This window comes from Carettochelys insculpta, chromosome 5 (genome assembly GCF_033958435.1).
Source record: "Carettochelys insculpta isolate YL-2023 chromosome 5, ASM3395843v1, whole genome shotgun sequence".
NCBI lineage: Eukaryota > Metazoa > Chordata > Testudines > Carettochelyidae > Carettochelys > Carettochelys insculpta.
The window spans coordinates 128,668,512-128,805,958 of record NC_134141.1 but is presented as its reverse complement, the minus strand read 5'-3'; the positions used below and the strand labels follow the sequence as shown (position 1 = coordinate 128,805,958).

The 137,447-nt window shown below is 64.3% G+C and overlaps 2 protein-coding genes across 3 annotated transcripts; one reads left to right on the top strand and one right to left on the bottom strand.

The window, feature by feature from the left end:
• The first annotated feature begins 60,703 nt into the window (after window positions 1-60,703).
• Window positions 60,704-98,827, top strand: TMEM8B (transmembrane protein 8B). Its single transcript, XM_074995909.1, has 13 exons — window positions 60,704-60,788; window positions 65,944-66,133; window positions 69,068-69,275; window positions 72,614-72,747; window positions 75,965-76,236; window positions 77,404-77,750; window positions 79,219-79,315; window positions 79,747-79,870; window positions 81,311-81,453; window positions 82,450-82,628; window positions 83,033-83,179; window positions 92,814-92,930; window positions 98,053-98,827. Exons 1-13 carry the CDS (start codon window positions 60,713-60,715, stop codon window positions 98,386-98,388), a joined length of 2,370 nt encoding a protein of 789 aa, XP_074852010.1. The 5' UTR covers window positions 60,704-60,712; the 3' UTR covers window positions 98,389-98,827.
• Window positions 98,828-103,410: 4,583 nt separating this feature from the next.
• GGT6 (gamma-glutamyltransferase 6) lies at window positions 103,411-121,776 on the bottom strand. 2 transcript variants are annotated; one of them, XM_074995907.1, is made up of 5 exons: window positions 121,343-121,776; window positions 119,646-119,786; window positions 111,721-111,974; window positions 109,761-109,874; window positions 103,411-106,830 (listed from the first exon to the last, which is right to left on the bottom strand). In XM_074995907.1, the coding sequence occupies exons 1-5, from the start codon at window positions 121,453-121,455 to the stop codon at window positions 105,665-105,667; spliced, it is 1,788 nt and encodes a 595-aa protein (XP_074852008.1). In that variant the 5' UTR covers window positions 121,456-121,776; the 3' UTR covers window positions 103,411-105,664. The 2 variants fall into 2 exon arrangements, with proteins under 2 accessions (XP_074852008.1, XP_074852009.1); XM_074995908.1 differs by lacking the exon at window positions 119,646-119,786.
• Between the last annotated feature and the right edge of the window lie 15,671 nt (window positions 121,777-137,447).

Here is a 137,447-nt window from a genome sequence, read left to right as displayed (position 1 = left end):
CGTCGAAGTAGGGCGCTATTCCCATCCGCTCATGGGGTTAGCGACTTCGACGTCTCGCCGCCTAACGTCGATTTCAACTTCGAAATAGCGCCCAACACGTGTAGACGTGACGGGCGCTATTTCGAACTTACTGCCGCTACTTCGAAGTAGCGTGCACGTGTAGACGCAGCCCCAAGATATTCTCCTTGGGGGGCTTCCAGCTACTAGCCCCAGCTGTTCTCTTTGGGGACTTACTATCTGCTTGTCAGGATGTTCTCTTTGGGGACTCTCCAACTACTTGTCAACTTTCTGATTTCTTTCTCCTGGCCTGGCTTCAGGCCTTCCCGCCGTTGTATGATAGCGTTCCAAGATGGAGTGTGTGGTCATTCTGCCTTGTGAGTGAGGCCCGGCCACCAGGCGCTCGTGCTCCCACAGAGAGGTGCAGAGATGTGGGGTTCAGGGGTGCAGGATCATGGGGTGCTGCAGATTCAGGGCTGTGGGGTGCAGTAGAGGCATAGAGATGTGGGGTTCAGGGGTGCAGGATCATGGGGTGCTGCAGATTCAGGGCTGTGGGGTGCAGGAGAGGCGCTGAGATGTGGGGTTCGGGGGGGTGCAGGATCATGGGGTGCTGCAGATTCAGGGCTGTGGGGTGCAGTAGAGGTGCAAAGATGTGGGGTTCGGGGGGTGCAGGATCCTGGGGTGCTGCAGATTCAGGGCTGTGGGGTGCAGTAGAGGCATAGAGATGTGGGGTTCAGGGGGTGCAGAATCCTGGGGTGTTGCAGATTCAGGGCTGTGGGGTGCAGGAGAGGCATAGAGATGTGGGGTTCAGGGGGTGCAGGATCATGGGGTGCTGCAGATTCAGGGCCGTGGGGTGCAGGAGAGGTGCAGAGATGTGGGGTTCAGGGGGTGCAGGGTGCTGGGGTGCTGCGGACTCGGGGCTGTGGGGTGCAGGAGAGGCGCAGGGCTGTTGGGTGCACACACTTGTGAGCACAGCCCACAGCCAGGTGCGGTGCAGGCCCATCACTTCAGGGGAGCTGACCCCGGCGGCTGCCGGCTGGGCCTGGCTCAGCAGGAAGGGGAGCCCCAGACGGCTCATTTCATTGTGCCCTGTTGTATGAAGCAGACTCGCCCTCACGGGCGGGAGGCTGAGCTGCAGGAGCTGGGGGGGCCAAGCAGAGGCCCCTCAGACAGAGGGGCACTGCTCCCACCCCTGCATCACTTGGGCGGCAGCTGCCAGCCCTGGGCTGGGTGAGGGCACGGGCAGAGTTGTGCACACGTGCGCATGTGTGTGTGTTACACTCTGGGGGTCCCAGGGCGGGGGAGGGACGACGTGCCCCCTTTCAGCCTGTGCATCGTACGCAGAGCCGCTGGGCCAGCCCCACAGCTGGGCCCCGTCCAGCACAGGCAGGGCTCCAGCCGCCCCCGGGGAACCTCTGGGCTCCCTGCCGCCGCGCCCCGCTGGGCGCCGGGTATCCGAGCAAGTGAGGCCCCGTCGCTGCCTGCTGCCCCTCCGGCCACGTGATGCTCAGCCCAGCTGCTGCCCTTCGCTCGCCCCCGTCTCCCACCGGGCCCGCACAGCCCCTGAGCCCCTGCAGCTCCCGAGCTGGGGCTCTGCCCAGGCCGCCAGCTCTGGCTACGCCCCAGCACCGAACAGGCTCACGGAGGGTCCCGTCCACCCCGGCGAGAGGCCGGAGGGCTCAGACGGGCCCAGACCTCCCACCCTGCTCAAGGCACCTGGCTCGGGATGAGCCCAGGCCGGCCACAGCCACCCAGCCAGGCCTGTGAGCAGCACTGAGGCACATCGTGGAAGGGAGCCAGGGGAGCCCCAGCCCCAGCCCCAGCCCCAGCCGCAGGCCATGGTCCTGCGAGAGCCAGGTGCTGGCCCAGGCCGGTCTAGCTCTGCCCCAGGCCCCTGACACCCCTGGGCCCCACAGAGCCCTGTCCTGACACCGCTGGGCCCCAGAGAGCCCTGTCCTGACACCCCTGGGCCCCAGAGAGCCCTGTGCTGGCACCCCTGGGCCCCAGAGAGCCCTGTCCTGACACCCCTGGGCCCCAGAGAGCCCTGTCCTGACACCCCTGGGCCCCCAGAGAGCCCTGTCCTGACACCCCTGGGCCCCAGAGAGCCCTGTCCTGACACCCCTGGGTACTAAAGCTCCCTGTCCTGACACCCGTGGGCCCCAGAGAGCCCTGTCCTGAAACCCCTGGGCCCCCAGAGAGCCCTGTCCTGACACCCCTGGGTCCCAGAGAGCCCTGTCCTGACACCCCTGGGCCCTAGAGAGCCCTGTCCTGACACCCCTGGGTCCCAGAGAGCCCTGTCCTCACACCCCTGGGTCCCAGAGAGCCCTGTCCTGACACCCCTGGGCCCCAGACAGCCCTGTCCTGACACCCCTGGGTCCCAGAGAGCCCTGTCCTCACACCCCTGGGTCCCAGAGAGCCCTGTCCTCACACCCCTGGGCACTAGAGAGCCCTGTCCTGACACCCCTGGGTACTAAAGCTCCCTGTCCTGACACCCGTGGGCCCCAGAGAGCCCTGTCCTGAAACCCCTGGGCCCCCAGAGAGCCCTGTCCTGACACCCCTGGGCACTAGAGAGCCCTGTGCTGACACCCCTGGGCCCCAGAGAGCCCTGTCCTGAAACCCCTGGGCCCCCAGAGAGCCCTGTCCTGACACCCCTGGGCACTAGAGAGCCCTGTGCTGACACCCCTGGGCCCCAGAGAGCCCTGTCCTGACACCCCTGGGCCCCAGAGAGCCCTGTCCTGACACCCCTGGGCCCTAGAGAGCCCTGTCCTGACACCCCTGGGTACTAAAGATCCCTGTCCTGACACCCGTGGGCCCCAGAGAGCCCTGTGCTGACACCCCTGGGCCCCAGAGTGCCCCGTCCTGACACCCCTGTGTGATGGGGTCCAGGGGTCCCTCTGCACTGCACCCCATCCGCTGGCAGGAGTGACACTCACTCAGCAGGTACAACAGGAGGTTTATTAGGCAACAGATGCCCAGTTTCTCACAGAAGCGACAGTACAGCAGCCAGAGACAGTCCTTCCAACCCGTCCTGGGGAGAAGATCCCGAGGGGAGCCCCTTTGGGGTGTAGCTTCCCCCTCCTCAGGCTGGCTGCCTTCCAGCTCCTCTTTCCCTCGCCTCTAACTGCCGCCCCCGATTCAAACCCAGCTCTGCTCCTCCCTCCTCTTTGTTCAGGGCAGAGGTGTTACTTGCCAGCCTAGGTTATAGCCCCAGGGTCATCCTTAGCCACTGGGAGCTGCTCTGCTTGCCTCACACATCCAGCCTGACTCACACATGCACTCCCCCCACTCCATCACACCCTGGGCCCCAGAGAGCCCTGTCCTGACACCCCTGGGCCCCAGAGAGCCCTGTCCTGACACCCCTGGGCCCCAGAGAGCCCTGTCCTGACACCCCTGGGTCCCAGAGAGCCCTGTCCTGACACCCCTGGGCCCCAGAGAGCCCTGTCCTGACACCCCTGGACTCTAGAGAGCCCTGTCCTGACACCCCTGGACTCTAGAGAGCCCTGTCCTGACACCCCTGGGCCCCAGAGAGCCCTGTCCTGACACCCCTGGGTACTAAAGATCCCTGTCCTGACACCCGTGGGCCCCAGAGAGCCTTGTGCTGACACCCCTGGGCCCCAGAGTGCCCCGTCCTGACACCCCTGTGTGATGGGGTCCAGGGGTCCCTCTGCACTGCACCCCATCCGCTGGCAGGAGTGACACTCACTCAGCAGGTACAACAGGAGGTTTATTAGGCAACAGATGCCCAGTTTCTCACAGAAGCGACAGTACAGCAGCCAGAGACAGTCCTTCCAACCCGTCCTGGGGAGAAGATCCCGAGGGGAGCCCCTTTGGGGTGTAGCTTCCCCCTCCTCAGGCTGGCTGCCTTCCAGCTCCTCTTTCCCTCGCCTCTAACTGCCGCCCCCGATTCAAACCCAGCTCTGCTCCTCCCTCCTCTTTGTTCAGGGCAGAGGTGTTACCTGCCAGCCTAGGTTATAGCCCCAGGGTCATCCTTAGCCACTGGGAGCTGCTCTGCTTGCCTCACACATCCAGCCTGACTCACACATGCACTCCCCCCACTCCATCACACCCTGGGCCCCAGAGAGCCCTGTCCTGACACCCCTGGGTCCCAGAGAGCCCTGTCCTGACACCCCTGGGCCCTAGAGAGCCCTGTCCTGATACCCCTGGGCCCCAGAGAGCCCTGTCCTGATACCCCTGGACTCTAGAGAGCCCTGTCCTGACACCCCTGGGCCCCAGAGAGCCCTGTCCTGACACCCCTGGGCCCCAGAGAGCCCTGTGGTGACAGAGGCGCTGATGGCGGCGGGGATGATGCTGTGGGCCCTTTCATCCGGCAACCTGGTGCCATGAGAGCTGCCACAGAGCCCTTCCCCCGGGCTCCTGGCCCCACTGAAATCACTGGGACTTTCTGACTGGCCCTGTGTGCCCAGTTGCCCCTGGGAGACAGTCTGTGTGTCACTGGTGGGGGGCACGGTGGGGTTACCACCGGTATTGGCAGCAGACATCAGCTGCTCTCACAGGCACCAAGCAGCTCTGACTGTGCCTGGTGTGGGGTGTGCCACTGGCGGTGCCCAGAGAGGGCTGTGCCAGTGGCTGTGACTGCACTGGCTGGTCCTACAGACTGTACCCAGAGCAGGCTGTGCCGGTGGCTGTGCCTGGTGTGGGCTGTGCCGGTGGCTGTTCCCAGAGCAGGCTGTGCCGGTGGCTGTGCCTGGTGAGGGCTGTACCGGTGGCTGTGCCCCATGCAGGCTGTGCTGGTGGCTGTGCCTGGTGCGGGCTGTGCCAGTGACTGTACTTACAGCAAGCTGTGCCTGGTGCGGGCTGTGCTGGTGGCTGTGCATGGTGCAGGCTGTGCCGGTGGCTGTGCCTGGTGCGGGCTGTGCCGGTGGCTGTGCCTGGTGTGGGCTGTGCTGGTGGCTGTGCCTGGTGCGGGCTGTGCCGGTGGCTGTGCCTGGTGAGGGCTGTGCCAGTGACTGTACTTACAGCAAGCTGTGCCTGGTGCGGGCTGTGCTGGTGGCTGTGCATGGTGCAGGCTGTGCCGGTGGCTGTGCCTGGTGCGGGCTGTGCCGGTGGCTGTGCCTGGTGAGGGCTGTGCCAGTGACTGTACCTACAGCAAGCTGTGCCTGGTGTGGGCTGTGCCGGTGGCTGTGCCTGGTGTGGGCTGTGCTGGTGGCTGTGCCTGGTGAGGGCTGTGCCAGTGACTGTACCTACAGCAAGCTGTGCCTGGTGTGGGCTGTGCCGGTGGCTGTGCCTGGTGCGGGCTGTGCCGGTGGCTGTGCCTGGTGAGGGCTGTGCCAGTGACTGTACCTACAGCAAGCTGTGCCTGGTGAGGGCTGTGCCGGTGGCTGTGCCTGGTGCGGGCTGTGCCGGTGGCTGTGCCTGGTGTGGGCTGTGCCGGTGGCTGTGCCTGGTGAGGGCTGTGCCGGTGGCTGAGCCTGGTGCAGGCTGTGCCGATGGCTGTGCCGGTGGCTGTGCCTGGTGCGGGCTGTGCCGATGGCTGTGCCGGTGGCTGTGCCTGGTGCGGGCTGTGCTGGTGGCTGTGCATGGTGCAGGCTGTGCCGGTGGCTGTGCCTGGTGCGGGCTGTGCCGGTGGCTGTGCCTGGTGCGGGCTGTGCCGGTGGCTGTGCCTGCACTGGTCGTTCCTACAGGCTGTGCCTGGAGTGGCCGCTCTGCCTCCAGGCTGGGAACCTGTGGAGCTGCTCCTGGGTTGTGGCCCTGGCCTGGCTGGATCACCCCACCCCTCTGCCCCAGCTTGTGGCACTCTCCAGCCTGGAGTGCTGCTGCCCCCACGACCTGATGCCCGCAGCCCACACCTGCAGGGCAGGGGATGTTTATTGGTGGCTGCCTCGGGGCTGGGCCTCACGCCTTCCAGCTGCTCTGCTTGGGCAGGCTGCACTGTCCTGGGAAGGAAAAGGCAGAGTGTGTGAGCCCGGGCTGGGGAGTTCCCGCCCCGAGGCCTGGAGAGCAGCGCTGGGCCCTGGATGGCACATCAGGATGGTGTCCCGCAGCTCTGGCAGCTCAGCAAAGGGCAAGTAGGCTTCTCCTGGGGGGCACAAGAGAGGCAAGTGTGGGGCAGAGCCATAGGCTGAGGGAACACAGTGAGGAGGCCAGCGGGGAGGAATGGGGGCTACAGGGTGTGGGGAAACGGGGGCGGGAGGGGGAGGGGCCATGGGCATGGCGGGAGGGGAAACACGAGGGCCAGGCCCATTAAGTTAATTGGGCAGCATGCCATCACTGGAGCTTTAAACAATGTTAAAACCATTTCTGTGACCATCGTACTGGGTCTGCACCAAGCCTTGTGCCGGGCGGGCCGAGGGAGGGGCCTGCTGAGAGCTGGTGGTGTCCTGAGCCTGGTTATGGCACTCATGTGTCTGGGCCGTGTTTGTACGTTCAGTTATAGATACCGGCTCTGCTGCCGTGTTAGAAACGTTTTGGGGCTGACGAACCGCTGAGCTACCCCTTCCACTAGAGCTGGGGGTTCGCAGTGGGAGGTGTCATCTCAGCCAGGCTGGTGGGCAAAGGCTCAGACGTCCAATACACAGCTCAGGAATTTGGGACTTGTCCTCTGGGATGCGGCCAATGGCAGAGAGCCCCAGCAGCCCACCTGCTCAGGTGATGCTGCGGGGCCTGTGGGAGGAGAAAGGAGTTTTCCCCCCACGTGGAAAGCTACAACATGGCCCTGGCAGTGAGCATCTTGGCTCTAGACTTCATGAACTGAGCTTATGGGAACGGGGGCCCCCACGCCTCCTGGGGAGTTTTCAGAGACTTCCAAGAAATCAGCACAGAACGTGGCTGCACCAGTCGCTGTAGCTGACGTAGTTAATGTACCACTTTAACCAGTTCTCTCTCTCGCCCTGTTCTTCTCTCTTTGTTAATAACCCTGTGGATGTTAGATTCTAAGGGACCGGCTCCGTGTGCTGGTTTGGGTGAGACCTAAGTATTGACCTGGGACTGTGGCTGGACCCGTTGGGGGCTGGAAGAGCCTGTGTGGAGTTGGTGAAATAGGTTTTCATAGGCCCTCACCTGCGTAGGAGAGTTACCAGTTCGGGCACTAGGAGCAGCTGAGCAGACTGTGGGTTTGCTGTGTGGCTCTGGCTGGCCAGTGGGGCTGGCAGACGTGCTGTCATGGCCAGCTGGATTTGACTTAGCAAGAAGGAAATCCCAGTGTAGGGCTATGAGTGCCCCAGTTTTAAGAAATGTGCCCAGGATTGGTTCTCTCACCTTGGCTCAGAGCCCCCCCATAGTATTACAGGGAGGGAAGGAGGCCTGGGGGTGATGGGGTGTGTGTGTGCAGGGGACGGGGATAATATGGGGAGAAAAAGGGACTAATGGAGGAAGACAAGTGAACATGAGGCACAGGGAAATATGAGGGCAGGATGGGACCAGAGGGCATGGGGGTAATACAAGAAGGCAGAAGCCATGGGGTTATGGAGGGTAACAGAGGGAGGGAGAGGCCATGGGATTATGGGGGGTAATGCAGGAAGGGAGAGGCCATGGGGCTAAAGGGGGTAACAGGGAGGGAGAGGCCATGGGGTTATGGGGGGTGACACAGGGAGGAGAGGCCATGGGGCATGGGGGTAACCCAGGGAGGGAGAGGCCACGGGATTATGAGGGGTAACACAGGGAGGGAGAGACCATGAGGTTATGGGGGTAACACCGGGAGAGGCCATGGGGTTATTGGGGGTAACACAGGGAGAGGCCATGGAGTTATGGGGGGTAACACAGGAAGGCAGAGGCCATGAAGTTATGGGGGTAACACAGGAAGGGAGAGGCCATGGACTGGGGGTAACACAGGGAGGCAAAGTCCATGGGGTTATGGGGGAAACACAGGGAGGGAGAGGCCATGGGGCATGGGGGTAACACAGGGAAAGGCCACGGGGCAAATGGGGATAATACAGAAAGGGGGAGGCCATGGGGTATGGGGATAACATGGGGAGAGAGAGGCCATGGGGCATGGGGGTGACACAGGGAGGCAGAGGCCATGAAGCATGGTGGGGGGCTAACATGGGGTGGGAGGTGGCTGTGGAGCATGGGGTAATGTAGGGAAACTGAGGCACCCTTTTCTCTGTAAAGTTAATGTCTGCCTCCACGCTGGCCTGCTCTGGTCCTTAGGAGGCTGCGAGCTAAGTCAGAAAAAAGCCACTGGTGTGTAAAACTAGGCAGGTGGCAGGGTGGGGGGCGGTGAGTAAAAGGAGGCGGCAGGTGTGGCTGATAGGTGTTGCCTGGGTACACAAGGCAGCCCCCGCCCCCAATCAGCTGGCAGGTCCTGGCGGGCAGTCGCCATGGGGCACAGAAAAGCCATCGCTGTGGAGGGCTGACCAAGTGGGACTGTTCCATTATGTGTTCATGGAGCCAGTGCACCTCAGTTTTCCTCTCCAGGTGACACTGCTAGTCAAGGGGGCTAACGAGTTCCTGCTGCTCCTGACCAGTGTGGGGGACAGGGGCCACGACTCAGCCAAGAGGAGCCGGCTGGCTATGACACAGATGGGCTCTGGAGAGCCAGCACCCAGTGCCAAGGCTCAGCCGTCGACTCTCCACAAGGAGCCCAGAGGCCGGGAGGTGCCCAAGGGGAATGCAGGGGACACTTCTGGAGGGAGCTGGCTGCTGGCTTCCAGGACTGAGCCTGCTGGGGGAGCGAGGGAGGGACAGCACCCGAGCTGGGGCCATGCTGGGGAGCTACTCTGCTGGGCCACATGAAGGTGGGTCTCTGGGCTGGGCTGAGGGCTGCCCAGGGCTTCAGGTGCCTGACAAGCCTGGCTGTGGCTAGAGCAGGCTGCTGAGAGCTGGGAACACACCAGCCAGGGGCATTGGTCCCTGCTGGGCGGACAGCACTTGCCCAGGGTCTGGTTTAGTGAGGCTTACTGGGCAGGGCTGCAGGAGTGGAGCAATGGGGCTAGAGCCTAGGAAGCAGGGACTGTAAGGCTTCCCATGGGGAAGGAGTGGGGTTGGGGGTCTGGACCACTGAAGGGGTCCTCCCTGGGACTGTCTAATGCTGGGGCACAGCCCCCATCGTGTGGATCTGTGACAAGGTAACAGGGTCAGAGGTCTGGATGAGAAGCAGCTCCTGGGAGCTGGGAGCCAGGAGCCAGAGTGGGCGGGACCCAGGAGCCAGTGTGGGTGGGAGTTGGGAGCCAGAAGCCTGCAGCTGAGAGCCAGGAGTGGGAGGGAGCTGGAGTGGGTGGGAGCTGGAGTGCGTGGGAGCCAGGTACCAGGGACCCGAGTGGGCGGGAACTGGGAGCCTGGAGTTGTGAGTCAGGACTTGGGAGCCAGAGAAGGTGGGAGCTGGGAGCTGGAGTGGGCAGAAGCCAGGAGCTGGGAGACAGGAGATGGAGTGGGCAGGAGCCAGGAACTGAGAGTTGGGAGCTGGACAGGGTGGGAGCCAGGAGCAAGGAGCCAGAACAGGTGGGAACTGGGAACTGGGAACTGGGAGCCGTGAGCTGGAGTGGGCAGGAGCTGGAGCGGGTGGGAGCCATGAGCTGGAGTGGGCAGGAGCTGGAGTGGGCAGGAGCTGGGAGCTGGAGTGGGCAGGAGATGGAGCAGGCAGGAGATGGAGTGGGCGGGAGACAGGAGCTGGAGCGGGCGGGAGCCGGACCAGACGGGAGCTGAAGCAGGTGGCAGCTGGAGCGGGTGGGAGCTGGAGCAGGTGGGAGCCGGGAGCTGGTGTGGGTGGGAGCCGGGAGCAGGTGAGAGCTGGAGTGGGTGGGAGCCAGAGCGGGTGGGAGCTGGGAGCAGGTAGGAGCCACGAGCTGGTGCAGGTGGGAGCCAGAGTGGGCGGGAGCTGGGAGCTGGAGCAGGCAGGAGCCGGAGCGGGTGGGACCTGGGAGCTGGAGCGGGTGGGAGCCGGGAGCTGGAGGGGGTGGGAGCTGGGAGCTGGTGAGGGCAGGAGCCAGAGTGGGCGGGAGCCGGGAGCTGGTGCGGGTGGGAGCCGGGAGCTGGTGCAGGTGGAAGCTGGGAGCTGGTGCGGGGGGCACCTGCAGCTGGAGCAGCTGGGAGCCGGAGCGGGTGAAAGCCGGGAGCTGGTGTGGGTGGGAGCCGGGAGCTGGTGCGGGTGGGAGCCGGGAGCTGGAGCGGGCGGGACCTGGGAGCTGGTGCGAATGGGAGCCGGGAGCTGGAGTGGATGGGAGCCGGGAGCTGGTGCAGGTGGGAGCTGGGAGCTAGTGAGGATGGGAGCCGGGAGCTGGAGCGGGCAGGAGCCGGGAGCTGGTGCAGGTGGGAGCTGGGAGCTGGTGTGGGTGGGAGCCGGGAGCTGGAGCAGGCGGGAGCCAGAGCGGGCGGGAGCCGGGAGCTGGTGTGGGTGGGAGCCGGGAGCTGGTGCTGGTGGGAGCTGGGAGCTGATGCGGGTGGGCACCTGCAGCTGGAGCAGCTGGGAGCCGGAGCGGGTGGGAGCCGGGAGCTGGTGTGGGTGGGAGCTGGGAGCTGGTGCGGATGGGAGCCGGGAGCTGGAGCGGGTGGGAGCCAGGAGCTGGTGTGGGTGGGAGCTGGGAGCTGGTGCGGATGGGAGCCGGGAGCTGGAGCGGGTGGGAGCCGGGAGCTGGAGCGGGTGGGAGCCGGGAGCTGGTGCTGGTGGGAGCTGGGAGCTGATGCGGGTGGGCACCTGCAGCTGGAGCAGCTGGGAGCCGGAGCGGGTGGGAGCTGGGAGCTGGTGTGGGTGGGAGCTGGGAGCTGGTGCGGATGGGAGCCGGGAGCTGGAGTGGATGGGAGCCGGGAGCTGGTGCAGGTGGGAGCTGGGAGCTAGTGAGGATGGGAGCCGGGAGCTGGAGCGGGCAGGAGCCGGGAGCTGGTGCAGGTGGGAGCTGGGAGCTGGTGTGGGTGGGAGCCGGGAGCTGGAGCAGGCGGGAGCCAGAGCAGGCGGGAGCCGGGAGCTGGTGTGGGTGGGAGCCGGGAGCTGGTGCTGGTGGGAGCTGGGAGCTGATGCGGGTGGGCACCTGCAGCTGGAGCAGCTGGGAGCCGGAGCGGGTGGGAGCCGGGAGCTGGAGCGGGTGGGAGCTGGGAGCTGGTGTGGGTGGGAGCCGGGAGCTGGTGCGGATGGGAGCCGGGAGCTGGAGCGGGTGGGAGCCGGGAGCTGGTGCAGGTGGGAGCTGGGAGCTAGTGAGGATGGGAGCCGGGAGCTGGAGCGGGCGGGAGCCGGGAGCTGGAGCGGGTGGGAGCCAGAGCGGGTGGGAGCTGGGAGATGGAACAGGCGGGAGCCTGGCTCCTGGGTGCGCGGCAGTGGGGCAGCTGTGCTGCTGGCCTGGAAGCCGGGGCAGGCTCTGCTGGCCCATCCGACCCGGCTTGCTGCTGAGAAAGCCTGGGGCGGCGTGACCAGGTCAGCAACCGTTGCTGCTGTTCCTCACCGGCTGTGTTGTACCCTGGGGGCAGCCAGCAAATGGGGGCCCTCAGCATGGGTGGGGGTTCCCACCTGCAGCGTGGGGCTCAGGGCATAGCGCTGGCTGGGGCTGGCCGGGGGATGTGCACAGGGGAGGCTGGACGCTCCTGGGGCTACGGCAGAGGCCGCAGCGCTGCCTTGTGGGGGGATGTGATCTCATGGGGCTGCAGAGGTCGCAGAACCCTAAACTCCCAGGGCCGGCAGGGCTCTCCGGAGGTCATCGACTCCAGCCCCTGCCCAAGAGGTGAGGGAGCTTGGGGGCTGGGCTGGCCTGGGGGCCCCCGTGCTCCAGCCCAGGCCCAAGGTAGTGCCACAGGCCAGGTGGCAGGGCCGGGTGCGTGCACCCCCTTGCCACACGTACCGTGGGGTCGACCCCCCTTTCTCCGCGTCTCGGCCGTCTCAAAGAAGGTCTCGTGCTCCTCCCAGCGCCGGTCGCAGGCTGCACACAGGAAGTTGGACTCGAAGCTGGCGCACCGGCAGCCTGTGCAGGGAGCACAGAGCTCAGCCTGCTGGGTCTCGGCCACAGCACCTGAGGGTCCCCAGTGCCTTCCTCCACCAGCCGGATGGCTGCAACCCCTCCCCAGCACCCGCAGCCTCCAGCCAGCCAGCACCCAGCCACAGGCCCCCCGGGGAGCTTTCTGTGCCCACGCGAGGGCACAGCCACCGTGATAGCCCACGTGCACACCCACGTGCACACACCCCACCGTGACAACCCATGTGCACACCCACGTGCACACACGCCACTGTGACAGCCCATGTGCACACCCACATGCACACACCCCACCATGACAACCCATGTGCACACCCACGTGCACGCACCCCACTGTGATAGCCCATGTGCACACCCAGACACACCCCCCACAGTGACAGCTCACGTTCACACACCCCACAGTGATAACCCATGTGCACACCCACATGCACACTCCCCACCGTGACAGCCCATGTGCACACCCACATGCACACACCCCACCGTGACAACCCATGTGCACACCCACGTGCACACACGCCACTGTGACAGCCCATGTGCACACCCACGTGCACACACCCCACTGTGATAGCCCATGTGCACACCCAGACACACCCCCCCACAGTGACAGCTCACGTTCACACACCCCACAGTGATAACCCATGTGCACACCCACATGCACACTCCCCACCGTGACAGCCCATGTGCACACCCACATGCACACACCCCACCGTGACAACCCATGTGCACAACCACGTGCACACACCCCACCGTGACAACCCATGTGCACACCCACGTGCACGCACCCCACTGTGATAGCCCATGTGCACACCCAGACACACCCCCCCCACAGTGACAGCTCACGTTCACACACCCCACAGTGATAACCCATGTGCACACCCACATGCACACTCCCCACCGTGACAGCCCATGTGCACACCCACATGCACACACCCCACCGTGACAACCCATGTGCACAACCACGTGCACACACCCCACCGTGACAACCCATGTGCACACCCACGTGCATGCACCCCACTGTGATAGCCCATGTGCACACCCAGACACACCCCCCACAGTGACAGCTCACGTTCACACACCCCACAGTGATAGCTCATGTGCACACCCACATGCACACACCCAACAGTGACAGCCCATGTGCATACCCACGTGCACACATCCCACAATGACAACTCGTGCACACCCACATGCACACACAGCAGCAGCTCACGTGCATACATCCTACAGATAGCCCATGTGCACACCCACATGCACACACCCCACAGTGACAACCCATTTGCACACCCATGTGCAAACACAGCAGCAGCCCATGTGCACACAACCCACAGTGACAGCCCATGTGCACACCCACGTGGACACACACTGACAGCCCACATGCATAGAAACACACCGCGGCAGCACGCACACACACACACATGCCCGCTCTCTCCTGCCCAGCCCCCCTCCCCCCCGAGTGCACCCACCTGGGGCCCGGCAAGCGCAGCTGGCGCTGGGCGTGTGCTCTTCGTGGCTGTGCCTGCAGCGGCACATGGCGCGCCACGTGGAGGGGTCAAAGCCGACTCTCCTCTGCAGCCAGAACTCGCCCACGTCCTCGGGGCGGGAGGGGATGAAGCGGAAGCTCTGGCACGTGCATCTGGGCGCGGTGCAGGGCACCCGGGCAAGCCTCTCTGCAGAGCACATCCCAGTCACCCCGGCTGCACACAGCCTCTCGCCCCAGGGCAGCTGGCTGGGCAGCACCACTGGCTTCTTGGGGGCACTGTCCCATCGCACCCTGAAGGGCACTGCCCCATAGTGGCCGCCTGGCTGTGGGCACAGGCGCTGGGCTGGGGGCACTGCCCCATAGTGGCCGCCTGGCTGTGGGCACAGGCGCTGGGCTGGGGACACTGCCCCATAGTGCCCACCTGGCTGTGGGCACAGGCGCTGGGCTGGGGGCACTGCCCCATAGTGGCCGCCTGGCTGTGGGCACAGGCGCTGGGCTGGGGGCACTGCCCCATAGTGGCCGCCTGGCTGGGGGTGGGGCGCAGGCTCTGAGCCGGCCGTGTGGTGCGGTGGCGGGAGGATGGTCTCTTCCTAGCCTGGCGGTCACGAGGGTCCCGTTTGCCCCACCCCCACAGAAGGCCCAGTCCTTGTGCACTGCTGGGCTTCTCCAAAGGACCTGCCTGCCCTGTGCAGAGCTGCCCAGCCCAGCCCAGCCGAGCCCAGCCCCACACCTGGCACCAGCGGAGGAGGGGGCAGAGGGGCAGCCAGGCTCAGAGGAAGCAGGAGGGATCGGAGCTGGAGTGTGCAAAGGGAGACCCCTGCCCTGGGCCTGGAGGATCCCATGCAGCATCCTTGGGGCACAGTAGGGCCAAGCCCCTGCTGCCAGCCTCCAGTGTGCAAGCTGGCAGGGAGCCTGGCTGAGGGGCGCTGGTTCCTGAAGAGCTCTCTGGTTACCCCCAGGCACCTGCCAGCCCCCCCCCGGCACCTGCCCGCCCCCTCCCCCAGGCACCTGCCAGCCCCTTCCCAGGCACCTGGATGGCCCACACCCACCAACATTGATCGGGTGCCCCTAGGGCCTGCCAGCTCCACCCCAGGCACCCATCTGCCCTGTGCCCACCGACAGAGATCTGGTGCCCCTAGGGCCTGCCAGCTCCACCCCAGGCACCCATCTGCCCTGTACCCACCGACAGAGATCCGGTGCTCCCGCAGGAGGTGCCCGCAGAAGCACTTGGAGAGGTCACCGACACGGAAGCAGTCCCACAGATACTCAGGGCAGCGCCAGCCAATGTAGAGACCTGCAGACAGGAGGGGTTAGGCAGCTGCAGCTGCTGGTCCTGCCTCGGATCCCCCGGTCCTGTGGTACCACCCCAGCCAGGCTCTGGAAAGCGGCTGCCCCCCGAGTTCCAGCCAGGCTCTGGAGAGCCCCGCAGCTCCTGCCAGCCGTGCCCCAGCACAGCCAGTGGCGGGTGGGGAGACGGGCAGACAGGTCACTGCCGCACACGCTGTTCTAGGCTTGCACAGTCTGGTACCGAGCCAGCCAGCAAGGTGTCCGTGAAAAGCTGATGAATTGCTGTGAGTTTACACCATTTGTGTGCATGTGTACAGGAAGTGATGGGCACTGACTCGGGGCTTCTGTCTCACACGGCTGCTCCTGGGAGACCCCAGCCAGAGGGCTGGCCAGCCTGGTGTGAAGGGACCTGGCCAGCCGACGAGCAGGACTTGAGTGACAATGGGCCCTGGGAGGTGTCAATCCACACCTGAGCTTTGCTGGGAAGTGTCAGCCCAGCTGGGGGTGATGGCTGCTACCTGTGGAGGACTTGCTGAGTGCCACCCCCCCACTCCCCTCACAGCCTGTAACACACATGTTTGACTTATAGCTTGGGAGCCCATGTTCCAGCCCATGTATTCTCCGGTGTGTGTCCCTGCCTGCTTCTGGTCTCGCAGGAACGCACAGGCCAAGGGGTCACTGGTGCACAAGCACTCGGCGTTAGCACGTTTCATATGCTTAGGTAGGCGAGAGCCCAGCCCTTCGACGTGGGCTGGTGTTACTGCCAAGGGACCCCTTTCTTTTGTGGGGTACCTGAAGGTGCCAAATACAATGGGCCTGTCAGGCTGGATGTCCGGAAACGTAGGTGGGGTCATCATGCGCTTCTTCTTGGCAGTCCAACCCAGGGCCCATTTGAGGACTTGGACATGGCTTGACCTCTCATGCATATTCAAAGGTGGAGGGGCCTTGGTCTAAGCTGTTACCTCCCAGCACTGTGTGTTTTGCAGGGGGATCAGGACATAACCCTACTGGCGCGCACTCACGCACACACGCACGCACACACACGCGCACGCAGGCACACACGCAGACACACACACACACACGCGCACGCACGCACGCACGCACACACGCGCACACACACCACCCGCCTCACCTGGGGCCTCAGCTTGAACAAAGACAAAACCCTGGACCCGGCAGGGTGGCCACACGTAAATCCCACCACGGAGGGGGACTGGGTTAAGGAACCACCCCCAGCCTCACGTGCATGGGAGAGGGGGTGGAAAGACAGACTGGAGACCAGCACAAACCGCACTGGATTCTGGGATATGGAACGCAGGGGAACACTGCCGGTGGGGAATCTCTGCTTTGGCTGCTAATGACCCCATGTCTGCCCATACCCGGCTCAGTAATTATCAGACCAATCTCAGTAATAAATTCCCTGCTGGTATCCAAGATACTGAAACTGCCTAATTGCATTGTGAGCTCCCTGGAAGGAACACGGCCCAGAGCCAGGAAGGAGCCAGTTCCATTGTCCAGGCTGAGCAGAGCAACTGCAGTAGTAGTAGTAGTGGTAGCAGCGTCCTTCAGTCTACGTAGACTATGGATCGCACCCTTCGTAATTCCATTTGGGATCGTCATTTGCAGCGTCGGCTGTGACTGTGAAGACCCACACGACAGTGACAGTCCTGGCTGCCTCTGTTGCATGTGTAATGGGTGTCTGGCAGGTCCTTGCTGTGCTTTCTGTGGGCTCACTTCTCCTCTGCTAGCTGTCTGATCCTCAACTCGCCCTTCTGAAGGCCCTTGTGTAACCCCTGCCTCCATCTGCTGCAATCATCTGCCAGCTCCTCCCAGCTGTCCGGCTCGATGTCTACCTCTCTGAGGTCTCCCTTGCAGACATCTCTGTAGCGCAACTGGGGGCGTCCGGGAGGTCTTTTGCCAGAGGCTAGCTCACCATACAGGATGTCTTTTGGGATCCTTCCATCATTCATCCTGTGGACGTGGCCAAGCCAGTGGAGTCGACGCTGCCTGAGGAGGGTGTGCATGGTTGGGATTCCAGCTTGCTCGAGGACGGCGGTGTTGGTCACTCTGTCCTTCCATGATATTCCAAGGATGCACCTGAGGCGGCGCAAGTGGAAGACGTTCAGCCTCTTTTCCTGGCAGGCGTACAGGGTCCAAGTCTCGCTGCCATAAAGTAGGGTGCTGAGGATGCAGGCTCTGTAGACTTGCATTTTGGTGTGAGTGTACAGCTTGTTGTTATTCCACACTCTCTTGCTGAGTCTGGACAGAGCTGTGGCCGCTTTTCCGATCCTCCTATTTAGCTCAGTGTCCAACGACAGGGTGTCAGTGATGATGGACCCGAGATAAACGAACTCATGGACGACCTCTAACGTATAGTTATCAATGCTGATTGATGGGGGTTCAGCAACATCCTGACCGAGTACGTTTGTCTTCTTTAGGCTGATGGTAAGCCCAAAGTCCTTGCATGCTTTGGAGAACTGATCCAGCAGTTTTTGAAGCTCGTCTTCTGTGTGAGACACTACAGCAGCATCGTCTGCGAACAGCATGTCTCTGATGAGGACTTCTCACACCTTAGACTTAGCTTTCAGCCTTGCAAGATTAAACAGTTTCCCATCAGATCTTGTGTGCAAAAAGATGCCCTCTGCTGAAGATCCAAAGGCGTGCTTCAGGAGGAGTGCGAAAAAGATCCCAAACAATGTTGGAGCAAGGACACATCCTTGGTTGACACCACTCCTGATGCTGAAAACATCTGATAATGTGCCTGTGATGGAGTGGGGGGAGTGCATGTGTGAGTCAGAATGGATGTGAGAGGCTAGCAGAGCAGTTCCCAGTGGCTAAGGATGACCCTGGGGCTACAACTGGCAGGTAACACCTCTGCCCTGAACAAAGAGGAGGGAGGAGCCGAGCTGGGTTTGTGAATCGGGGGCGGCAGTGAGAGGCTAGGAGAAGAGGAGCTGGAAGGCAGCCAGCCTGAGGAGGGGGAAAGCTACACCCCAGAGGGGCACCCCTCGGGGTCTTCTCCCCAGGACAGGTGGGAAGGACTGTCTCTGACTGCCGTACTGTCGCTTCTGTGAGAAACTGGGCATCTGTTGCCTAATAAACCTCCTGTTGTATCTGCTGAGTGAGAGTCACTCCTGCCAGCGGACGGGGTGCAGTGCAGAGGGACCCCTGAACCCCATCACACTGGTGTCAGGAGTGGAATGCACTGCACCCACGGATGAGCTCCCAGCAGTGGCTGACTGAACACAAGAGAAGGAAGGAGCCTCACAAGAGCCAGAGGGGGAACAGAGAAATTCCTGCAGCTGCTGCTGGTGAGTGGATACCCCGGGAGACAGCGGGGAGATGGATTATACCCGACTCCTGAAGGTAGAGCTAGCGGGGCTGTGCAGAGAGAGGGGACCACCTCTTGGGTGAGCCCAGGAAAGAGGGGCCAGCCACCCACCCCTCAGAGAGCCAAGCAGAGCCTGGACAGAGCAGCCGGCCTGAGGCACACAACAAGACCCAGGCTGTTATCGCTGCGGGCGAAAGGGGCATAGAGCAGCCCAGTGCCCCAAGCTCCCAGACAGGTTGAGCCGGCCCGAGGGGACACAGGCGCTGACATGACGCTGGCCCAACCCAGGGTGGTGGCACCGGGCTGCATGATACCCAATTCCCACCTGACGATAACAGGAATTGATGGGACCCCTTTCAAGGTGCCCATGGCGAGGGTGCACCTGAAATGGGGGAAGAAGGAAGGCCCCAAGGAAGTGGGCGTGCACAGCCATTTGCCGGCGGATGTACTGATGGGGGCTGACCTGGAGAACTGGCCAGGTGAATGCCCTCATGCCCTGGTCCTGACCCGTAGCCAAAGAAAACGACGGGTGCGTTCCCCAGATTCAGGGGTACAGGCCCAGCCAAAGCCATAGGAGCCACAGGGGCCAACCCAGAGAGAAAGGGAGCCCCCAAAAACCAGATCTCACAGGCCAGGGGTGCTGGAGCCAGGCAGGGATGGGGAAGTGTGATGGGGTTCAGGGGTCCCCCTGTACTGCACCCCGTCCGCTGGCAGGAGTGACACTCACTCAGCAGGTACAACAGGAGGTTTATTAGGCAACAGATGCCCAGTTTCTCAAGAAGCGACAGTACAGCAGCCAGAGAGAGTCCTTCCAACCCGTCCTGGGGAGAAGACCCCAAGGGGTGCCCCTCTGGGATGCAGCTTTCCCCCTCCTCCGGCTGGCTCGTTCCAGCTCTCTCTTTCCCTCCCCTCTAACTGCTGCCCCCTATTCAAAAAACCAGCTCAGCTCCTCCCTCCTCTTTGTTCAGGCAGAGGTGTTACCTGCCAGTTGTAGCCCCAGGGTCATCCTTAGCCACTGGGAGCTGCTGCTTGCCTCAGACATCCAGCCTGACTCACACAGGCACTCCCCCCACTACATCACATCTCTCCCCGCTTCCAGACCGAACTGAGCGGGGTCACTTAGCCAGTGACCTGGGGAAGTTCGGGGCCGCCCCTGCGTGACAGGGCATCGGCTATGGTGTTGTTGTTCCCCTTGACATGGACCACCTCCATGTCGTAGTCCTGCAGGAGCAGACTCCACCGCAGGAGCTTGGCGTTGGCCCCTTTCATATCATGCAGCCAGGTCAGGGGTGAGTGATCAGTGTACACGGTGAAACGCCGTCCAAACACGTACGGCTGCAGCTTCCCCAGCGCCCACACCATGGCCAGACATTCCTTCTCTATGGCTGTGTAGTTCTGCTCCCGGGGCAGCAGGTTCTTACTCAGGTACACGATGGGGTGTTTCTCCCCCTTGTCATTCACCTGCATTAGCACCGCCCCCAGCCCCACGTCTGAGGCATCGGTGAACACCAGGAAGGGTTTGTGGAAGTCTGGATTTGCCAGCACTGGGGCCCTGACCAGAGCCTTCCTCAGCGCGCAGAGGGCCTCTTGGCACTGCTCGGTCCAGACCACCTTGTCAGGCTTTTCCTTTTTACACAGCTCTGTGAGGGGGGCTGTGATGGAGCTAAAGTGGGGCACAAACCTCCGGTAGTACCCCGCCATCCCAATGAAGGCCTGGACCTGTTTCTTAGTCTGGGGTGTTGGCCAATCTCTGACAGCCTCCACTTTAGCTGGCTCTGGCTTTAAGCAGCCGCTGCCCACCTTGTGGCCCAGGTAGGTCACCTCAGCCATCCCCACCTTGCACTTCCCTGCCTTGATAGTCAGACCGGCCTTCTGGAGTCGGTCCAGCACCCGCTTGACGTGGGACACATGGTCCTCCCACGTCTGGCTGAAGATGCAAATGTCGTCCATGTAAGCCAGGGCAAAGCTCTCCATCCCTTTCAGTAGCTGGTCCACCAGATGCTGGAAGGTAGCGGGTGCCCCCTTGAGGCCGAAGGGCAGGACCAGGAAGTCGTAGAGCCCCACAGGGGTGATGAAAGCCGACTTGAGCCGGGCATCTTGGTCTAATGGCACTTGCCAGTACCCCTTGGTGAGGTCTATGGTGGTGAGGTAACGGGCTCCCCAAAGCTTGTCTAAAAGGTCATCAGGCCTGGGCATGGGGTAGGCGTCCGAGACAGTGATGGCGTTAAGCTTGCGATAGTCCACACAAAACCGAACAGACCCATCTTTTTTAGGGACTAACACCACGGGAGAGGCCCAGGGGCTGGACGAGGGTTGGATCACCCCCAGAGCCAGCATGTCTTCAACCTCCCGCTCTATGTCCTGAGCCGTCCTCCCTGTGGCTCTGAATGGCACACACTTGATAGGGGCGTGGGTGCCTGTCTCTATTCGGTGGACAGCCAGGTCAGTGCGTCCAGGTCTGTCCGAGAACAGCTGTTGATGCGAATGCAGCACCTCCTTGATCTCTGTCTGCTGGGCAGGGGTCAGCTGGTCTGAGAGGGGAACAGACTCCAGCAAGGAGCCGGCTCCAGTCCTTGTGAGTAAATCCACCAAGGGATCATCCTCCTGCCCCTCCCAGTGTCTGCACACGGCCAGCACCAAGTTCTGTCTGTCCCAGTAAGGTTTCATCATGTTCACATGATAGACCCGGTGGCTGTGGGCCCGGTTCGACAGTTCCACCACATAGTTCACCTCATTCAGCTGTTTGACGACCTTGAAGGGCCCATCCCAGGCCGCTTGCAGCTTGTTCTGCCGCACAGGTACAAGGACCATCACTTGATCCCCGGTGGCATAGGCTCGGGCCCTGGCATTACGGTCATACCAGACCTTTTGCTTCCTTTGGGCCATGGAGAGGTTCTCCCTGGCCAGGCCCATGAGCTCGGTGAGTTTTTCCCGGAAGGTCAGTACATACTGTACCACTGACTCCCCTTCAGGAGAGGCCGTCCCCTCCCACTCTTCTCTGAGCAAGTCCAAGGGTCCCCGTACCCTCCTTCCGTACAGCAGTTCAAACGGGGAGAACCCCGTGGATTCCTGGGGCACCTCCCTGTATGCAAACAGCAGGTGGGGTAAGTACTTGTCCCAGTCATGGGGGTGCTGATTTATGAAGGTTTTTAGCATCTGCTTCAGAGTCCCATTGAACCTCTCCACCAGCCCATTGGTCTGTGGGTGGTAGGCTGTGGCCCAGGTGTGCCGGACCCCACACTTGTCCCACAAGCTTTGCAGTAGGGCCGACATGAAGTTGGACCCCTGATCTGTGAGGACCTCCTTGGGGAACCCCACTCTGCTGAAAATGGACAGCAGTGCATCCGCCACGGTGTCAGCATCGATAGAGGTCAAGGCCACTGCTTCTGGGTATCGCGTGGCAAAATCTACCACTACCAAAATATATTTCTTCCCCGAATGCGTTGCCTTGCTGAAGGGTCCCACTATGTCTATAGCCACTTTCTGGAAAGGCTCCTCTATGATGGGCAGTGGCCTCAGGGCAGCTTTCCCCTTGTCTCGGGTCTTCCCACCCTCTGGCAGGGATCGCAGGACAGGCAATATAGACGGACAGCTGCAAAGATCCCAGGCCAAAAAAAGTTCTGTAACAACCTTCTCCTGGTGCGGTGGATCCCCTGGTGCCCTGCGAGCGGGACATCATGGGCTAGGTACAGCAACCTGCGCCGGTACTTTTGGGGAACCACCAGTTGCCTCTGGACCTTCCATGGCTCCGCTTTGCGTCTGGGAGCCCATTCCCGGTACAGGAATCCCTTTTCCCACAGGAATCTCTCCCTGCAGCCCTCCCCCAGCTGTGGAGCTGGGCTGAGACTGGCCAGTTCCCTCAGCTTCTGCAAGGAGGGGTCTCTGCTGCTCTTCCTGGAATTCTTCCGCTGGGGCAGGGGTGGATGCTACTTCCCCGTCCCTGCCTGGCTCCAGCACCCCTGGCCTGTGAGATCTGGGTTTTGGGGGCCCCCTTTCTCTCAGGGTTGCCCCTGTGGCTCCTGTGACTTTGGCTGGGCCTGTACCCCTGAATCTGGGGAGCGCACCCCTCGTTTTCTTTGGCTACGGGTCAGGACCAGGGCACGAGGGCGTTCACCTTGCCAGTTCTCCAGGTCAGCCCCCATCAGTACATCTGCCGGCAAATGGCTGTGCACGCCCACTTCCTTGGGGCCTTCCTTCTTCCCCCATTTCAGGTGCACCCTCGCCATGGGCACCTTGAAAGGGGTCCCATCAATTCCTGTTATCGTCAGGTGGGAATCGGGTATCATGCAGCCCGGTGCCACCACCCCGGGTCGGGCCAGCGTCACGTCAGCGCCTGTGTCCCAGAACCCCGTGACCTTTTTCCCGTCTACCTCGAGGTGTTTGAGACACTTGCTCCACAGAGGCAACACTGCACCCACTCTGTAAACTGGCCTCTGAGCATTTGGTCCCCCTGAGGAGCTGGTCTGTGGGACGGATTCGGCCCAATCCGAGTGCCCATTGTCAGCACCACCCGCCTTGGCCGCCAGCCCCTCTGGCTTCTGGGACCCCACCCAGTTGACTCCATGACCCCCCGGCCTGCTCAACCTGTCTGGGAGCCTGGGGCACTGGGCTGCTCTATGCCCCTTTCGCCCACAGCGGTAACAGCCTGGGTCTTGTTGTGTCCCTCGGGCCGGCTGCTCTGTCCGGGTTCTGTTTGGCTCCCTGGGGGGTGGGTGGCTGGTCCCTCTTTCCTGGGCTTGCCCAAGAGGTGGTCCCCTCTGTCGTACAGTTAGGGACCGGTCTCTCTGAGATTCTCGGTTTCTCCAGGACTCCCTCTCCCTCCGGGACTCCCTCTCTCTCCGAGACTCCCTCTCTTTGTGGGGCTCACTTTCAAACCTGGCCCGGCTGTTTGTGAAGTCATCTGCCAGTTTCCCTGCATCATGTGAGTCCCCTGGCTTCCGGTCCACGAGCCACACCCTCAGGTCAGGTGCGCACATCTCGTGGAATCGCTCCACGACCGCCAGCTCAATCAGGTCCTCTACTGACTGGACTCCCATTCCGAACGCCCACTTCTGGTAGTATTGCTTCAGGCGGGCGGTTGTATCTACGTGGGTTTCCTCTGGCCTCTTCTGCGCCTCCTGGAACTTCTTCTTGTACATCTCCGGAGTCAGCCCGAACTTATGCAGCAGGGCCTGTTTGAACCGTTCATAGTCCCCAGGCTGCAGCCCCACCAGCTGGCTGAGCACCGCTGCGCCCTTCTGGCCCAGCAAGGGGGTGAGGTGCCGGAGCCACTCATCTGGGGGAACCTCGTGCAACTCACAGGCTCGCTCGAAGGCGGTAAGGAACTCGTCCATGTCCCCTGTGTCCTGACACTGGGCCAGCACACGCGTCTCCAAGTGATTGGCCACCCTGAGCCGTCTGGCCCTCTCCCCGCTTACCGCAGCTGGGGCCTCTTGGCGTCTCGCCTCTGCCATGGTTCGCTCATGCTCCCGCTCTCGCTCTCTCTCCTCACGCTCTCTTTCTCGTTCCTGGCGCTCGTGCTCACGCTCTCTTTCTCGTTCCTGGCGCTCGTGCTCACGCTCTCTTTCCCGTTCCTGGCGCTCACGCTCTCTTTCTCGTTCCTGGCGCTTGTGCTCACGCTCTCTTTCCTGTTCCTGGCGCTCACGCTCTCTTTCCCGTTCCTGGTGCTCCAGTTCCTTTAATTTCACCTCGAGTTCCAGCCGTCGCAGCTCTGCGGCGGGGGACTCTGCCCGCGATGGACCACCGCTAGCTGAGCGCGACCTGGTGGGCACCGCGTCTGTCTGACGCCGTCGAGCCCCTGCTCCTGTCGGAGAATCCGAAATGCTTCCCGAGGCTGACCGGCCACTTTCTGCCGGGACAGGCTCTGCCCCCCCGGATCGGTCATTCTCTTCCAGCTCTGCAATCAGCTGGGCCTTGGACGCCTTCCCCACGGTCAGGCCCCTCTCTCTGCACAGCCCTGCTAGCTCTGCCTTCAGGAGTCGGGTATAATCCATCTCCCCGCTATTTCCCGGGGTATCCACTCACCAGCAGCAGCTGCAGGAATGGCTCTGTTCCCCCTCTGACTCTTGTGAGACTCCTTCCTTCTCTGGTGCTCAGTCAGCCACTGCTGGGAGCTCATCCGTGGGTGCAGTGCATCCCACTTCTGACACCAGTGTGATGGGGTTCAGGGGTCCCCCTGCACTGCACCCCGTCCGCTGGCAGGAGTGACTCTCACTCAGCAGGTACAACAGCAGGTTTATTAGGCAACAGATGTCCAGTTTCTCACAGAAGCAACAGCATAGCAGCCAGAGACAGTCCTTCCAACCTGTCCTGGGGGGAAGACCCCAAGGGGTGTCCCTCTGGGGTGCAGCTTCCCCCTCCTCAGGCTGGCTGCCTTCCAGCTCTCCCTTTTCCTCCCTCTAACTGCCGCCCCCGATTCAAAACCCAGCTCAGCTCCTCCCTGCTCTTTGTTCAGGCAGAGGTGTTATCTGCCAGTTGTAGCCCCAGGGTCATCCTTAGCCACTGGGAGCTGCTGCTTGCCTCGGACATCCAGCCTGACTCACACATGCACCCCCCCACTCCATCACATGGAGTCGGTCCCAGAGGGCGGAGGGGCCTACGGCCTAACCCTGGGCAGCTTGTGACCCGCAAGGAGCCTGGCACACTGAAGGGATTCTTCCAGGAATCGTGGGGTGCAGAGGGCATCAGCCTGAGAGCCTGCAACCACGCTGAGCAATTCCGCTGTGAAGTGGCAGCACCTGGAAACGGAATCGAGATTAAAGAAGCTGGACAAGGCAGCATGGATGTGCAGTGGCAGAGCTGAGGGTTAAGGAAAATCCTGCAGGGGTGAGCCCGGATCGGGGCAGGAAACCCTGGACTGCCTGGAGCTCTGAACCGAGTGGCCTGCCGCAGCTCAAGGAGGGAAGGAGCGATTCCAACCCATCATCTACCAGTGGCCAAGACAGACCTGCGGAGAGTTTTCCAGGCCTGGGCCGAGGAAGGTGCCTGTGTGTCTGTGCAGGAAAGCAGCTGATCCACTGGGAATGGCAAGTTGTCTGTGAGAGAAGCTGCTTCACCTTCTGTGTGTGTGTGGAGACCAGCCGGGGGGCTGGGACAAAGGAGAGAGTGTCTCCCATTGTCTGTCTGTGTTGAACAGCAGCAGCAGCAGCCTGGGGAGAGAGCAGAGCCTGCATTTGGAAAAGGTGCCAATGAGGAAACTAGCCCATTGTCTGAGGAAGATTCCTCAGCCTAGGGTGGCTGGAGAAGGATCCACCAGAAAAGAGCATTCCAGGTGTGTCTCTGAATCCAGCCATGGGGGCTGGAGCAGAGGGAGTGGCTCTGGGATGGGCAGTGGTATCCCTGCTAAGGACACTGGTCCTTGGTGCAAGAAAAGTGCTTCTGCTTCTGGGGAAGTGAATCCTTTTGGATGAGCCTGTGGGGGCTCGAGATGGAGCCAAGATCCCAGAGCTGGATCTGAGGGCAGCTGAAGCCCAGATGGGAAGTGGGCCTACCTCTGTGTCTCTCAGGGGGGATGATGCTTTAACTTGGTCTAATCCAGTTAGTATCATCAGGGAATCCCAGAGACCAGACGATTCTGGTACTTGTTCTTTGCCTGATGCTGAGGTGTTACTGGGAGGGGGTGAGAGGACTCTGTCCTACCAGAGTCATCCTCTCGCCAGGACACAAGAACAGACGGGCAATGGAGTTACGCTGACTGATGAAGATAAAGGAGCTGGTAGCAGAAGGGAGGAAAGGGACCCTAACCTTCTGTCCGGTGGTACTGGCTGTCTGCCTGGAGGGGGATTACGTGGGAATCTGCCTAATGGGCCAGAAGTGATCCTGGGCGTAGGTGAAACCCAGGAGCTGGTTGTGGCTCAAGGGAGCAGTGCCCCCGTGGAGGCAGACGGGGTGAGTTATTGTTTGGGGAAGCTCTTAAGGAAGAGAATTTCCCTGAAACTTTTCCTGACCCATCTGTGGGGACTGCAGAAAATGGGAGTGAGGTGAAGGAGAGTGAACAGGAAAGGTGCATGTCTGTAAGAGCCAGAGCAGCCCTTTGCCTGGGGAGAAGTTTGTTTCAGCTCCTGATGGCCAGGACCTGCCTGAGTGTGAAACCACTGGCTGTGCTCTGGAAGGGTCCAAAGCAGGCAGTGTAAAAGTTTCTCAGGAATTGGAAGTTGGTGCAAGTAAAGTGAAAACTATCGGGGAGTGTGAGCAGCCCTGTGAGAACCAAGTAAAACAGCTGCACAGTCAGTCTCTGTAGGATGCAGGAGAGGGCCAGCAATTCCCCATCTCCAGATGGTGGAAACACTTATATTCTCATACTGGACTCCACTTCTGATTCCATGGGGAGGCAGTAGTTGGAGGTGGAAGGACAAAGGAGCTTTGGGCCTGGTGGGCCAGTAAGGGATAAACAGGGATTCCTTCATGTGGATTCTGCGTCTGGGACTCACAAAACAACTCTCAGAAAGCAGTTTGGTTTGCAAATTTCCAGGCTGGCTGGGAGGGGGTCGTCTCCCTGAGATCATCAATGGCCCAGCTCTTGTTAGAAGGGAGGGCACAGCCAGAGAGATCAAATTTCCACCCCAGGGGGCAAGAGAGAAGATTAGAACTTGATGGTGCTAAGAAAGGCCTCAGCCATTTATCCCCAAAATACCAGATTCTCAAGGATGTTGCACAAATGTTGTGGTCTACCAAAGAGCAATGTAAGGCTACGTCTACACGTGCAGCCAACATCGAAATAGTCTATTTCGATGAATAACGTCTACACGTCCTCCAGGGCCAGCAACGTCGATGTTCAACTTCGACGTTGCTCAGCCCAACATTGAAATAGGCGCAGCGAGGGAACGTCTACACGCCAAAGTAGCACACATCGAAATAAGGGAGCCAGGCACAGCTGCAGACAGGGTCACGGGGCGGACTCAACAGCAAGTCGCTCCCTTAAAGGGCCCCTCCCAGACACACTTTCATTAAATAGTGCAAGATACACAGAGCCAACAACTAGTTGCAGACCCTGTATATGCAGCACGGACCCCCAGCTGCAGCAGCAGCAGCCAGAAGCCCTGGGCTAAGGGCTGCTGCCCACGGTGACCACAGAGCCCCGCAAGGGCTGGAGAGAGAGTATCTCTCAACCCCCCAGCTGATGGCCGCCATGGAGGACCCCGCTATTTCGATGTTGCGGGACGCGGATCGTCTACACTTCCCTACTTCGATGTTGAACGTCGAAGTAGGGCGCTATTCCCATCCCCTCATGGGGTTAGCGACTTCGACGTCTCGCCGCCTAACGTCGATTTCAACTTCGAAATAGCGCCCAACACGTGTAGACGTGACGGGCGCTATTTCGAAGTTACTGCCACTACCTCGAAGTAGCGTGCACGTGTAGACGCAGCTTCTATGTACAGTTGCAATGGGTTTGTTCTGTTACTCACGCTGACTGCTGTAACCAAGGGGTGCTGCTACCAAAAGCTGTAAAATTGTACCATGTATTGAATGTTTGGAAAGAGCCATGTGACATGATGACATGGATGTAGAAGCATGAATTGTATGTTGAAGGAGTCTGTAACTCTGAAATGTCACCATTGTTCCCTGTAACTAGTCTTGCAACCTCTCACATGAGGAGGAACATTCCAAACCTATTGTGTGGCATGGAAGGGGAAACTGAGGCACACAACCATTTTGGTGGTCTGGCTAAGTGCCAAGGGTGGAAGCATTTGTACCTTCCGTTACTGGACTGTAACTGAATTCCAAACATTGGCTGGAGCAGCTGTATGGACTGGTGGGCAGACAGGGCAGGGCCCAGACCAGAAAAGAACTATTTGATCTGTTGGTGCTGCAGCATCTGTATGGGCTCTGCCTGCCCGACTTGAGAACGTGGCTGATGGACCAGAGACAGAAGCAGGGAGACTGATCAACCTGAGGGAACTAAAGGGACTTGCCCGGCTGCATCACATGAAAAGGGCCAATACCAAGCTCCTGAGTTGGAGCCTCCCCCAGCAGGATTATGACATGGAGGTGGTGCACATCAAGGGGAGCACTGAGGGTGCAGCCGATGCCCAATCACGAGGGGAGGGCCCCAAACTTCCCCAGGTCACTGGCTGAGTGACCCCGCTCAGTTCGGTCTGGAAGGGGGGAGAGATGTGATGGAGTGGGGGATACCTGTGTGTGTGTGTGTGGCTCACAGAGGGTGTGGGGCTCCTGCTGAGGGTAACCCTGACAACCAGGTAACACCTTTGTACCGCAGACAAAGGAGGAGGTGGAGCCTGAGGGGTTTGAATTGGAATTGGGAGTTGGAAGCAGTTAGTCTGGGCTGAGGGAGAGAGAGACAAAGGAGGGGGCCAGGCCCCAGCTCTGGGGGCCCCTCGGGGCCTCCTCTCCCCAACATGGATTGGACTGGCTGTCTCTGCCTGCTGCACTGACTCCTCTGTACGATGCTGTGTCCTGTCGGCTAATAAACCCTCTGTTCTCCTGCTAAGTGAGAGACTCTCCTGCCTACGGCCGGGGTGCAGAGCTTGGGGGACCCCAGAACCCCATCACAGCCTCTAACTGCCGCCCCTGATTCAAAACCCAGCTCAGCTCCTCCCTGCTCTTTGTTCAGGGCAGAGGTGTTACCTGCCAGTTGAAGCCCCAGGGTCATCCTTAGCCACTGGGAGCTGCTGCTTGCCTCAGACATCCAGCCTGACTCACACAGGCACCCCCCCAACTCCATCACACCTGCTCCAGTCACTGCAGTGCCCCCAGAACCCCTTTGCTACCCTGCGAACCCAGTGCCCGGCCCCCGTCAGCAGAGAGGGTCTGGCAGTGCTGGGAAGGGCCCTACCTGTCTGCATGGCTCTGAGAGCCGCCTCCTTCTCCAGGTGGAAGAGCTCCTGGACCTTGCTGGCAAACTGCTCCCGGTGCATGGCCTTGGCCACCGCCAGCAGCTCAGCCCTCCTGGCTGGGATGACAGGTCGCACCGCAGGGCCTGGGCAGAGAGGGACGGAGAGAGGCTGCGGCAGCCGCCACCGCTGGAACCCCGATGGTAGGTCCTGCTGGGCCCCGCACCTCCCGGCCCCCACCCCGGCCCATGGACAGGGCAGGCAGCCTGGAGCCTGGTGCTGCTCTCTGAGCCCAGTCTGCATGGACTGAATCCATGGCCGCCGGAGGGGAGACACCTCATGCTCAGTGCAGTACCCCTGTCACCCAGCCCTCCCAGCTCCGCCCCCAGCACCCACCCTCCCAGCTCCGCCCCCAGCACCCACCCTCCCAGCTCCGCCCTCAGCACCCAGCCCTCCCAGCTCTGCCCCCGGCACCCAGCACCCAGCCCTCCCAGCTCCGCCCCCAGCACCCACCCTCCCAGCTCTGCCCCCGGAACCCAGCACCCAGCCCTCCCAGCTCCGCCCCCGGCACCCAGCACCCAGCCCTCCCAGCTCCGCCCCCGGCACCCAGCACCCAGCCCTCCCAGCTCCGCCCCCGGCACCCACCCTCCCAGCTCTGCCCCCGGCACCCAGCACCCAGCCCTCCCAGCTCTGCCCCCGGCACCCAGCACCCAGCCCTCCCAGCTCTGCCCCCGGCACCCAGCACCCAGCCCTCCCAGCTCCGCCCCCGGAACCCAGCACCCAGCCCTCCCAGCTCCGCCCCCGGAACCCAGCACCCAGCCCTCCCAGCTCCGCCCCCGGCACCCAGCACCCAGCCCTCCCAGCTCCGCCCCCGGCACCCACCCTCCCAGCTCTGCCCCCGGCACCCAGCACCCAGCCCTCCCAGCTCTGCCCCCGGCACCCAGCACCCAGCCCTCCCAGCTCCGCCCCCGGAACCCAGCACCCAGCCCTCCCAGCTCTGCCCCCGGCACCCAGCCCTCCCAGCTCCACCCGCAGCACCCACCCTCCCAGCTCTGCCCCCGGCACCCAGCACCCAGCCCTCCCAGCTCCGCCCCCAGCACCCACCCTCCCAGCTCTGCCCCCGGCACCCAGCACCCAGCCCTCCCAGCTCTGCCCCCGGCACCCAGCACCCAGCCCTCCCAGCTCCGCCCCCGGAACCCAGCACCCAGCCCTCCCAGCTCCGCCCCCGGAACCCAGCACCCAGCCCTCCCAGCTCCGCCCCCGGAACCCAGCACCCAGCTCTGCCCCCGGTACCCAGCCCTCCCAGCTCCACCCGCAGCACCCAGCCCTCCCAGCTCTGCCCCCGGAACCCAGCACCCAGCCCTCCCAGCTCTTCCCCCAGCACCCACCCTCCCAGCTCTGCTCCCAGCACCCACCCTCCCAGCTCTGCCCCCGGAACCCAGCACCCAGCCCTCCCAGCTCTGCCCCCAGCACCCACCCTCCCAGCTCTGCCCCCGGCACCCAGCACCCAGCCCTCCCAGCTCCACCCGCAGCACCCAGCCCTCCCAGCTCTGCCCCCGGCACCCAGCACCCAGCCCTCCCAGCTCTGCCCCCGGCACCCAGCACCCAGCCCTCCCAGCTCTGCCCCCAGCACCCAGCACCCAGCCCTCCCAGCTCTGCCCCCAGCACCCACCCTCCCAGCTCTGCCCCCGGCACCCAGCACCCAGCCCTCCCAGCTCTGCCCCCGGCACCCAGCACCCAGCCCTCCCAGCTCCGCCCCCAGCACCCACCCTCCCAGCTCTGCCCCCGGCACCCAGCACCCAGCCCTCCCAGCTCTGCCCCCGGCACCCAGCACCCAGCCCTCCCAGCTCTGCCCCCGGCACCCACCCTCCCAGCTCTGCCCCCGGCACCCAGCACCCAGCCCTCCCAGCTCTGCCCCCAGCACCCAGCACCCAGCCCTCCCAGCTCTGCCCCCAGCACCCACCCTCCCAGCTCTGCCCCCGGCACCCAGCACCCAGCCCTCCCAGCTCTTCCCCCAGCACTCAGCACCCAGCTCTGCCCCCGGCACCCAGCACCCAGCCCTCCCAGCTCCACACCTGGCACCCAGCACCCAGCCCTCCCAGCTCTGCCCCCAGCACCCAGCACCCAGCCCTCCCAGCTCTGCCCCCGGCACCCAGCACCCAGCCCTCCCAGCTCTGCCCCCGGCACCCACCCTCCCAGCTCTGCCCCCAGCACCCAGCACCCAGCTCTGCCCCCGGCACCCAGCACCCAGCCCTCCCAGCTCTGCCCCCGGCACCCAGCACCCAGCCCTCCCAGCTCTGCCCCCAGCACCCACCCTCCCAGCTCTGCCCCCAGCACCCAGCACCCAGCTCTGCCCCCGGCACCCACCCTCCCAGCTCTGCCCCCAGCACCCAGCACCCAGCTCTGCCCCCGGCACCCAGCACCCAGCCCTCCCAGCTCTGCCCCCGGCACCCAGCACCCAGCCCTCCCAGCTCTGCCCCCGGCACCCAGCACCCAGCCCTCCCAGCTCCGCCCCCGGAACCCAGCACCCAGCCCTCCCAGCTCTGCCCCCGGAACCCAGCACCCAGCCCTCCCAGCTCCGCCCCCGGAACCCAGCACCCAGCCCTCCCAGCTCTGCCCCCGGCACCCAGCACCCAGCCCTCCCAGCTCCGCCCCCGGAACCCAGCACCCAGCCCTCCCAGCTCTGCCCCCGGAACCCAGCACCCAGCCCTCCCAGCTCTGCCCCCGGTACCCGGCACCCAGCCCTCCCAGCTCCGCCCCCGGAACCCAGCACCCAGCCCTCCCAGCTCTGCCCCCAGCACCCACCCTCCCAGCTCTGCCCCCGGCACCCAGCACCCAGCCCTCCCAGCTCCGCCCCCGGAACCCAGCACCCAGCCCTCCCAGCTCTGCCCCCAGCACCCACCCTCCCAGCTCTGCCCCCGGCACCCAGCACCCAGCCCTCCCAGCTCCGCCCCCGGCACCCAGCACCCAGCCCTCCCAGCTCCGCCCCCGGAACCCAGCACCCAGCCCTCCCAGCTCTGCCCCCAGCACCCACCCTCCCAGCTCTGCCCCCGGCACCCAGCACCCAGCCCTCCCAGCTCTGCTCCCAGCACCCACCCTCCCAGCTCTGCCCCCAGCACCCAGCACCCAGCCCTCCCAGCTCCGCCCCCGGAACCCAGCACCCAGCCCTCCCAGCTCTGCCCCCAGCACCCACCCTCCCAGCTCTGCCCCCAGCACCCAGCACCCAGCCCTCCCAGCTCTGCCCCCAGCACCCACCATCCCAGCTCTGCCCCCGGCACCCACCATCCCAGCTCTGCCCCCAGCACCCACCATCCCAGCTCTGCCCCCGGCACCCACCATCCCAGCTCTGCCCCCAGCACCCACCATCCCAGCTCTGCCCCCGGAACCCAGCACCCAGCCCTCCCAGCTCTGCCCCCGGCACCCAGCACCCAGCCCTCCCAGCTCTGCCCCCGGCACCCAGCACCCAGCCCTCCCAGCTCTGCCCCCAGCACTCAGCACCCAGCTCTGCCCCTGGCACCCAGCACCCAGCCCTCCCAGCTCCACACCTGGCACCCAGCACCCAGCCCTCCCAGCTCTGCCCCCGGTACCCGGCACCCAGCCCTCCCAGCTCTGCCCCCAGCACCCAGCACCCACCCTCCCAGCTCTGCCCCCGGCACCCAGCACCTAGCCCTCCCAGCTCTGCCCCCGGTACCCGGCACCCAGCCCTCCCAGCTCTGCCCCCGGCACCCAGCACCCAGCCCTCCCAGCTCTGCCCCCGGCACCCAGCACCCACCCTCCCAGCTCTGCCCCCGGCACCCGGCACCCACCCTCCCAGCTCTGCCCCCGGCACCCAGCACCCAGCCCTCCCAGCTCTGCCCCCGGCACCCAGCACCCACCCTCCCAGCTCTGCCCCCGGCACCCGGCACCCACCCTCCCAGCTCTGCCCCCGGCACCCAGCACCCAGCCCTCCCAGCTCCGCCCCCGGTACCCGGCACCCAGCCCTCCCAGCTCCGCCCCCGGCACCCACCCTCCCAGCTCTGCCCCCGGAACCGAGCACCCAGCCCTCCCAGCTCTGCCCCCGGTACCCGGCACCCAGCCCTCCCAGCTCTGCCCCCAGCACCCAGCACCCACCCTCCCAGCTCTGCCCCCGGCACCCAGCACCCAGCCCTCCCAGCTCCGCCCCCGGTACCCGGCACCCAGCCCTCCCAGCTCTGCCCCCAGCACCCACCCTCCCAGCTCTGCCCCCGGAACCGAGCACCCAGCCCTCCCAGCTCTGCCCCCGGCACCCACCCTCCCAGCTCTGCCCCCTGCACCCAGCACCCAGCCCTCCCAGCTCTACCCCCAGCACCCAGCCCTCCCAGCTCTGCCCCCTGCACCCAGCAGCCACCCTCCCAGCTCTGCCCCCAGCACCCAGCACCCAGCTCTGCCCCCGGCACCCAGCACCCAGCCCTCCCAGCTCCGCCCCTGGCACCCAGCACCCAGCCCTCCCAGCTCCGCCCCTGGCACCCAGCACCCAGCCCTCCCAGCTCTGCCCCCAGCACCCACCCTCCCAGCTCCGCCCCCGGCACCCAGCCCTCCCAGCTCCGCCCCCGGCACCCAGCACCCAGCCCTCCCAGCTCCGCCCCCGGAACCGAGCACCCAGCCCTCCCAGCTCTGCCCCCAGCACCCAGCACCCAGCCCTCCCAGCTCCGCCCCTGGCACCCAGCACCCACCCTCCCAGCTCTGCCCCCGGAACCGAGCACCCAGCCCTCCCACCTCTGCCCCTGGCACCCAGCCCTCCCAGCTCTGCCCCTGGCACCCAGCATCCAGCCCTCCCAGCTCCGACCCCAGCACCCAGCCCTCCCAGCTCCGCCCCTGGCACCCACCCTCCCAGCTCCGCCCCCGGCACCCAGCCCTCCCAGCTCTGCCCCCGGCACCCAGCACCCAGCCCTCCCAGCTCCGCCCCCGGCACCCAGCCCTCCCAGCTCCGCCCCCAGCATCCAGCCCTCCCAGCTCCGACCCCAGCACCCAGCCCTCCCAGCTCTGCCCCCGGCACCCAGCACCCAGCCCTCCCAGCTCCGCCCCCGGCACCCAGCCCTCCCAGCTCCGCCCCCAGCATCCAGCCCTCCCAGCTCCGACCCCAGCACCCAGCCCTCCCAGCTCCGCCCCCGGCACCCAGCCCTCCCAGCTCTGCCCCCGGCACCCAGCCCTCCCAGCTCCGCCCCCGGCACCCAGCCCTCCCAGCTCCGCCCCCAGCACCCAGCCCTCCCAGCTCTGCCCCTGGCACCCAGCACCCAGCCCTGACCCCAGAACCCAGCGCCCAGCCCTCCCAGCTATGCCCCCAGCACCCACCCTACCAGCTCTGCCCCCGGCACCCAGCCCCCAGCCCTCCCAGCTCTGCCCCCAGCACTCAGCACCCAGCTCTGCCCCTGGCACCTAGCACCCAGCCCTCCCAGCTCCACCCCTGGCACCCAGCCCTCCCAGCTCTGCCCCCAGCACCCAGCACCCAGCCCTCCCAGCTCTGCCCCCGGTACCCGGCACCCAGCCCTCCCAGCTCCGCCCCTGGCACCCAGCACCCAGCCCTCCCAGCTCTGCCCCCGGCACCCAGCCCTCCCAGCTCCGCCCCTGGCACCCAGCACCCAGCCCTCCCAGCTCCGCCCCCAGCACCCAGCCCTCCCAGCTCCGCCCCTGGCACCCAGCACCCAGCCCTCCCAGCTCTGCCCCCGGCACCCAGCACCCAGCCCTCCCAGCTCTGCCCCCGGCACCCACCCTCCCAGCTCTGCCCCCAGCACCCAGCACCCAGCTCTGCCCCCGGCACCCAGCACCCAGCCCTCCCAGCTCTGCCCCCGGCACCCAGCACCCAGCCCTCCCAGCTCTGCCCCCAGCACCCACCCTCCCAGCTCTGCCCCCAGCACCCAGCACCCAGCTCTGCCCCCGGCACCCACCCTCCCAGCTCTGCCCCCAGCACCCAGCACCCAGCTCTGCCCCCGGCACCCAGCACCCAGCCCTCCCAGCTCTGCCCCCGGCACCCAGCACCCAGCCCTCCCAGCTCTGCCCCCGGCACCCAGCACCCAGCCCTCCCAGCTCCGCCCCCGGAACCCAGCACCCAGCCCTCCCAGCTCTGCCCCCGGAACCCAGCACCCAGCCCTCCCAGCTCCGCCCCCGGAACCCAGCACCCAGCCCTCCCAGCTCTGCCCCCGGCACCCAGCACCCAGCCCTCCCAGCTCCGCCCCCGGAACCCAGCACCCAGCCCTCCCAGCTCTGCCCCCGGAACCCAGCACCCAGCCCTCCCAGCTCTGCCCCCGGTACCCGGCACCCAGCCCTCCCAGCTCCGCCCCCGGAACCCAGCACCCAGCCCTCCCAGCTCTGCCCCCAGCACCCACCCTCCCAGCTCTGCCCCCGGCACCCAGCACCCAGCCCTCCCAGCTCCGCCCCCGGAACCCAGCACCCAGCCCTCCCAGCTCTGCCCCCAGCACCCACCCTCCCAGCTCTGCCCCCGGCACCCAGCACCCAGCCCTCCCAGCTCCGCCCCCGGCACCCAGCACCCAGCCCTCCCAGCTCCGCCCCCGGAACCCAGCACCCAGCCCTCCCAGCTCTGCCCCCAGCACCCACCCTCCCAGCTCTGCCCCCGGCACCCAGCACCCAGCCCTCCCAGCTCTGCTCCCAGCACCCACCCTCCCAGCTCTGCCCCCAGCACCCAGCACCCAGCCCTCCCAGCTCCGCCCCCGGAACCCAGCACCCAGCCCTCCCAGCTCTGCCCCCAGCACCCACCCTCCCAGCTCTGCCCCCAGCACCCAGCACCCAGCCCTCCCAGCTCTGCCCCCAGCACCCACCATCCCAGCTCTGCCCCCGGCACCCACCATCCCAGCTCTGCCCCCAGCACCCACCATCCCAGCTCTGCCCCCGGCACCCACCATCCCAGTTCTGCCCCCAGCACCCACCATCCCAGCTCTGCCCCCGGAACCCAGCACCCAGCCCTCCCAGCTCTGCCCCCGGCACCCAGCACCCAGCCCTCCCAGCTCTGCCCCCGGCACCCAGCACCCAGCCCTCCCAGCTCTGCCCCCAGCACTCAGCACCCAGCTCTGCCCCTGGCACCCAGCACCCAGCCCTCCCAGCTCCACACCTGGCACCCAGCACCCAGCCCTCCCAGCTCTGCCCCCGGTACCCGGCACCCAGCCCTCCCAGCTCTGCCCCCAGCACCCAGCACCCACCCTCCCAGCTCTGCCCCCGGCACCCAGCACCTAGCCCTCCCAGCTCTGCCCCCGGTACCCGGCACCCAGCCCTCCCAGCTCTGCCCCCAGCACCCAGCACCCACCCTCCCAGCTCTGCCCCCGGCACCCGGCACCCACCCTCCCAGCTCTGCCCCCGGCACCCAGCACCCAGCCCTCCCAGCTCCGCCCCCGGTACCCGGCACCCAGCCCTCCCAGCTCCGCCCCCGGCACCCACCCTCCCAGCTCTGCCCCCGGAACCGAGCACCCAGCCCTCCCAGCTCTGCCCCCAGCACCCAGCACCCACCCTCCCAGCTCTGCCCCCGGCACCCAGCACCCAGCCCTCCCAGCTCCGCCCCCGGTACCCGGCACCCAGCCCTCCCAGCTCTGCCCCCAGCACCCACCCTCCCAGCTCTGCCCCCGGAACCGAGCACCCAGCCCTCCCAGCTCTGCCCCCGGCACCCACCCTCCCAGCTCTGCCCCCTGCACCCAGCACCCAGCCCTCCCAGCTCTACCCCCAGCACCCAGCCCTCCCAGCTCTGCCCCCTGCACCCAGCAGCCACCCTCCCAGCTCTGCCCCCAGCACCCAGCACCCAGCTCTGCCCCCGGCACCCAGCACCCAGCCCTCCCAGCTCCGCCCCTGGCACCCAGCACCCAGCCCTCCCAGCTCCGCCCCTGGCACCCAGCACCCAGCCCTCCCAGCTCTGCCCCCAGCACCCACCCTCCCAGCTCCGCCCCCGGCACCCAGCCCTCCCAGCTCCGCCCCCGGCACCCAGCACCCAGCCCTCCCAGCTCCGCCCCCGGAACCGAGCACCCAGCCCTCCCAGCTCTGCCCCCAGCACCCAGCACCCAGCCCTCCCAGCTCCGCCCCTGGCACCCAGCACCCACCCTCCCAGCTCTGCCCCCGGAACCGAGCACCCAGCCCTCCCACCTCTGCCCCTGGCACCCAGCCCTCCCAGCTCTGCCCCTGGCACCCAGCATCCAGCCCTCCCAGCTCCGCCCCCGGCACCCAGCCCTCCCAGCTCTGCCCCCGGCACCCAGCCCTCCCAGCTCCGCCCCCGGCACCCAGCCCTCCCAGCTCCGCCCCCAGCACCCAGCCCTCCCAGCTCTGCCCCTGGCACCCAGCACCCAGCCCTGACCCCAGAACCCAGCGCCCAGCCCTCCCAGCTATGCCCCCAGCACCCACCCTACCAGCTCTGCCCCCGGCACCCAGCCCCCAGCCCTCCCAGCTCTGCCCCCAGCACTCAGCACCCAGCTCTGCCCCTGGCACCTAGCACCCAGCCCTCCCAGCTCCACCCCTGGCACCCAGCCCTCCCAGCTCTGCCCCCAGCACCCAGCACCCAGCCCTCCCAGCTCTGCCCCCGGTACCCGGCACCCAGCCCTCCCAGCTCCGCCCCTGGCACCCAGCACCCAGCCCTCCCAGCTCTGCCCCCGGCACCCAGCCCTCCCAGCTCCGCCCCTGGCACCCAGCACCCAGCCCTCCCAGCTCCGCCCCCAGCACCCAGCCCTCCCAGCTCCGCCCCTGGCACCCAGCACCCAGCCCTCCCAGCTCTGCCCCCGGCACCCAGCACCCAGCCCTCCCAGCTCTGCCCCCGGCACCCACCCTCCCAGCTCTGCCCCCAGCACCCAGCACCCAGCTCTGCCCCCGGCACCCAGCACCCAGCCCTCCCAGCTCTGCCCCCGGCACCCAGCACCCAGCCCTCCCAGCTCTGCCCCCAGCACCCACCCTCCCAGCTCTGCCCCCAGCACCCAGCACCCAGCTCTGCCCCCGGCACCCACCCTCCCAGCTCTGCCCCCAGCACCCAGCACCCAGCTCTGCCCCCGGCACCCAGCACCCAGCCCTCCCAGCTCTGCCCCCGGCACCCAGCACCCAGCCCTCCCAGCTCTGCCCCCGGCACCCAGCACCCAGCCCTCCCAGCTCCGCCCCCGGAACCCAGCACCCAGCCCTCCCAGCTCTGCCCCCGGAACCCAGCACCCAGCCCTCCCAGCTCCGCCCCCGGAACCCAGCACCCAGCCCTCCCAGCTCTGCCCCCGGCACCCAGCACCCAGCCCTCCCAGCTCCGCCCCCGGAACCCAGCACCCAGCCCTCCCAGCTCTGCCCCCGGAACCCAGCACCCAGCCCTCCCAGCTCTGCCCCCGGTACCCGGCACCCAGCCCTCCCAGCTCCGCCCCCGGAACCCAGCACCCAGCCCTCCCAGCTCTGCCCCCAGCACCCACCCTCCCAGCTCTGCCCCCGGCACCCAGCACCCAGCCCTCCCAGCTCCGCCCCCGGAACCCAGCACCCAGCCCTCCCAGCTCTGCCCCCAGCACCCACCCTCCCAGCTCTGCCCCCGGCACCCAGCACCCAGCCCTCCCAGCTCCGCCCCCGGCACCCAGCACCCAGCCCTCCCAGCTCCGCCCCCGGAACCCAGCACCCAGCCCTCCCAGCTCTGCCCCCAGCACCCACCCTCCCAGCTCTGCCCCCGGCACCCAGCACCCAGCCCTCCCAGCTCTGCTCCCAGCACCCACCCTCCCAGCTCTGCCCCCAGCACCCAGCACCCAGCCCTCCCAGCTCCGCCCCCGGAACCCAGCACCCAGCCCTCCCAGCTCTGCCCCCAGCACCCAGCACCCAGCCCTCCCAGCTCTGCCCCCAGCACCCACCATCCCAGCTCTGCCCCCGGCACCCACCATCCCAGCTCTGCCCCCAGCACCCACCATCCCAGCTCTGCCCCCGGCACCCACCATCCCAGCTCTGCCCCCAGCACCCACCATCCCAGCTCTGCCCCCGGAACCCAGCACCCAGCCCTCCCAGCTCTGCCCCCGGCACCCAGCACCCAGCCCTCCCAGCTCTGCCCCCGGCACCCAGCACCCAGCCCTCCCAGCTCTGCCCCCAGCACTCAGCACCCAGCTCTGCCCCTGGCACCCAGCACCCAGCCCTCCCAGCTCCACACCTGGCACCCAGCACCCAGCCCTCCCAGCTCTGCCCCCGGTACCCGGCACCCAGCCCTCCCAGCTCTGCCCCCAGCACCCAGCACCCACCCTCCCAGCTCTGCCCCCGGCACCCAGCACCTAGCCCTCCCAGCTCTGCCCCCGGTACCCGGCACCCAGCCCTCCCAGCTCTGCCCCCAGCACCCAGCACCCACCCTCCCAGCTCTGCCCCCGGCACCCGGCACCCACCCTCCCAGCTCTGCCCCCGGCACCCAGCACCCAGCCCTCCCAGCTCCGCCCCCGGTACCCGGCACCCAGCCCTCCCAGCTCCGCCCCCGGCACCCACCCTCCCAGCTCTGCCCCCGGAACCGAGCACCCAGCCCTCCCAGCTCTGCCCCCAGCACCCAGCACCCACCCTCCCAGCTCTGCCCCCGGCACCCAGCACCCAGCCCTCCCAGCTCCGCCCCCGGTACCCGGCACCCAGCCCTCCCAGCTCTGCCCCCAGCACCCACCCTCCCAGCTCTGCCCCCGGAACCGAGCACCCAGCCCTCCCAGCTCTGCCCCCGGCACCCACCCTCCCAGCTCTGCCCCCTGCACCCAGCACCCAGCCCTCCCAGCTCTACCCCCAGCACCCAGCCCTCCCAGCTCTGCCCCCTGCACCCAGCAGCCACCCTCCCAGCTCTGCCCCCAGCACCCAGCACCCAGCTCTGCCCCCGGCACCCAGCACCCAGCCCTCCCAGCTCCGCCCCTGGCACCCAGCACCCAGCCCTCCCAGCTCCGCCCCTGGCACCCAGCACCCAGCCCTCCCAGCTCTGCCCCCAGCACCCACCCTCCCAGCTCCGCCCCCGGCACCCAGCCCTCCCAGCTCCGCCCCCGGCACCCAGCACCCAGCCCTCCCAGCTCCGCCCCCGGAACCTAGCACCCAGCCCTCCCAGCTCTGCCCCCAGCACCCAGCACCCAGCCCTCCCAGCTCCGCCCCTGGCACCCAGCACCCACCCTCCCAGCTCTGCCCCCGGAACCGAGCACCCAGCCCTCCCACCTCTGCCCCTGGCACCCAGCCCTCCCAGCTCTGCCCCTGGCACCCAGCATCCAGCCCTCCCAGCTCCGACCCCAGCACCCAGCCCTCCCAGCTCCGCCCCTGGCACCCACCCTCCCAGCTCCGCCCCCGGCACCCAGCCCTCCCAGCTCTGCCCCCGGCACCCAGCACCCAGCCCTCCCAGCTCCGCCCCCGGCACCCAGCCCTCCCAGCTCCGCCCCCAGCATCCAGCCCTCCCAGCTCCGACCCCAGCACCCAGCCCTCCCAGCTCTGCCCCCGGCACCCAGCACCCAGCCCTCCCAGCTCCGCCCCCGGCACCCAGCCCTCCCAGCTCCGCCCCCAGCATCCAGCCCTCCCAGCTCCGACCCCAGCACCCAGCCCTCCCAGCTCCGCCCCCGGCACCCAGCCCTCCCAGCTCTGCCCCCGGCACCCAGCCCTCCCAGCTCCGCCCCCGGCACCCAGCCCTCCCAGCTCCGCCCCCAGCACCCAGCCCTCCCAGCTCTGCCCCTGGCACCCAGCACCCAGCCCTGACCCCAGAACCCAGCGCCCAGCCCTCCCAGCTATGCCCCCAGCACCCACCCTACCAGCTCTGCCCCCGGCACCCAGCCCCCAGCCCTCCCAGCTCTGCCCCCAGCACTCAGCACCCAGCTCTGCCCCTGGCACCTAGCACCCAGCCCTCCCAGCTCCACCCCTGGCACCCAGCCCTCCCAGCTCTGCCCCCAGCACCCAGCACCCAGCCCTCCCAGCTCTGCCCCCGGTACCCGGCACCCAGCCCTCCCAGCTCCGCCCCTGGCACCCAGCACCCAGCCCTCCCAGCTCTGCCCCCGGCACCCAGCCCTCCCAGCTCCGCCCCTGGCACCCAGCACCCAGCCCTCCCAGCTCCGCCCCCAGCACCCAGCCCTCCCAGCTCCGCCCCTGGCACCCAGCACCCAGCCCTCCCAGCTCTGCCCCCGGCACCCAGCACCCAGCCCTCCCAGCTCTGCCCCCAGCACCCAGCCCACACAGCTCTGACACCAGCAACCAGCCCACCATCCCACTGCTCTGCTAAACCAGCCCTGGGCACCCACCATCCCCCCGCTCTGCTAACCCAGCTCTGAGCCCCCACCATCCCCCCACTCTGCTAACCCAGCCCTGAGCTCCCACCATCCCACCGCTCTGCTAACCCAGCCCTGAGCAACCACCATCCCACCGCTCTGCTAACCCAGCCCTGAGCTCCCACCACCCCACCGCTCTGCTAACCCAGCCCTTGGCTCCCACCATCCCACCGCTCTGCTAACCCAGCCCTGGGCAACCACCATCCCATCGCTCTGCTAACCCAGCCCTGAGCACCCATCATCCCCCCGCTCTGCTAACCCAGCCCTGAGCTCCCACCATCCCCCCGCTCTGCTAACCCAGCCCTGAGCTCCCACCATCCCACCGCTCTGCTAACCCAGCCCTGGGTACCCACCACCCCACCGCTCTGCTAACCCAGCCCTGAGCTCCCACCATCCCACCGCTCTGCTAACCCAGCCCTGAGCTCCCACCATCCCACCGCTCTGCTAACCCAGCCCTGAGCTCCCACCATCCCACCGCTCTGCTAACCCAGCCCTGAGCTCCCACCATCCCCCGGCTCTGCTAACCCAGCCCTGAGCTCCCACCATCCCACCGCTCTGCTAACCCAGCCCTGAGCTCCCACCATCCCCCCGCTCTGCTAACCCAGCCCTGAGCTCCCACCATCCCCCCGCTCTGCTAACCCAGCCCTGAGCACCCACCATCCCACCGCTCTGCTAACCCAGCCCTGAGCTCCCACCATCCCACCGCTCTGCTAACCCAGCCCTGAGCTCCCACCATCCCCACCGCTCTGCTAACCCAGCCCTGAGCTCCCACCATCCCCCCGCTCTGCTAACCCAGCCCTGAGCTCCCACCATCCCCCCGCTCTGCTAACCCAGCCCTGAGCTCCCACCATCCCCCCGCTCTGCTAACCCAGCCCTGGGCACCCACCATCCCCCGGCTCTGCTAACCCAGCCCTGATCTCCCACCATCCTCCCGCTCTGCTAACCCAGCCCTGGGCACCCACCATCCCCCTGCTCTGCTAACCCAGCCCTGAGCTCCCACCATCCCCCCGCTCTGCTAACCCAGCCCTGAGCTCCCACCATCCCCCGGCTCTGCTAACCCAGCCCTGGGCACCCACCATCCCCCGGCTCTGCTAACCCAGCCCTGAGCTCCCACCATCCCACCGCTCTGCTAACCCAGCCCTGAGCTCCCACCATCCCACCGCTCTGCTAACCCAGCCCTGGGCACCCACCATCCCCCTGCTCTGCTAACCCAGCCCTGAGCTCCCACCATCCCACCGCTCTGCTAACCCAGCCCTGGGCACCCACCATCCCCCCGCTCTGCTAACCCATCCCTGAGCTCCCAACATCCCCCTGCTCTGCTAACCCAGCCCTGAGCTCCCACCATCCCACCGCTCTGCTAACCCAGCCCTGGGCACCCACCATCCCCCCGCTCTGCTAACCCAGCCCTGGGCACCCACCATCCCCCCGCTCTGCTAACCCAGCCCTGAGCTCCCACCATCCCCCCGCTCTGCTAACCCAGCCCTGAGCTCCCACCATCCCCCTGCTCTGCTAACCCAGCCCTGAGCTCCCACCATCCCACCGCTCTGCTAACCCAGCCCTGAGCTCCCACCATCCCACCGCTCTGCTAACCCAGCCCTGAGCTCCCACCATCCCCCTGCTCTGCTATCCCAGCCCTGGGCACCCACCATCCCCTCGCTCTGCTAACCCAGCCCTGGGCTCCCACCATCCCCCCGCTCTGCTAACCCAGCCCTGAGCTCCCACCATCCCCACTGCTCTGCTAACCCAGCCCTGAGCACCCAACATCGCACCGCTCTGCTAACCCAGCCCTGAGCTCCCACCATCCCACCGCTCTGCTAACCCAGCCCTGGGCACCTACCATCGCACCGCTCTGCTAACCCAGCCCTGAGCTCCCACCATCCCACCGCTCTGCTAACCCAGCCCTGGGCACCTACCATCCCACCGCTCTGCTAACCCAGCCCTGAGCTCCCACCATCCCCACCGCTCTGCTAACCCAGCCCTGAGCACCCAACATCGCACGGCTCTGCTAACCCAGCCCTGAGCTCCCACCATCCCCACCGCTCTGCTAACCCAGCCCTGAGCACCCACCATCCCCCCGCTCTGCTAACCCAGCCCTGAGCTCCCACCATCCCACCACTCTGCTAACCCATCCCTGAGCTCCCACCATCCCACCGCTCTGCTAATCCAGCCCTGAGCTCCCAACATCGCACCGCTCTGCTAACCCAGCCCTGAGCTCCCACCATCCCCCCGCTCTGCTAACCCAGCCCTGGACACCCACCATCCCCCTGCTCTGCTATCCCAGCCCTGGGTACCCACCATCCCCCCGCTCTGCTAACCCAGCCCTGGGCACCCACCATCCCCCCGCTCTGCTAACCCAGCCCTGAGCTCCCACCATCCTCCTGCTCTGCTAACCCAGCCCTGGGCACCCACCATCCCCCCGCTCTGCTAACCCAGCCCTGGGTACCCACCATCCCATCGCTCTGCTAACCCAGCCCTGAGCTCCCACCATCCTCCCGCTCTGCTAACCCAGCCCTGGGCACCCACCATCCCCCCGCTCTGCTAACCCAGCCCTGGGCACCCACCATCCCATCGCTCTGCTAACCCAGCTCTGAGCTCCCACCATCCCACCGCTCTGCTAACCCATCCCTGAGCTCCCACCATCCCCCTGCTCTGCTAACCCAGCCCTGAGCTCCCACCATCCCCCTGCTCTGCTAACCCAGCCCTGATCTCCCACCATCCCCTCGCTCTGCTAACCCAGCCCTGAGCTCCCACCATCCCACCGCTCTGCTAACCCAGCCCTGAGCTCCCACCATCCCCCCGCTCTGCTAACCCAGCCCTGAGCTCCCACCATCCCCCCGCTCTGCTAACCCAGCCCTGAGCTCCCCAAGTCCAGCTCTGCTTGTGGTCTCACTCCTGACCCGCTGCCCAGCTATGGGATCCCCCCATCCTCAGACTCTCCAGTCCCCATTGAGAGACTGAGGTGCTGGTGCACATTTACCGCCTGCCCTGCTAGCCCTGCCCAGGCGCCTGGGGGGTGCACCGGGCACAGGTGGGAAGGTGGCCTCGGCCAGGAGATCTGGTGTCCCGGGCTGGTGCTCGCGCTGGGGCTGGTGGGCGATGCTCCTGCTGGGTGCAGTCTGGCTGGCTGCCCCGCCCAACCGGAGCCCTGCCCCAGCAGAGGACAGAGCCGCCCCCGGCCCATTTGCCTTCCCCAGGGCAGCGCTGGGTAACGTACCCGCAGCTGCTTTCTTGCCGGGTTTCTTCCTGGCGCCCCCCAGGGGCTTGGGCTTCTTCTGTGTGTGGGTGTCAGTAACCTCCACGTCCTCCTCCTCCTCCTGGCCAGTGTCCTCCACCTCAGCCTCCTGGGCTGCCTCGGCTGGCGGGGTGGACGGGCCTGCGGGTGCCTCGGCAGGTGGGGGTGATGGACCCGTGGGTGCCTCGGCTGGCGGGGGGGACGGGCCTGCGGGTGCCTCGGCTGGCAGAGGGGACAAGCCCGTAGGTGTTTCGGCTGGCGGGGGGGACAGACTCCCCAGGCCCTCTGAGCTGGGCTCTTTGCTCCCCATGGCTTGTTCTGCCCACACTGGGGAGCAGAGCCTGGGCCTAAGCCCAGCTGTTGGTTGCTAGGTAACAGCTGTTGTCTGTTGCTATGTAACTGTGATGGGGTTCTGGGGTCCCCCAAGCTCTGCACCCTGTCCGCAGGCAGGAGAGTCTCTCACCCAGCAGGAGAACAGCGGGTTTATGAGCCGACAGGACACAGCCTCGTACAGAGGAGTCAGTGCAGCAGGCAGAGACAGCCAGTCCCATCCATGTTGGGGAGAGGAGGTCCCGAGGGGCCCCCAGAGCTCGGGCCTTGCCCCCTCCTTTGTCTCTCTCTCTCTCCCAGCCCAGACTAACTGCTTCCCAACTCCCAGTTCCAATTCAAACCCCTCAGGCTCCACCTCCTCCTCTGTCTGCAGTACAAAGGTGTTACCTGGTCATCAGGGTTACCCTCAGCAGGAGCCCCACACCCTCTGTGAGCCACTCACGCACACACAGGTATCCCCCACTCCATCACATCTCTCCCCACTTCCAGACCGGGCATCGGCTGTACCCTCAGTGCTCCCCGTGATGTGCACCACCTCCGTGTCATAATCCTGCTGGGGGAGGCTCCAATTTAGGAGCTTGGTATTGGCCCTTTTCATGTGATGCAGCCGGGCAAGTCCCTTTAATTCCCTCAGGTTGGTTGGTCTCGCTGCCTCTGTCTCTCGTCCATCAGCCACGTTCTCAAGTCGGGCAGGCAGAGCCCATACAGATACTGCAGCACCAACAGATTAAACAGGTCTTTTCTGGTCTGGGCCCTGCCCTGTCTGCCCACCAGTCCATACAGCTGCTCCAGCCAATGTTTGGAATTCAGTTACAGTCCAGTAAAGGAAGGTACAAATGGTTTCCACCCTTGGCATTTAGCCAGACCACCAAAATGGATGTGTGCCTCAGTTTCCCCTTCCATGCCACACAATAGGTTTGGAATGTTCCTCCTCATGTGAGAGGTTGCAAGACTAGTTACAGGGAACAATGGTGACATTTCAGAGTTACAGACTCCTTCAACATACAATTCATGCTTCTACATCCATGTCATCATGTCAAATGGCTCTTTCCAAACATTCAGTGCATGGTACAATTCTACAGCTTTTGGTAGCAGCACCCCTTGGTTACAGCAGTCAGCGTGAGTAACAGAACGAACCCATTGCAACTGTACATTTACGTTGCTCTTTGGTAGACCACAACTTTTGTGCAACATCCTTGAGAATCTGGTATTTTGGGGATAAATGGCTGAGGCCTTTCTTAGCACCATCAAGTTCTAATCTTCTCTCTTGCCCCCTGGGGTGGAAATTTGATCTCTCTGGCTGTGCCCTCCCTTCTAACAAGAGCTGGGCCATTGATGATCTCAGGGAGACGGCCCCCGCCCAGCCAGCCTGGAAATTTGCAAACCAAACTGCTTTCTGAAAGCTGTTTTGTGAGTCCAGATGCAGAATCCACATGAAGGAATCCCTGTTTATCCCTTACTGGCCCACCAGGCCCAAAGCTCCTTTGTCCTTCCACCTCCAACTACTGCCTCCCCATGGAATCAGAAGTCGAATTCAGTATGAGAATATAAGTGTTTCCACCATCTGGAGATGGGGAATTGCTGGCCCTCTCCTGCATCCTACAGAGACTGACTGTGCAGCTGTTTTACTTGGTTCTCACAGGGCTGCTCACACTCCCTGATAGTTTTCACTTTACTTGCATCAACTTCCAATTCCTGAGAAACTTTTACACTGCCTGCTTTGGACCCTTCCAGAGCACAGCCAGTGGTTTCACACTCAGGCAGGTCCTGGCCATCAGGAGCTGAAACAAACTTCTCCCCAGGCAAAGGGCTGCTCTGGCTCTTACAGACAAGCACCTTTCCTGTTCACTCTCCTTCACCTCACTCCCATTTTCTGCAGTCCCCACAGATGGGTCAGGAAAAGTTTCAGGGAAATTCTCTTCCTCAAGAGCTCCCCCAAACAATAACTCACCCCTGTCTGGCTCCACAGGGGCACTGCTCCCTTGAGCCACAACGAGCTCCTGGGGTTCACCTACACCCAGGATCACTTCTGGCCCATCAGGCAGATTCCCACGTAATCCCCCTCCAGGCAGACAGCCAGTACCACCGGACAGAAGGTTAGGGTCCCTTTCCTCCCTTCTGCTACCAGCTCCTTTATCTTCATCAGTCAGCATAACTCCATTGCCCGTCTGTTCTTGTGTCCTGGCGAGAGGATGACTCTGGTGGGACAGAGTCCTCTCACTCACTCCCAATAACACCTCAGCATCAGGCAAAGAACAAGTACCAGAATCGTCTGGTCTCTGGGATTCCCTGATGATACTAACTGGATTAGACCACGTTAAAGCATCATCCCCCCTGAGAGACACAGAGGCAGGCCCACTTCCCATCTGGGCTTCAGCTGCCCTCAGATCCAGCTCTGGGATCTTGGCTCCATCTCGAGCCCCCACAGGCTCAGGCAAAGGATTCACTTCCCCAGAAGCAGAAGCACTTTTCTTGCACCAAGGACCAGTGTCCTTAGCAGGGATACCACTGCCCATCCCAGAGCCATTCCCTCTGCTCCAGCCCCCATGGCTGGATTCAGAGACACACCTGGAATGCTCTTTCCTGGTGGTTCCTTCTCCAGCCACCCCAGGCTGGGGAATCTTCCTCAGACAATGGGCTATTTTCCTCATTGGCACCTTTTCCAAATGCAGGCTCTGCTCTCTCCCCAGGCTGCTGCTGCTGTTTCACACAGACAGACAATGGGAGACACTCTCTCCTTTGTCCCAGCCCCCCGGCTGGTCTCCACACACACACAGAAGGTGAGGCAGCTTCTCTCACAGACAACTTGCCATTCCCATTGGAGAAGCTGCTTTCCTGCACAGACACACAGGCACCTTCCTCGGCCAGGCCTGGAAAACTCTTTGCAGGTCTGTCTTGGCCACTAGTAGATGATGGGTTGGAATCGCTCCTTCCCTCCTTGAGCTGTGGCAGGCCACTCGGTTCAGAACTCCAGGCAGTCCAGGGTTCCCTGCCCCGATCCGGGCTCACCTCTGCAGGATTTTCCTTAACCCTCAGCTCTGCCACTGCACATCCACGCTGCCTTGTCCAGCTTCTTTAATCTCGATTCGGTTTCCAGGTGCTGCCACTTCACAGTGGAGTTGCTGAGCGTGGTTGCAGGCTCTCAGGCTGATGCCGTCTGCACCCCACGATTCCTGGAAGAATCCCTTCAGTGTGCCAGGGTCCTTGCGGGTTACAAGCTCCCTGGGGGTTAGGCCGTAGGCCCCTCTGCCCTCTGGGACCGACTCCAACAGACTCTCAGAGGAACCCCTTCTTCAGTGTGACACCCGCTCTCAAGGGCCATGAGCACCCTGTCTTGGGAAGAATTTATTCAGCGTCAGCCTCCTCAGGGGTCACTTGTTTCTGGGGGTTGGGCCCTCGACCCCTCCACCTTCTGGGACCGACTCCAACAGATTCCCAGGAGTAACCCCTGCTCGGGTGTGGCACCCCCTCTGGAGAACCACGACTGCAGTTGCTTGGGTTCGGCCGCAGGCCCCTCCGCCTTGGGAAACTGCACCTCACTGCCCTTCAGCACACCTGGGTCTCACAGGCCCCTCTTCTTCTTCCGTGGCGCCCGTCACTTACTGCTGGATGCTCCATCCTCGGGGTGCAGAACATCCCACTTCTGACACCAGTGTGATGGGGTTCTGGGGTCCCCCAAGGTCTGCACCCTGTCCGCAGGCAGGAGAGTCTCTCACTCAGCAGGAAAACAGCAGGTTTATTAGCCGACAGGACACAGCATCGTACAGAGGAGTCAGTGCAGCCGGCAGAGACAGCCAGTCCAATCCATGTTGAGGAGAGGAGGCCCCGTGGGGCCCCCAGAGCCGGGGCCTTGCCCCCTTCTTTGTCTCTCTCTCCCAGCCCAGACTCACTGCTTCCAACTCCCAGTTCCAGTTCAAACCCCTCAGGCTCCACCTCCTCCTTTGTCTGCAGTACAAAGGTGTCACCTGGTCGTCAGGGTTACCCTCAGCAGGAGCCCCCCCACCCTCTGTGAGCCCCTCACCCGCGCGCGTGCACACACACACACACAGGTATCTTCCACTCCATTACAGTAACTTTGGGGGCTGTTACTCTGGGAGCATCCCAGGGATGGGCCAGGGCCAGGGAGGGAACTGGGCTGGCCTGGTGAGGTGCCCATAGGTGCTGGATCTAGGGCTGCGGGGGGGGGTCCATTATATAATGGACATTAACATGCAGGTTGGTTCCGTGGCTCCCAGCAACCTGGATGTTCCCTGCCTGGCATGGGTGTGAGCAGCCAGCGACAAGGCTGCAAGGTCACAGGGCAGCACCCCAGGTCCAGTTGTGGTTTCCGGTTAGACCCGGGGGAATCAGATACCAGCGATGGGCGCAGGAGACTGCCACAGGGGGTGGCAAGTGGGGGGCTGAGGGGTGCTGGGGAACTGACTGACAGGTTAATTGGGAGTGGCATTGTGGGACAGTGGTTAGAGCAGGGGGCTGGGGCCAGGGTGTAACATTTCTGGATTTTAACATGACTATGCAGAACACGTTAGCTCAAGGGGAGGTTGGCAAACCATTGTGAGAGGGATGCCCACCTCCTCCACAGACGTGCAGTGTGGGAGCCGACTTTCCTTTCCTGCCTGTCCTTCCTGAACAGCTTACACCCTTCCACCAGCGTGCTCCGCTCAGAGCAGCCGGCCCATGGCTCCATTGCTCCAATCACACCATAGTTCCCTGACTGTCCCAAGACTTCCAGTTCTTCTGCTTGTTTCCCAGGCTTCTTGTGTTCATGTGCAGACACCTAAGAGAAGTAGCTGATTGCCCTATGCTCTCTGTAAAAAGCGGTGTGTGTGTGTGTGTGTGTGTGTGTCTGTGTGTGCCCCCACAGTGCACCTTCCTCTTTGTGTTTCCTCCCAGGATCCCACTTCTCCACTTAGCTGAGGGCTTGTGTCACCATCCCCTGACGAACCTAGTTTAAAACCCTTCTCGCTAGGGTTGTAAGCCTGTCCATAAGGATGCTCTTGTGATGGGGTTCAGGGGTCCCCAAGCACTGCACCCCATCCGCAGGCAGGAGGGACTCTCACTCAGCAGGTAGAACAGGAAGTTTATTGGGCGACAGAGGCCCCGGTCAGCACAGAGGGGTCAATGCAGCCAGCAGAGACAGTCACTCCAACCCATCCTGGGGAGAGGAGCCTGAGGGGAGCCCCTCTGGGGTGTAGCTTCCCCCCTCACCAGGCTGGCTGTCTTCCAGCTCCCTCTCCCTCCAGCTTCCAACTGCTGCCTCCCATTCAAACCCAGCTTAGCTCCTCCCTGCTCTTTGTTCAGGGCACAGGTGTTACCTACCAGCCTAGGTTACAGCCCCAGGGGTCATCCCCAGCCGGTGTGAGCTGCTCTGCCTGTCACATACATCCAGCCTGACTCTCACACGCACCCCCCGCCCACACTCCATCACACTCTTCCCTGTCCTCATTAGGTGGATCCTGTCTGTTCCTGTCATTCCTTCTACCCTGAATAGCATCCCATGAGCAAAGAATCCCAAGCCCTCTCTCCTACACCAGCTGTGTAACCGTGCGTTTCCTTCCAGGATTCGTCAATCTCTACCTGGGCCTTTTCCTTCAACAAAGAGGATGGGTGAGAACACAGCTTACGCTCCAAACTCCTTGATCCTTCTTCCCAGCACCATACAATCTGCAGTGACGCTCATTCGTAGCAGGATCATTGGTGCCCACGTGGAGAAGGAGGAATGGGTCACGGTTTGAGGGCTTGATCATTCTCTGAAGACCCTCAGTGACATCCTGAATTCTGGCTCCAGGCAAGCAGCACTTTCCTCTGGTTTCCCAGTCAGGGCAGCAGATGGATGATTCTGTCCCCCCTTAGGAGGGAGTCCCCGACCACCCGCCCCCATTCCTCCTCTTGGGAGTGGTGGTCCTGGACCCCGAATCGCTGGGACAATGCACCCCAGGCCTTCTGCTCAGTGGGGTACCCTGCTGATTCCTTCTCCCAGAGATCTCTTCCAAAGGATTCTCTGTCATAGGATCTGTGGAGAGAGCCTGAAAACAGTTACTCACCTTTATCTGGTTTGGTGATACCCAAGTTATCTTTCTTCTCCTGGACGTCACGTGCTGCCAGTTTTCTTGCTTGGTCTGGCCTGCCCTCTCCGGTTCTCCCGCATACCGTGCTTGCAGTATCACCTGCTGACTTCTATCCAGAAAACGTTCGTCATCTGTGATGGAACTCAGGGCTGGTACCTGGTGTGACGTAGTGGGGGATACCTGTGTGTGTGTGAGGGGCTCACAGGGGGTGTGGGGCTCCTGCTGAGGGTAACCTTGATGACCAGGTGACACCTTTGTACTGCAGACAAAGGAGGAGGTGGAGCCTGAGGGGGTTGAATTGGAACTGGGAGTTGGAAGCAGTGAGTCTGGGCTGGGAGAGAGCGAGACCAAGAAGGGTGCAAGGCCCCGGCTCTGGGGGCCCCTCGGGGCCTCCTCTCCCCAACATGGATTGGACTGGCTGTCTCTGCCAGCTGCACTGACTCCTCTGTATGATGCTGTGTCCTGTCGGCTAATAAACCTGCTGTTCTTCTGCTGAGTGAGAGTCACCCCTGCCTGCAATGGGGTGCAGAGCTTGGGGGACCCCGAACCCCATCACACTGGTGTCAGAAGTGGCATGTTCTGCACCCCGAGGATGGAGCATCCAGCAGTAAGTGACAGGGGCCCAGGAGGAAGAAGGGGCCCTGCGAGACCCAGCTGTGCTGACGGGCAGTGAGGTGCAGGTCCCCAAGGCGGAGGGGCCTGCGGCCGAACCCAAGCAACTGCGGTCGTGGTCCTCGAGAGGAGGTGTCACACCTGAGGAGGGGTTACTCCTGGGAGTTGGTCCCAGAATGTGGAGGGGCTGAGGGCCCAACCCCACGAACAAGTGACCCATGAGGAGGCTGACACGCTGAATGAGTTCGTCCCAAGACAGTGTGGTCGTGGCCCTTGAGAGCGGGTGTCACACCAAAGAAGGGGTTCTTCTGGCAGTCTGTTTGAGTTGGACCAAGAGGGTGGGGGGTCCTGTGGCCTAACCCCAGGGAGCTTGTGACCCACTGAAGGGATTCTTCCAGGAATCGTGGGGTGCAGACGGCATCAGTCTGAGAGCCTGCAACCACGCTGAGCAACTCCGCTGTGAAGTGGTAGCAGCTAGAAACCGAATCGAGATTAAAGGATCTGGACAAGGCAGCGTGGATGTGCAGTGGCAGAGCTGAGGGTTAAGGAAACTCCTGCAGGGGTGAGAGCAGATGGGGGCAGGGAACCCTGGACTGCCTGGAGTTCTGAACCGAGTGGCCTGCCACAGCTCAAGGAGAGAAGGAGCGATTCCAACCCATCATCTACTAGTGGCCAAGACAGACCTGCAAAGAGTTTTCCAGGCCTGGGCCGAGGAAGGTGCCTGTGTGTCTGTGCAGGAAAGCAGCTTGTCCACTGGGAATGGCAAGTTGTCTGTGGCCGTGTCTACACGTGCACACTACTTCGAAGTAGCGGCGCCAACTTCGAAATAGCGCCCGTCACGGCTACGTGTGTTGGGCGATATTTCGAAGTTGAAATCGACGTTAGGTGGCGAGACGTCGAAGTTGCTAACCCTATGAGGGGATGGGAATAGCGCCCTACTTCGAAGTTGAACGTCGAAGTAGGGCACCTGTAGACGATCTGCGTCCCGCACCATCGAATAGCGGGGTCTGCCATGGCGGCCATAAGCTGAGGGGTTGAGAGACGCTCTCTCTCCAGCCCCTGTGGGGCTCTGTGGTCATTGTGTGCAGCAGCCCTTAGCCCAGGGCTTCTGGCTGCTGCTGCGGCAGCTGGGGATCCATGCTGCAGGCACAGGGTCTGCAACCAGTTGTTGGCTCTGTGGATCTTGTGTTGTTCAGTGCAACTGTGTCTGGGAGGGGCCCTTTAAGGGAGCGGCTTGCTGTTGAGTCCGTCCTGTGACCCTGTCTGCAGCTGTGCCTGGCACCCTTATTTCGATGTGTGCTACTTTGGTGTGTAGACGTTCCCTCGCAGCGCCTATTTCGATGTGGTGCTGCCCAACGTCGAAGTTGAACGTCGACGTTGCCAGCCCTGGAGGACGTGTAGACGTTATTCATCGAAATAGACTATTTCGATGTCGCTACATCAAAATAAGCTATTTCGATGTAGCGTGCACGTGTAGACGTAGCCTGTGAGAGAAGCTGCCTCACCTTCTGGGCGTGTGTCTGAGAGCAGCCGGGGGGCTGGGAGAAAGGAGAGAGTGTCTCCCATTGTCTGTCTGTTGAACAGCAGCAGCAGCCTGGGGAGAGAGCAGAGCCTGCGTTTGCAAAAGGTGCCAACAAGGAAACTAGTCCATTGACTGCAGAAGATTCCCCAGCCTGGGGTGGCTGGAGAGGGAACCACCAGGAAAGAGCATTCCAGGTGTGACTCTGAATCCAGACATGGGGGCTGGAACAGAGGGAATGGCTCTGGGAGGGGCAGTGGTATCCCTGATAAGGATTCTGGTCCTCAGTGCAAGAAAGGTGCTGCTGCTTCTCAGGAAGTGACTCCTTTGTCTGAGCCTGTGGGGGCTCGAGCTGGGGCCAAGATCCCAGAGCTGGATCTGAGGGCAGCTGAAGCCCAGATGGGAAGTGGGCCTGCCTCTGTGTCTCTCAGGGAGGATGATGCTTTAACTCAATCTGATCCAGTTAGTATCATCGGGGAACCCCAGAGACCAGGTGATTCTGGTACTTGTTCTTTGCCTGATGCTGAGGTGTTACTGGGAGGGGTGAGAGGACTCTGTCTGACCAGAGTCATCCTCTAGCCAGGGCACAGGAAGAACAGACGGGCAATGGAGTTAGGCTGCTGCTGAAGATAAAGAAGCTGGAAGCAGAAGGGAGGAAAGGGATCTGAACCTTCTGTCTACTGTTTTTGGTTCTCTGTGCCTTAAATGTTGAGTTTGTTCTGGTGTGGCTATGGTCTGAAGAAGTGGGTCTGTCCCACGAAAGCTCACCTAATAAACTATTTTGCTAGTCTTTAAAGTGCTACTTGACTGCTTTTTGTTTTGATTCTGTCTGGTGGTACTGGCTGTCTGCCTGGAGGGGGATTATGCGGGAATCTGCCTGATGGGCCAGAAGTGATCCTGGGCAGAGGTGAAAACCAGGAGCTGGTTGTGGCTCAAGGGAGCAGTGCCCCTGTGGAGGCAGACAGGGGTGAGTTGTTGTTTGGGGGAGCTCTTGAGGAAGAACATTTCACTGAAACTTTTCCTGACCCGTCTGTGGGGACTGCAGAAAATGGGAGTGAGGTGAAGGAGAGTGAACAGGAAAGGTGCCAGAACCTGCCTGAGTGTGAAACCACTGGCTGTGCTCTGGAAGGGTCCAAAGCAGGCAGGGTAAAGGTTTCTCAGGAATTGGAAGCTGTTCCAAGTAAAGTGAAAACTATCAGGGGATGTGAGCAGCCCTGTGATAACCAAGTGAAACAGCTGCACAGTCAATCTCTGTAGGATGCGGGAGAGTGCCAGCAATTCCCCATCTACAGATGGTGGAAACACTTATATTCTCATACTGGACTCCACTTCTGATTCCATGGGGAGGCAGAAGTTGGAGGTGGAAGAACAAAGGAGCTGTGGGCCTGGTGGGCCAGTAAGGGATAAACAGGGATTCCTTCATGTGGATTCTGTATCTGGGACTCACAAAACAACTTTTAGAAACCAGTTTGGTTTGCAAATTTCCAGACTGGCTGGGAGGGGGCCATCTCCCTGAGATCATCAATTGCCCAGCTCTCCTCAGAAGGGAGGGCACAGCCAGAGAGATCAGATTTCCACCCCAGGGGGCAAGAGAGAAGATTAGAACTCAATGGTGCAAAGAAAGGCCTCAGCCATTTCGCCCCAAAATGCCAGATTCTCCGATACTTGACACCATGCAAGGCACTGCATTTAGCCGTATGGGATGGAAATCTATCAACCTCACAAGGCCTCACCCTTGCTGACTGAGCTAACCTTGTTATCCCCACCCTTGCTCTGGCTTATTTATAGCTGGCCCTGCAGATTTCCAAGACCAGCATCTGATGAAGTGAGTCTGTGCTCATGTAATGGAGTGGGGGGAGTGCATGTGTGAGTCAGGCTGGATGTCTGAGGCAACCAGCAGCTCCCAGTGGCTAAAGATGACCCTGGGGCTACAACTGGCAGGTAACACCTCTGCCTGAACAAAGAGGAGGGAGAAGCTGAGCTGGGTTTTTGAATCGGGGGCGGCAGTTAGAGGCTAGGAAAAGGGAGAGCTGGAAGGCAGCCAGCCTGAGGAGGGGGAAGCTACACCCCAGAGGGGCACCCCTCGGGGTCTTCTCCCCAGGACAGGTTGGAAGGACTGTCTCTGGCTGCTGTGCTGTCGCTTCTGTGAGAAACTGGGCTTCTGTTGCCTAATAAAACTTGTGTTGTATCTGCTGAGTGAGAGTCACTCCTGCCATCGGACGGGGTGCAGTGCAGGGGGACCCCTGAACCCCATCACACTGGTGTCAGAAGTGGGATGCACTGCACCCACGGATGAGCTCCCAGCAGTGGCTGACTGAGCAAGAGAAGGAAGGAGTCTCACAAGAGCCAGAGGGGGAACAGAGCCATTCCTGCAGCTGCTGCTGAGTGGATACCCCGGGAGATAGCGGGGAGATGGATTATACCCGACTCCTGAAGGCAGAGCTAGCGGGGCTGTGCAGAGAGAGGGGCCTGACCGTGGGGAAGGCGACCAATGCCCAGCTGATTGCCCAGCTGGAAGAGAATGACCGATCTGGGGGGGCAGAGCCTGTCCCGGCAGAAAGTGGCTGGTCAGCCTCAGGAAGCGTTTCGGATTCTCCGACAGGAGCAGGGGCTCGACGCTGTCAGACAGACGCGGTGCCCGCCAGGTCGCGCTCAGCTAGCGGTGGTCCATCGCGGGTAGAGTCCCCGCCGCAGAGCTGCGACGGATGGAGCTGGAGGTGAGATTAAAGGAACTGGAGCACCAGGAACGGCAGAGGGAGCACGAGCGCCAGGAACGGGAAAGAGAGCGTGAGCACGAGCGCCAGCTACAAGAGAGACAGCGGGAGGAGAAAGAACGAGAACGGAAGGAGAGAGAGCGAGAGCGGGAGCATGAGCAGGCCATGGCGGAGGCGAGACGCCAAGAGGCCCCAGCTGCGGTAAGCGGGGAGAGGGCCAGACGGATCGGGGTGGCCAGTCACTTGGAGACGCGTGTGCTAGCCCAGTGTCAGGACCCAGGGGACATGGACGAGTTCCTTACCGCCTTTGAGCGAGCCTGTGAGTTGCACAAGGTTCCCCCAGATGAGTGGCTCCGACACCTCACCCCCTTGCTGGGCCAGAAGGCCGCAGCGGTGCTCAGCCGGCTGGAGGGGCTGCAGCCTGGGGACTATGAACGGTTCAAACAGGCCCTGCTGCATAAGTTCGGGCTGACTCCGGAGATGTACAAAAAGAAGTTCCAGGAGGCGCAGAAGAGGCCAGAGGAAACCCATGTAGATACAACCGCCCGCCTGAGGCAATACTACCAGAAGTGGGCGTTCGGAATGGGAGTCCAGTCCGTAGAGGACCTGATCGAGCTGGCAGTCGTGGAGCGATTCTACGAGATGTGCGCACCTGACCTGAGGGTGTGGCTCGTGGACCGGAAGCCGGGGGACTCACATGATGCAGGGAAACTGGCAGATGACTTCACAAACAGCCGGGCCAGGTTTGAAAGTGAGCCCCACAAAGAGAGGGAGTCCCGGAGAGAGAGGGAGTCCCGGAGAAACCGAGAATCTCAGAGAGACTGGCCCCTAACTGTACAACAGAGGGGACCACCTCTTGGGCGAGCCCAGGAAAGAGGGGCCAGCCACCCACCCCCCAGAGAGCCAAGCAGAGCCTGGACAGAGCAGCCGGCCCAAGGGACACAGCAAGACCCGGGCTGTTATCGCTGTGGGCGAAAGGGGCATAGAGCAGCCCAGTGCCCCAGGCTCCCAGACAGGTTGAGCAGGCCGGGGGGTCATGGAGTCAACTGGGTGGGGTCCCAGAAGCCATAGGGGCTTGCGGCCAAGGCGGGTGGTGCTGACAATGGGCACTCGGATTGGGCCGAGTCCGCCCCACAGACCAGCTCCTCAGGGGGACCAAATGCTCAGAGGTCAGTTTACAGAGTGGGGGCGGCAATGCCTCTGTGGAGCAAGTGTCTCAAAGACCTCAAAGTAGATGGGAAAAAGGTCACGGGGTTCTGGGACACAGGCGCTGACGTGACGCTGGCCCGACCCGGGGTGGTGGCACCGGGCTGCATGATACCCAATTCCCACCTGACGATAACAGGAATTGACGGGACCCCTTTCAAGGTGCCCATGGCGGGGGTGCACCTGAAATGGGGGAAGAAGGAAGGCCCCAAGGAAGTGGGCGTGCACAGCCATTTGCTGGCGGATGTACTGATGGGGGCTGACCTGGAGAACTGGCCAGGTGAACGCCCTCGTGCCCTGGTCCTGACCCGTAGCCAAAGAAAACGAGGGGTGCGCTCCCCAGATTCAGGGGTACAGGCCCAGCCAAAGTCACAGGAGTCACAGGGGCCAACCCTGAGAGAAAGTGGGCCCCCAAAAACCAGATCTCACAGGACAGGGGTGCTGGAGCCAGGCAGGGATGGGGGAGTAGCATCCGCCCCTGCCCCAGCGGAAGAATTCCAGGCAGAGCGGCAGAGAGACCCCTCCTTGCAGAAGCTGAGGGAACTGGCCAGTCTCAGCCCAGCTCTACAGCTGGGGGAGGGCTGCAGGGAGAGATTCCTGTGGGAAAAGGGATTCCTGTACCGGGAATGGGCTCCCAGACGCAAAGCGGAGCCATGGAAGGTCCAGAGGCAACTGGTGGTTCCCCAAAAGTACCGGCGCAGGCTGCTGTACCTAGCCCATGATGTCCCGCTCGCAGGACACCAGGGGATCCACCGCACCAGGAGAAGGTTGTTACAGAACTTTTTCTGGCCAGGGATCTTTGCAGCTGTCCGTCTGTATTGCCTGTCCTGCGATCCCTGCCAGAGGGTAGGGAAGACCCGAGACAAGGGGAAAGCTGCCCTGAGGCCACTGCCCATCATAGAGGAGCCTTTCCAGAAAGTGGCTATAGACATAGTGGGCCCCTTCAGCAAGGCAACGCGTTCGGGGAAGAAATATATTTTGGTAGTGGTAGATTTTGCCACGCGATACCCGGAAGCTGCAGCCGTACCTGTTTGGACGGCGTTTCACCGTGTACATCAATCACTCACCCCTGACCTGGCTGCATCACATGAAAGGGGCCAATGCCAAGCTTCTGCGGTGGAGTCTGCTCCTGCAGGACTACGACATGGAGGTGGTCCATGTGAAGGGGAACAACAACACCATAGCCGATGTCCTGTCACGCAGGGGCGGCCCCGAACTTCCCCAGGTCACTGGCTAAGTGACCCCGCTCAGTTCGGTCTGGAAGGGGGGAGAGATGTAATGGAGTGGGGGGGGTGCATGTGTGAGTCAGGCTGGATGTCTGAGGCAACCAGCAGCTCCCAGTGGCTAAGGATGACCCTGGGGCTACAACTGGCAGGTAACACCTCTGCCCTGAACAAAGAGGAGGGAGGAGCTGAGCTGGGTTTTGAATCGGGGGCGGCAGTTAGAGGCTAGGAAAAGGGAGAGCTGGAAGGCAGCCAGCCTGAGGAGGGGGAAGCTACACCCCAGAGGGGCACCCCTCGGGGTCTTCTCCCCAGGACAGGTTGGAAGGACTGTCTCTGGCTGCTGTGCTGTCGCTTCTGTGAGAAACTGGGCTTCTGTTGCCTAATAAAACTTGTGTTGTATCTGCTGAGTGAGAGTCACTCCTGCCATCGGACGGGGTGCAGTGCAGGGGGACCCCTGAACCCCATCACAGCTCACAAAAGCTCATGCTCAAAACTTTTCTGTTAGTCTATAAGGTGCCACAGGACCCTTCGTTGGTGTTACAGATCCAGACTAACACGGCTACCCCTCTGATACTTGACACAAAGGTTGTGGTCTACCAAAGATCGATGTGTTTGTTCTGTAACTCACACTGACTGCTGTAACCAAGGGGTGCTGCTACCAAACGCTGTAGAATTGTACCATGTACTGACTGTTTGGAAAGAGCTATGTGACATGATGACATGGATGTAGAAGCATGAATTGTATGTTGAAGGAGTTTGTAATTCTGAAATGTCACCGTTGCTCCCTGTAACTCGTTTGCAACCTCTCACATGAGGAGGAACATTCCAAACCGATTGTGTGGCAGGAAGGGGAAACTGAGGCACACAACCATTTTGGTGGTCTGGCTAAATGCCAGGGGTGGAAACCATTTGTGCCTTCCTTTACTGGACTGTAACTGAATTCCAAAAATTGGCTGCAGCAGCTGTATGGGCTGGTGGGCAGACGGGGCAGGGCCCAGACCAGAGAAGAACTGTTTGATCTGCTGGTGCTGCAGCAGCTGTATGGGCTCTGCTTGCCCGACTTGAGAACGTGGCTGATGGACCAGAGATGGAAGCCGGGAGACCAACCAACCTGAGGGAACTAAAGGGACTTGCCCGGCTGCATCACATGTGTGATGGAGTTCAGGGGTCCCCCTGCACTGCACCCCGTCCACTGGCAGGAGTGACTCTCAGTCAGCAGGTACAACAGGAGGTTTATTAGGCAACAGATGCCCAGTTTCTCACAGAAGCATCAGTACAGCAGTCAGAGACAGTCCTTCCAACCCGTCCTGGGGAGAAGACCCCAAGGGGTGCCCCTCTGGGGTGTAGCTTCCCCCTCCTCAGGCTGGCTGCCTTCCAGCTCCTCTTCCCTTTGCCTCTAACTGCCGCCTCTGATTGAAACCCAGCTCGGCTCCACCCTCCTCTGTGTTCAGGGCAGAGGTGTTACCTGCCAGTTGTAGCCCCAGGGTCATCCTTAGCCACTGGGAGCTGCTCTGCTTGTCTCTCACATCCAGCCTGAGTCTCGCATTTGCACTCCCCCCCCACTCCATCACACACGCCCATCCTGTGGAGGTGGGAACCAGACACGCCATTGGCCATGCAGCACTGGGCTGTGGTGGGATCTGGCCACGTCCCTGGCCTCACCCATCGGGCGGAGGTGGCAGTGGGACAAGCCCCCGGCCATGTCATGCTGGGCGGGGTGTGGGGGGCACAGCTGTGCCGGTATCAGCCATGGGCAGTGATGGGTTCCAGGCTGCTCTGCCCTTCTGACCGACTCCCCTCAGCTGAAGGATCGTCCTGTGGAAAGAGCAACTATCCAGGGAAGGCCCCATGGCCTGCGCCCTCCCACGGCGACACACGCTGACCCCAGGGAAATGGCCAGGGGCCCCACGCCCATCCCCCCCACCCAACTGATTTCCACCCCTGCCTCCCAAACTGCTCCGCCCCATAACCTCCACCTACCCCACCCCATCCCCCTCTGTCCCTCCCTGCTCCACCCCCAAATCTCCTCCTGCCCCACCTCATCCCACCCCCTCCATCCCATACTTCTCTGCCCCAACCTCCTCCTGCCCCATCTCATCCCACCCCCTCCATCCCATACTGCTCCGCCCCAACCTCCTCCTGCCCCACCTCATCCCACCCCCTCCATCCCATACTGCTCCGCCCCATAACCTCCACCTACCCCACCCCATCCCCCTCTGTCCCTCCTTGCTCCGCCCCAACCTCCTCCTGCCCCACCTCATCCCACCCCCTCCATCCCATACTGCTCTGCCCCATAACCTCCACCTACCCCGCCCCATCCCCCTCTGTCCCTCCCTGCTCCACCCCCAAATCTCCTCCTGCCCCACCTCATCCCACCCCCTCCATCCCATACTTCTCTGCCCCAACCTCCTCCTGCCCCATCTCATCCCACCCCCTCCATCCCATACTGCTCCGCCCCAACCTCCTCCTGCCCTGCCCCATCCCCCTCTGTCCTACCCTGCTCCGCCCCAACCTCCTCCTGCCCCACCTCATCGCACCCCCTCCATCCCATACTGCTCTGCCCCATAACCTCCACCTACCCGGCCCCATCCCCCTCTGTCCCTCCCTGCTCCACCCCTCACCTCCTCCTGCCCCACCCCGCCCCACCCCCCTCTGCCCCACCCTGCTCCACCCCTAACCTCCTCCTGCCCCGCCCCGGCTGCCGGCAGTGGCCAAACAGCGGCGCCTGGAGCAGCGGCAGCGGCGGGGGCGGGGGCGGGCTTCCACGGTGAGCGGCAGCGGCTCAGCCAATCGGCCGCAGTCTCCCAGGCCTCTGGCCTTCGCCTGGCCAATGAGCGGGCGCCTGGTGCAACGTCATGGCTGCGGGCAGCTGCGGGGATGGTGCGGGGAGCGCGGCGGAGCATGGCCCGGCGGCTGCTGCTGCTGCTGCTGCTGGGCGCGGGGCCCCTGGCCGGTGAGTGGGGCGGGCTGCTGGGGCGGTGCCCTGCAACCCCGGGGGGGTCCCTGCCCCCTGCAAACCCGAGAGTCCCTGACCCCTGCTCCCCTGGGGTCCCTGCCTCCCTGAGCCCTTGGGGGGGTCCCTGTATCCTGCAACCCATGGGGGTCCCTGGCTCCCTGGGGGGTCCCAGCCCCCTGCCACCCTGTCGGGTCCCTGCCCCTGCATAGCCCCCTGCTGGTTGCTGACTTTCTCCGCCTGTCAGCCCTTGAGGTTGGGAGGTCCCCGGTGCTCCCTGCCCCGGTGCTGAGCCCCGGTGGGGGAGGGGGAGCTGCCCCTGCCCCGGTGCTGAGCCCCGGTGGGGGAGGGGGAGCTGCCCCTGCCCCGGTGCTGAGCCCCGGTGGGGGAGGGGGAGCTGCCCCTGCGCCGGTGCTGAGCCCCGGTGGGGGAGGGGGAGCTGCCCCTGCGCCGGTGCTGAGCCCCGGTGGGGGAGGGGGAGCTGCCCCTGCCCCGGTGCTGAGCCCCGGTGGGGGAGGGGGAGCTGCCCCTGCGCCGGTGCTGAGCCCCGGTGGGGGAGGGGGAGCTGCCCCTGCGCCGGTGCTGAGCCCCGGTGGGGGAGGGGGAGCTGTCCCTGCCCTGGTGCTGAGCCCCGGTGGGGGAGGGGGAGCTGCCCCTGCGCCGGTGCTGAGCCCCGGTGGGGGAGGGGGAGCTGCCCCTGCCCTGGTGCTGAGACCCGGTGGGGGAGGGGGAGCTGCCCCTGCGCCGGTGCTGAGCCATGGGGGGGGAGGGGGTGGGGGAGCTGCCCCTGCCCCGGTGCTGAGCCCCGGTGCTGAGCCCCATGCTGCACCTGTGCTGGGTGGCCCGGTGGTGGGGGATGGACGCTGCTGTCCCAGAGCTCGTTCAGAGCGGCCCCTCACTGCGCACGTCGCTCAGCGGCGTTGTAGTCGCTCTCCGTGGAGAGCTCCGGCCTTCGCAGCTTCCCTCCCCCAGCCTGGGAAGCCCCATGGGAGCCCACTGCGCGCACACCCCCGTACCTGCCCCCACGCCACCCGTCCCATGTCATCACCTCGCTCCCGGCCACTTCCCAGAGTGCCCAGCTCACACCCCTCGCGGGCCACTCAGTCCCCAGCCGGCCCTGTGCTCTCGCCGACGCGGTCACTCGGCTGCTGCCCACTGGGGGTGCCAGGTCCCAGTGCCCCCGGCCAGGCCTGGGGTGGGGTGTGGGTCTCAGGGCTGGGGGCAGTGGCCTGCAGGGCTTCTCACATCCCAACAGCTGGAGTCGCCCACGCCCCGGGCAGGGGCAGGCACAGCTGGAGCCTGCTGTGACCTCATGCTGGCAGGGGGGTGGATTCCCGCAGGGCGGCTGGCTCTGGGCAGGAGCAAGGGGTGCACCTCTGTGTGCGTGTGCGTGTGCGTGTGCGTGTGCGTGTGCGTGTGCGGGGGAGGTGGGCTCTGCTCCCCGCAGCGGGAGCCGGTGTCGCTTGGCTGGAGCTGAGTCCAGATGTACTGACAGCGAGAACCATTGGAGGCACCACCTCTGCTACTGGCTACCGAGTGAGCAGATCAGGGGACACCTGGCTGGGGCTGCGCACATGCATGTGCACACGTATCGCACACACCTGTACCCCACATACACCTACAGACACCCCCACACGTAAGCACGTATCGCACACGCCTGCTCCCCCGCATGAACCCACAAACACCCCCATGCGGACACACGTATCACACACGCCTGCTCCCCCGCGTACACCCACAAACAGCCCCACGCTTACGCACGTATCACAAACGCCTGCTCCCCCGCATGAACCCACAAACACCCCCATGCGGACACACGTATCACACACGCCTGCTCCCCCGCATACACCCACAAACAGCCCCACGCTTACGCATGTATCACACACACCTGCTCCCCCGCATACACCCACAAACACCCCCACACGTATGCACTTATCACACACACCTGCTCCCCTGCATACACCCACAAACACCCCCACACGTACGCACTTATCACACACACCTGCTCCCCCACATACACCCACAAACAGCCCCACGCGTACGCACGTATCGCACACACCTGCTCCCCCGCATACACCCAGAAACAGCCCCACGCGCACACACGTATCACACACACCTGCTCCCCCACATACACCCAGAAACACCCCCACGCGTACGCACGTATTGCACACACCTGCTCCCCCTCATACACCCACAAACACCCCCACGCGTACACACGTGTCACACACACCTGCTCCCCCGCATGAACCCACAAACACCCCCATGCGTACACACGTATCACACACGCCTGCTCCCCCGCATACACCCACAAACACCCCCACGCGTACGCACGTATCACACACACCTGCTCCCCCGCATACACCCACAAATACCCCCGCATGTATGCACATATCACACACACCTGCTCCCCCGCATACACCCACAAACACCCCCACATGTACACACTTATCACACACACCTGTTCACCCACATACACCCACAAACACCCCCACGCGTACACACATATCGCACACACCTGCTCCCCTTCATACACCCACAAACACCCCACGCGTACACACGTATCGCACACACCTGCTCCCCCGCATACACCCACAAACACCCCACGCGTACACACGTATCACACACACCTGCTCCCCTTCATACACCCACAAACACCCCACGCGTACACACGTATCACACATGCCTGCTCCCCTGCATACACCCACAAACACCCCTACGCGTACACATGTATCACACACACCTGCTCCCCTGCATACACCCACAAACAGCCCCATGCGTGCACACGTATCGCACATGCCTGCACCCCCTTGCGTGCACCCCGCCACGGTGTGCAGGGCTCACTGCCTGGCCCTGGCTGTGTCCATTCGGCCGACTCTCTGATGAGTTGTGCTGAGCCGCGGCCGGGGGTCCAGCCCTGCTGCCAGGCCTGGACTCGCCATGCCGCAGACAGCGGTGGGCACGGGTGGCTCCTCCTGGCTGCCTGGCTCCTCTGTGCCTGTGTGTGTGAGTGGCCGGATCTGCTTGGCCGTGGCCTGGGGAGCGTGCCGGGCGCAATGTTTGCTGCGGTGTGGTGGGTGTGTGGGCAGTCCTGTCCCAGCAGGATGGCGACACTCAGCTCAGCTGCCAGCACCAGCCTCTGCCAGGCCCATGGCCAGCTCGACTGGTTGCCGGAGCCAGAGGCCACCTCCCCAGGCCAGAAGCTCGAGGCAGGGAGCGCCTGCTCCCCGGGGTTGGGGGTCGCAGAGCCAGCTAGCTGAACGCCAGGTTCTGCAGGCGCGGTGGCTGCAGGGAGAGCTCCTGGGCTCGCTGTGGAAGTGTCCCCCAGCTGCAGGGCAGCAGAGCGCAAAGCACAGCCAGGCTACGCAGGGCAGGATGCAGAGAGATTGGCCCAGCCCGGTGTCACCTGCCCCCTGGCCACACGCCCTGGGTGCTTCACCTTGTGTGTTCCCTGGCCCTGGGCGGGCTGGCCACGGAGGGGCCCCCCTGGGCACTGCTGCCATTTAAGATGGCCCAGTGATCCATGGCTCCTACCCCCTTAGCTGAGTCTGGTTCCAGCTCCAGCTGGCCCAGGAACAAGTTCTCCCTCCTCTGGGCTGTGGGCCCAGGGCGTGGGGCGCTCACAGCCCAGCGAGGCCCAGGGCGCGGGGCGCGCACAGCCCAGCGAGGCCCAGGGTGTGGGGCGCGCACAGCCCAGCGAGGCCCTGGGCGTGGGGCGCGCGTGACCTGGCATTGCATAAGACGCACAGGGTGCATGGCGTGGCGTGGGCCGGCCTGGCACAGGGTGCACGGCCTGGCGTGGGCCGGCCTGGCACAGGGTGCACGGCCTGGCGTGGGCCGGCCTGGCACAGGGTGCACGGCCTGGCGTGGGCCGGCCTGGCACAGGGTGCACGGCCTGGCGTGGGCCGGCCTGGCACAGGGTGCACGGCCTGGCGTGGGCCGGCCTGGCACAGGGTGCACGGCCTGGCGTGGGCCGGCCTGGCACAGGGTGCACGGCCTGGCGTGGGCCGGCCTGGCACAGGGTGTACGGCCTGGCGTGGGCCGGCCTGGCACGGGGTGCATGGCCTGGCGTGGGCCGGCCTGGCACAGGGTGTACGGCATGCGTGCACCTCCTTCTTCCTCTGATGCGAAGGCCCATTGCCAGAGCCACGACGGGCTGACCTGGGGGATCCCCTGGCTCCATGCATGGGGCAGAGAAGAATTTGATGCCCATCCCCTGGTGTGCCCTAGGGCTGGTGGGTGCATGGAGCTTGGGCCCTGGCTGGTGTTGCCAGGCCCTGTGCTGTCCCTGCTGGTCCCTGCTCGGCTTACCCTGGCCCCTCCCTCTCTGCTGACCTGAAGGGAGAACCCGTGCCCTGCGCCAGGTCAGGAGGCGTGGAGCAGAGCAGGCCAGCCCCTTGTGCAGGGACGGGCTCTCCAGAGGTGGCTGAGGAGGGCAGGCCGGGAGCCTGGCAGTGCCTGCACCCCTGCCCTGCGCGTGATCCGTGGGCAGAGGGAAGCTGGCAGAGTGGGACTTGCTCAGTGCTGGGCTGGGCCGGTGTCCTGGCAGGAGAAGGCTGGAGGGAAATGGGCAGAGCTGGGTGTGAAGGAGCAGTGGAGCAAGGGCAGTGTGGGGGTGGGCTGGGCTGCAGGGGAGCGTTCTGGTGCTGATCAAGGCCCAGTGTGTGCCAGGGTGGGGTCACCTCTCAGCAAGGCGGCTGTGGATCGGAGGGGCTGGGGACAGGCGCCAGGGCCCGGAGAAACCAGTGACACGTGTGGGGCTGCTGGGGGCAGGGCTGGGCCGTGACTCAGCCTCAGGGGAGCGAGCTGGGGAGGTGGGAGGCTGGGGGTGCTGTTCCTGTGGCCCTGCGCCTGGCGGGGGTGCTCCAGGGGCTGATGGGCCCCAGCTGCAATGCTTGCAGCACCTGGTGCACCCTGGGCCTGGGGAACGCGCGGCCTAGGGCGCCCTGCAGCTGCTGGCAGGGCTTGGAGGGGGACCGGCTGCGGCTGGAGAGGAGACGGCTGGCCAGGAGCGTGGGCCTACCCCCTGCGTGCACTGGTGCGCCACAGGCCAGCCAGGGGTTCCTGCACCCCCACTGTGAGGCAGCGGGTGCAGAGCCCAGCCCGGGCTGAGCCGGCTGGGCACCTGCTCCCCTCCCGTTCACGGCCCCTCCCCCCGCAGGTGGGCTCTTTGTGACGGATTACTTCACCCGCACCCCGCGCAAGCTGAGCCCCTTCCGCTCCTTCGCCAGCGTGGAGCTCTTCCACTTCCGCGTGCCCGAGGACACCGTGGTCGCTGTCTGGAACCTCATCCTCTTCAAGGAGCAGGGCGGCACCTTTGGGGACCACTGCCCCGACCGCAGCGTCACCGTGTGAGTGCGCCAGGCTCCAGGGCCTGGATCCCCTCGGCCCGGCTGGGCTGGCACACGGGCACTGTCGAGCTGGTGCTGGGCTCTTCTGGGGCAGGAGACGTCCCCTTGCGCCCAGGTGGCTGCACGTGCCAGCTCTGCACAAATCCTGGCGTGCGGCGCTCAGCACTGGGTGGGGTGCAGGCCTGGGCACAATTGCCTGGCGGGTGTGAAGAGAGGACGTAGGTACTGGGAGTTACAGGCCCAGCGGGTGTGGAGGGATGGGCTAGGCTGGGAATGGCAGGGGGGCAGGGACGAGAACGCCCCAGCCTGCTCAGCCTGGGGTGGCTGTGGTGGGGAGGACAGCTGAGTGGTTTGAGCACTGGCCGGCTAAACCCAGGGTGTGAGCTCATCCCTGAGGGGGCCACTCCGGGATCTGGGGCATAGGGATTAGACTCTGGTAGTTACGGATGTGGTGGGACTGGGGAGTGGGACTCGGCACCGGAAGTTACAGGCCCAGCAGGTGTGGAGAGAGGGAGCAGGCACTGGTGGTTACAGGCCCGCCGTGTATGGGGACAGGAAGCACACACCAGCGGTTACGTGTCCGGCAGGTGTGCAGGGAGGTACTGGGCACCCCTACTTACAGGTGCAGCGAGCACGGGGAGTGAGACTCGGCACCGGTAGTTACGGGTCCGACAGGCGTGGCGAGGGCGACTAGGCACTGGTAGTTACGGCTCTGATGGTTGTGGAGCTATGGGCAGAAACCTGTAGTTGTGGGAGTAGTGAGACAGGTACCTGCAGATACGTGCCCAGCAGGTGGGCAGTGGTGGACTGGGCACTGGTTGTTAAGGTTCTGGCAGGTGTGGAGAGACGGACTAGGTGCCCGTGGTTATGGGTCCGGTGGGCATGGAGAGAGGGACTAGGCGCCCGTGGTTATGGGTCTGGTGGGCATGGAGAGAGGGACTAGGCGCCCGTGGTTATGGGTCTGGTGGGCATGGAGAGACGGACTAGGCGCCCGTGGTTATGGGTCTGGTGGGCATGGAGAGACGGACTAGGTACCCCTGGTTATGGGTCTGGTGGGCGTGGAGAGACGGACTAGGCGCCCGTGGTTATGGGTCCGGTGGGCATGGAGAGACGGACTAGGTACCCCTGGTTATGGGTCCGGTGGGCATGGAGAGACGGACTAGGTACCCCTGGTTATGGGTCCGGTGGGCATGGAGAGAGGGACTAGGCGCCCGTGGTTATGGGTCCGGTGGGCATGGAGAGACGGACTAGGCGCCCCTGGTTATGGGTCCGGTGGGCATGGAGAGACGGACTAGGCGCCCGTGGTTATGGGTCCGGTGGGCATGGAGAGACGGACTAGGCGCCCGTGGTTATGGGTCCGGTGGGCATGGAGAGAGGGACTAGGCGCCCGTGGTTATGGGTCCGGTGGGCATGGAGAGACAGACTAGGCACCCGTGGTTATGGGTCCGGTGGGCATGGAGAGACAGACTAGGCACCCGTGGTTATGGGTCCGGTGGGCATGGAGAGACGGACTAGGCGCCCGTGGTTATGGGTCCGGTGGGCATGGAGAGAGGGACTAGGCGCCCGTGGTTATGGGTCCGGTGGGCATGGAGAGACGGACTAGGCGCCCTGGTAGTTATGGGTCCAGGGGAGGGACTACACACAGAAAATGATGGTTTCGGCCGGTGTGAAGAGAAGGACTAGGGACCGGCAGTTACATGTCTCGATTGGTGCAGAGATTGGGACTAGGAACCAGTAGTTACGTGTCGGACGGGTGTACAGAGGGGCTAGGGCCTGGTTTTTAGAGGTCTGGCGAGTGCGAAGAGGCGGACTCCTCACAGGTGGTTCGGGACCTGGCGGGTGGGAGAGGGACTTGGCACTGGTAGTTCTGCACCCGGAGGGTGCGGGGTGGGACTCGGCGGGTGGGGGAGGGACTCGGCACCGGTAGTTCTGGGCCCGGCGGGTGGGGGAGGGGGACTCGGCACCGGTCGTTCTGGGCCCGGCGGGTGGGGGAGGGACTCGGCACCGGTAGTTCTGGGCCCGGCGGGTGGGGGAGGGGGACTCGGCACCGGTAGTTCTGGGCCCGGCGGGTGGGGGAGGGACTCGGCACCGGTAGTTCTGGGCCCGGCGGGTGGGGGAGGGACTCGGCACCGGTCGTTCTGGGCCCGGCGGGTGGGGGAGGGGGACTCGGCACCGGTCGTTCTGGGCCCGGCGGGTGGGGGAGGGGGACTCGGCACCGGTCGTTCTGGGCCCGGCGGGTGGGGGAGGGGGACTCGGCACCGGTCGTTCTGGGCCGGGCGGGTGGGGGAGGGACTCGGCACCGGTAGTTCTGGGCCCGGCGGGTGGGGGAGGGGGACTCGGCACCGGTCGTTCTGGGCCCGGCGGGTGGGGGAGGGGGACTCGGCACCGGTCGTTCTGGGCCCGGCGGGTGGGGGAGGGACTCGGCACCGGTCGTTCTGGGCCCGGCGGGTGGGGGAGGGGGACTCGGCACCGGTAGTTCTGGGCCCGGCGGGTGGGGGAGGGGGACTCGGCACCGGTCGTTCTGGGCCCGGCGGGTGAGGGAGGGACTTGGCACCGGTAGTTCTGGGCCCGGCGGGTGGGGGAGGGACTCGGCACTGGTAGTTCTGGGCCCGGCGGGTGGGGGAGGGACTCGGCACCGGTAGTTTCCCTTCCCATCCGCGCCCGCCGGGAAGGAGCAGTCGGCAGTTCTGTGGGCCTTCTGGAGCTCGCTTCTGCGCCATAAGACCCCTCTGGAACCTGCTGTTTGGGGTCCTCCTGCCAACCCCCTTTGGCCTGGGGCGACCTCACTGGCTGAGAGGGCCCTGCCGCGTCTGGGCCACGAGGCTGTGTCCTGCCGTGTGCCGAGTCGCCCTCCCCCGGACGTGGCAAGCGGGGTGCGGTCACTAGCCGGGGTGCAGCTCCACCTGCCTCCCTCACGCGGTCTCTGCCCAGCAGGTACTTCCGCTCCGGGGCTCCCTGCGTCATCGCCCCCCTGCACACCCACTTCCCCAGGGACACGGCCGTCCCTGGCTCCTTCACCCTGACCCTCACCTGGAGCCTGCCGAACCGCACCACCGGCGTCTTCAACATCACCAGCCCGCTGCCCGGGGACTGGTTCCTGGCCGCTCACCTGCCCAAGGATGAGGGCAAGATCTCCGTCAAGGTGCGGGGCTGCTGGGGACGGGTCACCTCCATGTTTCCCCCCAGGTATGGGCAGGGTAGGGTGCAGAGCTGGCCCACAACGGCCCGGGGCAGGCAAGGTCCCCATTGCTGCATGTGCGGGAGGAGGTTCCCCATTGCTGTGCCCGGGGGAGGGCGGAGGGGGTTCCCCATTGCTCCATCTGAGGAAGCAGAGGGGTTCCCCATTGCTGTGCCTGGGGGAGCAGAGGGGTTCCCTATTGCTCTGTCTGGGGGAGCAGAGGGGTTCCCCATTGCTGTGCCTGGGGGAGCAGAGGGGTTCCCTATTACTGTGCCCGGGGGAGCAGAGGGGTTCCCCATTTCTGTGCCTTGGGGAGCAGAGGGGTTCCCCATTTCTGTGCCCAGGGGAGCAGAGGAGGTTCCCCATTGCTGTGCCTGGGGGAGCAGAGGGGTTCCCCATTGCTGTGCCCAAGGGAGCAGAGGGGGTTCCCCACTGCTGCGCCTGGGGGAGCAGAGGGGTTCCCCATTGCTGTGCCCAAGGGTGCAGAGGGGGTTCCCCACTGCTGCACCTGGGGGAGCAGAGGGGTTCCCCATTGCTGTGCCTGGGGGAGCAGAGGGGGTTCCCCATTGCTGCACCTGGGGGAGCAGAGGGGTTCCCCATTGCTGTGCCTGGGGGAGCAGAGGGGGTTCCCCACTGCTGCACCTGGGGGAGCAGAGGGGTTCCCCATTGCTGTGCCCAAGGGAGCAGAGGGGGTTCCCCACTGCTGCACCTGGGGGAGCAGAGGGGTTCCCCATTGCTGTGCCTGGGGGAGCAGAGGGGGTTCCCCATTGCTGCGCCTGGGGGAGCAGAGGGGTTCCCCACTGCTGCGCCTGGGGGAGCGGGCAGGGGAGCCGGGGGTCAGGTCTGTAGCAGCGATGGAATACATTGCTGACATAGGTCAAGGCTCTGGTGACTTCCAAAGCACTGGCAGGCCCAGGCCCTTTGAGCAGAGGTGGCCAATGGGAATTCAGAGACGTCGTCTTTTCCTGTCTGCCACGTTACACGATACAGAACTGCACAGAGCCAGGAACTCCCCCTCCCCCCGAGCTGCCCCCCATTCTCCTCCAGTGCCGCGGCTGCCACCGACGCCAGATGCTTCCCCCGCGGGCCTGGGGTGGGCGGCGCTCCCAGAATGCCCCTCTCGGGAGGAGCTGCACTGACAGCCCCGAGTGCCGCACCGCAGGGTCCTATGTCCCACGTGTGGGGAGCAGCCAACGCGCGGGACGCCTCTGCCTTGGAGTGAAAATGGTGAGGGTCCTGGGCCCCTCCTTAGGCCGTAAGCTCTGATGGGCTGCAGCTCACGGGGTCAGAGCCACGCAGGGAGCAAAAGCTTCAGCTCGAGAGGGATTGCTGCAGAGAGGGGAGCGTTGCACCAGTGCAAAGGAGGCCGGTTCAGCCCAGGTGGAGGTAGCCCGCTGTGCTGGGAGCGGGCTCTGGGCACAGCTGGAGAAATCATCCCAGGGCAACTTTGCTTAAAACCTGGGCCACTCGCAGCCCCCGGCTGGGATTTCCTCCTCCCTAAGGCAGATCCAAGCAGCCACCACCGGTAGAAAGAACAGGCGTAGCGAGCGGAGCTGGTACCACTGGAACACGTGAGGTACATCACTTACAGCTACTGCTGCGGCCAGCGGCGTTATCTGCTGATTCCTGAAAGTCTCCACCCGTCTGTGTCAGGCTGCGCGGCTTTAGCGGAGGGAGGGTTGTAGATCTGGCCAGCTGGGGTCACCATGCTGGGGCGTGGATCCCTGGAGACAGGCCCCAGAGCAACGAAGCAAGATCCAGCCCAAGACGGAGGCTGCTAAGGTCACACCATGGTTCTCTCTTTTGCGGTGACGAACAAAAGCCTCTCTTCTTCCCATAGGCCCTTGAGGGTCAAAAGTCACCCGACCCAGGTGGGCCGTTGTGGCAAACGGCCATTGGCTGAATCCCAGGGGACAGTCTCACACTCTTAGATGTGTGTTGTCCTTTGTCTCAGACAAGTCCCCCGGCTGGGCTGGCCGCGTGTCACACCTCCCATTGTGCACTTCTGGCTCTGAATATTCCTAGCACAGCGACCGAGCGAACACCTGCAACTTCACCCACACACACGGCACAGACACACCAGTCGCACACACAGGTTCAGGGCGTCGCCAGCTTTCAGTAGACACCTCACGTCCCCCGGCACAATACAGGGCCCAATAGAGACATGGGGCGCACAAAATGGCTTCTATACCCAATATAACAATCCAGTCATGGGGCAGTGGGGGGTGGTTGGTGGTGAGTGTTTGGCTCAGGTTGAGGTGTCTGTCACTGAGGCCTGGCGTCCCCCCAAGGCCTGTGAGAGCCAGGGTCCTCAGCTGGCCTAGGGTGTAGATATTTTGATCAGATAACATTGGAGGGAGGTCCCCAGGACAGCCAGGTGCTGAGTGGGGGGGGGTTCCCCTGAGTGGGGGGTGGTGTCCCCAGGACAGCCAGGTGCTGAGTGGGGGGGGGTTCCCCTGAGTGGGGGGTGGTGTCCCCAGCCCAGCCAGGTGCTGAGTGGGGGGGGGTTCCCCTAAGTGGGGGATGGTGTCCCCAGGACAGCCAGGTGCTGAGTGGGGGGGGGTTCCCTTGAGTGGGGGGTGGTGTCCCCAGCCCAGCCAGGCGCTGAGTGGGGGGTGGGTTCCCTGGAGTGGGGGGTGGTGTCCCCAGGACAGCCAGGTGCTGAGTGGGGGGGGGTTCCCCTGAGTGGGGGGTGGTGTCCCCAGCCCAGCCAGGTGCTGAGTGGGGGGGGGTTCCCCTGAGTGGGGGGTGGTGTCCCCAGGACAGCCAGGTGCTGAGTGGGGGGGGGTTCCCTTGAGTGGGGGGTGGTGTCCCCAGGCCCAGCCAGGTGCTGAGTGGGGGGTGGGTTCCCCTGAGTGGGGGCTGGTGTCCCCAGGCCCAGCCAGGTGCTGAGTGGGGGTGGGTTCCCCTGAGTGGGGGGTGGTGTCCCCGGCCCAGCCAGGCGCTGAGTGGGGGGTGGGTGCCCCCAAGGTGGGGGGTCCCTGGCCCAGCCGTGCTCTGCAGGAGACCCCAGGATCAGGGAGCAGGGAGAGAGGCTGTGGCCCCTGGTTACCTGGCGGCAGTGGGCGTGTGGAGCCGCCCGGGCAGCCTGTCTCCCCCAGCCTGTGGGGCTAGTGTCCCCGGGGGCAGAGCTGGCCCCCTGCAGCCTGGCTAGGAGGAGACGCCCCCCCGCTGGCTGCGCTGGCCTGTCGCCGCGCGGGACGGAGAGGTCGGCAGGGCGGGGGAGCGGTGCCTGGCTGTGGGGGCGCGTAGGGGAGCTCAGTGCATAGCCCCACTGTGACCCCCCGCTCCCCTCCCCACAGGGTCTGTACGAGGAGTGCCAGTACCTCTTCCAGCCCCAGCTCATCGTGCAGCGCCTCGTGGGCATCGCTGTGCTGTACCCCGGCTACCTGAGCCCCCAGAGCATTGCACCCCACAACCGCTCCGGCCTCTACAAGTGAGTGCGGCACCGCTCTGCCCGGGGGCAGCGTGTCACAGAGCAGGTGTTTCCAGGCACCACTCACGGCCACGCCAGGGCGACTTGCTCAGACAGGGCCACTGAGAGCCCAGGCCGGGGGCCTCCACGGTGCAGCACCGACCCCGTCACACCCAGCACGGCTGTCGCCTCGCTGGCCAGTGCAAAGTCACCTCCCTCCCACACTCCAGCTTCCCTCCTGCCGCTGCCCGTCCCCTCCGCACGCAGGTGGGAAACCCACCTCCCCAGATCCGCACAGGCTCTTCCCTCCCCCCGGGCCGGGGCACACCTCAGAGCCCCCCCAAGGGCAGCCGGGCCCGGCCTTTGGCGCCTGACATTCAATGCTGGAAGGAAGGACTCGCGCGAGCGAGCGTTACAGCTGTCGCCAGCGGCAGCTCGCCCTGTTCCTCTGTGCTCGGCAGGTTCCCAGGGCCGGCTGCTGGCTCAAAGGCCTGCGGACCACAGGCCAGGCCCGCGAGCTCTCTGCACCAGTATAGCCAAGTGCTGAGCTGGGTCACGCACCGAGCTGCAGCAGCCCAGGGCCCTCGCTATACCTTTGCCCAGTGCAGTGCGCAAGCATGGCCGAGCTGGAGCCTGTCACGTGGGCACATCCCGGCAACCAGCCATCGCCTCTGCCGGGTTGCATGGTCACAGTCAGATCCCTCGGGTGTGGCCTGGCACCCAGGAATGTTCTGTGTCTGTGGGGTGCAGCTTCCCCGGCTAGGGACCCCTCACACCAGGGTGCCTCTCCCTGGGGCTCGCCCACACCGCAGCATTTCGAATGCGAGCACAGAGCCCATCCCCGTAACTCCACGGCTAAGACGACACGCGCGGGTGAGCAGGAAACCCACTCAGCTGCCTTCAGTAGGCGCCTCACGTGGCCCAAGATGTGGCACAAGCGCAGCACAGGGTTGGGCGGGTTCCTCTCAAAATCCAGTAATGGCACAGCGGGGTCACTGAGTGAGGGGGCTCCCTGCCGGGGGGCGGGGGGGCTCTGCTCTGGGGTAACTGCGCTGCATGGGGCAGGGTGGTTCCCTGCTGGGGGGGCTCTGCTCTGGGGGTAGCTGCTGTGCATGGGGCAGGGTGGTTCCCTGCTGGGGGGCTCTGCTCTGGGGCTCTGCTCTGGGGGTAGCTGCTGTGCATGGGGCAGGGTGGTTCCTTGCTGGGGGGGCTCTGCTCTGGGGCTCTGCTCTGGGGGTAGCTGCTGTGCATGGGGCAGGGTGGTTCCTTGCTGGGGGGGCTCTGCTCTGGGGCTCTGCTCTGGGGGTAGCTGCTGTGCATGGGGCAGGGTGGTTCCTTGCTGGGGGGGCTCTGCTCTGGGGCTCTGCTCTGGGGGTAGCTGCTGTGCATGGGGCAGGGTGGTTCCCTGCTGGGGGGCTCTGCTCTGGGGCTCTGCTCTGGGGTAGCTGCTGTGCATGGGGCAGGGTGGTTCCTTGCTGGGGGGGCTCTGCTCTGGGGCTCTGCTCTGGGGGTAGCTGCTGTGCATGGGGCAGGGTGGTTCCTTGCTGGGGGGGCTCTGCTCTGGGGGGGCTCTGCTCTGGGGGTAACTGCGCTGCATGGGGCAGGGTGGTTCCTTGCTGGGGGGGCTCTGCTCTGGGGGTAACTGTGCTGCATGGGGCAGGGTGGTTCCTTGCTGGGGGGCTCTGCTCTGGGGCTCTGCTCTGGGGGTAACTGTGCTGCATGGGGCAGGGTGGTTCCCTGCTGGGGGGCACTGTTCTATGGGGGCTCTGCTCTGGGGTAGCTGCTGTGCATGGGGCAGGGTGGTTCCCTGCTGGGGGGCACTGTTCTGGGGGGGGCTCTGCTCTGGGGGTAACTGTGCTGCATGGGGTAAGTTGGTTCCCTGCTGGGGGGCACTGTTCTATGGGGGCTCTGCTCTGGGGTAGCTGCTGTGCATGGGGCAGGGTGGTTCCCTGCTGGGGGGCACTGTTCTATGGGGGCTCTGCTCTGGGGTAACTGCGCTGCATGGGGCAGGATGGTTCCCTGCTGGGGGGCATTGTTCTGGGGGGGCTCTGCTCTGGGGGTAACTGTGCTGCAAGGGGCAGGGTGGTTCCCTGCTGGGGGGCACTGTTGTATGGGGGGCTCTGCTCTGGGGGTAACTGTGCTGCATGGGGTAAGTTGGTTCCCCGCTGGGGGGGCACTGTTGTGGGGGGACTCTGCTCTGGGGGTAACTGCGCTGCATGGGGCAGGGTGGTTCCTTGCTGGGGGGGCTCTGCTCTGGGGGGGCTCTGCTCTGGGGGTAACTGTGCTGCAAGGGGCAGGGTGGTTCCCTGCTGGGGGGCACTGTTGTGGGGGCTCTGCTCTGGGGGTAACTGCGCTGCATGGGGCAGGGTGGTTCCTTGCTGGGGGGGCTCTGCTCTGGGGGTAACTGTGCTGCAAGGGGCAGGGTGGTTCCCTGCTGGGGGGCACTGTTGTATGGGGGGCTCTGCTCTGGGGGTAACTGCGCTGCATGGGGTAAGTTGGTTCCCCGCTGGGGGGGCACTGTTGTGGGGGGACTCTGCTCTGGGGGTAACTGCGCTGCATGGGGCAGGGTGGTTCCCTGCTGGGGGGCACTGTTGTGGGGGGACTCTGCTCTGGGGGTAACTGCGCTGCATGGGGCAGGGTGGTTCCCTGCTGGGGGGCACTGTTGTGGGGGCTCTGCTCTGGGGGTAACTGCGCTGCGTGGGGCAGGGTGGTTCCCTGCTGGGGGGCACTGTTGTGGGGACTCTGCTCTGGGGGTAACTGCGCTGCGTGGGGCAGGGTGGTTCCCTGCTGGGGGGCACTGTTGTGCACAGGGGCTCCCTGCATGGGGAGGGGGTCATTGTTCTCGTGGGGAGGGGTTCTGCTCTGGGTACTGCTGGGCCTGAGGCCCCTCTGGTGGAAGGGGGTCTCCCCACAGCTGTCCTGCAGTCACAGAGTCTACCTCCTGCTGGCGGTGGGGGCCAAGGTGAATATACCCCCATTAGTGGTGACAGCCGCTGCAGACCAGCCCCTCCGCCCCCGTCCGAGGGGCACCCGCCCTGGTTCCCCTCCCCCAGCAGACGCAGCCTGAGTGTGCTCTGGCCCCCAGCTGGGGCTGGGGGGCGACAGGAGCGGGTGGCATGGGAATCCTGGCTCGTGGGGCCCCAGGAGAGGCTGGCTGGTGCCACAGGTCCGTGGTGCCCAGGTGGGGCAGTGCCAGCCTCGCCGGGGCACCTCCTGGGCTGATGCCCCTCCCCCACAGGGTCTTTGTGCCCAGCCACACGTCGCGGGTGCTGGTGCGGGTGCTGGGCTGCCGGGCTGGGAACCGCAGTGCCGCAGGCTGCCCGCTGTGGCTGAAGGTGCGAGCCAGGGCCCCCCCACTGCACAACTCCAGCGCTCTGGACTGCCGGGAGCGGGCGCCCTGCCAGCTGGCCTTGGACCTGCCCTTCTGGCACCAGTGGTACTATGTGCTGCTGGAGAAAACCCCGGGCGTGCCAGGCTCCATCCACTTCCAGCTCACCGTGCAGCTCACAGGTGAGAGCCGCAGCGGCCGGGGGACTCACCCAGCCCCCAGGCGTGACCCCCTGCAGCTCCCACAGAGCCAGGGGCGGGGGCTGGGTTCTAGCCTGGCTCTGGGGGGAAGTGGGCCGGGGGGGCTGAGTGCCGGATGCCTGGGTTTGCTCCGCGTTCAGGGCCAGGCTCGGGCAGGGCAGGCGAGCTCTGAGACGAGTGCTGCGCAGAGGCAGGTTGTGGGGTGCAGGGCAGGGTAGGTGGGGCTGAGCCCTGGGCACAGGCTATGGGCTGAGTTGGGGGCACTGGAGCCCTGCCATGCGAGGCTCTGCCTGGCACTCAAGGTGCCTCGGGAGCAGGGCTGTGCACTGCAGCCAGGGCTCTGCCGTGGACCCCTTCATTCTGCCAGGCCCTCACGGGCCCCCACTGTCCAGGGGTCCCCCCTCCGGCCTCTGCTCCACACCTGGAGCCCTGCCCACTGAGACAGCCTGGGGGAGCCGCAGCCCCTCTGCAGGGCCACATGCGCAGCCCGGCCGGGTCTGGCAGCCCCTTGGCACAGCCTGGCAGCCCAGCGCAGTTCAGCAGCTGAGCTGCGCCCGCCTTTCGGCTCTGTGCTGCACCGACTCGCCTCAGCCTGGTCCCCCGCCCCACCCCACCCCGCTGAGAGCTGGGAGGTTGTTGGGGAGCCCCTCCCCTCTGGGCCCTTGGGTATGGAAGGGGGTCACTGCCCCGGTGACTGGCTTCTCCGCCACTGGGACGGCCTCAGCCAGGCCTTTCCGGTGAGCTGAGGCGGTCAGACAGCCTGGGGCTCCCCCGGTGGCTCTTAGCCCCCCCGAGAGCAAACACCCCTGTGGGGGCCATGCGACAGAGGGGCACTGAGGCACACCCAGCAGCTGCATAAACTGCCCCTTTGTCCCAAGGCCTGACCTAGAGCCAGCACCTGCAGCCCCTGCCCCTCAGCCCTGCCCTTGGGAGCCTGCGTCGCCAACCCCTGGGCCAGCGTACCCCGACCCGGTGGCGTCGCCCCAAGCTCCAGCTTGGCTGGCTGCCAAGGGATCGGGCCTGGGTCCAGGGGTGGGGTTGGCCATGGCGGTGTCCTGTGGGCCCAGCCCTGGGAGCTGCGGGGGGGCGGTGCTGGGGCCAGTGAGGCGGGAAGCCAGGAGCCTGACGGCGCTGGTCTCACCCCCGCAGACTGTGCCAGGCCCGGCCTGTCCCGGTCACCAGTCCTGGCCCCCAACACTGCCAGGAACATGCCTCAGTCCTTCGGGGCCTTGGTCAGCCTGGCGCTGGGGGAGAGCTCGCTGCCTTCGGCGCCCAACAGCACCCAGCAGCCGCCCGCCGTGCCGCCCGCCGGGGAGCGCTGCTGGCCCATCCGGCCCACGCTGCGCAACGAGCTCGACACCTTCTCCGTCCACTTCTACATCTTCTTTGGACCCAACGTCTCGGTGCCGCCCGACCGGCCTGCCGTCCTGGCCATCAGCCTGCTGCCCGTGCTGGACAGCGGGGGGGTGCTCAACCTGGAGCTCCGGCTCAACGTGGTGAGCCACCCGCCCCCAGGGCAGCACCACTCAGCTGGGCTGGGCTGGGACGGGGCGGCAGGCCAGGGACCGGGGGCGCAGGGCAGGGCTGGGACAGCGGCTGCAGGCTGGAGTTTGGGGGGGGCAGGCTGGGCTAGAGGGGCAGGGCTGGGACAGGGGCTGCAGGCTGGAGTTTGCGGGGGCAGGCTGGGCTGGAGGGGCAGGGCTGGGACAGGGGCTGCAGGCTGGAGTTTGGGGGTGCAGGCTGGGCTGGAGGGGCAGGGCTGGGACAGGGGCTGCAGGCTGGAGTTTGGGGGGGCAGGCTGGGCTGGAGGGGTGCCAGTTCTGGGACAGGAGCTGCAGGCCAGAGTTTGGGGGTGCAGGCTGGGCTGGAGGGGTGCCAGTTCTGGGACAGGGGCTGCAGGCCAGAGTTTGGGGGTGCAGGCTGGACTGCGGGGGCAGGGCCGGGACAGGGGCTGCAGGCGGGAGTTTGGGGGTGCAGGCTGGACTGCGGGGGCAGGGCCGGGACAGGGGCTGCAGGCGGGAGTTTGGGGGTGCAGGCTGGACTGCGGGGGCAGGGCTGGGCTGGAGGGGTGCCAGTGCTGGGACAGGGGCTGCAGGCGGGAGTTTGGGGGTGCAGGCTGGACTGCGGGGGCAGGGCTGGGCTGGAGGGGTGCCAGTGCTGGGACAGGGGTTGCAGGCCGGAGTTTGGGGGTGCAGGCTGGACTGCGGGGGCAGGGCTGGGCCAGGGGCTGCAGGCCAGAGTTTGGGGGTGCAGGCTGGACTGCGGGGGCAGGGCCAGGACAGGGGCTGCAGGCGGGAGTTTGAGGGTGCAGGCTGGGCTGGAGGGGTGCCAGTTCTGGGCCGGGGGCTGCAGGCGGGAGTTTGGGGGTGCAGGCTGGACTGCGGGGGCAGGGCCGGGACAGGGGCTGCAGGCGGGAGTTTGGGGGTGCAGGCTGGACTGCGGGGGCAGGGCTGGGCCAGGGGCTGCAGGCTGGAGTTTGGGGGTGCAGGCTGGACTGTGGGGGCAGGGCTGGGCCAGGGGCTGCAGGCCAGAGTTTGGGGGTGCAGGCTGGACTGCGGGGGCAGGGCCGGGACAGGGGCTGCAGGCGGGAGTTTGAGGGTGCAGGCTGGGCTGGAGGGGTGCCAGTTCTGGGACAGGGGCTGCAGGCGGGAGTTTGAGGGTGCAGGCAGGTCTGGAGGGGTGCCCGGGCTGGGACATGGCTGCAGGTCAGGGTTATGGGGACACTCACAGGCCAAGGGAGGGGTGAGAGCTGGGACCAGGGCAGCAGACTGGGGAAGCCAGCAGAGCTGTGGGGAGCCCAGGGCTGGGCTGGCAGCTGCCAGTCAGGGTTGAGGGGCACCTGGGCTGGGCTGGGGGCTGCAGGCAGCTGGTCAGAGCTGGGGAGGTGGTCAGGGCTGATGGTCATGGCCGAGCTGGGGGGCCAGGCTGGAGCTTCTGCCCACTGTCAGGCTCCGTCCCTTTCAGTCGTCCCTGCGGGGGGAGAACGTGACCGTCTTTGGGTGTCTGACCCACGAGGTCCCGCTGACGGCCGGAGACAACGCGTCTGTCACCTGTCGGACAGGTGAGGCCCAGCCTGGTGCTCTGCAGCGGCTGCCGCCAGCGGCCCGGGCCTGGGGTGGGAGCTGGAGCGCGAGGGGTCCCTGGCGGAGGCAGGCTGGCTAACCTGGCACTGCCCTGTGCAGCTGCAGAGCTCGGCTCCACAGGCTCTTTGGGTTCCCTGCTGCCCCCCGCTAGCCATGTGGTTGTGGGGTGCTGGGCCCTGCAGCTGGGGAGGGCTGGAAGGGGCTCCTGCCCCGGCTGCTCTCTACCCGGCAAGCTGCAGCACAGCCTGCCGGGCTGGCACAGCTGGGCCAGGCTGGAGCTACAGCTGCCGATGTGGGGAGTGGGCAGCTCCCCGCTTCCCCATCAGCATTAGCCCAGGCTTGGGGCCCCTCCCTCGCCATGACCCCCTGGGGCTGCCAGCCCCTGACGCTGCCACCTGCCTCCCTGCAGGGTCCCTGGCGGGGTTCCTGCTGTCCGTCAACAGCACGGCCGGCCTCGCCCGCCTACGCCTGCCCTACCCCCAGACCGGCAGCTGGTACCTGAGCCTGCGTTCGCTCTGCGCCACCGAGCACGGGTAAGGCTGGCACACCGAGGGGCTGGGGTGGAACCCACTGCCCCTGGTTCTCACCGGGGGCCCGTTCTGGGGAAGGGGCTCTGGGGACCTGCCTGCCTGGGGCTACACACCCTGGCTGACAGGCTGGCTGGGCCTGTCTGCAGCCGCCTTCCCATGCCAGGCTGGGCAGGGTACCCTACCACTGTGCCTCCCCAAGGGCGGGTCCGGGCGCGGTGCTGAGCTGGCAGGTCCCACAGGGCTGGGCCCACAGTTCCCCTGGGGGGCAGGGAGCTGGCAGGGGGCCTGCCTGGCTCTTCGACCCCAGTGCTGTTTGTTCTGCAATGACTGCTTGGGCCCCCCGGGGCACCCGCCTGGCCGGGCCTCTGCTGCCACCTTCGCTGGCTTCCCAGGCAGCCCCCTGCCCTCCTTCACAGGGTCCTGAATGCAGCCCCAGGAGGGACCCCCCGGAGGGCCGCCCTGCTGTGGCAAGAGCCAGCGGGCACCCCTCTTGGCGTCTGCCCTTCCTCGCAGGCATCCCCCACTAGAGCTGGGGCCTACAGCTCCAGCACAGGGAGCAGCCTGTGCGCTGGGCCCTAAAGGGGGGCTGGGGCTCACCCCCCGCTAACCCGGGCCAGGCTGTGTAGCCTGGGGCATGAACAGGGGGTCCTGCTCTGCCTGGGGGCGCGGGTGTGCAGGACCCTGGCATGGCATTCAGGCGGAGTCGGCATGGGGCTGATGTCAGCAAGTGGGGGTCCCCGGGCCCTGCCCCCGCAGGCAGGCGGACGTGGCTCTCACTCGGCAGGAGAACAGGAGGGGATCAGGCGACAGGGCCCCAGTGCAGAACAGACTTAGCACAGACACCAGACGCCATCAGCACCATCCACCTCTGGGAGAAGGGCCCAGAGGGGTCCCCCAGCCAGGGCCTGGCTCTGCCCCCTCCCTCTCCAGCCAGCCCAGCCCGTCCCTCGCCCCCACTGCCCCATCCAAATCCCAACCACCAGCCCCCTCCTCCCGCCTCTGTCCCGTCTCCCTGGGGAAAGGTGTCCCCTGGCTGCCCAGGTTACAAATGGCAAAAGAGGCCCATTGAGTAGTGTGAGACATCGGCCCACGGACACCCCCCTTGCCGCCATGCACCGCTGCTGTGCCTGGGGAAATTGAGGCACCCCTGGAGTTACTGCAGGACAGTGGGAAACGCCGCTGACCCTGGCAATAAAACCGCACACACCCCAGTGCGTCGCTTCGGGCAGCAGCTGCCTCAGCCTCTCCACGGTGCTGGTACAGACCCCTGGCCTGGCCCCACCGCGTGTGTCTGGCCAGAAGCCGCGCTGACGCCAGGGCAGGGCAGTGCCGCGCCGCAGCCTGGTCCTGGGCAGCCGAGCCACTGCCCTGCCCAAGCCCCAGCACAGGCGCCCGGCCAGGGGCCAGGCCCTCCCCGGCGCTGAGGCCAGCTGTGCGCGGCAGGTTCCAGCCCTGCGCGAACGTGACAGCGGAGGTGTACGTACGGACCTACCTGTCCCCCTGCATCGACGACTGCGGCCCTTACGGGCAGTGCAAGGTGCTGCGCACCGACAGCTACCTGTACGCAGCCTGCGAGTGCAAAGCAGGTGAGGGGGCAGGTGGGGGGAAGGTGAGGAGGACACAGGTGGGGGGTGGGAACTGGGGGCAGGTGAGGTAGGTGAGTGGGAAGTTGGCCCATGGGGGGTTGGGCAGTGGGGGCAGGTGGGGGGGGTCGGTGAGGAGGACACAGGTGGGGGGGGGAATTGAGGGGCAGGTGAGGTAGGTGAGGGGGAAGGTGGCCCATGGGGGGTTGGGCAGTGGGGACAGGGGGTCGGTGAGGAGGACACAGGTGGGGGGGTGGGAATTGGGGGGCAGGTGAGGTAGGTGAGTGGGAAGGTGGCCCATGGGGGGTTGGGCAGTGGGGGCAGGTGGGGGGGGTCGGTGAGGAGGACACAGGTGGGGGGTGGGAACTGGGGGACAGGTGAGGTAGGTGAGTGGGAAGGTGGCCCATGGGGGGTTGGGCAGTGGGGGCAGGTGGGGGGGGTCAGTGAGGAGGACACAGGTGGGGGGTGGGAACTGGGGGGCAGGTGAGGTAGGTGAGTGGGAAGGTGGCCCATGGGGGGTTGGGCAGTGGGGGCAGGTGGCGGGGGGTCAGTGAGGAGGACGCAGGTTCGGGGAGTGTGAACTGGGGGACAGGTGAGGGGGAAGGTGGCCCATGGGGGGTTGGGCAGTGGGGACAGGTGTGGAGGGATCAGTGAGGAGGACGCAGGTTCGGGGAGTGGGAATTGGGGTCAGGTGAGGTAGGTGAGGGGGAAGGTGGCCCATGGGGGGTTGGGCAGTGGGGACAGGTGAGGAGGAGGCAGGTGGGGGGCAGCTGAGGAGGTGGGGGGCAGCCTCCGGAGCCAGCTCTGCAGTCGAGAATTGGCCCGAAGCAGCACATCGCCCGTCACTGCTGGCAAAGACCCCTGGGGGCCATCTCCCAGCAGCCAGGATGGGCTCCTCCCAGCCCCCCAGGTGGCCCCAGGACCCTCCAGCCCGGCAGCCCCTTTCCCTGGGTGCGGCCCCGAGGGCTGCGGCTGGACACGGGCGGGCTCTCGCTGCAGGCTGGAACGGCTGGGGATGCACGGACAGCGCGGAGGCCTTCTCCTACCGTTTCCAGCTCCTGGCCACCTTGCTGCTGTGCCTCAGCAATCTCATGTTCGTCCCGCCCGTGGCCATCGCCGTGCGCAGCCGCTACCTGCTGGAGGCCTCCGTCTACGTCTTCACCATGTTCTTCTCCACCGTGAGTCCGGGCGCCCGCGCTAGGGGTGCTGGCCATGGCTGTGCTGCCTGCCAGGGGGCTGCCTGCCAAGGGGGCTGTGCTAGGGCTGGGGGTCTGCCCGCCAGGAGGGTGGCTATGCAGAGGTTGGGAGGCTGCCCAACAGGGGGTCTGTGCTGGTGTCAGGGGGTCTGTGCAGTGGGGCTGCTTGCAATGGGGTCTGTGCAGGGGCTGGGGGCTGCCCACATTGGGGTCTGCACGGTCTGGGGGGCTGCATGTGGGCTGGGGGCTACTCACCCTGGGGTGTCTGTAGGGGCTGGGGGGCTGCCACCCTCAGGGGCTGCCCATGGGCTGGGGGGCTGCCCACGCTGGGGTGTGCGCAGGGGTTGGGGGCTGCCTGCTGGGGCCTGACTGTGGCTCTCCCCCAGTTCTACCATGCCTGTGACCAGCCGGGCATTGCCGTGTTCTGCATCATGGAATACGACGTGTTGCAATTCTGTGACTTCCTGGGCTCCCTCATGTCTGTCTGGGTCACCGTCATCGCCATGGCCCGGCTCCAGCCTCTCGCCAAGCAGGTGAGAGGCAGGTGGCTCTGCCCACATGGCACCCTGCCCCCTGGAACCACTGATCCTGCATGCCGCCTGCCAGGTACCCTGCCCCTTGGGGCTCCCGCCTCCCCAGGCATCCGGCCATCCTGTGCCCAGAACCACTGCCCTCCTGGGACCCCTGCCCTGCCAGGCACCTTGCCCTCAGGGGACCCCACTTCCCTGGGCACCCTGCCCCCTGGAACCTCTGCCTGACCAGGCACCCTGCCCCCTGTAATAAGGGGGTTCTAGGGAGCACCACTGAGAGAATCTCAATGGATGGGATATATCTTGACTTCAGCGAAGGTTTTGATACCGTCTCCCACAATATTGTGGCCCATAAGTGAAGGAAGTTGGATTGGCCCCATGGACTGTAAGATGGATAGAAAGCTGGCTTGACAGTCAGGCCCAAAGGGTAGTGGTCAATGGCTCAATGTCTGGTTGGTGGTTGGTTTCAAGTGGGGTGCGCCAAGGATCAGTTCTGGGATCTGTATTGTTCAACATCTTTATTAATGACCTGGATGAGGGGAAGGATCGCACCTGCAGCACATTTGCAGCTGGGGAGAGGTAGCTATGCTGGAGGGCAGGGGTAGGGTCCAGAGGGGCCTGGATAAATTGGAGGATTGGGCCAAAAGAAATCTGATGCAGTTCAACAAGGACAAGCTGGGGCGGAAGAATCCCAGGCATTGGTACAGGCTGGGGTCTGACTGGCTCGGTGGAAGCACAGCAGAAAGGGACCTGGGGATGACAGTGGATGAGAGGCTGGAGATGCGTCGACAGTGTGCTCGTGTAGCCAAGAAGGCCAATGGTGTGTTGGGGCGTTTAGTATGACAGAGTTTCTGGGCACAGTTTGACAAATCAGTGCAGAGTATCCTTGCTTGAAACCGGGCCACTTACAGCCCCAGGCTGGGACTTCCTTCTCACTAAGGCAAAGCCAGACAGCCTCCACAGCACCTCTGCCAGCCCCACTGGCCAGCCAGAGCCACACAGCAAACCCACAGACCTCCCAGCTGCTGTAGCAGCCCAGAGCAGCAACCCCAAACTAAGGTGAGTGGTTTTTAAACCTATTTCACCAATCCACACAGATTCTTCTGGGCCTAAAAGGGTACAGCCACGGCCCCCAGCTCAACGTACACTTGGTTCTTACCCGTTACCCAGAACAACATGCAAATGCCCAAATCCTTCAGACTCTAAACTCTAGAGGTTTATTAATAGAGAAAGAACAGGGCTAGAGAGAAAAATTGTTACAGCGACACTTTACATACATCACTTACAGCTATTGATGCAGCCAGCGAAGTTCTGTGCTGACTCTTGAAAGTTTTTGCAAGCATCATTTTGGGGGACGGGCCCCCGGCCCAGACAGGCTTAACTCATGAGCACTGAAGAACAAAGAACGTCCCTACCAGGGCCCATCTGATAGGTTTTTTGATGCGGAGAGAAAATTCTGTTCTTGTCCCCTGGGTCCTGGCCCAGCACCTGGCCTGGTGGGTTACTGTGCTGTGTTGCCATTCATTGCATCCCAGGAGGATGTGTATTGGCCATCTGGGGCTTTGCTTAGTCCATCGTCCTGGCCGGGGCGGAGATCCACCTCCCGTTGAGCATCTCAGCACCGAAACGTTTCTAATGCAGCTGCAGAGCTGAAATCTGTAACTTCATATACACGCATGGTACAGACACACCAGTAGCACACACAGATTCAGGGTATCATCAGCTTCTATTAGACACCTCACGCAGCCCCCCCCCCAAAAAAAAAAACAATATTTGGGCCCAATAGATAAAATGGCTTCCATATCTATAGAAAAATCCAGTCTCGTCACAGGGTGCATTAGGAGGAGCATTTCCAGCAGCTCTAGAGAAGTGATTATTCCTCTCTACTTGGCCCTGGTCAGGCCACATCTGGAGTACTGTGTCCAGTTCTGGGCCCTCCCATATGGGAAGCGTGTGCATGCACTGGAAAGGGTTCAGCAGAAGGCAACAAAAATGACTCAGGGGCAGGAGCACAAGACCTATGAGGAGAGGCTGAGCGATTTGGGCTTGTTTAGTTTGCAGAAGAGAAGACTGAGGGGTGATTTAATAACAGCCTTCAGCTTCCTGCAGGGGAGCTCTAAAGAGGACAGCGAGAGGCTGTTCTCAGTGGTGACAGACGGCAGAACAAGGAGCGATGGTCTGAAGTTACAAAGGGAGAGGTGTAGGTTAGATATTAGGAGGGCGGTGAAGCACTGGAATTCGTTACCTGGAGAAGTGATGGATTCTCCATCCATCCCTCGAGGTGTTTACATCCCAGCTTGACACAGGCCTGGCTGGGATGATTTAGTTGGGGTTCGTCCTGCTCTGGGCAGGGGGCTGGACTCGATCTCTCGAGATCTTTTCCAGCACTAGGATTCTATCTGTTTAGGGCCAGTTGCTTAGAGACAGGGCTACAGCCAGCCAGACTGGGGTCCTCCATTACCAGGCACCGAAGCCGTCACACAGAGCACTGCTCTCACCGCACCACCCAGTCAGACATCACCCCACAACTCCCTCCAACACTGCCGCTTCCCCCGTGCCACAGCCCGTCTCCCACACACAGCTGAGAGGTTACACAAACCCACCTCCCCCAGTCCCCACAGGTCCTTCCCGTCCCAAGGGGCTGCCACGTCCCCGGGTCAGTGAAGACGGTGCTGTGCCAGGTCTTCGGAATCGGTCATCTGACGGTTCATTGCAGTGGTGCTCAACCTCTTTCAACAATGACCCTGTCATCGAGTGGGGGGGGCAGGCCCTGTACCCCATCCGCAGGCAGGTCCTGGCCATCAGGAACCGAGACAAACTTCTCCCCAGACAAACTGCTGCCTTCTACAGACAAGGAGCTTTCCTGATCACTCTCCTTTCCCTTGCTCCCATCCCCTGCAGTGACCAGACTGCTCAGGGAAACTTCCAGGGGTGTCCCCTTCCTCAGGAGTTCCCTCAAACAGCAACTGACCTCCAGCTGGCTTTACAGGGGCCCTGCTCCCTTGAGCACAACCAATTCCTTCTGTGGTTCAGCGGCACTCACAGCCAACTCTGGGATCTTAGTACCATTTTGAGCCACGCTAGGCTCAGGCAACGAACCAACTTCCCCAGAAGTAGAAGCACCTTTCTTGCACCAAGGACCAGTGTCCTTATCAGGGATACCACTGCCCATCCCAGAGCCATTCCCTCTGCTCCAGCCCCCATGGCTGGATTCAGGGTCACACCTGGAATGCTCTTTCCTGGGGGTTCCCTCTCCAGCCACCCCAGGCTGGGGAATCTTCTGCAGTCAATGGACAAGTTTCCTCGTTGGCACCTTTTCCAAATGCAGGCTCTGCTCTCTCCCCAGGCTGCTGCTGCTGTTCAACACAGATAGACAGTGGGAGACACTCTCTCCTTTGTCCCAGCCCCCCTGGCTGGTCTCAGACCCACGCCCAGAAGGTGAGGCAGCTTCTCTCACAGACAACTTGCCATTCCCAGTGGATCAGCTGCTTTCCTGCACAGACACACAGGCACCTTCCTCGGCCCAGGCCTGGAGAACTCTTCACAGATCTGTCTTAGCCACTAGTAGGTGATGGGTTGGAATCGCTCCTTCCCTCCTTGAGCTGTGGCAGGCCACTCGGTTCAGAGCTCCAGGCAGTCCAGGGTTCCCTGCCCCGATCCGGGCTCACCCTGCAGGAGTTTCCTTAACCCTCAACTCTGCCACTGCACATCCACGCTGCTGCTCTCTTTTTCCCAGTTGTTCCCATCCTTTAATCCCGGTTTGGTTTCCAGGAGCTGCTGCTTCATAGAGGAGTTTCTGAGCGTGGCCGATGCCACTGCACCCCATGATTCCTGGAAGACTCTCCCCCAGCATGTCAGCCTTCTTGTGGGTCACTTTTTCCTGGGGGTTAGACCGTAGGCCCCTCCACCCTCTGGGACCAACTCTAATGGACTCCCAGGAGTAACCCCTCCTTGGGTGTGACACCCCCTCTTGAGGACCATGACCACTCTTGGATTCAGCCACAGGCCCCTCCACCTCAGGGAAGTGCACCTCACTGCCTGTGAGCACACCTTGGTCTCGCTGGCCCCCTTCTTCCCCCTGCACCCCAGTTACTTACTGTGATGGGGTTCTGGGGTCCCCCAAGCTCTGCACCCCGGCCGTAGGCAGGAGAGTCTCTCACTTAGCAGGAGAACAGCGGGTTTATTAGCCGACAGGACACAGCATCGTACAGAGGAGTCAGTGCAGCTGGCAGAGACAGCCAGTCCAATCCATGTTGGGGAGAGGAGGCCCCGAGGGGCCCCCAGAGCTGGGGCCTTGCCCCCTCCTTTGTCTTTCTCTCCCTCAGCCCAGACTAACTGCTTCCAACTCCCAGTTCCAATTCAAACCCCTCAGGCTCCACCTCCTCCTTTGTCTGCAGTACAAAGGTGTTACCTGGTCGTCAAGGTTACCCTCAGCAGGAGCCCCACACCCTCTGTGAGCCACTCACACACACACAGGTATCCCCCACTTCATCACATCTCTCCCCCCTTCCAGACCGAACTGAGCGGGGTCACTCAACTGGTGACCTGGGGAAGTTCGGGGCTCTCCCCTTGTGACAGGGCATTGGCTGTACCCTCTGTTCTCCCCTCGATGTGCACCACCTCCACATCATAGTCCTGCTGGGGGAGGCTCCAAGTCAGGAGCTTGGTCTTGGCCCTTTTCATGTGATGCAGCCGGGCAAGTTCCTTTAGTTCCCTTGGGTTGGTTGGTCTCCTGGCTTTGGTCTCTGGTCCATCAGCCACTTTCTCAAGTCGGGCGGGCAGAGCCCATACAGATGCTGCAGCACCAACAGATCAAACAGGTCTTTTGTGGTCTGGGTCCTGCCCCATCTGACCACCAGTCCATACAGCTGCTCCAGCCAATGTCTGGAATTCAGTTATAGTCCAGTAACGGAAGGTACAAATGCTTCCATCCTTGGCATTTAGCCAGACCACCACAATGGCTGTGTGCCTCAGTTTCCCCTTCCATGCCACACAATAGGTTTGGAATGTTCCTCCTCATGTGAGAGGTTGCAAGACTAGTTACAGGGAACAATGGTGACATTTCAGAGTTACAGACTCCTTCAACATACAATTTATGCTTCTACATCAATGTCATCATGTCACATGGCTCTTTTTAAACATTCAGTGCATGGTACAATTCTACAGCTTTTGGTAGCAGCACCCCTTGGTTACAGCAGTCAGCGTGAGTAACAGAACAAACCCATTGCAACTGTACATTTACGTTGCTCTTTGGTAGACCACAACTTTTGTGTAACCTCCTTGAGAATCTGGTATTTTGGGGATAAATGGCTGAGGCCTTTCTTAGCACCATCAAGTTCTAATCTTCTCTCTTGCCCCCTGGGGTGGAAATTTGATCTCTCTGGCTGTGCCCTCTCTTCTAACAAGAGCTGGGCCATTGATGATCTCAGGGAGATGGCCCCCCCCACCAGTCTGGAAATTTGCAAACCAAACTGCTTTCTGAGAGTTGTTTTGTGAGTCCCAGACGCAGAATCCACATGAAGGAATCCCTGTTTATCCCTTACTGGCCCACCAGGCCCAAAGCTCCTTTGTCCTTCCACCTCCAACTACTGCCTCCCCATGGAATCAGAAGTGGAGTCCAGTATGAGAATATGAGTGTTTCCACCATCTGGAGATGGGGAATTGCTGGCGCTCTCCTGCATCCTACAGAGACTGACTGTGCAGCTGTTTTATTTGGTTCTCGCAGGGCTGCTCACATTCCCTGATAGTTTTCACTTTACTTGCACCAACTTCCAATTCCTGAGAAACTTTTACACTGCCTGCTTTGGACCCTTCCAGAGCACAGCCAGTGGTTTCACACTCAGGCAGGTCCTGGCCATCAGGAGCTGAAACAAACTTCTCCCCAGGCAAAGGGTTGCTCTGGTGCTTACAGACAAGCACCTTTCCTGTTCACTCTCCTCCACCTCACTCCCATTTTCTGCAGTCCCCACAGACGGGTCAGGAAAAGTTTCAGGGAAATTCTCTTCCTTAAGAGCTTCCCCAAACAATAACTTACCCCTGTCTGGCTCCACAGGGGCACTGCTCCCTTGAGCCACAACCAGCTCCTGGGTTTCACCTAAACCCAGGATCACTTCTGGCCCATCAGGCAGATTCCCACGTAATCCCCCTTCAGGCAGACAGCCAGTACCACCGGACAGATGGTTAGGGACCCTTTCCTCCCTTCTGCTACCAGCTCCTTTATCTTCATCAGTTAGCGTAACTCCATTGCCTGTCTGTTCTTGTGTCCTGGCGAGAGGATGACTCTGGTAGGACAGAGTCCTCTCACCCTCTCCCAGTAACACCTCAGCATCAGGCAAAGAACAAGTACCAGAATCGTCTGGTCTCTGGGATTCCCTGATGATACTAACTGGATTAGACCACGTTAAAGCATCATCCCCCCTGAGAGACACAGAGGCAGGCCCACTTCCCATCTGGGCTTCAGCTGCCCTCAGATCCAGCTCTGGGATCTTGGCTCCATCTCGAGCCCCCACAGGCTCAGGCAAAGGATTCACTTCCCCAGAAGCAGAAGCACTTTTCTTGCACCAAGGACCAGTGTCCTTATCAGGGACACCACTGCCCATCCCAGAGCCATTCCCTCTGCTCCAGCCCCCATGGCTGGATTCAGAGACACACCTGGAATGCTCTTTTCTGGTGGATCCTTCTCCAGCCACCCCAGGCTGGGGAATCTTCCTCAGACAATGGGCTAGTTTCCTCATTGGCACCTTTTCCAAACGCAGGCTCTGCTCTCTCCCCAGGCTGCTGCTGCTGTTCAACACAGACAGACAATGGGAGACACTCTCTCCTTTGTCCCAGCCCCCCGGCTGGTCTCCACACACACACAGAAGGTGGAGCAGCTTCTCTCACAGACAACTTGCCATTCCCAGTGGACAAGCTGCTTTCCTGCACAGACACACAGGCACCTTCCTCGGCCCAGGCCTGGAAAACTCTTCGCAGGTCTGTCTTGGCCACTAGTAGATGATGGGTTGGAATCGCTCCTTCCCTCCTTGAGCTGTGGCAGGCCACTCGGTTCAGAGCTCCAGGCAGTCCAGGGTTCCCTGCCCCAATCCGGGCTCACCTCTGCAGGATTCTCCCCAGCCCTCAGCTCCGCCACTGCACATCCACGCTGCCTTGTCCAGCTTCTTTAATCTCGATTCGGTTTCCAGGTGCTGCCACTTCACAGCGGAGTTGCTGAGCGTGGTTGCAGGCTCTCAGGCTGATGCCCTCTGCACCCCACGATTCCTGGAAGAATCCCTTCAGTGTGCCAGGCTTCTTGCGGGTCACAAGCTGCCCGGGGTTAGGCTGTAGGCCCCTCCGCCCTCTGGGACCGACTCCAACAGACTCCCAGCGGAACCCCTTCTTCAGTGTGACGCCCGCTCTCAGGGACCATGAGCACCCTGTCTTGGGAAGAACTCATTCAGCGTCAGCCTCCTCAGGGGTCACTTGTTCCTGGGGGTTGGGCTCTCGGCCCCTCCACCTTCTGGGACCGACTCCAACAGATTCCCAGGAGTAACCCCTCCTCGGGTGTGACACCCCCTCTCGAGGACCACGACCGCAGTTGCTTGGGTTCGGCCGCAGGCCCCTCCGCCTTGGGGAACTGCACCTCACTGCCCTTCAGCACACCTGGGTCTCGCAGGCCCCACTTCTTCCGGGGCCCCGGTCACTTACTGCTGGATGCTCCATCCTCGGGGTGCAGAACATCCCACTCCTGACACCAGTGTGATGGGGTTCTGGGGTCCCCCAAGCTCTGCACCCCGGCCGTAGGCAGGAGAGTCTCTCACTTAGCAGGAGAACAGCAGGTTTATTAGCCGACAGGACACAGCATCGTACAGAGGAGTCAGTGCAGCTGGCAGAGACAGCCAGTCCAATCCATGTTGGGGAGAGGAGGCCCCGAGGGGCCCCCAGAGCTGGGGCCTTGCCCCCTCCTTTGTCTTTCTCTCCCTCAGCCCAGACTAACTGCTTCCAACTCCCAGTTCCAATTCAAACCCCTCAGGCTCCACCTCCTCCTTTGTCTGCAGTACAAAGGTGTTACCTGATCATCAAGATTACCCTCAGCAGGAGCCCCACACCCTCTGTGAGCCACACACATACACACACACACACACAGGTATCCCCCACTTCATCACACTTACTGCTGGATGCTCCATCCACAGGGTGCAGTACGTCTCACTCCTGCAACCAGTGTGATGGGGTTCGGGGTCCGCCAAGCTCTGCACCCATCTGCAGGCAGGAGTGACTCTCACTCGGCAGGAGAACAGCGGGTTTATTAGCCGACAGTACCACGTTGTACAGAGGAGTCAGTGCAGCCGGCAGAGACAGCCAGTCCCATCCATGTTGGGGAGAGGAGGCCCCGAGGGGCCCCCAGAGCCGGGGCCTGGCCCCCTCCTTTGTCTCTGTCTCTCCCAGCCCAGACTCACTGCTTCCAACTCCCAGTTCCAGTTCAAGCCCCTCAGGCTCCATCTCCTCCTTTGTCTGCAGCCCAGAGGTGTCACCTGGTTGCCAGGTTACCCTCAGCAGGAGCCCCACGCCCCGTGTGAGTGGCCACTCATGCGTGTGTACACATACACACACACACGCGTGCCATCACAGCCCCATATTTTGGTGCACTTGTGTCACAACCCCAGAAGCCCCAAACCTCCACCCCCAGGCGAAACCCCCTCTGAGCCCCAAACCCGCCCCTACATCCCCAGGCGTTACCTGACTGAAGTGAGCTGCCTCTTCCATGGCCACTGCCTCCCGCTGCCACCTGCTCCTCAGCGCGGCTCCGGCCCGGCAGCTCCGGCCGCCCCTTTCCCCACGTGCAGCGCATGGGCGGCTGCTGGCCTTCCCCGCCAGGCTCCCTGACACGGCTGCTGCTGCTGCTGCCACGTAGCGGGTTAGCGGCAGCGAGCTCCAGAGCCGCGAGGGGTCAGCAGCGGCCGCGCTCGGAGCTGCAGGTGGCTCTTTAAAGAGCTGCATGCAGCGCCGGAGCCACGACCCCCAGGGGGACAGCCAAGGGGGGTCGCACCCAGGGACTGCGCACCACGGGGCTGCTGAAAGACAGAAGGGGAGAGACGGGAGAGGGTGAGCAGGAACGTCGGCGAAGGGATTGAATCGCACATCCCAGGTGCAGAGCTCTGGGGACAGGCTCCTGGCAGAGATGGAGCCAGCTGCTGGCCTCACTGAGGTCTCTGACATCCAGCCTCGTACTCCAGGGTGAGGCCACCACCTGGATTCTGGCTCTGCCCCCAGCCCACCAGGCCTGGGGGTCCCCAAGGGGCCATGCAACCGCTAGGACAGGGCCTTGGGTGACCCGGGCTCACGGCAGTGCAGCTCCTGAAGCTGGTTTGGGGGGACCCAGCACCTGGCTCAGCCCCGCTGAAAGGCAGCAGGAATGGGCCCTGGAAAGCCAGCATCCACGGGGGCTCAGCTCAGCCCAGCCGACGACTGGGGGACTCCAGCCAGGCCAGCTGGTAGGAGGTGGGGCCTGAGTGCCTCCCCTGCTCCTGGCCGCAGCCCGAGGGCCCAGGCACTGGCCCCAGGCCTGCGTGCTACAGCCTTGGCGTGTCGCACAGCCGTGAGCCCATGGCGGGGAAGGGGGCAGTACCCTCACCCCGCTAACCCGTCATGCCCTCTGTGCCAGGTGCTGTACCTGCTGGGTGCCATGCTGCTCTCCATGGCCCTGCAGCTGGACCGCCATGGGCTCTGGAACCTCCTGGGGCCCAGCCTCTTCGCCGTGGGAATCATGGCCATCGCCTGGGTGAGGCCCATGGGCGTTGGTGGCCTGGGAGCTGCAGCCCCCCCCACCACCTGCACACATAGCCCCGTCCCCCCAGCTGTGAGCCTCCCCTGCAGTTCCCCTCATCTGGCTGCACCCTCCAGAGCCCCAGCCCCTCAGCGCCACCCCCACCCAATCATCCTGTGTCCCCCGACCCCCAGCCCCTCAGCGCCACCCCCACCCAATCATCCTGTGCCCCCCGACCCCCAGCCCCTCAGCGCCACCCCCACCCAATCATCCTGTGTCCCCCGACCCCCAGCCCCTCAGCGCCACCCCCACCCAATCATCCTGTGCCCCCGACCCCCAGCCCCTCAGCGCCACCCCCACCCAATCATCCTGTGTCCCCCGACCCCCAGCCCCTCAGCGCCACCCCCACCCAATCATCCTGTGCCCCCCGACCCCCAGCCCCTCAGCGCCACCCCCACCCAATCATCCTGTGTCCCCCGACCCCCAGCCCCTCAGCGCCACCCCCACCCAATCATCCTGTGCCCCCGACCCCCAGCCCTTCAGCGCCACCCCCACCCAATCATCCTGTGTCCCCCGACCCCCAGCCCCTCAGCGCCACCCCCACCCAATCATTCTGTGTCCCCCGACCCCCAGCCCCTCAGCGCCACCCCCACCCAATCATCCTGTGTCCCCCGACCCCCAGCCCCTCAGCGCCACCCCCACCCAATCATCCTGTGCCCCCCGACCCCCAGCCCCTCAGCGCCACCCCCCACCCAATCATCCTGTGTCCCCCGACCCCCAGCCCCTCAGCGCCACCCCCACCCAATCATCCTGTGCCCCCCGACCCCCAGCCCCTCAGCGCCACCCCCACCCAATCATCCTGTGTCCCCCGACCCCCAGCCCCTCAGCGCCACCCCCACCCAATCATCCTGTGCCCCCGACCCCCAGCCCCTCAGCGCCACCCCCACCCAATCATCCTGAGTCCCCCGACCCCCAGCCCCTCAGCGCCACCCCCACCCAATCATCCTGTGTCCCCCGACCCCCAGCCCCTCAGCGCCACCCCCACCCAATCATCCTGTGCCCCCCGACCCCCAGCCCCTCAGCGCCACCCCCACCCAATCATCCTGTGCCCCCCGACCCCCAGCCCCTCAGCGCCACCCCCACCCAATCATCCTGTGCCCCCCGACCCCCAGCCCCTCAGCGCCACCCCCACCCAATCATCCTGTGTCCCCCGACCCCCAGCCCCTCAGCGCCACCCCCACCCAATCATCCTGTGCCCCCCGACCCCCAGCCCCTCAGCGCCACCCCCCACCCAATCATCCTGTGTCCCCCGACCCCCAGCCCCTCAGCGCCACCCCCACCCAATCATCCTGTGTCCCCCGACCCCCAGCCCCTCAGCGCCACCCCCACCCAATCATCCTGTGCCCCCCGACCCCCAGCCCCTCAGCGCCACCCCCACCCAATCATCCTGTGTCCCCCGACCCCCAGCCCCTCAGCGCCACCCCCACCCAATCATCCTGTGTCCCCCGACCCCCAGCCCCTCAGCGCCACCCCCCACCCAATCATCCTGTGTCCCCCGACCCCCAGCCCCTCAGCGCCACCCCCCACCCAATCATCCTGTGTCCCCCGACCCCCAGCCCCTCAGCGCCACCCCCACCCAATCATCCTGTGCCCCCCGACCCCCAGCCCCTCAGCGCCACCCCCACCCAATCATCCTGTGTCCCCCGACCCCCAGCCCCTCAGCGCCACCCCCACCCAATCATCCTGTGCCCCCGACCCCCAGCCCTTCAGCGCCACCCCCACCCAATCATCCTGTGTCCCCCGACCCCCAGCCCCTCAGCGCCACCCCCACCCAATCATTCTGTGTCCCCCGACCCCCAGCCCCTCAGCGCCACCCCCACCCAATCATCCTGTGTCCCCCGACCCCCAGCCCCTCAGCGCCACCCCCACCCAATCATCCTGTGCCCCCCGACCCCCAGCCCCTCAGCGCCACCCCCCACCCAATCATCCTGTGTCCCCCGACCCCCAGCCCCTCAGCGACACCCCCACCCAATCATCCTGTGTCCCCCGACCCCCAGCCCCTCAGCACCACCCCCACCCAATCATCCTGTGCCCCCCGACCCCCAGCCCCTCAGCGCCACCCCCACCCAATCATCCTGTGTCCCCCGACCCCCAGCCCCTCAGCGCCACCCCCACCCAATCATCCTGTGTCCCCCGACCCCCAGCCCCTCAGCGCCACCCCCCACCCAATCATCCTGTGTCCCCCGACCCCCAGCCCCTCAGCGCCACCCCCCACCCAATCATCCTGTGCCCCCCGACCCCCAGCCCCTCAGCGCCACCCCCCACCCAATCATCCTGTGTCCCCCGACCCCCAGCCCCTCAGCGCCACCCCCCACCCAATCATCCTGTGTCCCCCGACCCCCAGCCCCTCAGCGCCACCCCCCACCCAATCATCCTGTGCCCCCCGACCCCCAGCCCCTCAGCGACACCCCCCCACCCAATCATCCTGTGTCCCCCGACCCCCAGCCCCTCAGCACCACCCCCACCCAATCATCCTGTGCCCCCCGACCCCCAGCCCCTCAGTGCCACCCCCCACTCAATCATCCTGTGCCCCCCGACCCCCAGCCCCTGAGCACCACCCCCACCCAATCATCCTGTGTCCTCCGACCCCCAGCCCCTCAGCGCCACCCCCCACCCAATCATCCTGTGCCCTGTGTGCCCCAGCCCCTGAGCTCCCAGCCCTGGACACCCCCTGCCAGTCATCACCCCTAACCCCATTCTGTGCCCTCCCCTTTCCCCCTCCCCATGTCCTTTCTGGTCCAACACCCGGCCTCCCCCAGCCCCTCACAGCCCTGCCCCCCACGCCAGATGCTTCAGCAGCCCATGAGGCCTGTGCCCTCCATGTCACAAGCCATGACCCCCCAGAATCCTGCCTGAGGACCTCTCCCCCCCACTCTCTGCCCTGTAACTCTGCGGCTGCCTGCCCCACGGCCTCTGCCCCTCACGCCCCCCGGAACCCCTCTGTCCCCGCCCCGCGGCCTCTGCCCCTCACGCCCCCCGGAACCCCTCTGTCCCCGCCCCGCGGCCTCTGCCCCTCATGCCCCCCGGAACCCCTCTGTCCCCGCCCCGCGGCCTCTGCCCCTCACGCCCCCCATAACCACTCAGTCCCTGCCTGGGGCCTCTGCCCCTCACGCCCCCCAGAACCCCTCTGTCCCCGCCTGGGGCCTCTGTCCCTGCCCCGCGGCCTCTGCCCTTCGCGCCCCCCATAACCACTCAGTCCCTGCCTGGGGCCTCTGCCCCTCACGCCCCCCGGAACCCCTCTGTCCCCGCCCCGCGGCCTCTGCCCCTCACGCCCCCTGGAACCCCTCGGTCTCCGCCCTGCGGCCTCTGCCCCTCACGCCCCCCGGAGCCCCTCAGTCCCCGCCCTGCATCCTCTCACCTCTCATGCCCCCCGGAGCCCCTCGGTCTCCGCCCCGCGGCCTCTGCCCCTCACGCCCCCCGGAACCCCTCTGTCCCCGCCCCGCGGCCTCTGCCCCTCACGCCCCCCATAACCACTCAGTCCCTGCCTGGGGCCTCTGCCCCTCACGCCCCCCGGAACCCCTCGGTCCCCGCCCTGCGGCCTCTCACCCCTCACGCCCCCCGGAACCCCTCGGTCCCCGCCCTGCGGCCTCTCACCCCTCACGCCCCCCGGAACCCCTCTGTCCCCGCCCCGCGGCCTCTGCCCCTCACGCCCCCCATAACCACTCAGTCCCTGCCTGGGGCCTCTGCCCCTCACGCCTGCCCGGAGCCCCTCGGTCCCTGCTTGGGGCCTCTGCCCCTCACGCCCCCCAGAACCCCTCTGTCCCCGCCCTGCGGCCTCTGTCCCTGCCCCGCGGCCTCTGCCCTTCGCGCCCCCCATAACCACTCAGTCCCTGCCTGGGGCCTCTGCCCCTCACGCCCCCCGGAACCCCTCTGTCCCCGCCCCGCGGCCTCTGCCCCTCACGCCCCCCGGAACCCCTCTGTCCCTGCCCTGCGGCCTCTGCCCCTCACGCCCCCCATAACCACTCAGTCCCTGCCCCGCGGCCTCTGCCCCTCACGCCCCCTGGAACCCCTCTGTCCCTGCCCTGCGGCCTCTGCCCCTCACGCCCGCCATAACCACTCAGTCCCTGCCTGGGGCCTCTGCCCCTCACGCCCGCCCGGAGCCCCTCGGTCCCTGCCTGGGGCCTCTGCCCCTCACGCCCCCCGGAACCCCTCTGTCCCCGCCCCGCGGCCTCTGCCCCTCATGCCCCCCATAACCACTCAGTCCCTGCCCCGCGGCCTCTGCCCCTCACGCCCCCCGGAACCCCTCTGTCCCCGCCCCGCGGCCTCTGCCCCTCACGCCCCCCGGAACCCCTCTGTCCCCGCCCCGCGGCCTCTGCCCCTCACGCCCCCCATAACCACTCAGTCCCTGCCTGGGGCCTCTGCCCCTCACGCCCCCCAGAACCCCTCTGTCCCCGCCTGGGGCCTCTGTCCCTGCCCCGCGGCCTCTGCCCTTCGCGCCCCCCATAACCACTCAGTCCCTGCCTGGGGCCTCTGCCCCTCACGCCCCCCGGAACCCCTCTGTCCCCGCCCCGCGGCCTCTGCCCCTCACGCCCCCCGGAACCCCTCGGTCTCCGCCCTGCGGCCTCTGCCCCTCACGCCCCCCGGAGCCCCTCGGTCCCCGCCCTGCATCCTCTCACCTCTCACGCCCCCCGGAGCCCCTCGGTCTCCGCCCCGCGGCCTCTGCCCCTCACGCCCCCCAGAACCCCTCTGTCCCCGCCCCGCAGCCTCTGCCCCTCACGCCCCCCATAACCACTCAGTCCCTGCCTGGGGCCTCTGCCCCTCACGCCTGCCCGGAGCCCCTCGGTCCCTGCTTGGGGCCTCTGCCCCTCACGCCCCCCAGAACCCCTCTGTCCCCGCCCTGCGGCCTCTGTCCCTGCCCCGCGGCCTCTGCCCTTCGCGCCCCCCATAACCACTCAGTCCCTGCCTGGGGCCTCTGCCCCTCACGCCCCCCGGAACCCCTCGGTCCCCGCCCTGCGGCCTCTCACCCCTCACGCCCCCCGGAGCCCCTCGGTCCCCACCCTGCGGCCTCTCACCCCTCACGCCCCCCGGAGCCCCTCGGTCCCCGCCCTGCGGCCTCTCACCCCTCTCTCCCCCACAGACGGTGCGCAGCATCCGCCGGCGTCACTGCTACCCGCCCACCTGGCAGCGCTGGGCCTTCTACCTGTGCCCGGGGGCGCTGATCGCCACGGGCGCTGTGCTGCTCTACGCCTGCGTGGAGACGGAGGAGAACTACTTCTACACCCACAGCATCTGGCACGTGCTGATCGCGGGCAGCGTGGGCTTCCTGCTGCCGCCCCGCCCCAAGCCCGCCGGGCGCCTGGGCTCCCTGCCCCGCCACAAGGGCTGCGGCTACCAGCTCTGCGTCAATGAGCAGGAGGAGCTGGGCCTGGTGGGCCCCGCCGCAGCCTCCGTCAGCAGCGTGTGCGCCAGCTGACATCACCGTGCGGGGAGCAAGGGACAGCGCGGCCCCCCGGCCCCCACTGGACCCAACGGGCGCCCTGCACTCGCCCCACAGACGCCCGCCCCTGGGGCCTGCCTGCTGCTGCGCTAGGGACCGGCTCGCCCTGCGGCTCGCGGTGCCTGGGCTGCGCAGCCCCGGCTTGGGGCACTTGTGGGGCTGCAGTGCCCAGCCCAGCACAGCCGGGTGCCCCCAGCCGGGCGGCTCTGCTGTGTAACTGCAATTACATCGATTGAGCTCGGCCCCGCTGTCGGGGCAGCTCCCTGCTGCTGGGCGCGGCTGCCTGGAGCTGCCCCTGCGCTGGGGCACTGCTGGCGCTCGGCGGGGGCAGAGAGGCTGCAGAACCGGGCCCACGAGCAGGTCGCACGGCCGTGGGCTGGGCTGGGCTGGGCCGGGAGGGAGGGAGGCAGGGGCTGTGCTGCTCCTGTGTGGAGAGATGGGTCCTGCTGCAGAGGGCAGCTGGGTGTGGGCAGGGTGGGGCACCCAATGCAGGGCCAGCAGCCCAGGGCAGGGCAGGGCATGGGCAGGCTGAGAGCCTCAGGGCAGGGCTGGGCATGGGCAGGCTGAGAGCCTCAGGGCAGGGCAGGGCATGGGCAGGGCAGGAGCCCCAGGGCAGGGCAGGGCAGGGCAGGAGCCCCAGGGCAGGGCAGGGCAGGGCAGGGCTGGGCGTGGGCACAGCAGGAATCCCCAGGGCAGGGCGTGGGCAGGGCAGGAGCCCCAGGGCAGGGCTGGGAGCCCCAGGGCAGGGCAGGGCAGGGCAGGGCAGGAGCCCCAGGGCAGGGCTGGGCGTGGGCAGGGCAGGAGCCCCAGGGCAGGGCAGGGCTGGGCGTGGGCAGGGCAGGAGCCCCAGGGCAGGGCTGGGCGTGGGCAGGGCAGGAGCCCCAGGGCAGGGCAGGGCTGGGCGTGGGCAGGGCAGGAGCCCCAGGGCAGGGCAGGGCTGGGCATGGGCAGGGCAGGAGCCCCAGGGCAGGGCTGGGCGTGGGCAGGGCAGGAGCCCCAGGGCAGGGCAGGGCGTGGGCAGGGCAGGAGCCCCAGGGCAGGGCTGGGCGTGGGCAGGAGCCCCAGGGCAGGGCAGGGCAGGGCAGGGCAGGAGCCCCAGGGCAGGGCTGGGCGTGGGCAGGAGCCCCAGGGCAGGGCAGGGCGTGGGCAGGGCAGGAGCCCCAGGGCAGGGCAGGGCAGGGCAGGAGCCCCAGGGCAGGGCAGGGCAGGAGCCCCAGGGCAGGGCTGGGCGTGGGCAGGGCAGGAGCCCCAGGGCAGGGCAGGGCGTGGGCAGGGCAGGAGCCCCAGGGCAGGGCAGGGCAGGGCAGGAGCCCCAGGGCAGGGCAGGGCAGGAGCCCCAGGGCAGGGCAGGGCAGGGCAGGGCAGGAGCCCCAGGGCAGGGCTGGGCGTGGGCAGGGCAGGAGCCCCAGGGCAGGGCTGGGCGTGGGCAGGGCAGGAGCCCCAGGGCAGGGCTGGCTCATGGGCTGGAATGAGATGGGCATTTCCAGCAAGCAGGCAGCCAGACCATCCTGCCAGGCCAAGCTGTGGCAGTGCTCCAGGGCGCCTGGGCCTCATGCTGCCATGGCACGGGCTGGCCCCAGGGGCTGGATGGGGGCTCGGGCAGCAGGTCTCCAGCTCCTAGGCACTGGGGGGGTGGGGAGCTGGCTCCTGGCAATACCGTGGCTTTGCACTGGCAGGTGTTAACCCTTGGGGGGGCAGCGTGACACTCAGCACCAGCCTGGAGCTGTGGCAGAGCTCTAACCCTGCCAGTGCTCAGGCACCACAGGTCAGGCCATCCCAGGCCTGCCCACTGCATCCGTGGGTCATGCCCCTCTGCCTGAGGCTGAGGTGTCTGGCTACATGAGCCTGGAGCCGGGGGGGCTCCTGTTCCTGCCTGCACCAGCAGCCTCAGGGCCGCTGACCCAGCTGCAGGGCAGTTCCCTTTGCTTGGGGGGCAGGAGGGGGCTGGCAGGGCTCAGTGTGGCGCACAGGTGGTCCCAGACAGGCACCCCAGAGTTCGCCGGGGTGGTCGCCTACCTCTGCACAGTCACATCATGTTGACATGACACTTCTGCTGGCTGCGAGTCCTGGTGGTTCCCCCACACAGCTCAGCTCATTCAGCATTTCCTGGCCCTTGGAGGGACCAGCCCGCAGCTCGTGGCTCGTTCTGCCGCATGGAGATGTCAGAGTCGGGGGCCCCAGGGCCTGTCCCCTCCACAGGCAGAAGTGACTCTTGGTCAGCAGGACAGCCAGGCGACAGGGACCCAGCATTGGCAGCCCAGGAACCGGGAGCCATCGCTACCACCCATCTCATGGAGAGGGGCTCAGTTCAAACCAGCCAGGCCCCCGTCAGGGAGTGTGGGGTCCCCAGGCCCTGCCCCTGTCCGCAGGCAGGAGGGACGCTCGCTCAGCAGGAGAACGGGGGTTATGAGGCGCCAGAGGCCCAGCACAGTGCAGAGGGGTCAGTGTAGCCAGCAGAGACGGTCACTCCAACCCGTCTTGGGAGAGGAGCCCGAGGGGAGCCCTGAGCCAGGGCCCTGGTTCCCCTCACTTCTCTTTGTCCCTCAGCCCAGGCTTAGTGCCGTCCAACTCCCAGGTCCAGCTCAAACCTGGCCAAGCCCCACCTACCGCTGTTGTCCTGTTCCCCGGGAACGAAGGTGTCGCCTGTGAGCTCATCACAGGGCCCGGATGCTGCCTTGGAAACTAAGGGAACCTGTAAGGAACTACGGGGCGTCAGGAACCGCCTGCCAGCTCCCCAGCGGGAGGGAATCCCCACACACCCCACTGAGTCACACTCCCCGCCTTCCTGCAGGGGGTCACTCAGCCCCTGACCTGGGGAAGTTCAGGGCCCTCCCCACGTGACGGCATCGGCTGTGCCCTCAGTGCTACCTCTGTGTCGCGCTGCAGGAGAGGACCCCACCGCAGGGGCTGGGCATTGGCCCCTTTCGTGCAACGCAGCCATGTCCGGGTGAGCTGGGCAGGTGGTGCTCCGGCGCCACCGCACTGAGCTGGGCTGGCATCACATCCGTGCCCTCGTCCCAGAACCCCCGACCTTCCTCCCATCCAGCTCCAGGGGGTGAGGCACTCGCTCCGCAGAGGCAGCCCTGCACCCACCCTGTAAACGGAGACCGGTGCATCGGGGCCCCCAGAGGAGCTCGCCCAGGGATCTGCCTCCTCCCAAATGAGGGCAAACTGCCAGCCCCTCCTGCAGCTGGGCCCTAGCCAGCTCCACCCCCCCCCGCCACAATGCCTGTTTGCTCAGCCCAGAGGGAACACGGGCATTGGGCCTGCTCATGGCCCTTCTGCTCACTGCAGTAACAGAACAGGTCTCCTTGGGTCCCTCGCCTTGGCTGGTCTCAATTCCCTTCGGTCTCCGGTCCATCAGCCACGTTCTCACGTCGGGCAGGCAGAGTCCATACAGCTGCCCCAGCACCAGCTGGTCAACCACCTCCTCTCTGGTCTGGGTCCCTGCCCCGTCTCCCACCTGCAGGCGTACTGCCCCAGCCGCAGGAGCCGTCCCTCGCAGGTCTCCCCAGGGGCCTCCCGGCCCAACGTACCTGCAGCTGTGGGATGCGCTAGGAGAGTGAGCGGCTGTAGCCTGCCTGCTGGCTCAATCCTGCGCAGGGAAAGTGTGTCCCCTCCTTCTCCCTGAGTGGTGGCTGGCCACTCGGTTCAGAGCTCCATGGAGTCCAGGGCCCTGCCCCCATCCAACCCACCACTGCAGAAGTTTCTTTAGCCCTCAGCTTTGCTGTCGCAGCTTCACGCTGCCACCAGTGCTCGCTCAGTCCTCCAGCTCCTTTAGTCTCAGCTCAATTCCAGGCGCTGCGGGGTGTGGGGTGGCAGACTCACAGGCCAATGCCGCTGCACCCCACGATTCCCAGAAAACTCTCTTCAGTGCGTCACACTCCTTGGGGGTCACAGGTTCCTGGGGGGGTTAAGCCGTAGGCCCCTCTGCCTTCTGGGACCAATTCCAACGGACTCCCAGGAGTAACCCCTCCTTGGGTGTGACACCCCCTCTTGAGGACCACGACCGCACTCTTGGGTTCAGCTGCAGACCCCTCCGCCTTGGGGACCTGCACCTCACTGCCTGTCAGCACAGCAGGGTCTCGCTGGCCCCCTTCTCCCCCCCTGGGCCCCTGTCACTTACTGCTGGATGCTGCATCCCCGGGCAAAGTGCATCCCACTCCTGCCACCAGCTGTGACAGAACAAAAAGCAGTCAAGTAGCACTTTAAAGACTAGCAAAATGGTTTATTAGGTGAGCTTTCGTGGGACAGACCCACTTCTTCAGACCATAGCCAGACCAGAACAGACACAATATTTAAGGCACAGAGAACCAAAAACAGTAAGCAAGGAGGACAAATCAGAAAAAGATAATCAAGTGAGCAAATCAGAGAGTGGAGGGGTGCGGGGGGGAAGGTCAAGAATTAGATTGAACCAAGTATGCAGACGAGCCCTTATAGTGACTCAGAAAGCTCCCATCTCGATTTAAACCATGTGTTAATGTGCTGCATTTGAATATAAAAGCCAGCTCGGCTGTTTCTCTTTCCAAAACGGTGCGATAATTTCTCTTCAGTAACACACATACCTTTAGGTCATTGACAGAATGCCCCATTCCATTAAAATGTTGACTAATTGGTTTGTGGATCTGGAGTGTTTTGATGTCTGTTTTGGGCCCATTGACCCTTTGTCTAAGGGAGTTAGAAGTCTGTCCAATATACAAAGCATCTGGGCATTGTTGGAACATGATGGCATATATGATGTTAGTAGAGGAGCATGAGAAAGTGCCCGTGATTCTGTGAGTAACCTGGTTAGGTCCAGTGATGGTATTTCCAGAGAAGATATGTGGACAAAGCTGGCAGTGGGCTTTGTTGCAGGGAAAGGTTCCAGGACTGGTATTCCAGTGGTCTGAGTTCGGGGCTGTTGGTTCTCTGTGCCTTAAATATTGAGTCTGTTCTGGTCTGGCTATGGTCTGAAGAAGTGAGTCTGTCCCACGAAAGCTCACCTAATAAACCATTTTGCTTGTCTTTAAAGTGCTAGTTGACTGCTTTTTGTTTTGATAGTGTATAGACTAGCACGGCTTCCTCTTTGTTACTATTCAGATGTGACAGTGTGTGTGCTGGGGGGTGTGATGGGGTTCGGGGTCCCCCAGGCTCTGCACCCCGTCTGCAGGCAGGAGTGACTCTCACTCAGCAGGAGAACAGCGGGGTTATTAGCCGACAGGGCACAGCATTGTACAGAGGAGTCAGTGCAGCCAGTCAAATCCATGTTGGGAAGAGGAGGCCCCGAGGGGCCCCCAGAGCTGGGGCCTTGCCCCCTCCTTGGTCTTGCTCTCTCCCAGCCCAGACTCACTGCTTCCAACTCCCAGTTCCCGTTCAAACCCCTCAGGCTCCACCTCCTCCTTTGTCTCCAGTACAAAGCTGTTACCTGGTTGTCAAGGTTACCCTCAGCAGGAGACCCCCCCACCCTGTGTGAGCCACTCACACACACACAGGTATCCCCCACTCCATTACATCACAGGGGGGTCCCCAGGCCTAGCACCCCATCCGCAGGTAGCAGCAACCAACTCAGCAGGTGGAGCAGAAGGTTTATTTGGCAAGAGATGCAGCGAGCTGCACACTTCTCCGCACAGCAAGTGGAGAGTTCTGTCTGACACAAGGTGTGGGGACGAGATCCCTCCAAAGGAACCCCAGGCCTGGCACTCCAGCCTACTTTTGTTCCTCCCCAGCCTCCAGACCTGCCCACCTAATTCAAACCCAGCTGGGCTCCTCCCTGCTCTTTGTCTGGGGCCAGAGGTGTTAGCCGGTCGCCTGGATTACAGCCAGCAGAGGGTCATCCCTCAGCCCCTCCGACACACACACACACTGCCCCCACTGCATCACAGCTGCCTAGAGAAACTGCAGGGCCTCAGGAATCGCCTGCCATCTAGCCAAAGGGATAACCCCCCCATCACAGCCCCACTCTCCTTGGTCCTAACAGGAACAGAGAGAAAACCGGGCTAGTCCATATGCCATCGCACAAACAAGCAGTCCAGTGGCACTTTAAAGACTAACAAAATGATGCATTAGGTGGTGAGCTTTGGTGGGGCAGAGCCACTTCCTCAGAGCGCTTCTTCCCCTTGGTCCTCTTTGTCAGCCGGTGGCAGAGGTGAAGAACTTCTGTGATAGGAACGCCCATTGCCTAGGTGTGAGATGTCACCACCACCGCCGGGATGCTGGGCCCCACTTCCTCACAGCCGCACCTGGGGAGACTGAGGCAGCGTGAAGGGCCCTAACACTGGTCACATGGAGCGGGGGAATGGAACCCAGGAGTCCGAGCTCCCCTTCCCTGTGCCTGTAACTACCAGACCACCCTTGGGCCCTCCAAGCCAGGCAGGTTGAGATCCTAGCCCAGCCGGCACTGCCCTGACACAGCCAGGGAGGGCCTGAGTGCAGGCAGCCAGGCACCGGGGTGGGGCCCTTCCCTCGAGTCCTTGCAGTTGCCCCTGGCCAAGGACCACAAGACACCCCAGGCTGTGGCTGTGAGCCTCCTCTCCAGCCCGAGCCCCTCGGGGCTGGGTCACCAGGTGCCTGGGTGGGGGCAGGAGCAGAGGGACCCTGGCACAAGGGCATCAGGAGTGGAGCCCAGGCAGCAGGGAGCCAGGGGGTTTATATCTCCCTTACAGACACACAGGCGAGAGCCCACAGCCATGCGCCACCACGTCCATCTCAGCCGGACCTGGGGAGGGGGACCTGCCGTCCCTGCTCCCCCTCCACAGCCACAGGCTCCAGCTGCTGAGCTCGGTTGCCCCCTGCACAGCTGCCCCGTGGTGCCCCGGCCTGTGCACGCGGGGCGATGGGCACACAGCCCGTGTAGGTGCCGTGCTCCCCGCCGAGCTGCAGTTTCTGCCCTGGTGGCACCAGCACGCTGGGTCACAGGCGTGTCTGGCAGGGAAGCGGGGGCCTGGCAGAGAGCTGGGCTGCCCCGCAGGGCTGGTAGGTGGCAGCGGGTGCCTGCAGTGGAGAGCGGGGACCAGGCCCTGCCTTGCCCTAACCCCAGGGGAGTCTGCGCTGGCCCAGAGGCTGGACACCAGCAGCTGAATCCCCACGTCTGGGCAGCGGGAGGGCCTGTGTCGTCCCTCACCAGGCCTGCCAGGAGTGGGGTCAGCACGGCCCCTGGGCAGGGGTCCAGCCTGGGCTGCCAGAACCAGCCATTCACCCCGTGCTGGCACCAAGTGAGCCTGGCCAGCTCAGAGCCCCACCTGTGCCAGCCTGGGCTCCGTGTGGGGCCCCTGGGCTAAACCCCCTGGGGGTGGCAGCATGCAGCTGGGGCAGCGAAGGCACGCACGTGCTTGCTCTGGGATGCCACCTGCAGCACCCAGGGGCCCCCGGGGGAGGCCCCCCCAGTCCACCCACCTGCGGACAGATTTGAGGGGGTGCCTGGCCCACAGCCCTGGGGGGCCCCCGCCCGCTCACCCCTGAGCTGCAGCCATGGACTCTCCAGTGCCTCCTGCGGGGACTGCCCCAGGTACAGCTGGTTTATAATGGCCTGGGCAAGGGCCAGGGGGGCCGTGCTGTGCCCTGTGGCCCCCAGCCCCACCACGGCCCCCTCTGCCCCCAGGCTCAGCACCACGGGGCAGGCCCAGGAGTGCAGGCCCGGCCCAGCGGGCGCAGCAAAGTCGCTCAGCAGGACGCCTGAGGTGGGTGCCAGGAACTTGGAGCCGAAGGAGCTGTTGAGTGAGGCTGAGAGCAGCAGCATGTTCCCCTGGCTGTCTGCCACCGCCAGGTGGCTCCCCACGGGCGAGGGGTCCCCAGCCACGGTCCCCCCCAGGCCCCTGGCGTAACCCTGCTGGGCTGCGCTCAGGGCCCTCAGGCAGGGATCGGGCGCAGCCTCCGGCTGGGCTGCCTGCACCTCCTGGAGGATGCTGGCCAGAAGGCTGCCAGCAGCGGGGCCCGGGGCGCCGTACAGCCGGGCATTGCCCAGCTGCAAGGCCAAGGGGCTCTGCAGCTCCAGGCTCAAGCCCCGCAGTGCCTGCAGGAAGGGCCCCTGCTCTGCGGGGGGCAAGTCCGGGGCTAGGGCCCGGGCCAGGGCGTCATCCTGCGATGCCAGCGCCCGGAGCAGGGCCGCCAGCCGGGGGTGGGTGACCAGGGCACCCTGGTCCTTCAGCTCGCCGGCTCCATTGCAGAAGAGGCTGCAGAGCCCCGAGGCCCTGACCGCCGGGGCATTCTCCCGCAGGGCCGCGGCCAGCACCCGGTCCACGCGGAAACCTCGCTGTGCCAGCAACGCCGGTCCCTCCAGCAGGCGCGCCCAGGCCAGGCGGCCGCCGGAGTGGTGCAGCAGCCGCAGGCCCGGCAGGGCCGCCGGGAGTCCGTAGCGCCCGGGGGGGCTTTGGTGGGGCACCGCGTGGAGCGCCAGCGTCCTGCCCGACGACGCATTGCGCAGCAGGGCCCAGAACACACCGCCTGCGCGAGAGACACGCACCGGTCGGTGCTTCTGAGCCGCGGCCCCGGCTGGGCCCCCGCAGCCCTCGCGCACCCGACGCGGCCCCCTAGTCTGGCCCTCGGCAACCCCCCACTGCGCCCCCTGCACCCCGACACAGCCCACCTCTGTGCCCCCCAGCAACCCCCCACTGCACCCCCCCACCCCGACACGGCCCCCTTCTCCGGAATGCAGCAACCCCCCACTGCACCCCCCCGCACCCCGACACAGCCCACCTCTGTGCCCCCCAGCAACCCCCCACTGAGCCCCCCTCCACCCTGACACAGCACCCTTCTCCAGCCCCGGCAACCCCCCACTGCGCCCCCCTCACCCCAACACAACCCCCCACTGCGCCCCCCCGCACCCTGACACAGCCCGCCTCTGTGCCCGCCGGCAACCCCCCACTGCGCCCCCTGCACCCCGACACAGCCCGCCTCTGTGCCCCCCAGCAACCCCCCACCGAGCCCCCCTCCACTCTGACACAGCCCCCCACTGAGCCCCCCGCACCCCGACACAGCCCCCTTCTCTGGCCCTCAGCAACCACCGAGCCCCCCCCGCACCCTGACACAGCCCCCTTCTCCGGCATGCAGCAACCCCCCACTGCACCCCCCTCCACCCCGACACAGCCCCCTTCTCCAGCCCCGGCAACCCCCCACTGCGCCCCCCTCCACTCCGACAGCCCCCCTCTGTGCCCCCTGGCAACCCCCCACTGAGCCCCCCTCCACCCTGACACAGCCCCCTTCTCCAGCCCCTGGCAACCCCCCACTGCACCCCCCGCACCCTGACACAGCCCCCCTCTGTGCCCCCCAGCAACCCCCCACCGAGCCCCCCTCCACCCTGACACAGCCCCCCACTGAGCCCCCTGCACCCCGACACAGCCCCCTTCTCTGGCCCTCGGCAACCCCCCCCTGCGCCCCCTGCACCCCGACACAGCCCGCCTCTGTGCCCGCCGGCAACCCCCCACTGCGCCCCCTGCACCCCGACACAGCCCGCCTCTGTGCCCCCCAGCAACCCCCCACTGAGCCCCCCGCACCCTGACACAGCCCCCTTCTCCAGCCCCCAGCAACCCCCCACTGCGCCCCCCTCCACTCCGACACAGCCCCCCTCTGTGCCCCCTGGCAACCCCCCACTGCACCCCCCGCACCCTGACACAGCCCCCCTCTGTGCCCCCCCGGCAACCCCCCACTGCACCCCCCGCACCCCAACACAACCCCCCACTGCGCCCCCCCGCACCCTGACACAGCCCGCCTCTGTGCCCCCCGGCAACCCCCCACTGTGCCCCCTGCACCCCGACACAGCCCGCCTCTGTGCCCCCCAGCAACCCCCCACTGAGCCCCCCTCCACCCTGACACAGCCCCCCACTGAGCCCCCCCGCACCCCGACACAGCCCCCTTCTCTGGCCCTCAGCAACCACCGAGCCCCCCCCGCACCCTGACACAGCCCCCTTCTCCGGCATGCAGCAACCCCCCACTGCACCCCCCTCCACTCCGACACAGCCCCCCTCTGTGCCCCCTGGCAACCCCCCACTGAGCCCCCCTCCACCCTGACACAGCCCCCTTCTCCAGCCCCTGGCAACCCCCCACTGCACCCCCCGCACCCTGACACAGCCCCCCTCTGTGCCCCCCAGCAACCCCCCACCGAGCCCCCCTCCACCCTGACACAGCCCCCCACTGCACCCCCTGCACCCCGACACAGCCCCCTTCTCTGGCCCTCGGCAACCCCCCACTGCGCCCCCTTCCACCCCGACACAGCCCACCTCTGTGTCCCCCAGCAACCCCCCACTGAGCCCCCCCTACCCCGACACAGCCCACCTCTGTGCCCCCCAGCAACCCCCCACTGAGCCCCCCGCACCCTGACACAGCCCCCTTCTCCAGCCCCCAGCAACCCCCCACTGCGCCCCCCTCCACTCCGACACAGCCCCCCTCTGTGCCCCCTGGCAACCCCCCACTGCACCCCCCGCACCCTGACACAGCCCCCCTCTGTGCCCCCCCGGCAACCCCCCACTGCACCCCCCGCACCCCAACACAACCCCCCACTGAGCCCCCCGCACCCCGACACAACCCCCTTCTCTGGCACCTGGCAACCCCCCACTGCGCCCCCCTCCAGCCCGACACAGCTCCCCCTGTGTCCCCCGGCAAACCCCCACTGATCCCCCTTGCACCCCAACACAGCCCCCTCTCTGCACCTCAGCAACCCCCCACTGTGCCCCCTGAACCCTGACACAGCTCCCTCTCTGCCCCTCGGCAACCTCCCACTGAGCCCCCCCACACCCCAACACAGCCCCCTTCTCTGCACCTTGGCTACCCCCCACTGAACCCCCCCACACCCCCCACCCCAACACAGCCCCCTTCTCCACCCCTCGGCAAGCCCCCCACTGTGCCCCCCCGCACCCCAACACAGCCCACTTCTCCGCCCCTCAGCTACCCTCCACTGTGCCCCCCACACCCCCCACCCTGACATAGTCCCCTTCTCCACCCCTTGGCTACCCCCCCACCACATCCCCCCCCACACCCCGGCACAGCTCCCTTCTCCGCATCTCAGCTACCCCCCACTGCGCCTGCCTGCACCCCGACACAGCACCTTGTACTGCCCTCTGAGATGCTGCGAGCCCCTTCAGTTCCTCCCCACACCTTGCCCCCCTGCAGCTCTAAATCACCTCCACAGCAGCCCCCCAAACACCATCAGCACCTCCACACCCCACACCCTAAAGCCCAGACTCCATCAGGGCCCCCCCGGCCTCACAGCCCCGCCCCAGGCACCTGGAGCAAGGGGCTGCCGGGTGAGTTGCAGGTGGGCAGAAGGCTGTGCCCACCCCCTGCACTCCCTGCTCTGAGACCCCAGCCTGCAGTGCTGGGGGAAGAAGGACCCCGGGGCTGTGAGCAGCTCCTCCCCTTCGCCCCAGCCCCACACTCACCCAGCCCCCCAGCGTGTGGGTGGACCAGCCCCAGGCAGAGCGCAGCTGCGATCCCAGCATCCACCACATTCCCACCGGCCACCAGTAGCTCCTTCCCCAGGTGGGAGCAGGTCTCTGCAAGGCAGCGACAGGCCCCAGGTCAGGCAGGCGTGGGCACGGTGGGACCCGGCTGGCACGGCAGAGCCCCTGCAGCTCCCAGTGCCCTCCCGCCCGCTGCCCCACGCATGCCCCCGCCCGAGCACCACACGTAGGTGCTGTGGGGCCCGGCTGGCACGGCAGAGCCCCTGCAGCTCCCAGTGCCCTCCCGCCCGCTGCCCCACGCATGCCCCCGCCCGAGCACCACACGTAGGTGCTGTGGGGCCCGGCTGGCGTGGCAGAGCCCCTGCAGCTCCCAGTGCCCTCCCGCCCGCTGCCCCACGCATGCCCCCGCCCGAGCACCACACGTAGGTGCTGTGGGGCCCGGCTGGCGTGGCAGAGCCCCTGCAGCTCCCAGTGCCCTCCCGCCTGCTGCCCCACACATGCCCCCGCCCGAGCACCACACGTAGGTGCTGTGGGGCCCGGCTGGCACGGCAGAGCCCCTGCAGCTCCCAGTGCCCTCCCGCCCGCTGCCCCATGCATGCCCCCGCCCGAGCACCACACGTAGGTGCTGTGGGGCCCGGCTGGCACGGCAGAGCCCCTGCAGCTCCCAGTGCCCTCCCGCCCGCTGCCCCACGCATGCCCCCGCCCGAGCACCACACGTAGGTGCTGTGGGGCCCGGCTGGCACGGCAGAGCCCCTGCAGCTCCCAGTGCCCTCCCGCCTGCTGCCCCACACATGGCCCCCGGCCGAGCACGAGGCCACGTGTGACTGAGCGGCCGTGCCACCCCAAGGCACCCCCCTTTGCCAGGCCAGGGGGGTCACGCTGCGGGTTGTGCTACGCCGGCAGTGCACAGGCCTGTTGGCTGACTTGGGTCGCCTCTCACTCCGCCTGCCTCGGGGCTGGGCCTGACTTCACCAGCAGCGTCTGCGCCGGCACGTCGCAGGCCTTCGCTCCTGAGGAGCGGCCAGCAGGCAGGGCCAGCACTGCAGGGGGAACCGGTTCTGGGGAGGGCCCCTTGCAAACCCACAGGGCCGTCCCAGGGACCCCACCCCTGATAACAGAACCCAGGGGGTTCGGCTGCAACAGCAAAGCTTCTGTCTGGGGCAGATGTGACCCCTGGGCTTCCCTCCCCCATGGCTCAACACCTGGAGGCACATGGTGGGGGCCAGCAGGTGGAGATTTAGGGTCCCAGGCTGAGGGTGGAGCAGGGGGCCTGGGGCCGGCAGGTGGAGATTTAGGGCTCCAGGCTGGGGGTGGAGCAGGGGGCCTGGGGCCGGCAGGTGGAGATTTAGGGCTCCAGGCTGGGGGTGGAGCAGGGGGCCTGGGGCCGGCAGGTGGAGATTTAGGGCTCCAGGCTGGGGGTGGAGCAGGGGGCCTGGGGCCGGCAGGTGGAGATTTAGGGCTCCAGGCTGGGGGTGGAGCAGGGGGCCTGGGGCCGGCAGGTGGAGATTTAGGGCTCCAGGCTGGGGGTGGAGCAGGGGGCCTGGGGCCGGCAGGTGGAGCTTTAGGGCCCCAGGCTGGGGTTGGAGCAGGGGGCCTGGGGCCGGCAGGTGGAGCTGTAGGGCCCCAGGCTGAGGCCAGGGCCTGGGGCTGGAGTCTCTGGCGCGTTCAGGTGGCTGGTGAAAGCGTTCCCGTCACTCAGCTGGGTGGGTCCCTGCCTGGCAATGGCCGTGCGGTGCAGGACTGGAGGGCTCTGCAGCTTGTCCCAGCATCGGGGTGTGGGAGGGAGCCGGGTTTGTCAGAGGGAGGGTCAGTTCCTGGTTGCACCCCGGGAGCCCATCGCAGTGACTGAAGGGGTCCTCGGCCCGAACACGGCTGGGAGACAGGTGCCTTCGGGGACTGGGCTGGCAGGAAGCCTGCAGCCCTCACTGGCAGTGCTCACCTGAGCTGGTGATGATGGTGGCCTGATGGTAAGTGCCCTGCGCATGCACGTGAGCTGCAGATGGGAGGTCTCCAGCCCCTGGCTGCTCAGCACCATCCTGCCCGGGAGCCTGGGAGCGGCCCAGCCACGAGGAGCCCCTGCAGCTCGCCCGGTAAAAGGCCCAGGCCAAGGTCAGCGCCAGCAGCAGAAGGGCCGAGGCGATGCGAGCGCAGGTCTCCCGCTGGCGCTGGGGAAGCAGCACTGGCAACGAGCACCTGTGGCGAGCCGGAGAGAAGGGGGTCAGCCCATGCAGCAGCCGGGGAGCGGCCTATGGAAGCCCTGCTGGCCGTAACCTAGGCGACCAGGTAACACCTTTACTTCCTGGGGCAGCCACACAAAGAGAGGGGTGGAGCCTGGCGGGTGCTCCAGGTCACCCCCATCAGTGCACCAGTGGGCAAATAACAGGGCACACCCACCTCCTTGGGGCCCTCCTCATCCCCCATTTCAGGGGCCCCTTTGCTCCAGGCCCCTGGAAGGAGGTCCCCTCTATTCCCGTCATAGTCAGGTGGGAGTGGGGCACCCGGTCCGGTGCCACCACCCTGGGCCAGGCCGGCCTCACTTCCGCACCCATGTCCCAGAACCGCGTGGGGCCTTCCTCCTGTGATGGAGTGGGGGGAGCATGTGTAAAACAAGCAGAGTAGCTCCCAGTGGCTAAGGATGACGCTGGGGCTTGTGGAAGTGTAACATTGTATAAGTATAACGTTGTATAAGGGGACATGCTGGATACATTGTATATGAGAGGGACATGCCAGAACATGTTACAAAGTATCTGAGGGAGCACACGTAGGGACAGTTCGCTTTTGAATGGAGAAGCAATTAAGATGGAGCCAGCACGTCTAAGAAGCAGGCATCAGAATGGAAGGTGTGAAGGGCAATTAGTTAAGTTAACTGGAAGCTGTTAAAGGAGATTGTTAAGGGTGGCAGGTAATTGAAGATACCTGACTGGTCTCAGGGATCTCGAAGGGTGGTGACTAAAATCTTTTTCTTCTTTTGTCTGTAACTTCTCTGTAACTTGTTCTCCAAAAAACTGTATAAATTAAGAGACACAAGCCCCACTCGGGGGCTCACTTCTAAATGTATTAGCAGAGCGGCTTTGCTAATAAAACAGAGTGGTCTGATAAATTGTGAGTCTGAGTCAAACTTTGACAGGCTATAACCCAGGCTGGCAGGTAACACCTCTGCCCTGAACAAAGAGGAGGGAGCAGCCGAGCTGGGTTTGAATCAGAGGCGGCAGTTGGAGGCTGGGGGGAGGAGGAGCTGGAGGGCAGCCAGCCTGAGGAGGGGGCAGCTACACCCCAGAGGGGCACCCCTTGGGCTCCTCTCCCCAGGATGGGTTGGAAGGACTGTCTCTGATTGCTGTGCTGTCGCTTCTGTGAGAAACTGGGCATCTGTCGCCTAATGTACCTGCTGAGTGAGAGTCACTCCTGCCAGCGGATGGGGTGCAGTGGATGGGGACCCCTGAACCCCATCACACTGGTGTCAGAAGTGGGATGCACTGTGTGATGGAGTGGGGGGGGGGTGCCTGTGTGAGTCAGACTGGATGTGTGAGGCAAGCAGCAGCTCCCAGTGGCTAAGGATGACCCTGGGGCTACAACTGGCAGGTAACACCTCTGCTTGAACAAAGAGGAGAGAGGAGCTGAGCTGAGTTTTTGAATCGGGGGTGGCAGTTAGGAAGCTAGGGGAAGAGGGAGAGCTGGAAGGCAGCCAGCCTGAGGAGCGGGAAAGCTACACCCCAGAGGGGCACCCCTCGGGGTCGTCTCCGTAGGACGGGTTGGAAGAACTGTCTCTGGCTGCTGTGCTGTCGCTTCTGTGAGAAACTGGGCTTCTGTTGCCTAATAAACCTTCTGTTGTACCTGCTGAGTGAGAGTCACTCCTGCCAGGGGATGGGGTGAAGTGCTGGGGGACCCCTGAACCCCATCACACACTGCACCCACGGATGAGCTCCCGGCGGTGGCTGACTGAGTGCAGGAGAAGGAAAGAGCCTCACAAAAGCCACAGTGGCCAACCCTAAAAAACAAAAAAAGCCCCCAAAAACCAAATGCTCAAAAATCAGTTTACAAAGTGGGGGCAGCAATTCCTCTGCAAAGCAAGTGTCTCACACCCCTCAAGGTAAACAAAAAAAGGGCCACAGGGCTCTAAAACACAGGCGCTAACGTAACGCTGGGCCAACCCGGGGTGGTGACACCGGGCCAAATAATACCCAATTCCCACCTAAATGTAACAAAAATTAACGGAACGCCTTTCAAGGTGCCCATGGCAAGGGTGCACCTAAAATAAAAAAACACAAAAGGCCCCAGAAAGGTGGGCATGCACAGCCATTTGCCAGCATATATACTAATGGGGGGTAATCTAAAAGACTGGCCAGTTAAACGCCCTCGTGCCCTGGTCTTAACCCATAGCCAAAAAAAACAAGGGGTGAGTTCCCCAAGTTCGGGGGTACATGCCCAGGCCTAATAACCTCTTAAACAAGCTAAAAAATGCCCATTACCTCACCACCATAAACCTCACCAAGGGGTACTGGCAAGTGCCATTAAACAAAAATGCCCAGCTCAAGTCGGCTTTCATCACCCCTGTGGGGCTCTACGAGTTCCTGGTCCTGCCCTTCGGCCTCAAAGGGGCACCCGCTACCTTCCAGCGTCTGGTAAACCAGCTTACATAAACAACATTTGCATCTTCAGCCAAACGTAAAAAAACCATGTGTCCCAGGTCAAGCGGGTGCTAAACCAACTTCAAAAGGCCGGGCTGACTATCAAGGCAAAAAAAAGCAAGGTAAAAATTGCTAAAATAACCTGCCTGGGCCACAAGGTGGGCAGCAGCTGCTTAAAGCCAAAGCCAGCTAAAGTGAAGGCTGTCAAAAATTGGCCAACACCCCAAACTAAAAAACAGGTCCAGGCCTTCATTAAAATGGCGGGGTACTACCAAAGGTTTGTATCCCACTTTAGCTCCATCACAGCCCCCCTCACAAAGCTGTGTAAAAAAAAAGCCTAACAGGGTAATCTAAACCAAGCAGTGCCAAGAGGCCCTCTGTGCGCTAAAAAAGGCTCTAGTCAGGGCCCCACTGCTGGCAAATCCAGACTTCCACAAACTCTTCCTGGTGTTCACCGATGCCTCAGACGTGGGGCTGGGGGCTGTGCTAATGCAGGTAAACAACAAGGGGAAAAAACACCCCATTGTGTACCTAAACAAAAAGCTGCTGCCCCAAAAGCAAAATTATGCAGCCATAAAAAAAAAGAAATGTCTGGCCATGGTGTGGGCGCTGGGGAAGCTGCAGCCGTACCTGTTTGGACGGCGTTTCACCGTGTACACCGATCACTCACCCCTAACATGGCTGCATCACATGAAAGGGGCTAACGCCAAGCTCCTGCGGTGGAATCTGCTCCTGCAGGACTACGACATGTAGGTGGTCCATGTAAAGGGGAACAACAACACCATAGCCGATGCCCTGTCACGCAGGGGGGGCCCCGAACTTCCCCAGGTCACTGGCTAAGTGACCCCGCTCAGTTCGGTCTGGATGGGGAAGAGATGTGATGGAGTGGGGGGAGTGCACATGTAAAACAAGCAGAGCAGCTCCCAGTGGGTAAAAACAACCCTAAGGCTATAACCTAGGCAGGCAGGTAACACCTCAGCCCTAAACAAAAAGAAGGGTAAAGCTGTGATGGGGTTCTGGGGTTCCCCAAGCTCTGCACCCCGGCCGTAGGCAGGAGAGTTTCTCACTTAGCAGGAGAACAGCGGGTTTATTAGCCGATAGGACACAGCATTGTACAGAGGAGTCAGTGCAGCAGGCAGAGACAGCCAGTCCAATCCATGTTGGGGAGAGGAGGCCCCGAGGGGCCCCCAGAGCTGGGGCCTTGCCCCCTCCTTTGTTTTTTTCTCCCTTAGCCCAGACTAACTGCTTTCAACTCCCAGTTTCAATTTAAACCCCTCAGGCTTCACCTCCTCCTTTGTTTGCAGTACAAAGGTGTTACCTGGTTGTTAGGGTTACCCTTAGCAGGAGCCCCACACCCTCTGTGAGCCACACAAGCACACACAGGTATCCCCCACTCCATCACATCTCTCCCCCATTCCAGACCGAACTGAGCGGGGTCACTCAGCCAGTGACCTGGGGAAGTTCGGGGCCCTCCCCTCGTGATTGGGCATCGGCTGCACCCTTAGTGCTCCCCTTGATGTGCACCACCTCCACGTCGTAGTCCTGCTGGGGGAGGCTCCAACTTAGGAGCTTGGTCTTGGCCCTTTTCATGTGATGCAGCTGGACAAGTCCCTTTAGTTCCCTCAGGTTGGTCGGTCTTCCTGCTTTTGTCTTGGGTCCATTAGCCACGTTCTCAAGTCGGGCGGGCAGAGCCCATACAGATGCTGCAGCACCAACAGATTAAATAGTTCTTTTCTGGTCTGGGCCCTGCCCTGTCTGACCACCAGCCCATACAGCTGCTCCGGCACACGTTTGGAATTCAGTTACAGTCCGGTAAAGGAAGGTACAAATGCTTCCACCCTTGGCATTTAGCCAGACCACCAGAATGGTTGTGTGCCTCAGTTTCCCCTTCCCTGCCACACAATAGGTTTGGAATGTTTCTCCTTATGTGAGAGGTTGCAAGACTAGTTACAGGGAACAATGGTGACATTTCAGAGTTACAGACTCCTTTAACATACAACTCATGCTTCTACATTCATGTCATCATGTCACATGGCTCTTTCCAAACCTTCAGTGCATGGTACAATTCTACAGCTTTTGGTAGCAGCACCCCTTGGTTACAGCAGCCAGCGTGAGTAACAGAACAAACCCATTAGAACTGCACATTTACGTTGCTCTTTGGTAGACCACAACCTTTGTGCAACATCCTTGAGAATCTGGTATTTTGGGTATAAATGGCTGAGGCCTTTCTTAGCACCATCAAGTTTTAATCTTCTCCCTTGCCCCCTGGGGTGGAAATTTGATCTCTCTGGCTGTGCCCTCCCTTCTAACAAGAGCTGGGCCATTGATGGTCTCAGGGAGACGGCCCCCGCCCAGCCAGCCTGGAAATTTGCAAACCAAACTGCTTTCTGAGAGTTGTTTTGTGAGTCCCAGATGCAGAATTCACATGGAGGAATCCCTGTTTATCCCTTACTGGCCCACCAGGCCCACAGCTCATCTGGGCTTCAGCTGCCCTCAGATTCAGCTCTGGGATCTTGGCTCCATTTCGAGCCCCCACAGGCTCAGGCAAAGGATTTACTTCCCCAGAAGCAGAAGCACTTTTCTTGCACCAAGGACCAGTGTCCTTAGCAGGGATACCACTGCCCATCCCAGAGCCATTCCCTCTGCTCCAGCCGCCATGGCTGGATTCAGAGACACACCTGGAATGCTCTTTTTTGGTGGATCCTTCTCCAGCCATCCTAGGCTGGTGAAGTCTTCCTTAGACAATGGGCTAGTTTCCTCATTGGCATCTTTTCCAAATGCAGGCTCTGCTCTCTCCCCAGGCTGCTGCTGCTGTTCAACACAGACAGACAATGGGAGACACTTTCTCCTTTGTCCCAGCCCCCCGGCTGGTCTCCACACACACAGAAGGTGAAGCAGCTTCTCTCACAGACAACTTGCCATTCCCAGTGGATCAGCTGCTTTCCTGCACAGACACACAGGCACCTTCCTTGGCCCAGGCCTGGAAAACTCTCCACAGGTTTGTCTTGGCCACTAGTAGATGATGGGTTGGAATCGCTCCTTCCCTCCTTGAGCTGTGGCAGGCCACTCGGTTCAGAGCTCCAGGCAGTCCAGGGTTCCCTGCCCCGATCCGGGCTCACCTCTGCAGGATTTTCCTTAACCCTCAGCTCTGCCACTGCACATCCACGCTGCCTTGTCCAGCTTCTTTAATCTCGATTCAGTTTCCAGGTGCTGCCACTTCACAGCGGAGTTGCTCAGCGTGGTTGCAGGCTCTCAGGCTGATGCCCTCTGCACCCCACGATTCCTGGAAGAATCCCTTCAGTGTGCCAGGCTCCTTGCGGGTCACAAGCTGCCCAGGGTTAGGCCGTAGGCCCCTCCGCCCTCTGGGACCGACTCCAACAGACTCCCAGCGGAACCCCTTCTTCAGTGTGACACCCGCTCTCAGGGACCATGAGCACCCTGTCTTGGGACGAACTCATTCAGCGTCAGCCTCCTCAGGGGTCACTTGTTCCTGGGGGTTGGGCTCTTGGCCCCTCCACCTTCTGGGACCGACTCCAACAGATTCCCAGGAGTAACCCCTCCTCGGGTGTGACACCCCCTCTCGAGGACCACAACCGCAGTTGCCTGGGTTTGGCCGCAGGCCCCTCCGCCTTGGGGAACTGCACCTCACTGCCCTTCAGCACACCTGGGTCTCGCAGGCCCCACTTCTTCCAGGGCCCCGGTCACTTACTGCTGGATGCTCCATCCTCGGGGTGCAGAACATCCCACTTCTGACACCAGTGTGATGGGGTTCTGGGGTTCCCCAAGCTCTGCACCCCGGCCGTAGGCAGGAGAGTTTCTCACTTAGCAGGAGAACAGCGGGTTTATTAGCCGATAGGACACAGCATTGTACAGAGGAGTCAGTGCAGCAGGCAGAGACAGCCAGTCCAATCCATGTTGGGGAGAGGAGGCCCCGAGGGGCCCCCAGAGCTGGGGCCTTGCCCCCTCCTTTGTTTTTTTCTCCCTTAGCCCAGACTAACTGCTTTCAACTCCCAGTTTCAATTTAAACCCCTCAGGCTTCACCTCCTCCTTTGTTTGCAGTACAAAGGTGTTACCTGGTTGTTAGGGTTACCCTTAGCAGGAGCCCCACACCCTCTGTAAGCCACACACGCACACACAGGTATCCCCCACTCCATCACAAAAGCCAAGCTGGTTTTAAATCAAAGGCGGCAGTTAAAGGCTGGGGGAAAAAAAACCTAAAAGGCAGCCAGCCTAAAAAGGGAAAAAGCTACACCCCAGAGGGGCACCCCTCGGGCTCCTCTCCCCAGGACGGGTTAAAATAACTGTCTCTGGCTGCTGTACTGACGCTTCTGTAAAAAACTGGGCATCTGTTGCCTAATAAACCTCCTGTTGCACCTACTAAGTAAAAGTCACTCCTGCCCGTAAACAAGGTGCAGTGCATGGGGACCCCTGAACCCCATCACACCTCCCACCCACCTCAAGGGATGTGAGGCCCTCGCTCCGCAGAGGCAGCCCTGCCCCCACTCTGGAAACCGAGACCTGTGCATCTGGGCCCCCCGAGGAGCGGGTCTGCGGATCCGGCCCCTCCCAAGCTTAGGGGACACAGTCAGCCCCTCCTGCCCGGGCAGCCAGCCCCTCTGGCTGCTGGGCCTGTCTATGACCCTCCCGCCCACAGGTCTCGGTGGGCCCCCAGGCCAGCTGGCCGGCCCTGGCATTGGGCGTCTCACCCAGGAGTACTAGGGATTTACCAGAGTACCCCTGCTGGGGGGCCCCAGGAGACCGCCTCTTCTGCACTGCTGTGTCCTACTCCCTCTGGTGTCCCCAGCACCCCTGGAGCGGCTGTCTGTAAACTCCTCAGCCAGCTGCCCTGCTCCAATGGGCAGAGCCATTACAGCTGCTCCAGCACCAGTGGGCCAACAGCTCCTCTCTGGGCTGGGCCCGGCCCTGTTTGCCCACTTACGGTGCACTGCTCCAGCCACTGCACCAGCTCCTCCTTGGGGCTTTCTGTGCGACCCGGGGGCCAGGCCAAGCTTGTGCAGCAGGGCCCTGTGGGCAGCTCACAATCCCCTGCCTGTGCATCCATAGGGTTTTGGGGTCCAGTAAGATGCAGCAGCCAGCCAGTGGGATCAATGCCATGCAGAGCACAGGCTTTAGCAGAGGCGGTGAGGCAAGCATCTGTCTTCCCCCTCCTTAACCGGGGCCAGGCTGGTCCTATGAAAGCTCCAGGCAGCTTGGGGCCCCGGCCCCCATGGCAACTCACCAGCAGTTCTGCCCTGGCACGCGCTGCGCCACTCTCTCCCCGATGGACGTTCTCCTGTTCCCGTCCTCCAGCCTCAGCTCAATCTCCAGACACTTCAGCTTCAAGGAGGCGGCGCTGAGCAGGGAGGAGCTGCCACTGGCCCTGGGGATCCCAGCAGCCCTGGGGTTTAGCTGTCTGCTTGTGATGGTGTTCAGGGGTCCCCCTCCACTGCACCCCATCCGCTGGCAGGAGTGACTGTCACTTAGCAGGTACAACAGGAGGTTTATTAGGCAACAGATGCCCAGTTTCTCACAGAAGCGTCAGTACAGCAGCCAGAGACAGTCCTTCCAACCTGTCCTGGGGAGAAGACCCTGAGGGGTGCCCCTCTGGGGTGTAGCTTCCCCCCTCCTCAGGCTGGCTGCCTTCCTCCCTCTCCCCCAGCCTCTAACTGCCCCCCCCCATTCAAAAACCAGCTCGGCTCCACCCTCCTCTTTGTTCAGGGCTGAGGTGTTACCTGCCAGCCTAGGTTATAGCCCCAGGGTCATCCTTAGCCACTGGGAGCTGCTCTGCTTGTCTCCCACATCCAGCCTGAGTCTCGCACATGTACTCCCCCCACTCCATCACACTGCTCCCAGCCCCTTCCCGAGCCTCAGCTGGGGGAGGTCTGGAGTGTCCCCAGGGGGCCTGGCCCCCACTCCAAGGAGCGATCATTCTCCTCCAGCCGGGCAATGAGCTGGGCTCTGGTAGGTCTGCCACTGGGGCGCCTCTCTCCCTGCACAACTGGACAGTGTCCGTTTTCAGGAGCCGATAATACGCCAATGCCACAGTTCAGGGAGGCCCCTTCAGCGCACAGCCTCCTTGTGGGTCCCTTCTCCCAGGGGTTCGGACATCAGCACCTCCGCTTCTGGGACCAATTCCAATGGGCTCCTGGAGTAACCCCTCCCTTGGTGTGATACCCCCACTCGAGCACCATGACCACACTCGAGTTCAGCTGCAGGCCCCTCCGCCTCTGCAAACCCAACCGAACCTCACTGCCCTTCAGCACGTCTGGACCTCACCAGCCGCCTTCTTTCACCTGTACCCCAGTTGTTTACAGCCAGGTGCTCCATCCACAGGGTGCTGTGCATGCCACGCTGCCCCCGGCTGTGACGGGGTTCAGGGGTCCCCAAGCTCTGCCCCCCATCTGCGGTCAGGAGCGACTCTCAGTCAGCAGGACAGAAGGTTTACTGGGACACCGCGGGACACAAACCCGTCAGCACAGCAACCAGGTGTTCTGTCCGACCCACGGGGGAGAGACCTGGAGGGGACCCACCCCAGGCCTGGGGATCCAGCCTGCTTTGGTCCTCTCCCACCTCCAGACTAGCGCCCCTACCTGCTCCAGCTTCGCAAGCAAACCCAGCCACGCTCTGCCCCCTCTTCCTCTGCTGGCACAGCCAGCAGAAACCCCCCACCCTAGGTGAGCCCCGCCCCACATGTCCCCGCAGGAGATGGGGTAACAAGTTGACCGCATTACCCCAAGAAGCGTCACACCGTGGCTGGGCCCAGCTCCACCCTGGCACGCACGCCGGGCCCCCCAGTGCCAGTGCCAGTGCCAGGGGGGACTGGAGGAGGCAGATCTGCAGAGGGGCCCTCAGCTGCCCCCCCGCCCATGAGCCACAGGTGCATGGCCGCGGCCCCCCCCCCACTCCCGGCCCTGCCCGGCCCTGCCCCGCCCTCACCGGCCCGGCCCCGGCCCGGGGACCCGCAGCTCCACCTCCTGCTCCCCGTCGCTGTCGCTGTCCCGCAGCCGCTGGTAGCGCGCCTGGTACCGGCCCGGGGCCGCCGCCTCCATAGCGCCCGGGGCCCGCACCTGTCGCGGCCCTTCCGGCCCCGCCCGCGGGGGATCGCCCGGCCCGCTGGGCTGGGGCTGGGCAGGGGCGGAGCGCTGGGGACCGGGACCGGGACCTCCCCGCCCCGCGTCCCGGCCCGTTGCTACCGCCTGCGCCGGGCCCGATCCCGGCTCACTCCCGCGCCGGCCGAGCGCTGCGCTGCGCTGCTCGTTGGCTGGGCCCTGGTCGCACCGGTGCAGCCCACGGGCCGGGCCCCCGTCAGGCACAGCCCCGGCCCCGCACCAGCCAGGCGCTGCCCGGCCCGAGACTTCCCTGGCCCTGGGCGCGCCGCAGTCCGCCCTGCCCGGGAGCGCGGGGGAGCGCCAGGTGGTGCGCGGAAGGGGGGGCTCTGGGCACTGCGCGCGGGGGCTCTGGGCACTGCGCGCGGGGGGGCTCGGCCGTGCACGGGGGGGTTTGGGCACTGCGCGCAGGGGGGCTCGGCCGTGCACGGGGGGGCTCTGGGCACTGCGCGCAGGGGGGCCCGGCCGTGCACAGGGGGGGTCTGGGCACTGCGCGCGGGGGGGCCCGGCCGTGCACAGGGGGGGTCTGAGCACTGCACGGGAGGACTCGGCCGTGCGCGGAGGGGCTCTGGGCACTGCGCGGGGGGGGTGTGGGCCGTGCGCGGGGGGGCTCGGCCGTGCACGGGGGGGCTCTGGGCACTGCGCGGGGGGGCCCGGCCGTGCACAGGGGGGCCCGGGCGTGCACGGGGGGGCTCTGGGCACTGCGCGGGGGGGTGTGGGCCGTGCGCGGGGGGGGCTCTGGGCACTGCGCGCAGGAGGGCCCGGCCGTGCGCGGGGGGGGGTGTGGGCACTGCGCGGGGTGGCCCGGGCGTGCACGGGGGGTCTGGGCACTGCGCGCAGGGGGGCCGGCCGTGCACGGGGGGACTCTGGGCACTGCGCGGGGGGGGGCTCTGGGCCGTGCACCTGTGGCTCAGGTTGGACTTGGCTCTGCTGGTGGGTTTCGCCGCCACAGGCCTGGCACATGGCAGCCGGCTGGGCATGGACGCCCCAGTCACCCCCAGCACAGAGCTCTCAGTGACCTGGGAAGAGCTGTGGCTAGCTCCAGGCAGGGACCCCACCCCTCCGCCCGGCCTGGTGCAAGCGGCACTAAGGGACCTGTCCTCAAGGGTCCCCCCAGGTACTCCCCGTGGCCTTGTGTCCTGGCACTAGCACAGGCCCTTCCTCTGCGGGGCGGGCTGCCATGTTCACACCTGGCGTTCCCCTGCAGGCGCGTAGGCCTGGACGCTAGCCCCTCTCGCCCTGGGCTCAGCCTGCGTGTGCTCCTGCCCGGGGGGGGCTGCAGCTGGGCTGGGGCAGCACACCACCACGTGAGGGCAGGCATGCTGGCGGGGGCGGGGCAGGGCAGGCAGTTGCCACCCAAGGCTCTTGTTTCCCAGCCTAACGGGGCTCGTGGCTAGTCCTGGCTGCTGCCTCCCTGCAGCACAGCACTTAAGCCCCCCAGCACTACAGCTTAGCCGTGGGGCAGTGTCACGGAGGGCCCTGCGCCCCTGCAGGCAGGTGGACGTGGCTCTCACTCGGCGGGAGAACAGGAGGGGATCAGGCGACAGGGCCCCAGCGCAGAACAGACTTAACACAGACACCAGACACCATCAACACCATCCACCTCGGGGAGAGGGGCCCAGAGGGGTCCCCCAGCCAGGGCCTGGCTCTGCCCCCTCCCTCTCCAGCAGGCCCAGTTCCTACTCCACAGCCCAGTTCCAGTTCATACTAGCCAGGCCACTCTGCCCACGTTTGTCCTGTTTCCCCAGGGGTCACCTGGTTGCCTAGGTTACAGAGAGCCCGGAGCCCCATTGTCTACATGTGAGATGTCACCACACCGAAACGCCCATCATTCACCGTGCAATGACGTTGTGCCTGGGGAAACTGAGGCACCCCTGGAGTTACTGCAGGACAGTGGGAAACACATGCAACCTAACCTGGGAACTAAAACCCTCATACTCCTCCCTCCCTCCCCCCGACCCACAGGCAGCAAGTGGAGTGGCTGCTGCCTGTCCACAGCCTCTATCCCTTGCTGACACCCACCAAGTCCTGCAGCCGTCTCTGGCCCCTGCAGACAGCGCTGCCAGTGGCCTGTTCCCCTTGCCCTGCAGTGGGGCAGGGCGCTGCAGCCAGCTTCCCTGAGGTTTCTTGGCCCGGGAATGCCACAGCCTCTCTCCTGGGGCAGGGGGACGCAGCTGTGCAGAATCTCAGCCACGAGGAGGCGGCTCTTTGCAGGCCTGACTCCTGGCAGACAAGAAGGTGGGTCTGGATGCAGCCTGGGCTGGCAGCCACACATCTAGCATTGCTGTCACCTTTCCTGGCCCTGCAGAAGGAGAGGAAAGAAGTGCAAGGGTGGGAGGTGAGGCCCTGGGTTGGTCTGTAACCCTGGCCTCTCCCTGCAGGCAGCATTTGCTGGGCTGCGCTGCCTGGCGTCTAGTCACTTGCTGTAACTCAGCCGGGTGCTGCTCTGCTGGGGGGAAGAGAAGTGAGCTGGGAGGGGCTGGAGCTGCTGCTACTGCAAAGTCCAACTCAGTTCTCTTGCACGCAACCTGAGAACAGCCTGTGCAGAGGGAAAGCAAAGGGCACTGTGACGCTGGTGCTGCCTAGCACAGCCTGGTGTCTCGGCCCACACCAGGGCTGTTTGAGACATCCCTCGTCACTGCCTGGCCAGCCAAGGACTCCTCCCAGTGGCACAGCTGGTGGTGGCGGCTTGGCCCTTCAGCCAGACTCTTCCTCCCCAGAGAGAGACGAAGATCTGTTCAGAGGGACAAAGCAAGAACTGAGAATGCAGCACCGTTCTATTAGAAGCAGGTAATAAGCTGTCGTTTGCTCAGAGGCGCACACATGCGCCCACACACACAGTACAAAGTAGTATAAAATAACAAATCTAAAGTAATACAAAAGTCTGTGGTCTGTTAAAAAGATCCAGGGTGATACAAAGATACACTTTATAGGAAGTTTCCACTGAAACACACATTACTATCCAGGGCTGCTACAAAGAGAGGGAGGAGGAGGAAGGTGGGGAAGGAAAGTGATACTTTAGGCAGGGGCGGGGGTGGTGCCAGTACCAGATTTCAGGGCCCAGCTGCTGATCAGATCAGTGGGAATCATTGTGGAGGTGGCCAATACCCAGGGGAGCCTCCTGTTGTCATGTCCTCCCTTAGCACGTAAATCTGTAGCCACAAAATCAACGAGGAGCCCTGCGGCACCTTATAGACTAACGGATTTCTTGGAGTATGAGCTTTCGTGGGCAAAGACCCACTTCACCCCATGCAAATCCTGGTGGATGTGATATCCCTTGACTTCAGCAAGGCTTTTGATACAGTCTCCCACAATGTTCTTGTCTGTAAGTTAAGGAAATATTGGACCCTTGGACTATAAGGTGGATACAAAGCTGGCTTGACAATCATGCCCAATGGGTAGTGATCAATGGCTCAATGTCTGGATGACATTTGATTACGAGTGGAGAGCCAGAAGGCTCGGTTCTGAAGCCAGTGCTGTGGGTAACACATAACTAGGGGGAGAGGTAGATATGTTGGAGGGCAGAGAGAGAATCCAGAGTGACCTGGATAAATTGGAGGATTGGGCCAAAAGAAATCTGATGCGGTTCAATAGGGAGAAGTGCAGAGTCCTGCACCTGGGGCGGAAGAATCCCAAACATTGTTATAGGCTGGGGACCGACTGGCTCAGCAGCAGTACGATGGAAAGGGACCTAGGGGTTATGGTGGATGAAAGGCTGGATATGAGTAAACAGTGTGTCCTTGTAGCCAAGAAGGCTAACGACGTACTGGGGTGCATTAGGAGGAGCATTTCGAGCAGATCTAGATAAGTGGTTGTTCCCTGCTATTCGGCACTGGTGAGGCCACATCTGGAATATTGTGTCCAGTTTTGGGCCCCCCAGTATAGAAAGGATGTGGATTTGCTGGAGCAGGTTCAGTGGAGGGCAACAAAAATGATTAAGGGGCTGGAGCACAAGACCTATGAGGAGAGGCTGAGGGATTTGGGCTTGTTTAGTTTACAGAAGAGAAGACTGAGGGGTGATTTAATAGCAGCCTTCAGCTTCCAGCAGGGGAGCTCTAAAGAGGAAGGAGAGAGGCTGTTCTTAGTGGTGACAGATGGCAGAACAAGGAGTAATGGTCTGAAGTTACAGAGGGAGAGGTGTAGGTTGGATATTAGGAAAAACTACTTCACCAGGCGGGTGGTGAAGCACTTGAAAGTTTTTCCTAGAGAGGTGGTGGATTCTCCATCCATAGAGGTGTTTAAGTCCCGGCTGGACAAGGTTCTGGCTGGGGTGACTTAGTGGGGGTTGGTCCTGCTAGAAACAAGGGGCTGGACTAGATGACTCCTTCCCGCCCTAGGGTTCTATGAAATCTACACTACCTACATCTGACAAAGTGGATCTTTGCCCACGAAAGCTTGTGGTCCAATAGATCTGTTAGTCTATAAGGTGCCACAGGCCTTTGTGGTTGTTGTTGTCCATGCTGGCTGTGGCCTGTGTCGCTGTGCAGGGCACAGGGAACGGATTTGCAGGGAACGGGGGGAGCGACGTGCAGGACACACGTGACCAAGTGGGGAGTGTTGGGGTTTCATTCCCCTGGGTAGGTTGCATGTGTTTCCTGCTGCCTTGGTGTGCTGGGGTTCAGGTGCCCCCAGGCTCTGCCCCCCATCTGCAGGCAGGAGTGACTCTCACTCAGCAGGAGAACAGCGGGTAATTACGCGACAGACACAGTGCAGTGCAGAGGGGTCAGTGCAGCAGGCAGAAGCAATGTGGTCCATCCTGGGGAGGGGAGGCTGGAGGGGAGCTTCCAAGCCCAGGCATTGCCTGCCCCACTTTTGTTCCTCTCCCCCAGCCCAGGCTAGCCACCTTCCAGCTCCCTGTTCCAGTTCAAACTCCTCCTACCCCCCTTGTCCTGTTTGTCAGGGAACAAAGGTGCCACCTGTCAGCTCTTATTACCTAGTGCCTCTTAGGGAAGCTGCCGCAAACCAGAGGGCAGCAGGACGGCCTGCCGGCTCCCTGGGGGTAATGCCACACCCCCACCTCACATCTCCCCCTTCCAGATGGACCGGGGGAGGGGTCACTCCACCTGTGACCTGGGGACATTCAGGGCCCCCCCGCTGGAGAAGACATTGGCTGTGACATCGGTGCTCTCCTGGGCCTGGGCCTGCCGCTGGGGTGTCCTGCTGGAGCTGCTCCACCTTGTTTGGCAGCTGGATGACCTTGAGGGGCCAGTGTGGCCCCACCCTGTGTGGCTGTACCAGCCCTTCCCCTTCCCTTGGGCTCTGCCCAGGGTCTGTCTGGCCGGACCCCTGAGCTCCACAGCCTTTCCTGGAGCACCGGGACACCCTCCACCCCCAACTCTCCATCCGCGGGAGCCTCCCCCTCCCACAACTCTCTCAGCACCCCAGGGCTCCCCTGCCCCTTCTGCATCCCGGCGCAGTTGGGGGAACCTGGTGGGCCCTTGGGACACCTCCCTGGGTGCAAACAGCAGGTGGGGCAAGTGCTTCTCCCAGTCCTGAGGGTGCCAGTGGATAAAGGCCTCAAGCATCTGCCTCAGTGTCTCAAGGAACCTTCCCACCAGCCAGTCAGGCCGGTAGCGACACCCTGAGGCCCAGGAGAGCCAGATCCCAGGCGTCTCCCGCCAGCACCAGAGCAGGGCAGACATGAAGTCGGGCACCTGGTCACCGAGAACTTCCTTGGGGAACCCCACTCTGCTGAAAATGGCCAGCAGAGCCTCTGTTGCCGTATCTGCCTTGGTAGAGGACAGAGCCACGGCCTTCGGGTAGTGCATGGTGACATCCACCACCACAACGTATTTCTTCCCCTTTCAGGTTGCCCGGTTAATAGGGCCCACTCTATGTATTGCTGTATCCTGGGAGGGCTCCTCTGTGATGGGCAGGCACCTCACGGCAGCTTTCCCCCAGTCTCAGGCTTTCCCCACCCTCTGGCGGGAGCTGCAGACCCAGCAGTGGGTGCTGGTCCTCTGGCTTCTGGTCCTCGAACCACAGCCTCAGGTCAGGCGGGCACACTCCGTAGAACTGTTCCAGGACCGTCAGCGTAACCAGGTCCTCTGTGGTCCGGCCCCACATCCCAAACACCCACTGGGGGAAGAACTGCGTCAGGCGGGAGCCCAGGTCTCCACAGGTCTGGTCCGGCCCCACTTCCCAAACACCCACTGGGGGAAGAACTGCGTCAGGCGGGAGCCCAGGTCTCCACAGGTCTCCTCCGGCCCCACTTCCCAAACACCCACTGGGGGAAGAACTGCGTCAGGCGGGAGCCCAGGTCTCCACAGGTCTCCTCCGGCCCCACTTCCCAAACACCCACTGGGGGAAGAACTGCGTCAGGCGGGAGCCCAGGTCTCCACAGGTCTCCTCCGGCCCCACTTCCCAAACACCCACTGGGGGAAGAACTGCGTCAGGCGGGAGCCCAGGTCTCCACAGGTCTCCTCCGGCCCCACTTCCCAAACACCCACTGGGGGAAGAACTGCGTCAGGCGGGAGCCCAGGTCTCCACAGGTCTCCTCCGGCCCCACTTCCCAAACACCCACTGGGGGAAGAACTGCGTCAGGCGGGAGCCCAGGTCTCCACAGGTCTCCTCCGGCCCCACTTCCCAAACACCCACTGGGGGAAGAACTGCGTCAGGCGGGAGCCCAGGTCTCCACAGGTCTCCTCCGGCCCCACTTCCCAAACACCCACTGGGGGAAGAACTGCGTCAGGCGGGAGCCCAGGTCTCCACAGGTCTCCTCCGGCCCCACTTCCCAAACACCCACTGGGGGAAGAACTGCGTCAGGCGGGAGCCCAGGTCTCCACAGGTCTCCTCCGGCCCCACTTCCCAAACACCCACTGGGGGAAGAACTGCGTCAGGCGGGAGCCCAGGTCTCCACAGGTCTCCTCCGGCCCCACTTCCCAAACACCCACTGGGGGAAGAACTGCGTCAGGCGGGAGCCCAGGTCTCCACAGGTCTCCTCCGGCCCCACTTCCCAAACACCCACTCGGGGAAGAACTGCGTCAGGCGGGAGCCCAGGTCTCCACAGGTCTCCTCCGGCCCCACTTCCCAAACACCCACTGGGGGAAGAACTGCGTCAGGCGGGAGCCCAGGTCTCCACAGGTCTCCTCCGGCCCCACTTCCCAAACACCCACTGGGGGAAGAACTGCGTCAGGCGGGAGCCCAGGTCTCCACAGGTCTCCTCCGGCCCCACTTCCCAAACACCCACTGGGGGAAGAACTGCGTCAGGCGGGAGCCCAGGTCTCCACAGGTCTCCTCCGGCCCCACTTCCCAAACACCCACTGGGGGAAGAACTGCATCAGGCGGGAGCCCAGGTCTCCACAGGTCTCCTCCGGCCCCACTTCCCAAACACCCACTGGGGGAAGAACTGCGTCAGGCGGGAGCCCAGGTCTCCACAGGTCTCCTCCGGCCCCACTTCCCAAACACCCACTGGGGGAAGAACTGCATCAGGCGGGAGCCCAGGTCTCCACAGGTCTCCTCCAGCCCCACTTCCCAAACACCCACTCGGGGAAGAACTGCGTCAGGCGGGAGCCCAGGTCTCCACAGGTCTCCTCCGGCCCCACTTCCCAAACACCCACTGGGGGAAGAACTGCATCAGGCGGGAGCCCAGGTCTCCACAGGTCTCCTCCGGCCCCACTTCCCAAACACCCACTGGGGGAAGAACTGCGTCAGGCGGGAGCCCAGGTCTCCACAGGTCTCCTCCGGCCCCACTTCCCAAACACCCACTGGGGGAAGAACTGCATCAGGCGGGAGCCCAGGTCTCCACAGGTCTCCTCCGGCCCCACTTCCCAAACACCCACTGGGGGAAGAACTGCGTCAGGCGGGAGCCCAGGTCTCCACAGGTCTCCTCCGGCCCCACTTCCCAAACACCCACTGGGGGAAGAACTGCGTCAGGCGGGAGCCCAGGTCTCCACAGGTCTCCTCCGGCCCCACCTCCCAAACACCCACTCGGGGAAGAACTGCGTCAGGCGGGAGCCCAGGTCTCCACAGGTCTCCTCCGGCCCCACTTCCCAAACACCCACTGGGGGAAGAACTGCATCAGGCGGGAGCCCAGGTCTCCACAGGTCTCCTCCGGCCCCACTTCCCAAACACCCACTGGGGGAAGAACTGCATCAGGCGGGAGCCCAGGTCTCCACAGGTCTCCTCCGGCCCCACTTCCCAAACACCCACTGGGGGAAGAACTGCGTCAGGCGGGAGCCCAGGTCTCCACAGGTCTCCTCCGGCCCCACTTCCCAAACACCCACTGGGGGAAGAACTGCGTCAGGCGGGAGCCCAGGTCTCCACAGGTCTCCTCCGGCCCCACCTCCCAAACACCCACTCGGGGAAGAACTGCGTCAGGCGGGAGCCCAGGTCTCCACAGGTCTCCTCCAGCCCCACTTCCCAAACACCCACTGGGGGAAGAACTGCGTCAGGCGGGAGCCCAGGTCTCCACAGGTCTCCTCCGGCCCCACTTCCCAAACACCCACTGGGGGAAGAACTGCATCAGGCGGGAGCCCAGGTCTCCACAGGTCTCCTCCAGCCCCTTCTGTGCCTCCTGGAACATTTCCTGTGCGTCTGAGGGGTCAGCCTGAATGTGCACAGGACGATCTGTTTGACCGGTTTGTACTCCTCGGGCTGCACCCCTCCAGCTGGTTGAGCACCTCTGCAGCCTTCTGGTCCAGCCGGGGGGTGAGCCGCAGGAGCCATTCAGCTGCGGGGACGTGGTGCACCTCACAGGCTCGCTGGAGGTAGGTGAGAAACCCATCCAGGTCCCCTATGTTCTTATATACTGGGACAGCACAAACCTCTCTGTCGAAGTGGCTGCCAGTCCAAGGCCTCCTGGACCTCTCCCCCCTCACTGCACCCAGGGCCTCTTGGCTTCTCAGCTCAGCCATGGTCAGCTCAAGCTGTAGCTGATTTTCCTGGTCATCCAGCTCTTTCAGCCACAGTTCAATCTCCAGCCACTTCAGCTCCACAAAGGAGGTACTGAGCAGGGAGCAGCTGCCACTGGCCGTGGGGATCCCAGCAGCACTGGGGTTTATCTGGCTGCTCCCAGCCCCTTCCTGAGCCTCAGATGGGTGGAGGTCTGGTGTATCCCCTGGGCCTGTCTGGCAGCTCCCCATGGGTTGAGGCCCCACTCCAAGGAGCAATCATTTCCCTCCAGCCAGGCAATGAGCTGGGCTGTGGTGGATCTGCCCCTGGGGAGCCTCTCTCCCTGCACAACTGGACGGTGTCCATTTTAAGGAGCTGATAATATGCCAATGCCACAGTTCAGGGAGGCCCTCCGGTGTGCCAGCCTCCTTGTGGGTCTCTCCTCCCCTGTCGGCTGTAGGCCCCACTGCCTCTGGGGACTGCACCTCACTGCCCTTCAGCGCTCCTGGCCCTCGCTGGCCACTTTCTTCCATCTGTGCCCCACTCACTCACCATCGGCTGTTCCATCCACGGGGTGCAGCACATCCCACAGCTGCCACCGGATGTGCTGGGGTTCGGGGTTCCCCAAGCTCTGCCCCCCGTCCATGGGCAGGTGTGACTCTCACTCAGCAGGTAGAACGGGGGGTTGTTAGGCGACAGAGACAGTGCAGTGCAGAGGGGTTAGTGCAGCAGCCAGAGACACTCATTCCAGCCCATCTGGGGGAGAGACCAAGTGCATCGTCCCCCTACCTTTGTTCCTCTCCTCCAGCCCAGGCTCACTGCCTTCCAGCCGCCTGTTTGTCACGAGTGGATTTTTATATTGGCCACAGTGGCCATTCTATGTGCCCAGTGTATCTCTTGACCCCCATATTGTGCTGGGGGCCGTGTGAGGTGTCTCATGAAAGCTGAGGGTGCCCTGAATCTGTGTGTGCTGCTTGTGTGTCTGTGACATGTATGCGGTAAAGTTCTAGATTTTAGCTCTGTAGCTGGGTTAGAAAATGTTTTAGTGCCGAACTTCACAATGGGAGGTGAGAACTCAGCCCAGCCAGGACATTGGGCTTAACAATGAGGTGGAAGCCAGGTGCTCAGATGTGGAAGCCACATCCCAGAGGCTTGGGACTTGTCAGTGGGATGCAGCCCACTGGCCAGGTGACCTGGGCTGAGCTGAGGAATTGAAATTGGATGCCCAGGCGTCATCCCACCTGCCACGTAAACGTCTGGGGCGAGGTGGCCAAGCCAGCGAGCAATGGCAGTTTGTCAGAACAGCTCCCCTGGCTCAGATGACATTGACCCTCAAGGGCTGGATGGGCAGAAGAAAGGTGTAGTTGTGTTTGCATCCACAGAACTGAGCTGGGGCTCAGGACCCCAGGCTGTTCTGATTTGCGTTTTGGCGTTTGTGGGAGTGTTGGTTGAAGTGCAGTTGCAATGGATTCGCAAGAGAGCGAGGGGCTGGAAGGGGCGTGCTGGGAAAGAAACGTCTCCTTTAGCAAGGAAGCTACAGAGGGGGAACTTGGTTCTTTGCTGCAGGCGTGGTGCCAGGCAGGTTCAAAGGCTGATGAAGAATTGCTCGAGTTGAAAGAGGGGAACGTGGAGTGGGAAGAGCAGCTGACACGAGGAGACCTGAGTTTACAGGAAAAGGAAGGGGGGGCTGAATAGGCTCGAGTTGCTGCTGCCCAAAAAGCCGAAAGGGGAGAGGCAGAGCAGGCCCAGGTGGTGGAGCAGGTAAGGGCGGCTCTTCCAGCCATGCTATGGGCTGAAGAAGTGGGTCTGTCCCACTGTGATGGAGTGGGGGGAGGGCATGTGTGAGTCAGGCTGGATGTGAGACAAGCAGAGCAGCTCCCAGTGGCTAAGGATGACCCTGGGGCTGCAACTGGCAGGTAACACCTCTGCCCTAAACAAAGGGGAGGGTGGAGCCGAGCTGGGTTTGAATCAGGGGCGGCAGTTAGGAAGCTAGGGGAAGAGGAGCTGGAAGGCAGCCAGCCGGAGGAGGGGGAAGCTACACCCCAGAGGGGCACCCCTCGGGCTCCTCTCCCCAGGACGGGTTGGAAGGACTGTCTCTGGCTGCTGTGCTGTCGCATCTGTGAGAAACTGGGCATCTGTTGCCTAATAAACCTCCTGTTGTACCTGCTGAGTGAGAGTCTCTCCTGCCAGCAGACGGGGTGCAGTGCAGGGGCACCCCTGGACCCCATCACTCTGACCAAAGCTCCCCACCTAACACATTGCTCTGTTAGTCTTTCAAGTGCTGCTTCTTTGTTTTGATCCCCAGGGGGTGGTCAAAACTCCCGCCCCCCCGGACTCACTGGAGAGGCGGCGGCCGTGTGAGTCCGTAGCTCCGAGAACACCCAGCAGTCCGGGGGCACCTCGCAGACCAGCAGGTACCGTGGAGCAGGAGCCCTCGTGGGCGGAGCCCGCTCCGCCAGTGCACGAGTGTGGGGTATGACAGAGGGGCCTTTGCAGAGCGGGGTGCGGCCGGTGCCCCAGCGCTGAGCAGCGGCGGGGGGGTGGGGTGCGGCCGGTGCCCCAGCGCTGAGCAGCGGCGGCGGGGGTGGTGCGGCCGGTGCCCCAGCGCTGAGCAGGGGCGGGGGGGGGGGGTGTGCGGCCGGTGCCCCAGCGCTGAGCGGGGGGGGGGGGTGCGGCCGGTGCCCCAGCGCTGAGCGGGGGGGGGGTGTGCGGCCGGTGCCCCAGCGCTGAGCGGGGGGGGGGTGCGGCCGGTGCCCCAGCGCTGAGCGGGGGGGGGGTGCGGCCGGTGCCCCAGCGCTGAGCGGGTGGGGGGTGCGGCCGGTGCCCCAGCGCTGAGCGGGGGGGGGGTAGCTCGTTAGCCCCGGGCCGCTCCCCCCGGCTGACCGGACCCCTCAGCTCCGGGGCCCCCGCGCACGCGGCCGGTCTCCGCGCACGAGGGCAGAGCCCGCGAGGTGCCCCGGGACGGCTTGTGGGGCTCGGGTTGGCCCAGACCGCCGAGACACGCCCCCTCCAGCCGCCCCTCCTAGGGTCGCCTCCGGATTGGTCTGCTCTCCCCGAGACCCCGCCCATCGCGTGTTTGCCTCGTTCCCATTGGCTACGGCGTTGTCAGTCGAGCTGGAGCAAAGGTTAGAGGGGGAGCGTGTCCCGTAAGTACCCTGGGGGCCGGTGGGGTCATATGTGAGCTCCCCCCCCCCCGAGAGCCCGGACCCCCCCAGGCCCCCCGATCCCCAGCCCCGCTCGACAGCCCGGACCCCCCCAGGTCCCCCCCCGATTCCCAGCCCCCCCCGAGAGCCCGGATCCCCCAAGCCCCCCCCCCGCGATTCCCAGCCCCCTCGAGAGCCCGGACCCCCCTAGACCCCCCCGATCCCCAGACCCCCCCCCAGGCTTCCTCTGACCCCAGCCCCTCAAGAGCCCGGACCCCACCCCAGCCCCCGCCCCGATCCCCAGCCCCCCTGAGAGCCCAGACCCCCCCCCAGGCTTCCTCTGACCCCAGCCCCCGCAAGAGCCCGGACCCCCCCCACGCCCCCCGATCCCCAGCCCCCACCGAGAGCCCGGACCCCCCAGCCTGATCCCCCAGCCCCCCTCAAGAGCCTGGACCTCTCCCAGCCTGATCCCCCAGGCCCCCTTGACAGCCCGGACCCCCCAGGCTCCCCCTGACCCCAGCCACCCCCCCGAGAGCCCGGACCCCCCAGGCTCCCCCTGATCCCCAGCCCCCCTGAGAGCCCGGACCCCTCCCAGCTTGATCCCCCAGCCCCCCTCGAGAGCCCGGACCCCCCCCCCAGGCTCCCCCTGACCCCAGCCCTCCCGAGAGTCTGGACCCCCCCAGGCTTCCTCTGACCCCAGCCCCCCTGAGAGCCTGGACCCCCCCGGCTTCCTCTGACCCCAGCCCCCACGAGAGCTTGGACCCTCCCAGTCACCCCGATCCCCAGCCCCCCCCCCCGAGAACCCGGACCCCCCAGCCTGATCCCCTGATCCCCAAGCCCCCCCAAGAGCCTGGACACACCCAGGCTCCCCTCGATCCCCAGCCCCCCCCCCGAGAGCCCGGACCCCCTCCAGCCCCCCTCGATCCCCAGCCCCCCTGGAGAGCCCAGACCCCCTCAGGTTCCCCCTCATTCCCAGCCCCCCTCGAGAACCCTGATCCCCCAGGCTCCCCCAATCCCCAGCCCCCCCCCAACAGCCTGGACCCCCCCAGGCTTCCTCTGACCCCAGCCCCCGCGAGAGCCTGGAACCCCCCATTCCCCCCTGATCCCCAGCTCCCCTGAGAACCCGGACCCCCCAGCGTGATCCCCCAGCCCCCCCCAAGAGCCCAGACACCCCCTAGGCTCCCCCTGGTCACCGGCCCCCCCCCCGAGAGCCCGGACACCCACTAGGCTCTCCCTGATCCCCAGACCCCCTCAAGAGCCCGGACCCCCCCCCAGGCTCCCCCTGATCCCCAGCCCCCCCCCCCGAGAGCCTGGACCCCCCCCAGCCTCCACCCGATCCCCAGTCCCCCTAAGAGTCCGGAACCCCTCCAGGCTCCCCTGATCCCCAGCCCCCTCGAGAGCCCAGACCCCCCAAAACCCAGCCAGCTCCCCCCGACCCCTAAACCTCCCCAGATCCTCAGCCCACCTCAGCTCTCTCTCCTGAGAGCCTGGCCCCCCCGAACCCTCCCCACGGTTCCCGACCCCCCCCAGCCCTGCCACTGAGAGCCTGTCGCCCTCGGCTCCTCCACAAGAGCCCAGCTGCCCCGAGAGCCTGGCCACCCCAGAGAGACTCCTAATGTCCCAGCCCCTCCTCCCCCCGGAGAGCCCCCCCCCCCAGAGACCCTGTTTGCCTGCCTCAAGCCCCTGCCCTGCTCAGAGCCCCCCTCACCCTAAGTGACCCTGGCTCCCCCCCACAGGCTCCCTCCCAGAGACCCCACCCCACTCAGTGCCCTCCCAGAGTTCCAGGCTCCCGCCCCTCCTCCAGAGATCTCAGCTCCCTCTGTGCACCTCCCAGTTACCCCGTCTCTCCCCTCCCTCCCCGAGTGCCCCCACTCGGAGCCTCCATCAGACCCCAGCCACATCCCAGCTGTTTGAGGCCAAGTGCAGGCAGGCTGGTTGGTCCCTCCAGTGGGAAGCTGATTCCCCGCACCTGCGAACAAGGTTGCTGGGGGAGGCTTGAGGGTGGCCAGGAGGTAGGGTGCAGGGGAAGGGTAAGTGGAGGCTGGAGGGGGTGGGGCACCTGAGGATGGGTGGGAGGTGGGGTGCTGGGAAGGGTAAGTGGAGGCTGGAGGGGGTGGGGCACCTGAGGATGGCTGGGAGGTGGGGTGCTGGGAAGAGTAAGTGGAGGCTGGAGGGGATGGAGGACCTGAGGATGGGTGGGAGGTGGGGTGCTGGGAAGGGTTAAGTGGAGCCTGGAGGGGATGGAGGACCTGAGGATGGGTGGGAGGTGGGGTGCTGGGAAGGGTTAAGTGGAGGCTGGAGGGGGTGGGGGACCTGAGGATGGGTGGGAGGTGGGGTGCTGGGAAGGGTTAAGTGGAGGCTGGAGGGGATGGGGGACCTGAGGATGGGTGGGAGGTGGGGTGCTGCGAAGAGTTAAGTGGAGGCTGGAGGGAATGGGGGACCTGAGGGTGGCTGGGAGGTGAGGTGCTGGGAAGGGCTAAGTGGAGGCTGGAGGGGATGGGGGACCTGAGGATGGCTGGGAGGTGGGGTGCTGGGAAGGGTAAGTGGAGGCTGGAGGGGATGGGGGACCTGAGGATGGCTGGGAGGTGGGGTGCTGGGAAGAGTTAAGTGGAGGCTGGAGGGGGTGGGGGACCTGAGGATGGGTGGGAGGTGGGGTGCTGGGAAGAGTTAAGTGGAGGCTGGAGGGGGCGGGGGATCTGAGGATGGGTGGGAGGTGGGGTGCTGGGAAGAGTTAAGTGGAGGCTGGAGGGGGTGGAGGACCTGATGGTGGCTGGGAGGTGGGGTGCTGGGAAGGGTTAAGTGGAGGCTGGAGGGGATGGGGGACCTGAGGATGGGTGGGAGGTGGGGTGCTGTGAAGGGTAAGTGGAGGCTGGAGGGGGTGGGGGACCTGAGGATGGGTGGGAGGTGGGGTGCTGGGAAGGGTTAAGTGGAGGCTGGAGGGAATGGGGGACCTGAGGATGGGTGGGAGGTGGGGTGCTGGGAAGGGTTAAGTGGAGGCTGGAGGGGGCAGGGGATGGAGGACCTGAGGATGGCTGGGAGGTGGGTTGCTGGGAAGGGTTAAGTGGAGGCTGGAGGGGGTGGGGGACCTGAGGATGGCTGGGAGGTGGGGTGCTGGGAAGGGTTAAGTGGAGGCTGGAGGGGGTGGAGGACCTGATGGTGGCTGGGAGGTGGGGTGCTGGGAAGGGTTAAGTGGAGGCTGGAGGGGGTGGAGGACCTGATGGTAGCTGGGAGGTGGGGTGCTGGGAAGGGTTAGTGGAGGCTGGAGGGGATGGAGGACCTGATGGTGGCTGGGAGGTGGGGTGCTGGGAAGGGTTAAATGGAGGCTGGAGGGGGTGGGGGACCTGAGGATGGGTGGGAGGTGGGGTGCTGGGAAGGGTTAAGTGGAGGCTGGAGGGGGTGGGGGACCTGAGGGTAGCTGGGAGGTGGGGTGCTGGGAAGGGTTAAGTGGAGGCTGGAGGGGGTGGAGGACCTGAGGGTGGCTGGGAGGTGGGGTGCTGGGAAGGGTTAAGTGGAGGCTGGAGGGGGTGGAGGACCTGATGGTAGCTGGGAGGTGGGGTGCTGGGAAGGGTTAGTGGAGGCTGGAGGGGATGGAGGACCTGATGGTGGCTGGGAGGTGGGGTGCTGGGAAGGGTTAAGTGGAGGCTGGAGGGGGTGGGGGACCTGAGGATGGGTGGGAGGTGGGGTGCTGGGAAGGGTAAGTGGAGGCTGGAGGGGGTGGAGGACCTGATGGTGGCTGGGAGGTGGGGTGCTGGGAAGGGTTAGTGGAGGCTGGAGGGGATGGAGGACCTGAGGGTGGCTGGGAGGTGGGGTGCTGGGAAGGGTTAAGTGGAGGCTGGAGGGGGTGGAGGACCTGATGGTAGCTGGGAGGTGGGGTGCTGGGAAGGGTTAGTGGAGGCTGGAGGGGATGGAGGACCTGATGGTGGCTGGGAGGTGGGGTGCTGGGAAGGGTTAAGTGGAGGC

Coding starts and splice junctions, on each gene's coding strand:
- TMEM8B (XM_074995909.1), top strand. CDS start 60,713: ATGGTGCGGGGAGCGCGGCGGAGCATGGCCCGGCGGCTGCTGCTGCTG. Junction 69,276..72,613: donor AGGGCAAGATCTCCGTCAAG/GTGCGGGGCTGC, acceptor CCCTCCCCACAG/GGTCTGTACGAGGAGTGCCA. Junction 92,931..98,052: donor GAATCATGGCCATCGCCTGG/GTGAGGCCCATG, acceptor TCTCCCCCACAG/ACGGTGCGCAGCATCCGCCG.
- GGT6 (XM_074995907.1), bottom strand. CDS start 121,455: ATGGAGGCGGCGGCCCCGGGCCGGTACCAGGCGCGCTACCAGCGGCTG. Junction 111,975..119,645: donor GTGCCAGGGCAGAACTGCTG/GTGAGTTGCCAT, acceptor GGCTCGCCACAG/GTGCTCGTTGCCAGTGCTGC. Junction 109,875..111,720: donor CACCATCATCACCAGCTCAG/GTGAGCACTGCC, acceptor GCTGCCTTGCAG/AGACCTGCTCCCACCTGGGG.